This window comes from Gymnogyps californianus, chromosome 7 (genome assembly GCF_018139145.2).
Source record: "Gymnogyps californianus isolate 813 chromosome 7, ASM1813914v2, whole genome shotgun sequence".
NCBI lineage: Eukaryota > Metazoa > Chordata > Aves > Accipitriformes > Cathartidae > Gymnogyps > Gymnogyps californianus.
In genome coordinates, this window is record NC_059477.1 from 29,734,182 (window position 1) to 29,878,360 (window position 144,179).

Sequence of the window (144,179 nt, forward strand, 5' to 3'; positions counted from 1 at the left end):
ATTTGCTACTGTGGTTTTTCTCTAATATCAAATCCTTGCAGGGTTAGCTGCTTCCTCTACTTCCTAGATTACCCAAATGTTTGTGATTTCAAGTTGCCATGAGATAATTTGCAGTACCTATGCATTTGTCTGCTTGGTTTCAAGAATTATGGGAAATATTAAGTATGAAAAAAAGTGGGAAGACAGATCAAGAAACTGGTAGCTGGAATCTAGCCGGATACCTTTCCTTTTCCCGTTCTTAAAATGGCATTTCTTACTTAGAGCCCATAGGCAGAAGGATCGCTGCACGTTAACGGGGACATGCTTGCACCTCTACCTATTTTTTGCATAGATTTTTTTTTCTATCTTTCCCTACTAAGAAAAGTAAGAGGCAGAGCTGCTCCCCTTCCCCACAGCTTGCCACAGATCATCCCCTTTTGTGTGGCAGGATGTCTAGTTTGAAAGCTTGGTTATAATGACAAAAATGCTCCGATGTAACTGTGATTGCTGAGCTAAGTAAACTGAGATACAACTGGGCTGTGAACAGGCTGATGAGTATCCAAAGCCAAATCTGAGTTATCTGGGTACAATTTGGAAATATGACTTACGCTTTCTGCTGTACAACATTTCAAAATTACTTCTTGAGTCAATACTCATCTTTACTGCTTCAGCTCAGCTGAACTCCCTAAAAGAAAAACAAAAATCCAAGGTTGCTAAGAGCTCAAGACTTTCCCTGAGGAGGGTATCGGATAATAACAGCATCAGCCAAAATAATCTAGGACCTTTTACCATCAAAAAAATTATTTCATTGATCAACCATATAATATATCACATTTTCTGAAGCATGTAAAATTAAATGAAAGCTAGTTATCTTTAATGTTCTGGCAACTTAAAAATAAACCTTTCATGAGTGCTCTATATATACACCATATATATATTCATGTTTTGTTTCTCTGGAAGCAAGACAATTTTATTAACTGTTTACACAAAGGAAGGAGTTTTCTTATTGGTGCATAGGTATCCTGGGAACCTTCTTCCTAGAAGTCAATAATGTCGCTGTATTGGGGAAAGAACAGACATTTGTTGGTATCGTGGTTTAACCCCAGCCAGCAACCAAGCACCACACAGCTGCTCACCCCTCCCCCCTCCCAGTGGGGTGGGGAGGAGGATCAGGAAAAAAAAGTAAAACTCGTGGGTTGAGATAAGAACAGTTTAATAGCTAAAGTAAAATAAAATATAATACTAACTAATAATAATAAAACTATAATAATAATAATTGTAATGAAAAGGAATATAACAAAAAAAAAGAAAGAAATAAAACCCAAGAAAAGACAAGTGATGCACAATGCAATTTCTCACCACCCACTGACCGATGCCTGAGCAGCGATCCACACCTCCTGGCCAATTCCCCCCAGTTTATACACTGAGCATGATGTTCTATGGTATGGAATATCCTTTTGGCTAGTTCAGGTCAGCTGCCCTGGCCATGCTCCCTCCCAGCTTCTTGCATGCCTGCTTGCTGGCAGATTATGGGAAACTGAAAAATCCTTGACTTAAGATAAGCGCTACTTAGCAACACCTAAAACATCAGTGTGTTGTCAACATTATTCTCACACTAAATCCAAACACAGCACTGTACCAGATACTAAGAAGAAAATTAACTCTATCCCAGCTGAAACCAGGACAGCTGGGTAAGAAAATCTCTAGTCTCCAGAAAATCCTCCAAGAAGGATTTTATGAAACACGGAAGTCTTGAAAGGGATATAAATCCACATGCCTCCGGCTTTAACGCAGCCTCTAACTACCAGAGGTTAAAGCAACTTTTGTGGGCAACCTCCTCCATAATTAACTACTGTGGGGTTTCCTGCACTGTGTTTGCAGGTTGTATCAGCCATTGCTAGAGACAAAATTTATGAATAATCTGGCATTACAGTCTGCTCTGACAATACTAATTTTAGAGTAGAAATTGGCACCCTTTATAAAAGAAGAGGTATGTTTTAACTGGGATGTCAAAATTAATTCTAACATGCTTAAAATAATCGTGACGGTTTGATAACTCTCTTAATGCTGTGTGCTAAGTTTGTTTGCTAAGGTGCAATACCTGAGGTAATCCAGCTGACTTCTGTAACAGGACAGAAGGTACACCCAGATCTGTCTCAGTATTAGCATTGAAAATACACCAGTTGTCATATAAATGAGCGTGGGGAGGTGACCACAGCAGGGTGCACACAGGGTAGGAGGTCATGTGTATTTTTTTCACTGCATTACATCCCTGGTCTGACATCGCTGGATATGCCCTTTTCCATCACCATGACATGCTGTGTTAAAGTAATGCATTCTAAGTGAAGCAAGTATGTTACCATAAGGAAATCTTTCATGAAATCATGTCAATGGGAAGTAACACATTCCATTCACACCAATCTCCCTGATGGAAAAGGGTGCTTGGAATTAGCAGAGATTGTCTAGCTCCATGGATAATTTATCAGTGCCACCAGCTGATCTCTAGAAAAGGCTTAAAAATAACAAAAGACAAGTAATCCATTTTCAGAAAAAAAAAAAAGAAGATTGAAAATGTGTTTCAAAAGCTCGTTGGTGTTTCTCGTATTAAAAAGCTTACACTGGTGCATTCCATCTATGGCTTTAGACTATTCTTCACATCGTTTGCATGAAGAAGCTTACAGCTCTCCCCAGACAGAGAGCGGATTACAAATGTTCGTAAGTCAATAGCCTTCACATTTTAAAGTATTTGCTTATTAAAGGCTACTTTAGAAAGTTCAGAATCAAAACCTTGCTATTCCTGTTTGACAAGAAAACCTTGGCAGTTTCCTAATGCTCAGTATAAAAATGATGCTTTACATTTCTTCAACAGTTTCCCTCCTAGGATCTCCAGGTGCTTTGGATAATTAACATAACTTTAATATGTATCCCTGGAAACATCTCTCTGCAATACAGAACTCTTTACACCACGTTCTTGCAAGAAGAGGTCACAAAGCTGGCATCCAAAGGCAATCAATTCAGTGGTTAAATTCCTACTCATGTGAAGAGGTTTTTGACAGATTACTGATAGATTTCATAGATTATTTGATATCGTTAGGGCTGAAGGACCTTCCATGGGCACATTGGCCGACCTTCACAACAGTGAAGGATTGTGCCCAGTGAATCTCTAAGCTCATAATCCCATGGATATGGCCCCAAGACTCAGCCTTTCTGCATCCATTTGCATGCAGATGTTGTTCTGCCTTTGTTCAGATCTCAAAGGAGGAAGTGTGTCCTTCCCCCCCACAACTCTGAATCTATGAAGAATTTTAAGCAATTTTGACATAGCTAAAGAGACCTCACAGATGGTCCAATGAATTTTATGAAAAAAAAATTTATGGGTCTCAGCACTCAAAATATTACTGTGGTAGCGCTCTAGGGATATAAGACACAAATCCACAACAGACTCTCTTCATTAGGCAGGATGCTCATGGACCAGGTTATTATACTGGGACAGATAAAGCAATCCAAATTCCAACACAGACAGGGAGAAATGTGTAGGACTAACAGTAAAATAACATTGAAGTGATTGTACATTTCTCTTAATTCTCACTAGAGGCTGTAGCACAATGATTATTCTATATTAAAAAAAAAAAACAAAAGTGTTTAACAAATATAGTAAAAATCCTAGGTGCAAATAGTCTGTTGCAGAGCCAGAGGCAACACTTAGTTTTACTGACTTGCAAGCTATAGCTGTAACCAGAAGTTCATCCTCTTGTTTAATAGGGACTGACAGGCTGGTTTGGAAAAAAAAAAGCCAAGATTTAACAAAACTCTTGGGCTTGATCCAAACAGAAAATGTTAGATAAAAAGAATTAGACAATCTGGTGGGACAGGGGGGAAGTTGCATCTGTTTTATAGGTGATGACTTTTCCTTTATTGACTCTGGCCTAACTCAAACACGCTGGTTTTGTGGGATTACTAAACTGAGTAATAACAGTGTATTGGGTTTGCATGGCAAGGTTTTAGTAGCGGGGGGGCTATAGGGGTTGCTTCTGTGAGAAGCTACTAGAAGCTTCCCCTATGTCCGATAAAGTCAATGCCAGCTGGCTCCAAGTCATACCTGCCACTGGCCAAGGCCAAGCCAGTCAGCAACAGTGGTAGCACCTCTGTGATAACATATTTAAGAAAGGGAAAAGAAGTTACAGGGGAGTAGCAGTTGCAGCCAGAGAGAGGAGTGAGAATATGTGAGAGAAACAACTCTGCAGACACCAAGGTCAGTGAAGAAGGAGGGAGAGGAGGTGCTCCAGGCGCCGGAGCAGAGATTCCCCTGCAGCCCGTGGGGAAGACCATGGTGAGGCAGGCTGTCCCCCTGCAGCCCATGGAGGTCCACGGTGGAGCAGATATCCACCTGCAGCCCATGGAGGACCCCACGCTGGAGCAGGTGGATGCCCAAAGGAGGCTGTGACCCCGTGGGAAGCCCACGCTGGAGCAGGCTCCTGGCAGGACCTGTGGACCCGTGGAGAGAGGAGCCCACTCTGGAGCAGGTTTGCTGGCAGGGCTTGTGACCCTGCGGGGGACCCACGCTGGAGCAGTCTGTTCCTGAAGGACTGCACCCCGTGGAAGGGACCCACGCTGGAGCAGTTCGTGAAGAACTACAGCCCATGGGAAGGACTCACGTTGGAGAAGTTCGTAAAAGACTGTCTCCCGTGGGAGGGACCCCATGCTGGAGCAGGGGAAGAGTGTGAGGAGTCCTCCCTCTGAGGAGGAAGGAGTGGCAGAGACAACATGTGATGAACTGACCCAAACCCCCATTCCCCGTCCCCCTGTGCCGCTGGCAGGGAGGAGGTAGAAAATTCGGGAGTAAAGAAAAGCCCGGGAAGAAGGGAGGGGTGGGGAGAAGGTGTTTTTTTAAGATTTGGGTTTATTTCTCATTATCCTACTCTGAATTGACTGGTAATAAATTAAATTAATTTTTCCCCAAGTTGAGTCTGTTTTGCCCATGACGGTAACTGCTGACTGACCTCCCTGTCCTTATCTCCACCCACAAGCCTTTCGTTATATTTTCTCTCCCCTGTCCAGTTGAGCAGGGGGAGTGATGGAGCGGTTTTGGTGGGCACCTGGCATCCAGCCAGGGTCAACCCACCACAGACAGGAAGAGAAAATAATGAGATTCTGGTAAGCAGCCTCTGTGAGTGAGATTTCCAGTTGTCTTTGGATCATATAGATGGGTTAAAAGAATGTACAACATTAGTTTTAACAATCCTTATTGTTTCCCAAATGAACTCACTGGTGGGTTGATTTTTGTCCAGATTCCTTCCTAAATATTAAGATCTAGGAGAAAAATAAATGGAAGTGCCAAATTATCACTTTCTCGCATCTATGGAAGACCTAAATGTAGTTTCAAGCTCTCCTACAGACCACTCTTTGGTCTACCCAGAATATTTTTACCAGTTCATTGTTTCACTTGCAGGGGACGTGATTTTCTACTGCAAGAGTTAAATCAATACCATTTTATAAATTGTATCAGTGTAAAAGTTCTTTGTAGCTGGGTAGTATATTGCCCTTTCTGGACAGACATAAAATCTATTACTACAGGTACCCTAATACAGATATACATGACTCTACTCTTATGGTGCTGTGCCACTTTTATTATACTAGAATTTTGAAAGCAACTTCATTTTTGTGCTATAAAAAGCTCGTCTAATGTTATTTAATACTTGTGCTTCAGATCTTTCCCTCTTTTCTCCCACTTAGAGTGAAGATGACTCTAATTTTGTTCCACCCACTGCATGTCTTACTTGTCTAAATATATAATTTCTTTAGGTCGGAGTCTTTCATTTAAAGCGAGCATCTGTGCTGAGCATCCTGGGTACAGTAACAACTGCTCAGGAAAAGCTGGTGATGGGATGTACTGGCCTTTGCCCCATTTAACACCTTTAAAGCAATTTGGAAGTAAACCGAAAAGACGCACCCTGGATTAATCAGTGGTCATGGGCTCGATGTAAAATTTACTGAATGAAACACAAATGCCTGAGAAATACCCAAACAAACTGTAGATAACTGTAATGGAAACTAGTGTATGATTTGGATCTTATTTAATTAGGGCCGCTTAGCACTATTACAATAATAGAAGAATTAATACTAGGAAAAACCTTAACCATAGTCTAGCTATATCTAGACAGACACAGGAGAAAAGAGATATGGATATAGATATAGATATAGATACGGATATGGATATGGACAGAGATTAGATATAGATATAATGATATAGATATAGATATAGATAGAAGAGGGGGAAATTTTCTAAACATTGAAAGCCCAAATGCTGGGATAGAAATCTGAGTCTCAGAGTCCCCATCTGTGGCACAGAGAGCCACCACACTGAAGCCCAGTAGGGCAGCCTCCAGACGTTGATTGAGTCAATTCAAACTGCTTCAAGAAATGTCAGCTAAAACCCATCAGCTGCTGTTCTACCTTAGCTTTCTAACACTGGCATAAGTGACTTTATAGCACTTGCATAGCTGAGGATACGAAAGGGGGAATGAGACTCTTGACTGGCTCAGTGACTGAGTTTGTCTGCTTTGGAGGATTGTTAATTATTATCCTCTTAACTGAGTCACCCTCATGTGCAGCTTATCAGCCCAGGTAAGTAGACAGGCTGTTGAGAGAAGAAACTGTCTTTACTTCTCACTTTGACCTTTATTTGGCAATTTCTCCTTTAAAAACTTAGACCTAGTGTTTACGGTATTTATCCTATTTAATAGTTGATTGCACACCACCTAATCTCTTGGTGTTGGTCTAATCCATCCATGCCATGGATTTTTTTTACTGTTGCCAATACTGGACTGTCTTTATTTATCACAGCCTTCCTCACTACATCTTCTGAGAAAGCCACATCAATCAAGTAACCATCCTGATTTGCTGCACCCCAGGATAACAAGAAATGCCTTGTTCTGACTGTATATTTTTTACCTATTTTGAGCCCTCCCACAAATTAAAGTCAGAGGAGCACTAACAATAAAGGTTAGCTGTCTCACAGGGGAGCAGCATGAGCTGTTCACTGCATTAGGATGGGCTTTCAGTGGTGACAGGCAACTTCCACCTACCCTGAACGTTTCTCTCAGAACTTTTCTCACCCACCCAGGCTCTGTTGCCCACAGGGGTAGGGAGCAAGCTGGCCACACACACATGGTGCAGGACTCACCCCGCTGCCTGCTGCTCCGATGTGCTTGAAGGAACCATGCTCCCAGAGGCAATAATGCACAAGGGCTGTGTGGCCACCAGAGAAGGGGTCTGTGTTGTCCTCAGTGGTCTTCAGCCGGTTCCCAACTGGTCCTCAGCTCACTTCAGTATTTCCAAGTTTCTCCTGAATTTTTCCCTGAAACTCAGAAAGGTGCCGAGGAACATCCCAGTGAATCGCTAGAGTCCCTATGCCAATTTGCCCACCCTGGTCCTGCCATCCAAACCCCAGGTCAGCGTTGAGGGGTTGGGAAGGGAAAGTGGGGTGGGAGGACAGCAGAGGGGGGCGATCCTGAGGTGGAGTTTTCTTATCTTGGGTAGGAATTCTCCTGTCCCTGCCAGGGACATCAAGTCTGACATTTAGGCCTGATCCAGGAGCTCTTCTACAAAGTCTCACTTTATGAATAAAGCAAATAAATGTATAAACTCTACAAGAAAAATTACACCCATCAAAACATTCATAAAGCCGCGTATATTCGCACACAAATCTGAAGACGTATAAAATTACAGCCTAAACCATTTTCCAAAGAAGTTCTCTTTAATTGGCACAAGGTGTTGAATTATGCAGAACAGATCTCAACAGAGATTTTTTTTTAATATAAAGTTAATTACTTTATCTTGGTTTGCATGAAGAAGCACAATACTTTTTGCACTGACTCTTTGTATCAGAGACAGCTACTATCCATGTTACTCTGTTCATGTAATAAAAATGAAATTGCATCAATTCCTTAACAAAGCACAGCAGAGGCTTCCCTTAATAGAATCCTTATTAGAGAATCAGATACAGCTATCTCCAAAGAAAGGATTTTTAAAAGGTACTGGGATTTCTCTGTAGTTTATTAGATTAAGCAACACTGGAATTAGCTGCTGGGAGATGTCAGCTTGGAATAAGAACTGTTGGGTGGAAGCAGAGGCAATTAGGATACCCTCTGCTGTTGACATCATTGAATGGAAATTTTTTATTTTATGAGCCAAGCTGGAGAGGTGAGATGGGCAGAAGCACCGCCAGTCGACCTTTTGACTCTTCAGTTGCTATCTGCACAGAGTTCCTCCCTCACACCCCAGTTTCACTCCCACGCAAGGCCAGGTTTGCAAACCAAAACCCATTCCACTCCACAGCCATCCCTGAAGCCGCAGCACAGGAAACACAGGGAAACCAGGGACTCAGGGGATTCTGCTGTGATGGGATTCAGCTTAACCTCCTTGCTGCACCCCAAACCTGCAAACATCTTAACAGGCCCAATCTGGGCTTGAGAATTTGTAAGGAAGCAAGTGAATTTTGCATGCCTTTGTTTTTGTCAAGAACAGTTTGCAAAGGCTTATTCCTAGCCTGAAATGGTATTCAGTTTGTGCCCTGAAGCATGAGGATTGATAGCCCTTGTCATTTGCTCCCAGCTAGTATAACTGCCGTTATCTTAGCAAAGCACACCCCATTGCCATCACACTCCTCTGGAGAACAATTAGCGGAGCTTGGCAGCTGAAATAACGACAGCAGGGCAGTGGCAGCATGGCTGCAGCCGGGCTGCATGAGAAACGGACCCTGCGTACATCTCAGAGCGGCTCTCCGCAGCTCCCCAAGCCATGGCTGGTGACTCCGGTGGTGGCAGGAGGTTGGCAGGGTGTTTAGAGGCGGTTGTCAGGACTGGCCAACCAACAGCCACTGCAAACCCTTCCTGGTGACTTGAGCACTTCAGGGATTCAGGTTTTGGAAATCCCAGTTTGTGATACTTTAAATTACTGGTGCCAGACCCCTCAGCCACCACTGCTTATGGTATTCTTGGCCACTGCCTTTAATTTATCAGTCCATAGTGGCCATGCAAAGTTCACTGTATACTCCAAGCTCGTGTCCAAATGGATGCTGACTGTAAAATGCCAGGCAGCACCATGCCACCCAGGGTTATCCTCCCCGCCTTGCAGCATCCTCTCGCTCCAGCCCTCCAGAGCTGCTGAACTGGGGAAAGTAAAATCACTTCTAAAACGTATCCTGCCTCCTTGGAGTTATATTTCTCTCCTGGCATGCTGCTATGTAAAAGGCTTTTACAGACCAGGATTTCAAAAGGAAACCAGATTTTCCCCTTCCTTTCTGGCTGCAGTGCTTTAGAAGCGCATGGGCAGCACCTGAAATACAGAGGAAGTTAAAGATCCAAAAAGGCAGCTGTGCGAGGGCTCCAAGATTTGGAGAGGGAAGGGATGGCCAAAGGGAAGCAGTAGGAGCAAAGGCATTGCTTGCCAAAGCTGGGGGTGTTTTGAAAGGGGCATTGCCCCAACCTGCTGTGGAGCTGGATCGGAGTGCACCAAGAAGAAATGGCAGAAAGATATACATTCCAGTCTCCCCCTTCTTCCTTGTCTTCATTCCCCAGACAGGCAAAAGGACTGTTCCTCTTCTTGGGGGTCTACCAAAACCAAGGCAGGAGCAGCCACTGGTACCTGGCTGTAACAGCATCAGAGAGACGTGCCAAGGTTGACGCTGAACTCACAACTGCATGAACTGCCAGACTCCAAAAAAAGCAGGCAGGATGCAGTTCAGCAGCACTTTCTGGATTCGTTCCCTCTGACATGAAGTGTCTAACTGAGCTGTCGCCCTCACGCCCTGCTACCATCAGCAGGCACAGATGGGACCTTCCACAGAGTGGTGGTGTCTTGTGTGGGCTGAGTCACACTCTGAAGGATCCTAATTTCTGAAACTGTTCTGGATGCAACTGTCTCTGAGTGTAGCAGAAACCTCCCATGACTCTGCTGCTATCTTAGACTCTGAACAAAAAATCTGTAGCAGTGGGTGCAAAGATACAGGTCTAACCACTCATCTTAACCATAAATCATCTGCTTAAAATTAAACATGTGCCCTGATGATCTGCACATGCTGCTTTTTAAGTAAAAAGCTACTTGTAATAATTTTAACAAGCATTAGCTGTTAAATATGAGTATGTTATAAAGCACGCTCTAAAATGGCCCACAAGACAGCAGCAACATGACTTTTGGATGGCTCCAGTACCAACCCCTTCACAGTTTGCATTGCTGGGACAGGGCCTTTGGTCCTGGACTCTGAATTTTTTTTTCTCACCTACCTCAGGCAAGTGCCAGAAAACAGTGCAAAGTGCTCGCCTCCAGCTTGCAGAGGCATTTGAAGACAGGAGGCAAGTTTAAGTGGAGTTTGGCTTCCCATGGGGTGAACTTTTCCTGACAGCCAAAGCAATGATATTGAGCACTATCATTCTCTGCTGTGCACATCTTTGCCTGACCTTATCCTGGATGCATCCCCTTTGACTTACTTCTTTAAAGAGCCTAATAGATTTTCTTTAGCTTGAGGCAGAGCAAACCTCTGCTGGATTGAACTAATGTAAAAGTATTAGAAAAGATTGGTGCTGGGAATTTTTTTCCCTCTTCTCCTTGCTGCGCGATAGGAAGAAAATGTATGACCTAAATCTGCCAAGCACCTTCAAAGGGAAGGAAGAAACACATGTGGAAAAGCATTAGAAAGCCACCCAGCTCCCTTTAATTATGATGAGAATGCCAACATTGCTAAATGAATAGAAAATAAACGGAATAAGTATTAAATGATTATGGTTTCCCTCACATATTTCTTTTCATCTATTCACCAGCAGATAGTTTTACAACATAAATAAATCTTTTCAGATGTAAACAAGTCTCCAGCACACACTGCTGGAGTTGGCGATGGAGCTGTTGGCTGCTGGGTGGGGAGGGAAACTGCGATCTCCAGCACCCCCTGCAGCATCCTCGCCAAAAGACAGGCTCGGAGTCTGCATCGCAAGGCGAGGGGCACAAATCCAGCTCTGGTGATGAATATTTCTGGGATTTAAAACAGTAAAATGCACTTACATGCAGGGTTTAATGCTACCAGTTTCTTTTTGTTTCTTGGTTTCATCCCTGCACAGAAGGAAAACTTGTTTTGAAATCACAAAGCTTTGTAGAGTGGGAAATGCTATTTCTGTCGGAGCCCGTGTTCCCCAGTGGGGCCATTCTGCTCCTGGCAGCCACGGCATGAGTGGCCTGTGGAAGGGGCCAGAACACTGCGGGGACAGGGAAGTTTTGCAAATCCCTAATATTTGGGAAGGAAAAAACATCTAGAGTTTTTGAGAAACCTGAAACTCTTCCCAAGGTTGGGTGCAGAGAGACCACCGCATTGCTTTCCACTGGTCTGCCCCCTCCCTGCACCAGAGACGCTGTTACAGCCTCCAGCCCTGGCTGGCGCTTTAGGGTGGATCAAAAAAATACAGTTGCACTCTTAAGTTCTTGAATTTTCCAATTTAATCCTTGGCTTGTTGACCGAGTGGCTTTCCATTTCATCTCCACTGATCCAGCATCCACCTGCTGAGCTATTGAAATGTGGTAAGAACATAAGACAAGAACCATATCCCTTTAAAGTTCACTGAAGTAAGTTAATAGCAGAGCTCCCACAGTCAGCCACACAGCACCAGGTACCCTGTGCAGGCAAACGGCAGTGTGGGGACTGTCCTTGGTGCAAAAATCTGTAACCTCACTAAGGGTGCAGAACTGCACTGCTTCGTACCAGCCAGGCCCTGTCTCACCCTAATGTCAAGCAAAGAGATGCTCCCCAGTTTGGTTTGTCCCCCTTTAGGAGCAGGACTACCTGGCTGCAGAGCTGCCAGCTGCCAGTGACCCCTTTTATTCTGCTGAAGTGCAAACATGAACTTTGATGTATTTGCCTCAGAATCAGGATGGTCTGAGGTTGCTTTTTCCAAGCGCAAGAGAAAAGAAAATCCACAAAATTGTTCTTTTCTTTGCCAGACTGCTTCCCAGGCAGGTTTTGAGCAGAGCTAATTTGGCTCATCCCTGCAGGCCTCCCAGGTGACAATTATGCAACCAGACCCCTCCCGCATGGGGCATGTCCCTCACTCTGCTCAGACATGCATATGGGAAGAGGGCTGTTTATATTGTATTTTTATCCTTCTTCTTTGCATCCCTGTGCTTCTGAGAGCCTCGTGCTCCCCTCCTGCTGCCCCGCAGTGTCCAGCCCTTCCCTCCCGCCCCTTCTGTTAAGTGCCTAATGTGACTTTTCTCCTCTGCCCTGTCCTCTTGTCAAGTCACCCTCCTGCGGAGCAGCTGCTGTTAGAGCAGATGTAAAATGGTTCAGTAACACTCGCTAATATTAGCTTTGACACGAGCACAGAGAGGAAATAAATTCTTTTCTGGGGGAGAAGCACAAATTACTTAATGCAGCAGATCAGAGCAGCATCCGTGACAATGCTGGAAGAGAGCTGGTTTAATATCTCCTTGAATATAACACACACACAAAGCAGAATAACTCTTCCCCACCAGCAGCCAGAGGACAGCCTGCCCCAACTCGCCCTGCACAACCTGCGGTGATTTCTCCCCAGCCTTGCAGGACTCTGGGCATTAATCTGGAAGCTGCTTACTAGTTCATAAAAAGCTCCCTCCAAGGGCCTTGGCTGGGAGGAGAGGTGCTTCACAAGCTGGGCTTTTCCGTGGCAATTACAGCAGGCACTAGCACCAGTGGAGAGGTGGCCAAGGCATGTTGAGATGGGCTGGCTGCTTGCTGGTGTTTAAGCAGGCACAGATCACGGGACAAGAAGTGGGGTGGCAAGCAGCACCCAAGCATGACCAATCCCCTCCATTTATGCTTTTGGCATAAGGCATGCAACAGTCTGGCTGGTCACAGGGAGGAGGAGAGAGGTTTGCAGTGGATAGTGAAGCTGGATGGAGTATCGGGAGCTGACTTGAAAAGGTCTCAGCCTCCTCCTGGGTCAAAGAAGAAAAGCTGCTCAGGGTTACGTGCCTTGCTTGGCAGCCAAATCCCCCCTGTGCTCTGTACCACGAGGCCTTCAGCTCCAAAACCTGCTTTGCCAACAGCTCTGGCTCCAGCCTGGACAAAAGAGGGATGCAGGGCCAGAGCTGTTGTGCGGAGTTCAGGGAGTCTGAAACCCTTCTGCCTGCAAGAGTGTCCCGTCCTCTGCTGCTCTGGCACACCTTCTCCCCGGAGAAATGGATTTACCCTGCTCTGAATGACTTCTCTGAGGCAGTAGTTTAGTCGATGATTTATGGTGGCCTGAGCTACAGGGGAATCGCATTTCATTCATGTGCTGCATGCGGTGAGTCAGGTTTTCTGTGTGTACCAGTCCCAGTAGGAGATTTTTACCTCCCTCTGAAATCTCAGGTACGAGAGGGATTTGACACAGATGGGATGACCTAGTATGCAAATGATTATGTTCCTGACCTGGAAACTCCTCATTTCTCCTTTGTTCTGCTTTTGGGATGAAAGCACTGAAAGCATTTCAGCAAAGTCAGTACCAGCTGCCCTGGTGGGAAATACCTTCAAAGGGTCCCTTTTGCTAGCACTGCAAGGCTGAACGCAGCTTGGGAAATAAAGAAATTTGGCCAAATTCAGGAGCTGCACCCATTGGCACCACCACTAATTGGGCCCGTTGCCCCTCTGACTAGCTCTGATGGAAATCTTTGCCAGTTGTGGGAGGGTTGATCTGTTAATCACCGGAGCACACACCGGCCTCGATTGTTAGCTGACTCTGCGGACAATTTCTGCTCAGGTTAGGGATCAACGCTGCATGTGCAACATAGAGTATTATATTCAGGCAGAAAGAAAATAATGAATTCAGCACAAAGAAGCAAGAAACTAAACTGTTTAGATAACCTTAGGCTTTTTCTGCTAAGAAAATCAATACAGTTAGAAGCTCAGAAACTACCCACATTGCCAGCAGAGTCAGGCTACAGAGGCACAGAGAGCCCAATATAAATGACCAAAACAGTTTACTTTCCATTTTTTTGCTTTTATTACCTTTTTTTTTTTAATAATTCTAAGTGTTTCTGTGTAGCTTGCACCTATCTCTTAAGGTACCTTTGCCTGTAAATTTTAATATTTTTTTTATCCAAAATCTTGGTTCACAGTCCCCTGTATCTGGAACGCTACAGCCCTGTGAGTTCCCATCTCTTTTGATGATATCTGTTATTAGTCCACAGAAAACCTGGCATGGAAAAGACTGTGTCAACTTGCAGTTTCCCAGTATGGGTAGTTTATTCTCTGTATTCCATTCACATGTTTGGTGTCCTTACCCCAACAGCCAACATGGGTGCTAATTAGCAGCTACACTCCTCCTGGCAGGTTGTGTGGGCACCCATCAAGTAGCACCTGACATGAATTTAATTTGCATTATGGATTAACTGCTTTGTTATCTGCATTGCAATAACATCATCAGGTCCCAGCTAGTGCTGGGACCCCAGCACACAGAAGAGGGAGAAGCAGTCGCAGCAGTGTGGAAAATGTAATTAGATGTGAGGGCATTAATAGGCCTCAATGACCCTGACCAGCCTCACCTGGGACCCACATCCACACCCTTCCCCTGGGCCCAAGGGCTCTATTTAAGCTCAGACTAGGGACATCAGCTCTTCCCCAAGGTGTGCTGTGGAGGTATTTGTTCTCAGCCCTACTGCAGAGCTTGTTTTCTGGATAGACTTGGCCCTGTGCTGTAGATAGCTTGTCTCCAGCCCTGTCTCATGGATGGAACTTGGACCCATGCTGCAGCCTTGTCTGTGTCTCCTTTTGCTCCTGTGTGGGTTCCTTGGATGGCCCCTGGACCTCATGTATCACCTTGCTTTATCTGGGACTGTTGATAGACCCTATTACCACCAATGCTGTGGTCTTCCTCAGCTCCCAGCTTGCTTTCTGTTGTGGAGCAGCCCTGCTCTTACTACTCCCTGATATCAAGACAGAGAGAAGTGGGGAGGAAGGACTGACTACAGCAGCACAGGGGACACTGGAGGACCTGCCACTAAGGAGTGAGGGAGCAGGGAAGAAAGCCTCCTTGTGTGCCTGCAGTGAGGAAGAGACGTATTCAGCAGTTTTCTTCCCACAGGATGGACAGGAGGAAATTATGGGACTACCTGTGGCTTCTTCATCCCTCAGGTAAGCATCTAAGGAGAAGAAAGGGTGTGCACACCCACCTCTTATTCCAGCAGTCAGTTGGGATGCAGTCAGGGCAGGTAGCCAGGGACAGCAGTGGCTTGCGCTTGCTGTGGATCCATCTTTGATTCTTGTGTAATGATACAGGGGCTACAACTCCTTTCACAGGGGAGTCCCAAGCAAGAGCTGTAAAACACCTGACCCAGGGGTCCATCTCTGGGTGCATCCAGAGCCGCCCTTGGAGTTGTTAGAGTGCTAACAGCAGCTTAGCTGAGTTCATCTCTCATTCTGCCTGGCCTGAGAGGCAAGGCACATGCTTCTGGTTTCTGTACAGTCATTCCTACCTGGTATAAGGGTGCACCATGTTCTCTTTAGCAGTGCAGGTATGCCCTTAAGTGTGTGATGACATTCAGAAATAATTCTGATTAAAAGATGAGGAAAAACACCAGAGCAAAGAGCTCTTTCTAAGTAAATAACAAAGGACTCTAATCTTTGGAGGCAGTTCATTCCCTGTGTGTTTTAAAGCTTATGCTGCAAAGAGATGATGCCACTTGCTGCAAACTTTGTTCCTTTTGGTTTTTTTATCTTGGGAAGGGACTAAAGAAAGAAGTACTCGGTAAAAGAAGTATCTACAGACACTGAAGAGTCAGGAAACAGTGAGATCACCTCCCTTTGCATACCTCATGTCATATGGCTACCAGTCCTTGTCAGCCTTGCAGAGTATCAGAGACTGTAGCAGACTGTGTGCTTCAGACATAAGGAAGGCCAGCTGGGCTGTCCCATAAGGCAGTGCCTTTCTTCAGTGATGCTGAGCCACCTATATCCCCCAGCATGAATAGCAGGTTTGCGGAAGCCAAACTAGAGCCCTCCTAACAAAGCTCGGAGGAGGGAGTTTGATTTCCTTGTGGGGGTTCCTCAGGCTTGTCTTGCTCTGCTGCCAGCCTGGAGCCTGCACAGAGCTGCATCAGCCCAGGGGGAAATACTGTGTGAAACAGCTCTGCATGCTGCAGGGAGTTAAACTTTAGGAGATTTTTTTACTGAGCAGGAAACTTTAGATTTCCTCATAGGGACCAGGGATGTGCATACCAAGATGTTGGATGACAATATAATCTATAAAACTCTCATGCAAAGAGGTGTTTCTCTGTAAAGAATTAGGTGATGCTAAACAGTGGGAGATTAATCACTCCTCCTCCCCTTTCCTCCCACTTACCTTGTGGATCATTAGGTCTCAGGAAGGTTTTAGTTCTGCCTCTGCCATGTGTACATGAAAAAAAAACTGACAAGAGTTTCACCTGGCTGGTGACTAGCTCATGTTAAGATCTGTATCACAATCAACACTCATTAGTCCAAAACAACAGAGAACCAATGTGTCGCCTTGGGAGAGGGTGATATTTATCAAGTTAGGAGGCTTTTATGGGGGATTATTTTGTCAGCTGTACATACAGCTCTTGCTTCCTTGCACGAGAGCTATGTGTATAAGCAAGAGATGGGGAAAACTGGTGTCCCTGAGCATTCCTCTCACTTGAGTGATCACAGCTTTGTCCTGGACTGCTTCCTTCAAGGAGAATTTCCATCACAGGAGCTTTGGGGTGAGAATTTCAAAATGAATTAATCAAAACTGAGGTGATTAGTGCTGAAATAATGTCTCACTCCAATGCAAAGCCCCTGAGAGTGGCCTGGATTGGATTTACTCCAATCTGAGCCCACTTTGTGCCTGGAGTTATTTACTGTGGAACTGTTAGGGACTAGGCATTCACATCCAGAGTAACAGGCTGTGATTCACCCTCAGTCATTCATTGATCAGATTTTGATCTTTTTTTATGGCAAATGCTCCTGAGAACCTATTTTTGTTGAGAAGAGATTGCGTGGTGTCTGTTCTGTATGGGTTAACAGTGGAATTCTTTTATTCATCTGCTGGTGCTTCAAGTGATGTTAATCTGTGCAGAGAACAGGGACAATAATATGGGATTTAGGGGATCAGATCAACTGAACTAAAAATCAAGAAGGGGGAGGAAACAGATTTGACATAAATGTTTGAGATAAAACTTAAAGGCTGGAAACTTGCAAGTAGGAAAGAAGGTAAAAAATTCAATAAAAACCTTTCTCTATTTCTTACCCAGTGTGTTTTAAAAATACAAATAGAATTTTTTTCTTAGTTTACAGCTTCTGGTTTTTGTATTATTGATAACTAAAGTTAGAACTAGCTCAGAACTTAAAAATCTTTAAAAGTAGTTTATAATGACTGTGATAGTCTTTTGCAAAAAAAGAAAAAGGAATCAATCTGATTCTTTCCTCCCAGCTTACCAAACCAGGCACCAAAACTCAGCCTTTCCTTTGCAGATTAAACTAACTAGAAGCAATATTTCACCCTGCCTGTTATGAAGGCAATTCCACTGGTAACTGCTTCCATGGGGGGTGTAGTGAATTTTAAACACTCCATCATCTTTCTGTGAAAAATACTGTTGAAGTGTATTACAAGCTATTATCAAGTTTACAAAAAAGATTCATTCTGGAGTTATGGTATTTTATGCCAACTTTCAGCTTAGACTAAACTTTTATAGCCAGGATATAAACTCCTGAATATAGGGTCTTTGTAATAGAAAACTTGGCTGACTATAGGGTCAGGAGGAGCAATGGTATAATACAATTTATAGCCTACTCAGCTTGGATTTACACTTCATCACAGTACAATATCAGGAGCAGATGTTACAATGACAGTACTCCCTTTTTTGTTGCTGTGTAAAAACAACACATAATACAGTCCTAAAACAGAACTGCTGTTTTCTTAATGGGAGAGCAGGGATAGCTCATGTTTCCCAAAAGTATTTTTACAAGCATAGCCTTTGCAACAGCAACACCTCAGATACCCCCAAGCTCCTTCAAAAACAGTGGCATTGAAAATAAATCCTCTGGTTTTAACCTGTGAAATTAGAGACCAGAAGCACAGGAAAATCAAAGTCTGAGCTCTCTTTAGACAGAGGCCAAGCTATAGGGGCTCCAGAAGATGCTGGGAAGGGAAAGCCTATTTTAGAGACTAGAGACAGGCCATTTACCATGGATAGGATGGTGTTACTGAGGTTGGAAAGGGACCCTGGAGGACTCTGGTCTAATGCCCTGCTCAAAGCAGGGCCAGTAGAAAGGATAAAGTCACTTTCTATTATTTGACCATGCAAATAAATGATAGTTCTGCTGAACTGCAAGAATATAGCAGTGCAGTGCTTGCTCAGTGCCCAATCAACCAGTTCAATGACAGCTATGTCACCCTAATGCCACCTGAATAGAAACTTTTTCCCTGGATCACAGTATAATGTGCATGTAACAGATAAAGATGTTTAAGCCTCCTCCTGTCCCCTTGTGACACTCCACCCCCTTTATATTTACTTTGCTAGCAGAACAGAAATTAACAGTTGCTTTAAGGCATTTAATAATTATAAAAACACTTTGTTTTGAAATGCTGGCTGTTGTATTTGGGTTCTTTGGGGAAAAACTGATTTACATTAAAGTTTGGATCCAGTCTGACAGAGCTCGTCCAGTGAAAGATCACTGGGACCAGAAAGAGTTTTGTTCTGTGCTTGTGCAGAGTCTGCTCTGGGGAGGGAGGGTTCAAACAACTCCCAGGCATTACTGGAAATCAAATAATGATATCGGGAAAGTCTCCCAGTAATTTTCCAAAAGCTAATTATTTGTGATTACTGACTACAGAAAATCATGTATGCAATTATTTCTGCCTTTATTTTTTGTTGCTGTCTGTCTTAAAGTCTGCAAGGTTGAGGGAAGACCAGTCTCCATGCACCACCTCTTTGTGAATGTATAGATCCCTTCCAGGCTTCAGAACCATGTCTCCTGCCATCTACCATCTTATAACTCTGAGGAGGGGACAATATTGGTAACATTAGCAAAGAAATCCATTCCAGGGTGAGACTGAAGCTTTCTAGTGATTCAGTTTGTGCCCATTATTGCAGGATCATTAACTACTTAGTTGCTGGTGCTCTGTGCCACCAGCAAAGTTAGCAGGAAAACAAAGAGATTTAAAATGTTTTTAATACATTCCACTCTCTTTAATTAGCTCCTGGCTGCAAGGAATGCTGTGAACTACCAATGGACGCTGGCTGAGAGTTAATGCTTGTAATTTCATGCTTTTGGGCAGGTTCACTGGTGTTTCCTAACAGTGCTCCTGGCCTTGAAGGTGCCAGATAATCCATCCACTGAAAAAGGCACTGATGTTGGTGTCTGCTAGAGGAGGTCAGTGAGTAGAAGCACTGAAGGAAGAAGTTCAGGCTGTGGCAAGAGAAGGAGACTGAAACTATACCATTGTTTAATGTGCTGTTATGTGCCAGTGTGTACCAGAAGGCATGTACTGGGCATGATTTGGCTGTGTGCAAGAGTCAACACAGCTGTTCAGAAGGCGATTCAGTTGGCCATGTCCTGGCTATATCATCAGTGAGATTTGACTGTGAAGCTTGCAAGCTCTGTGCAACTAAACTCCAAAATATTGAAGCCTTCTGATTTGCAAAAGGAAGCCCAGACTGAGGCCTTTTGTTATTTGGTAAGTCCCTGAATTATATCTTTCTGGCCTTGCAAAGTATTTCACAGGAACAACCTATCTGATGTCATTTTGGCATGTCTGAGTAGCACAGATCACGCATAGACATGATTTTCAAGATATTTCTTAGAATTTTCTAAGTTTCCTAAGCATAAGTGCAGGGGAAGCAAGGACCATAAGAGGGTATAATAAGAGTGTCTCCTGACTCTGTGATCAATTGTTGGTCATAAACCAAAACACCAGAATGGATCTGTATGACATCTGTGACAGTCTAGTAAGCTGGATGCTAAAGGACAGACCAGAAACCCTGGATTTCCTTATTAGTTTCCCTCACTTTGCTGCTTTTCTTTCCCATGACTACTCTGCTTCCACCCTGACTTCTTACCGAGTTCTCTGTGTATGCACAGTTTGTCACTCCATGATAATCTTGATGGAGGCATCAAGGAGCTATCAGCATGAAAATAAGAGGTAGGATGAGTGATTAAAAACTTCTGGATGACAGGATGAATCTCATAGGCAGGAATTTTTTTCCCTCCCATAATCCTGGGGAACCCAGGACTTTCAATTAGGGCAGATGTGCTCTGTGTTTTCACACATCAATCTTTCATTGGCCTTGCATCAATCATTCACTGGCTTGTGCAAATAACTTCTCCCAAACAATATTCTTCTGTCAGAAACAGGCACTGTCATCTGCAGACCTGTTTGAATATTTCATTGTTGCCAGATGATGGCATTTGTGCATATCCTGGATGACATGGCAAGATAGTCCCTGTGCTCCTTGCCCTAATGAGGCTGGAAAGCCAAGGTAAAGCTGGACAGCAACTGGGCCTGTGTCCTAGAAAACCTTTTCTCTGTAGTCTGTGCAGGGAGGAACAAAGGGAACTGCAAACAGGGAGCACTTGTTCACCACTTGTTCGACTCTAGTCCACTCAGGTTCAATCTAGCTGATGTCAGGAGTGGCTAGAGCAATGTCAAGGTCATCCTCAATAGACAGCCATTCAGCAGATGGTGATGGGAGCCCTTAGAGATGTGGTATATCACAGTCTTGTTTTCATCTGAAAACCTTTCAAATCCTCCTGCCTGCTCTCTGAGAACTTTGGGGGATTCACTAATTAATATATTTCACAGGTAGGTACTGATAATTCTTCTTGGTCTTCACTTAAAAAAATATACCCTGATCCTGTTAACTACAAGGCCTCAGCACAAGGTCTACTGATGTCGTGTGGAGTGGAGAGGGGCTCCTGAGGTTTTGGTAGTGGAGTTCTTGGCTGGCATTATCAGATTTGACTTATAAAACCAATTAGCCATTTAGCACAACTTTTACACATACAAAGCTTACTTTGGCTACCTATTCTTTCAGGAAAGTTTTAATCCATAGGTTATACTTCAAGCAGCTGCCAGATGACTTGTTTTCTGAAGGTGCTATTGAAAGCTCTTTGTGCATGGTCTCTGGGAGGCCATGTTTGCCTAAGTCTAGGTCAGTACAGATGAAAAGGGCTTATCTGGGAAGCTGCAAAGTGTAGGACTGAGGGGAGGCATGGTGAAAACTATGACCTACCCAACAACTTCTGAAAAGAGGTCTGCCCAGCTGTGGAAAACTGCAGTAAGTTGGCTGATCTGAGTACTTGAAAACTAGACCTATCCATAAAGTACATCACTGGTGCAATAAACAGCAAATGCCTGTGAACTGGCCTTACCCATGCCTGGTTTGGACACTATAGTGTTTACTCACTTCTCAGTGAAAAGAACATGGTACTTGTAATGCAAGTCCATCTCAGATAAGGCCACCAATGAGTTTTTATTCCTAATAATGCAGCAACGATCATTACTTTCTGTGATGGCAAATAGCTTCTGCAGGAACAGTGTGCTAACTTGACCCAGGTCTTTTAAAAAGTGGATCAATAGATTAAGACTACAAATTAACACTATGTCCCTATGCTCCTGTGGTCTCAGATTTCCCTCTCAATTTACAATAGCTCCTGCAAGTGTATATTGAACTTTTTGTCTTTGTGCTCTCTCTCATCATGTTTCTTCCCAGTGCTATGCTCTTATAGTAGAAAAGGCTTTGAAATCAATTGCTGAAATGTAGTTCAGTTTATGGTTCATAAAGGGCTTTGGGAAACCATTTTGTATAGAAAGTGTGATATAAATATAGGCAGCGTATTTATTCCCTTTTCTTAGCTTTGAAATTATACTATTAAACTGGCAAACCTGTCAAATATGTAACTTAGCTTACTGAAGCCCTACCTACCAAAAGGCACTTAAGTGGACGCTTAAAATTAAGCAAGTGATTTAATCCTGCCTTACACAGTTCTTAAACACAGGCATAAGTCTCACTGAAGTCAAGGCAAGCACATTAAAGTTAAGGGTATGCTAAGCACTTTGTTAAATCAAGGCCTAACTCTACTTATTTTCATATCCATTCCTAATTCTGAAAAACAAGTATGTTACAAGAGGCAGTGACACCTCAGCTTCTGCCTCAATTAAATAAGTTAAAAAATCATGAATCCTAAAGCAATTGCATTGCCATCATACTTCTTTCCTTTTATGAATAATCCAGAGTTTGATATGTCTTTCTATAGGATTAATATCTTAACAGCAAGGTAATAGGTAGTATGACATTTAATCTCTTTGATTAAATTCCATACTAAAAATGTCCCATAAATAAAAGAAACAATTGAGGCAATCATAAATTATCTTCATTGTTGCAAAGTGATGGATTTAGTAGTTACAGAGGGTAAAATCTCATGAGCTCATTAAAAGCTATAAGGTTTTTTCCTTCCACAGATCTAAAAGATGTTGTGGCCTATGGCAGGTTTTCTCACATTGCTTTCATTTAATCAGCTGAAACCTTAAGAGGACACAGAAGATTCTGTATATATGTGCCCATTTCATTTTCCACTAGGCATGACCAGATCCAAATAGGGATCTCTTCCTTTGGGTTTTATCTTAGTTGCCTCCTGTGGGCTCAGCTCATGTGCCTAATGAAGGAGAATGTATTTTTTGGTTAATAGCCAGGATCAAATTGTTTCAGGATCTGAGTCTGTTTCTCGTCTCTGCCACTGACCTCCACTGTGACCTTGGACAAGTCACAGAAGGCTAAATTTTCAAGAGCTCAGCATCAACCATCAGAGCCAGCTCAAAATGTATCAGCCACAACCATAGTGCTGAATTAATAAGGTTTGGATGCAGTCCAGTGGGCTGTGCTTTTCTGCGTATTTACCTAAAAGCATCACAAGGGAGATGCTTATCTGAGTCCCTCTGAAAACCTGCATGCAGGAGTAGGTCCCAAACTTTTTAAGGCTCCACTGTGCTACTGAGATGCACCTGGAGGATTCATTTCTCCCTTTGCAAAATGAGCAAAAGGTACCCAAACAGAATGGCTTCACTTAGCATAATAAGGCACCATTTTTCCTATTCAATTAGAAAACTTTTTACTACAGATACTAAGAAAACTTTTTCCTTTCTATTCAACTATAGCAGGTAAAGAAGTTAAGTGACAGAAGGGAAATAAAGTGGACAAGACTTTCATCCAAGTTGCTGGGGGTTTCAAGGGCTCTCATTAGCACTTTCCTGCCTCCTGAAATCTGTGCTGACCATTTGACTCCTTATAACAAACTGTCATGGCTATGAAACCCATCCTCCAACAAGGACAACACAGATGCACAGGCTGCACTTTAGAGTCCTCCTGCACTGTGCCTGTGCTGAGCTGCATGGTGCCCAAGGTTAGGGATGGACAAGAGGCTGCTATACTGTCTGACAGTGCTAAAAAAAAAAACCTCAGCCCATTCATGTGATTAAGGATTCAAATGAAAGGCTTTCTGTAAAGATGTGTTTTTAATATAAAAGGCTGCCAGCAGAGAAGTCCCCCACGGTGCAGTTTGTAGGATCTTGTAAGAGTTTAGCGAGATTAAGTTCAAGTAAATTCCTTGAGAAGCATCTGCACAACCCGCAATGAGGTTTTGCTGCACGTTTCACCAGATGAAATGCTGCATTTCAGTGTTAAACCTTTTTCAAGTACCCACAAAAATGACAGGGCTGGCAGTGCCAGGAGCACCAGGTTTCCTACTGGGGAAATATGGTGGGAAGCCTTATTGCAGGTGGCATGGGTGCTCTGCAAGGATGGGCCATGAGTGATTTTGCTGCAGGTCTTTGCCATCAGCAGAGACCAGGGAACTCCTACTTCAGCCTCCTAAAAAAAAAAAAAAAAGAGGAAAAAAATGCACATACTGACCAAGAAATTTCTCTCATTACTAATCTCAGGAGCTGCCTACAGCCTCTGTCCTTTAAATCATGTGAGGCCTGTCTTAGCAAAGATTCATGGAAGGCAGAAGCTCACTGACAGACCCTGATAAATCAATCAGATCTTGGATTGCTTTTTAAAAACTTCAGCCTGTTTTCCTGAAATCTGTTATTAAACATGCCCTGTTCTGACCAGTTCCTTTCACAATGACCTCCAACATGTTTTTGCTGGAGAAGCTCTAAAGGGAGAATGGGCACAGGGCCAGAGACCCTCAAAAAAAAAAAAAAAGTCTTGCAAGTAAACAGGCTGTAGAGCATGGCAGGGCCTCCAGAAAGTGCAAAAGACATCACAGTGGCCCATGTCTGTGTCGGACACCTGCTGGTGGAGATCTAATAATGCTTTGGATGGATGAACAGTGAATGCAACCCAAAGGGACCAAAAAGGGAGGAAAATCACAGCTTGGCTTCCCTGTGCTTTGTTTCTTTGTCTTTTCTCTGTGTACCACCATATTGTAATTGGTTTATCACAGACCAGGCCAGTGCAATCCCAAATTACTATAGAAACCTCACAGCAAACCTCTGGAAATGTTGATTCTTCATACAACCTTGCCAAACACTTCCCTTCCATCACCCATGTAGGTCTGAGAGTCACAGGCTGGAGCTGGAGATGTGATTTGCATTTGGTAATGTTAATCTATTTTACCCATTCTTACAAACTGAAGCAATGTATGTAATATAGGTGAAGCAATCTATGTAATATAGGATGTCTATTTTATTAGCATCTTCACTCTGGTTGCTTGCAGCTTGAGCTCAAAAAGTCAAAAGGGCTATCTGAAATGCTCCAGGGTATCTGAGACATCCATGCGGGCCTGGCAGATATGACCCAGTGCTACCCAAGCCCTTCAGAAGTGGCATGTGGAGACCAGGGGGGTAAACTAGGGCACCTCCAGTGACACTTTAGACACATTTTGGCACTTGAATCCCATTCCCATTGACTGTAGTGAGAGCTCAGACACTTGCATGTAGACACCAAATGTAGGTGCCTCAATCTGGGAGGCTGAATCACCCCTCCCCACACCAGCTCCTCCTCAGCAGTACAGCCCATCCGTCCCACCTGTGCTTCTGCAGGTACCTTGCAGAGCTCCTTGCGGACACTGGGCTCCTTGAGACCATTAATATTCCTGGGTACCCTATGGAACTGCTCAAGCTGGAAAAAAAATCTCTCATTGAAACCTGGGAAGAAAAATCTTGATTTTGAAATTTTTAATTACTACAAAAGCTACCTCAAAATACAAATTCAGAAGTCTTCCTTATGGGAAATTTCTTAGGTTTTCACACAAAAAATAAACACTTTTCACTAAGACTGAATTTGATTCAAAACTCAATTTTCCATAGGAAGGGGAAATTCAGATTTTTTCACACCTCCTTTGTTATTCAGGCTGACTGTGCTCCAGGCAAGAACTAGTAGGATTAGGGAAAACTGATAGCTACCAGGACAATTTCAGAAGTCTGTGACATGACCTGAAGAAATGATTGATTTGCACTTGCCCTTGACAAAGAAGATATGTCATGTACAAGGAGAGAAGCAGCCTGGCATCTGAGGTCAATTGACCAATGTTCCCACAGTGCAGAGATGGGGTAGGCTTAGATGTGCAGAGCAAATGAAGCAGTTTCTTTAATAATAGGCAATCAGCCCCATCTTCTTTGAAGCCAAGGGAATTCTCCTATCGATTTCAATGTGTTCTGACTTATATCATGAGGAAAGTATCCACCTCAGGTAGCTGAGTGCAGTTGCTTGATTCAAACCAAAGTAAAACATGTCTGACTGCTTTAATATTTGTTTGGAAGGTAAAAGTTTAGAATGGAGTGAGCTGGAACAAGAAAAATTTTGATGCAATTAAGCCTTGATTTTTTTGTTGTTGTTTGTTTTGCATTTGTTCTAGTTCCTTTTCTCCAAATAGATCACTTCATCATTTGTTGGTAATAATGATTTGCAGCTATAAATGTAGTCCACACAGCAAACGCAGTGTGTCTTTTCCATTACTCACTTTCACTCTCCCCATGTACCTTTTATATCCTCATGCCATGTGTCCAGTTTTATGCCCACATGCACTTTTAACAAGTGAATTTCCAAGGTTTGTGTGGATGAGTATTTACAGGAGCTTCCTTGTTTATCCTCACTCTGTACATCTATTGAGCCTGGTGCCAAGAGACGCTGAGAGCATCAATGTTCACTAACATCACTGGCAAATAAAAATGCTCAGCATCACATAGGCCTCGGTCACCTTTTTTCTAAAGTTTTGCTCCTGCTGCTTATTTCATCCAAGAAAACTGCCATAGCCACAAGGACTATCACTAGGGTCATCTTGAAGGGGAGGGTTAGCACTGTAGCCTGTAGACTCTGAATTTGTATTGGTATTTAGGGTTCATTTAGAGGTTATTCTCTGTGGGGTTTTAGGGCTTTTTTTTTTTCCTCCCCCTTAAGCACTGCATAAGTGTATCTCAGGTTGGCTTGAAGAGCTGTTCAAAGGATCAGGCTGCATATTTATTTGCTTTTTCTTCTAGAAATCCTTTAATTTAGTTGTAGCAGATTTAGAAAATGAGGTGTAAAACAGAAATCAGAACAGGGAGTTCTGGCAGTGTCCTGCTTGAGCCGGAGGCTTGAAGAAGGGGGTGAAAGCTCCAGATATGCTGCAACGTACATCAGGCAGCAACTGAGCAGAACTGGGAATTCAAAAGAGGGATTGAGCTAGAGATAAAAGGGATTTACTGGATGTATTTCAGCAGACCAGGATATAGGATTTGATGGCATCCTAGGACTGACCCATCAGTGTAGACAGCCTTGAGGACAAACACGGTATTTCTGTTATGTATTTGCGAATACCCTGGAGCAGTAGGCTCCAGTCACAGCCAGAGGGTTTTTTAGGGTTGACAATAAATACTGATAATACTTGCCATTTATCTGTCAAGTTGAGAATTACTGGTGCTGGAATCTTTATTTAGTTAATGAGAGAGCAGAAGTAACAGAATCTGACTTCCCCAGCCATTCACACCTTCACAGTGAAGCCTGAGCTTCCAATGCTCCTGGTCCCACTGTTGTGTAGGCTTTCTTTAAGCTATCAAGTTTGTATGACAAATAGGTTTGAGGAAATCACTTCTGTGGATCCCATGAGCAAGAAAAGTAGGGCTAAATATATGAAATAAATTATTCATTCTGAATTATTTACTCAGCTCCACTTATTTGTTCTCATTTACTTCCTTTTTACTTAAACTAGATCATTCATCTTCTCTTCCTTCCTTAAAAGATATTTCAAATGTTTTTTTAATCACTTTGCACATATCAAATGCTGTTAGATACTACCATCATGCTGCTGTTTGGGAAGCCTACAAATAGTATTGTATACATTGAAGTAAATAAACCTCATTAGCTTTAACTCTATTAATCACAGTCAATAACATTAATGAAGCCTACTTTAGCATCACTGTCAGAGATTTAGGACTAATTCATCTCATTATTAACTTTTGTGGAATTACAGTCCTCTTCAAATTTATCCCCCAGTACTATCAATTTTTATGTGAGGTCAACATTTTCCCACGAATTTTTGAAATGTAAATTCAACAAAAAAAAAAAAGGTTTTTGGAAGCTTTTTGAAAGGTTTTGAGTTTGATTGCAAAAGGGCCCAAGAATCAGAAAGTGAGGAGGACTGGAAATTGAAAGGGAAGCTACACAGAATTAACCATCTACTTTTTTTGCTTCATTTGCTACACTCCAGCTTCCATGTGATGGAGGTGTCACCTGTGTAGTGGTGGCCCAAATCCCAAAGAGGACTTAGTCACCGGAGAGTCAAATCTGACATAAAGATGTTGACTTAGAGGTTTAAAGACCCTTCCAACGTGCACATTTAGTGGTCTCTAACGCACATGGACTTTACCTTACTGTCTCCTTACAGGTCGTCTTGGATACATTTATGGACTAAGATTTCCACATTTAGGGGGTTGTAGGAGGGTGTTATCAGACTAATGTATTAGTCTATTTGTAGACTGCACTGAGACAGTTATATTTAGTAGATACTTTATTGTGCAAGCCTGACATGATAGAGTTAACTCTAAATGGAGCTACAGAAAGATTAAGAGTTTATTTTTATTAAAATTTTGTTCCTTTTTGTCCATATGTTGACAAAACCAGTTTTTTCTTAACTGTATAACATTTCCTGAGCATTTTAAAATTTAAAGCAACATCTTTAATGTTACACTAATACCGTTTTCTGCTTTTGATGCTATTTTTTTATTTTCCATATATCTGCCATTCTATTTTCCAGCATGGATTAGAATTGCCAGTATCTAAAATACCTTGAAAAAGATATGTCTTCCAATAAATCTTTGCAGCTAAAAGCAGGAATAACCAGTGATATAAAAGAGCCAGTTTTGCAGCTAGACTCGATAAGTATCTGTTCACATTAATACATACCAGCTTTCTGTATGAGGTACCCAAATCTTCCCCAAGCATGATGGGCTCTCCTTAGAGTTTTTCGCATTCCCACAGTGTAAAAACAGATCAGTTGCTCATTTCAAAACAGCTGATCCTAGATAAACATAGTTCCTGTATTTCAGTACCCGATTATAAAATGTTAAGTGTTAAATGTCTGTGTTGGGCTTGAGGTTAATTAGTTTGAATTTTCTTTTAAGAGCAAAAACCTGAAGCATCTCCGATGTGGCATTTCCTCAGGCAGCCTTAAAGCCTTTCCCCACTCCTCATGCTTTGCAAGATAAGACATTTTTGTTCTTACATAATTAGCTGGCAGTAAGATTCAGGAAAAGAGGGGGGAAAAAGACACTTTAGAGCTCTGAGTAGTGACTTGTCTGAGCCTTTACATCAGTTCCCTTTAAACTGCTCTGTGGCTAACTTCCCAGGTTTCTTCCAGTGACTACTGCTGGGTATTAGTTTAATGGGTCATAGTCACTGATTGGATCATAAATACAGAAATCCCACCACTGAAGCTTAAAAAAACCCCAGAGCTATTCAAGAGGAAGCTAAAACTCAGTGCAGCAATACAACACAGTATGTAGCTCTTTGCCTTCCCTTACAGAGACAGCCTTTTCTGATCTTGCTGCATTTCCCCTATTCTGAAAGGAAGGGTTGTTTTTTCCCCTCAGGAAATCCAGATGTTATAATCTCTTAAGTCAAATTCTTTTTCCCATTTTTGGAAGGAAGGGGGAGCAGGGCTGAGAGGCTATCAATGCAGGTCACTGTGGGATGACCTGGAATTGTTTTAGAATCATGAAGAGCTCATCAGTTTTGCCGGGTGTCAGTGACATTTCTGTTCTATAGCAGTCTGGTACATTGGCCTGAATTTCTAAGGGAAGAGGCTACAAATGAGAGCAACTTCATTATTGCAGTGCTTTATTGAAGTCTTTGAGGGGTAACTAAGCTATTTACATTGACCTTTACAGCACTGGCCTGAGGCTCAAAACAACACGGTAATATTCATTGCCAGTAAAGCTCTGCAGAGATACTTCACGCTGTAGCAGGTGGGAAGGAGGCAGATTGTTACAGCAATGGCCTGAAAGATTTCCAGGTACAATGCCTCAGAGATTCGATGTGCACCAGAGACTGGGGGCTATTTTCAGCCCTATTTGTATACCTTGCTCCTGCTCTGCTTAGGTGCCGAATTGCCATGTGCTGCAATGGTGACAGCTGCTTATTTAAACTTTAATGACTGATATTGCAGGCCTTTGCCACATCTCGCTTACAGTCTCCAGGATGAGGGTGGACAATTTGATGGCAGGGAAAGGAAGCATAAAGATAGAGACTGACGGCATCTGAGCCCAGCTTGCGGGTAGAAAGCAGAGATCCAACTTTCAAAGTGAGCAGGGGGAGGAGATCAGACCTAGACACAGGTCAGAATAAAGCGTGACCTACTGCAGGCAAATACATGTCACGAATTGGGTCCTGAAACTCGTGAGATTTTAAAATAAGATTGGGTATTTTTATTTGCTGTCTGTCTTAACAGTTCTTGTGACAGGCCTCCTGTTGAGCTAACATAGAAAATAAGCCTGCTATGTCAAAAAAAAAAAAGGGTGGTCCATTCTAACCCATCAACAAGGTGATCTTGTATGGGAAATGCACCCCTTTTTCCTGAAGAGATCACCAAATTATTCTCCCTTCTTGGGTTCTCTGACAGGTGTTTTTTTTATTCCTCCTTTGCTATTTCTATGCCACCAAAGCTTTCTAGAAGTGATGGTCAGTGTAGTCTGAGGAGACAGGAAAGAATTTCCCCGGTCTGTGGGATTTTCTTTGGTAGTCAGAGCAGAGCAGTCCCAGTATCCATATTAATTTTTATTTTATCCCAGGGAGTCTGTTCTGGGAGAGGCACAGAAAAAGGAAAGAAGAAACTTCTGCCTGTGTGGATGGGAAGGAAATGCACTGAGCTGGACCTGTGTGGTCCTTGGAGTCCTGTTGCTGGAGATGTAAAAGTGAAAAACTCATTTGCCTTTTCACTTGGTGGGGCCAAAGTAAATCCCTGGGTGGGATTTGGAGATGTGGAAATCAGGTTAGATTGGGCCCTCACTTGCCAAGACATCAGCTTTCCATCAGAGCTCTTCCCTTCCAAACAGAGCCCTCCTGTGCCTGTCCCTGAGGGATCTCCACTCCAAGACTATTTGAAGAGCATGTGTTCATAGTGCCTTGGCCAGCATTTCCATATTTGAAGCTGCTTTGCCAATTCCAGCCATACAAAAATCACACAAGTAGATTCTGAAAGCAAATCCTTTCTGGCTTCCTTCTATTTGCATTTTGCTTTGTCTTGTTAACTTTTAGGCTGTATTTGGCCACATTCTTACAGCTTCTCTTTGAAGTTCATTTTTCACAGCTGTAAAAACAAGTGAAAGGTGAAGCTTGTTTGGCTTAAGAGTGGGGGCTTTAAAATAACAAAATATTTCAAGACTCAAAATCCAGAATTCGAGTAGTACCAGCTGAGCTGGATCTCTAATGCTCTTTTTCTCTCCCTATGGACTTGCTTAGGAACATTCATTGTATCACTACTTGCATTTGAGTTTTAGCTTCAAGAAAGTGTGAATCTCTTCATGAAATGTAATTTCCAGGGACAGGTCCCAAATGTGGCATGTGTCAGAAAGGACAAATCAGAATGTGTATCTTTTTACCAGGTCCATTGAAATACTGTTCTCAGGGCTCTGGGGAGGGAAAAAAAAAAAAGAATCTTTCACAGAAGCTCTGATTATTTATTTGCAAGATCATCATAATCCTAAAAGTTGTATCTGACAGCCCACACAAGACTTTCTGCAACAGGGAAGTGGAACACCGGGAGTGTCCATCTGTCATGGAGCAATGGGCCTCCCGATGCACAGCTGGACTCTGCCTTTCCTACCAACAGTGGTTTCCACTCTGCGTATAGACAGATATTAGAGGGATGCACTGTAAAAGAAGCATGCTATCCATTTACTCTAACTTTATTTAAAGCTTTCTTATTAACCCAAAATTTTAGGATGTTGTCCTATTTCAGAATCTGAGCCAGCCACATTAGCTTTCAGACAGGTCCAGCTTTGCAGAATTGAAGTACTTCAGATGAGTTTTCATCCTTTTTAATAGAATTAAAACCCAAGTATGATGTGAGGGGCTCAAGAACTTAAAATGAATTCATTGTACTTTGGATGGAGCAAATTTCAGATTCAGGATGAAGGTCCAATTACAATACAGCTTGACAGAGATTTGCTATCTGCACAGAAATGTAAGAGTAAAAGGAAGTTCCTCGATGACAAAGTTTAGTCCCCTGCTAATACCTGCATTATATAATCCCTGTTACTTTTTTTTTTTAAAAAAAGGATTTACTTTAAAGGAACTTTTTTCAAATGAAAAATTGGGGCTTAGTAAAAAGGAAAAGACAGGATTGAAAGCTTTTCAGTCCTGGCACAGATAGGCAGACAAGCCTTGAAACAGGAAACATAACAGCCTTAGTGATCTTCTGTGTGAAATCAAGGTCACCAAAGAATTTGAGGAGAGCAAGGTGAGACGATCAGTCGCATGCCCAGCAGAAGCAGATAGGAGCTTCTACTCTCTTTTATACTAACTGGAGAGGAATACAGGAGGTAGTGTAGGAAAATACTGTCTGCAGTGATAAAGCATCCTGTAAACCTTGTAATTCCGTGCCTCCTGTGAAGTATGCCAGAACTGCAGCAGAAGCAGCACATGCCAGATTTGATTGACACTTTGTCAAGGAAAGGCACAAGCACAGGAATAAAAGGGTTGCCATCCTCTCCTGGCAGCTCAAATGTGTCACAGAGATAAAGGTTACCATGACTAACAAGTCTCATTTCCCAGGAGAGAGTGTGCAGCACCACAGCTCTTCACATATGGAAAGTGGTAGTGGAGCAGTGAGTTGGGTACACGCACAGGCTTCAAGATTAACAGCAACGACAGAGTCGACTTCCCTGCTGTCAGTGCCAGTTGCAGAAATTGCATGCTGTTCCTATCTGATCTCTCGGTAAATCTGCAGGGACGTGGAAGGAAGACTATGCTCTTTGAAAAATGATGTACCCTACAAACAGGAGCCCTTGCCTTGCGGCTGTGGGAGTGTGACGCTGGGCTTCATGGTGCTTTGATCATGCATCAGGATCAAAAATAGTATTGGCTTCTCTTGGGGGCTAGGAGAGCTGAAGTCACAAGGTGTGGTCATCAGAGCTCCAGTTTTCTTCAGAATTTGCCTCAACCTCTTGTACCTGCTAAATTAGATTGAAATGATCAAGAAACCGTTGATTTTGACTCTCCCAGTTCCACTTCCTGCTGGAAGCTGAGTCCTTCACAAAAATTAAAGTATGAAAGAGCAGAAGAGACACTTCATTAAACATTTAGAAGCTCCAGGAATGGATTGTTACAGAAGGCAGAACGAACAATCCTGAATTTTACTTAGTATTAAATATTTCACCTTGATCATCTTTTAACAATTGTTAGCTTGCTAACAATTAGCCAGCAAGGCCATCTTTGATGGGCAGATCTTGTCTGTAAGAAGTCAGGAAAATTGAATGTGATTTGGTCATCTTAGGGTTAGTGGGGAGGCAGGTGAAATCATTCTTCTTATGTTGTTGCCTTATGCCCAGAAGTAAATCTGGTTGGTGACAGACGCCCTCTGCCTTTGCTCTCTGCAAGGTAAAAAAAAAAAATCCATGAGTAAAAACAAGAGCATTTCAAGACTTTCTGGTTGAATGTTCTACATCTCTTGCTAGTTATTTTCCAATCACTAGCTTGAAGACCCACTGGCTTTTAGCTTTCCATAATACCCACCCTTCCTTCCCTTCTTCCCTCTGCCTTTTCGTCTGTCTGCCTGTCAATAGACTGACAGGATTAGTATAATGCTTGATTGAGTGCTGGTTGTCAATCAAACCTTCCTGCCTTAACCACCAAGCAACTGTCATTTGGGTAGCAAATTCTCTCCCAGGTAGGAGGTCTGATGGAGGGAGGGATCAATTCAGGCTCCCAAGATTTGTCCTTATGAAACAGGGGACAAAATTGCTACTTCTGATTTCACTCCTACTTTTAAGTCCAGAACATCCCTGTTGGTCACTTGTGATGTGCACTGTGTAGCAGCCGACGCTCCCCCACCTCTCTGACAGGCTTAGTGGTATTCTTCCTTTCCCAGTCAGGAAGATTGAATTTCTTTCTGTTTTTCATTAGCTTTATCCCCTTAGTAGCCTAATAAACTCTGCAGCTGAAGCAGGGGAAGGAAGCAGGCGGTTTTCCCTGCCTTTGCAGCTCTGCAGGCGGCTGCAGCCCCACTCGTGTGTGCGTTGTGCCATCATGCGGTGCTGCTGCCGCACTGCCACCCCCTCCGCATCCCTGGCACCTGCGCTGAGCCCAGCCCTGCCAAATGGCTAACAACCCGTAAATACAGCCTTCAAGCCTGCCTTCATCCCTGTGAGCTGCTGCAGCCTGCAAAGCTTCCTATAGACCAGCGCATTAAAAGCTCTTACAGAGGAATTAGCAAGTGGCCAAGGAAGAAGGTGATGGGATCTGCCCAAAGGAGGGCTCGTGCCTGTCCTGACTCTGAGGCAGCAAAAACCCTAAATGGAGGGATTCATTTTTGTTCGACAGAGCTGCTGTTTCCATTTGGATCTGGGCAAGACACAAGGAAACCGTATTGGGTTTTAAGCATTCATTACCACTACCAGTGAGCTGCCTTTGTCTGGTCCATTGACAGTTTCAGGGATGTAGGGCAATATTCTGCACAGTTGTCTCCTGTGCTCTGGCTCCTGGCTCGTGCTAAGTTCTGGAAAACTTTATCTAGCGTTCCTTACTCTGTAAGTGATGGTAACATTAGTGAGGTTAAAGATTGTAGGAAATATGTGTCTAATGGCATTCTAACATTTTCTAAATTGCATTATGTTTTCCAGGAGGCTCCACCAGGGAATAATCTGTCTCTTGGACTTGAACCTGCACAGTTTATCCTGCTTTTCTGTAGAAGTAAAGTTTGCAGGAATGTAAGCATTTCTCCCATTCTTTCCTTCTGTCTGAATTTGACACAGTAGAAGTTTCAAAGACCTGAAATTCCCATACATTTTGCAAAAATAAGAAAAGATCAGAGAGACTCTATTAGTGCTTTTACCCAGAATAAAGAGTGGACCATAAACTGATGCTTGATTAGACATCAAAGTATGCACTTGGGAGGGCAGCTGGAAGACTTAAGTCCACAGAATCACCATCTCCTTTTGATGTGCTACTTGCAAAATGACGTTATTCTTCCCTATGCATGCAAAGACAAAGCAACAGAAAGTGAACATCACAGGTGGTTCTCACACTGGTGCAATTTCCTAACTTGAGTCATTTTTATAAGGTCATGGCAATATCCTGAAATTGTTAGAGTGGCATCTGGGCTGCCTTTTTGATCCAGAGGATTCTGTTATCTTCTCTGTTTTACAGTTTATTGTAGCAAGAAAGTACAGATCCTGAAAATCTATGATCCAATATTTGTTCCTCAGGAATATTTATATTCTTATAAACATACACAGAAAGAACTCTTCCAGGCAATTAATTTGTTCTGTAAAATTATTTCATGTAAGGCCAAATACAGATATCCATGGTCCTAAAGAATAGTCTTCTGAGTGAGTCATCACAGTCACGCCAGTGAAATAATTTTAGAACAAAATTACCTATTGCCTATAGGTAGTAGGGAAATCTTGAAATCAGTTCGGGGGGAAAAAAAAAAAAGTATCCAGACGAAGACCGTGAACAAAACCACATACCAGAAATAGAGATGATGCTTTACCAGAAGACTGGAAAAGGAGCCAACTGTATCAAATCATTCTGCATAGTTTTGATTAGTCTTTATTAATATTCAAATCTTTTGAACCATATGTTTGTGAGTCATGATATAACAGGAAGAACATGCCCATACTATATGCAAGCCAAAATAAGTTATTCCTATATAGCCATCCCCATTCCTCTTGGTTCATTTCACCTCTTCCTTCCTACACTAATTGTCTTCATGAAGTTTTTCTTAGAGTCTCTGTTCTCTGGCAATTTATTTTTTTCAAGTGATGAAGGGCTAAGGTTTCCATGCCAATTAGCAATACAGTCAAATTCTTCTTTTCACTTTTGGTTTTATTTCATCTTCTCAATTTCATCTGCCTTTGACTCCCTGAAACAATCCAGTTTAGCTTGAAGATTTTTTCTTATTATTAATACAATGACTCATTAGATTAATCTGTGCTTAAAATTCATGTCCTTCTCTCTCACCTCTGAGACAACCACTGAAAAGCGACCTCCTCTGATGTGTGTTTACTAGCTGCTGAAGGTCACTTCCTGAAAGACCCATTTCCTTCCCCAAAAGTCAAAAGATTCAGAATGGATGGATTATCCGGTCCTTCTCGTTTATAGCTTGTTGTTTTAGGTTTGAGGGCGTTTGGTTTTTTTTTTAATCGAAGGAGATTTAGAAATGCTTGCTGGAGTTCAGTGTTTGTTATTCAAACTGTGTGTGCCAATGTGTCTTGACAAAGCAGCTGTGCTCTGAAAATGATGACATTTCTACCCCCCTGGGCTGGAAAAGGAAACTTCTGTCCAGGCTCCAAAGGTCTCTAGTGACATTAAAAGAGATTTCATGAAGTGGAAGGCAAACACCATTAAAAGCTGTAATTTTTGCTCTTAAGAAATTATGCATATTTAACAGGATGTCTTTGAACTCGTGCCACCTAAGTAGAAAAACAAACAGCTTTTTTGAGAATTTGAGGATTATTTTACATGAGAATTTAATTTGTTTAAATGGAAATGAATATGGATGAGGATATTTGAATACGTTCAGTGTGTTCGTCAGTCACAATTGCCAAGCAGGGACTAATCTTGGTGATTAGTAAGGGTAGTGATAAAAATATGCTTGTACTCAATATGCCTCCTGATTGGCAGTTTATCGCTCTTAGAGGACCAGATGTCAGAAGCCATATGCTAATATTCGGCACAGAACAGTCCTCTGGTTTACGCTGTAAAATGCACCATCGTCATATGCTAATATTCAGCACAGAACAATCCTCTGGTTTATGCTGTAAAATGCACCATCGTTGGCACTGCTGAGCAGTGAGCGAACAGCAGCCCTGAAAGACAAGAGCCCTTTCGGGCAAAAGGAGCATTTGCTGCAGCAGTTGGCAGAGGGGGAGCGGGGGCTTCTGGGGCTGCTCCAGGCTCTGCTGCCAACTCCCGGCATCTTACAACAACAATCAGAAAAGGGGAGATGCAATATTTTACCTAAACTGCACTTCATGCTTATTTAGACCAGGAATTATTTTCTCTTTATACGGCACGTGGCACAGTGTTGTTCTGCCTCGTTACTGGAGGTGCAGCAATGGAGTTACTAAATCAGAATTAAAAAGTGCATTACGTGAGAAGTGCATTAAAAAAAGAAAAGGAAAAAAAAAAAAGACCTGCAGATATCAAGGACTTAAAATGTCCTGTGTTTATATAGGATTTCAGTCCGTGATTTTCCTGAGCTGGGAAAGTTTACATTTTACTGGAATGATGAGTTTTGAATACAGAATTAACAGTGAAAAAAATTCTCTATTAACTGGTGCCTTTAAAGGTGGTATTATAAGCAAAAAAAAAAAAAAGTGGGGAGGGAAAAATATACCCTTGAACTATTTCACTTACACAGAGGCAAAGCCAACTTTTGACTTCAGTTAAACCTTCCAGCCCCCAAAATCAGTGACGTTAGGTTTGACTGAAGGCAGTATTAGGGTCAGTTTATTCTGGTAACATTTGCCATGTGCCAAATACATTAATCATAACAATTACTGGTAATGCTAGCCATAATGCCAAGGAAATAAGTGCCAAAGCCATCAGCACTTGCTTTCCACCTGATCAGACTAAAGGGGCAGCAATGGGCAGGTTTCTCTCCCTGCAAGCCAGGCTGTAGCGATCCGGAGAACTAACAAGATTTCCAGTCTCCAGCCACTGCCAGCAATAAACAAACCCACCAAGCTGTTATTAAAGGCAATGGTGTTCTGCAACACGCCACTGCAATTTCCTTAGGATTATTCTGAAGTTTCAAGTCCTTCTGATTTGACAGTTTCTGAAAAAACTTTTCTCTTTCAAAGATCAGTTGGGCTGAACTGCATTCACAGTGGCTATTCTTAAAGGTTGTTATCCTAATTTTACATCTCATTCTCTTGTACAGAGACTAAGATGAGCACAATTTTGTGCCTGCATAATTTCATCTCCAATTGCATCTATAGCCATAGCATAAACGGGAAGTGTCTCTGATTCATCTCCATTCCAGGCTCTCTTTTGATGCAAGATGAGAATAAAAGCCTTACACAAAAGATCACACGAATTATTTTCTTTAAGGAGAATACTTGGTTTCTATGTGTTGGGAGAAGCTTGAATTTCAAACTTTTGGGGAGTTGGTCTGGAGTACATTTAAATTGCAAGAGAAGATACGCAGTGATATTTCTGCTCTTGTACAGGTGTCGTACATCGGGCATGAGCTTCCCCTTCACACTAGGGCTTTGCAGTACTCTGTCTCATTCTAAAGGAAGAACTGATAACATGCTCTGGGGGAAGGAGATATTAATCCGGTTCTTATGCTATTCCACCCTCCCTCTTTCTTTTTTCAAAGCAGCAATATAGTGAGGTTTTATGTTTCTCCGTAATATTCCTCTCATTTGCACCATTTTATTAAATTTTTTTCATGAGTTGTGTAATCCCACACTAATTAAAGAGGGCTTAATAGACCATCACATCTCCATTAGCTTCACCTTGTGGTACTCTTGGAGGGTGCGTCATGCACAGGGAGGACTTAACAGGAAGGAGCTCGATGGGGGAAAACAAGCTCCAGGAGGCAAATGGTCCTGTGTATTTGTAGAAGACAGAAGTGTTTGAGGACTTGGATGTGTGTTATGTGATCATAATCCTTAGTATGTGGATTTTGCCTGTCTTATTATTATTGTTTTTCCCTTTTTGTTTTTAGTTTTGGGAGATGATGTTAGCAGGACATGTTGGCCATGGGCTGCAGAGGATGCTGTTGGATCAAGAGGTATTGATTGCTGTGGTGGTGCTTTTGGGGTTGTGATGGTTGAGAAAAAAAGGAGGCTTGTAATGGGATCTGCAGGGAGTATGCATACTCCTGCACAAAGATGGGTGCCCCTTTTTATAGTGAGATAAAGAAAAGTTGCAGACTGTGCTATCAGGGAATGATGTACAGAGCAACACATGGAGGTATTTTACAGGACTTTGAACCAGGGCTGATTTGGAGCCTGCCAGCTGGGAATTGCAGGCAGACTTGGTATGCAAACCTTGCGCCAGACTATTGACGTGCCCTGTAACACCTTGGCTTTAATGTACTTCTTGAAAGCTTGTTTAGTATTTCACTAAAAGCTTTGATAAGGTGAAACTTCAGTAAGAATGGAAAGACTTGCCTACTGTCTCAGGCTGGTGAGCAGAACATGCTCTGAGCTGGTCTGGTGAGCTTGTAAGAACTGGTCTTGTGCTGCTTGAATTTTCTCAGTGTTGTTCAGTCTGGTAGTTTTAACAACTGCTTTTCTAATGCTATATTACAAATCCATTAATTGATTTGGCTCTGGCTGTAATATTGACTTTGAGTGGTGTTCCACAGTCCTGGTTTTTAAGGATAGTAAAGAGTTAATTGAAAAAAATAACAAAACTACAGTGGTTTGTTTATGGACAACCAAACTTTTAAAAGGATGTAGATTAAAAAGGTTTTTTTCATGAAGCAGAACCACCTGCGGTTTGTTCTTTTGTTTTACAAGGGGAAAAAAAAATCAGCCAGGTTGAAACTCCATAATGCTTTCTCTGTGGTATAAACAAGAAATGCTGAAGCCTTCTCCTACGTATTACAACTAGTCCCTTAACAAAATTATTTATGCTTAGGACAAGCTCTATATGGACACAGAAATTTCTCATGTACTTTGGTAAGGTGATCAAAATTAATGACTTAAAAGGTGCAGAGCATTGCATCTCAGAAGAGCCTTGTCCCTGAAAGTGATTTGCAAAGTTGCTTAAAATCTTGCTGTGAATCATAACTGATTAGCCCCTTCAAACACCAAAATATTTATAAGAATCAAGCTGAAAATCATGAACTGCCAAGATCTAAATGGTTGAGGGACTTCTGAATTATCATACTATTAGGTTGGATCAAACTTTTTAAAGAGGTAGGAATATAGGGAACCATAACTGCACACAGAGATAATTATCTCTAGAGATGTAAATTAATTTCTGCCTGCTAAAAATCACTTGACTTTGGACTTAACAAAGATGAAACTTCCCTTTCATTTCCTACAATGCCATATATTCTGCAGCATTAGCTCTAATATAATAGATACGTCTTATTTTTTCAGCATATGCTCTAGGAGGTCATCTAATTTTAAAGCTTCTGATGACTCCAAATGTAATGATTCTGGGGAAAAAATCTCTCAAGTTTGGGTCACTGAATCTTACCAAGCAATACAGATGCTACAAGTCACAGCCCTGTAAGCCCTTAGTTTGCAATTCTTTTGAAGCACACTTTTAATGTCTGAGTCACCTTGCTAGCAAGTGCACTTGGTCGAGGGAGGATGGTGCTCTCAGGGGGGGTTATTCAGGGTCCGTTTGTTAAGCTGACAGAATGACCCTGGTACAGCTGAGACTTTCTATATTTATTTGAAACCCCATTCATTCTCCTGGCTTGACTCCCAGCTAAACCCAGAACCTACTTCATGATCATAACAGGGCTGACTTGTGTCACTTTGGGGAGCCCATAGGAGATTATTTTTTCAATGGGAGCTGGGGAATCCCTGTTAGCTGGAAGAGGCTCTGGCTAGGACACCATCTCCAGATGCTCCAGAGATGCACTGGGCTGTGCTGAGCTGCCCGGGCTCCTGACTGTGTGAAACAGCAGCAAGTGAAGACAAATGACTCTGGGCAGGGGGATGCTGAGCTTTGTGCACTTTCATAACATGGCTTTTGCGACTGAAAACAGCATTCTGGTGTCCTGAGGGATGCCTACCCAGGGTAAAACTGAGAGCGTGCCTGGATATTGCTAGGCTTGCCTTCTGAATGGGTTGTTCTGAAAAATCAACACAGGCTGGACATGACATGGTTTCACCATTTTCCTGACACCTTGACGGTTTTTTACCGTAAGGCCTTATTTCCCAATCTCGGCATTACTCCTCATGGGGTCTTTTGAGAAGCAGCTGTCATCTTGGCCTACTTTGTGTTCTCTCCCAGTCACAGGGGAGAAGCAGATGGAAGCTTTAGACTGCTTTGCTTTTTAGATACAGTATGTTAAGAAAATAATGGCTTCTGTAGCTAAGGGTGGCTTCTAGCCAGGCCAGAGGCCAAAACATTTGTTTACACCATATGTGACCCAAGTGCTAAGCTTTAAGAAATGCCCAGCAGCTCAAAGTATGGGTACAGAAAGAGTTTGTTGTCTGTAGTCTGTGAGAAAGGTGTGGTGAGATGCTCAGCTGCAGGTCGGAGCTGTACGTAAGAGGAGGTGGTGGAGAGCTGGCTGCTGTGGGTGTCTCTTAGGTGTTTACTTCTCCCAAGGTACTCTATAGGGAGCCTTGGCAAACCTGGGCAGCACTTCAGTCCCTCTATTCTTCTATGTATTTAGATCCAAATGTGTCAGAATCCCAAATCCTTTCTAATCTTCTTGTCTTGCTGAAGTTATCAGTTATCCTCGCAGTCCGTGTATCCTAATTGTAATAGCAATTTTATAAAAATGGAAGGAGGAGGCAACAGTTTATCTGTTGGCTCGTTCATTTTGATTTCCCCAAAGTATTACTGGAGGCAATATTTTCCCAAGCATAGCTCTTCAGCGGCTAAAGAAAAGTTAGAAACATAGAAATATCACTAGAGCTCAACTGAATTACTTGTGCTAAATAGTCCTTTCCTAAGCGGACTCTGGAAATTAGCCCTGTGCTCCTGCAGGGTGTTGCGAATCATTACACTTGCAGCTCTAATTTAGAAGTGTAAGTACTTTTTTCATCTCTAGCCCTGCAGAGCTGTTTCTAAGGCAATTCCTGCAGCTTTTGGAGAGTCAGAATTGATCCCAGACTCAGAGCAGTCTTGAAATCCTTTACAGGTTCCCTTGCCAGCTGCTGCTCCCAAAATGGCTGGAGTGGCCATCTGTCATTTTTTTAAGCCTTCAAATATCCAGGATGAAAACAATCAGAAGGCCGCTCATTCTTCTCAGCCGTATCTGTCGGTTGAATGAAAAATTACCTTTCCCTGTGTGTCTGAGCTGTGGACAGTTGCCATCGGTGTGCTTGGACTCCCTGCTCTCCTGGCTCTTCTGCCTCTCGACTGTCCCAGCTGTGCTCACAGCAGAGCTGCCTGCTCCTCTTCCTAAATTCTCCCCTAGTAAGGGAAGAGTAAGGAGCCAAGTAGACAAGGGATTAAATTTTAATGCTTACTGATGCCATAGGCTTTCTCTAGCTCCAGCTAGGCTGTTTCCACCCTGCCTGCACTGGGAAGTGCTTGAAGTTGAAGCACTCACACATTAGGTGGTGCTAAACTCTAATAAATGCAGGCAAAGCGATTACTGGAGCTGTTACCTATACTACTTGCTGCACTTGGCAAGGCTCAGCACTCATCTTCATGCTGTGAATGCTGCCCTGCAGCGCTGATAGCCAGTTCAGAGGCTTGCCAGTTTGCAGCTAAATTTGCCATCAAATAATTCTAGATAAAAAGTTTCCTGACTAATTATTTTTTCTAAAAGCACAGCCAATATTACCAAACTTAGGAACCTGAATTTAATATTTTGGGACTTTCCTACTCTTAGGGCTGCTCCCAGTGTGGGAACAGTTGGGGTAGGGGATGTCATCTCCAACCTGCCAGAGCCTAACAACTCTCTCCCCCCTTCCTGGAGAAGATGGTCCTTCTTGGCTGCTTCACTTACTAAACTGTCACCCGTTGCAACTAGAATTGACCTTGAACTCGAGCCCTAGTCAGACAATGTTGTCCTAAACCCAGGTACAGGGTTGATGGGTCAGTCTTACAGGTGGCTGCTACAATTTACAAAGTAATGTGCAGTTAGGACCTTCATGCACCTATGTAGTCACTACAAGGCCGAAAATGTAGATTCAGCTCCTAATTGAAAGTTTGGAATGGATGGGGGGTGAAACCTTATTTAATAAATAGGAATATGAAGATATTTGAGTTGTTGTCGTAGGGGATTCTAGTTAAAGAAGCTGCCACTGAGCAAAATTTACAACTGTCATTCACAAAACTACTCTGACAGTTTTAATAACTCTACTTAGCTATCAGAGGTCTAGGATTACAGTGGGAACAGGTACCTCTCAGGAGCTGCCTTGCACTTCCAAGTCACTTTATTACTGCCCTCATAAGCATTGAATGGGATCTGAAGGTAACAGTCAGGTCCCTCTTTGGACCAAAACGCTGTCTCTTCTTGCTTTAAACTCTTCCCAGACACTTGTTGAATAAATCACCATTCTATGTGCAACAGATGGGTAGAAAACTTGACTGAGGGCTACCTTACTAAGGGCTACCTGCTTGAACTCTCCTAGCTACATCTGTTGCATTTAAGAGGCAAGAAAACGGTGAACCTGCAGTTGGGTATCCGGTAGAGCTGGAGACCATTCTGCAGAGCACGAGGAGAGGAAGATGTCCATGGCCTTCCCTGTATACTGCTGAGCACAAATTTTTCATGCTCTGCACATACCTCCAGGCTGTGTGAAAGGTAGTGGGATACAGCAAGGGCTGGCATGGAGCACGCTGTACTTGCACCCACCTATCAGAGTTTGCTGTTGAAACATTTAAGAATCACAGAAAGGTTCCTTTGAGTTCCATTGCATGGGCAAAGCTTTGAGTTAGGAGATCAGGACCTTACAGGATAATCGTGGACAGCATTAGAAATGAAGGCATATAAAATAGCTGAAGAGATGCTTTGAAACAAGCTGCCAAATAATGAATAATCACAGAGAACTTAAATGAGACTCATAGTACAGCCTTTTGTTTCTTAAGGCAAGCTACCTCTCTTGGACTTTTTTCTTCTCTGAGAACAAAAGGCAGAATCAATAAGCCAGTCAATGAGACTACTGGAAACCGCTTTGAAGTTTGTGATGAAAGAGAATTTTCCTTCCTGTTTGAATTGCAGATTCCTTAGCACAAAACATGGCTGGTTCACTTCCACCTCAGCAAATCCAATTGAGGCATCTAAGCTCCCATCCCACCCTGCTGCCCAACCCTCCTGAGCACAACTCCACGGAGTGGGTTCAATCAGCTGTAGTCTGTACTGCAGACATTGCTTTTCAAAGTAGGAGCTGAATCTATTGTTTCACCATCCCAGCTCTCAGGAAGTTTTGCTGTGGCCATTTTAAAGGCTTTATATGTTATCCAGGACAGGGGGGGGAATGTTTTTCAAGCAGTCCCAAGCTCTTTAGCCTTTTGGTTTTTGCTTTTAGTTTGCGTCCATGGGTCAAGAGAGCTGCAGTAGCACTATAATCATTAGTGGTAAAATAAGTGTTAAGTTGCATGTAAATTAGCACTTTGTAGTCCCAAACAGCTAATGAACTATTGGTTCATTGGTTAGAAACTGGTCGGGGGGGAAAAATGCCTAATTCCTAAATATGAACAAGTCCGAGTGCTACAAACCATATCAGTCTCACTTTTAGCTTTTAAATATATAAGAGGATGAAGTTGGATCTCTTTTGACTTTCTAGCTCCTACCTGAAGGACAGCACCACTTTGATTCTGACAGCCAGGGGATGGTTGCTTACTACTTGGCTCCCACTTTACAGACGCACAGTTTCTCTTCAGCAATTTCTGAACTCTTCAGTGGCACAGCACCAATGGAAGTAACCACTGTACAGTTATCCAGGGGCTATTACATTTTAATCTTGCACTGGGCAGTGCTTCTCATCCTTTGCTGTCATTATGAGTTAGAGACCTTGCCAGAGACATGGGTGGTCTTTATTAGTGTGCAGTCAGGTAATACAAGATTGTCCTTGACCAGGGCATCAGGGTATTGTTTCAGCTTCCTGATATTAGATATGGATGTCAGATTTTTTTTCTTCAGAGTAACTAAGTAAATTACTCCACATTGTTCTACAAAATCACTTTGCTCCACTTACCAGTGAACAATATGGCATCTTTTCCCCAAACTGATGCAAGTCCCAAGGTCCTTTCAACAGTCCCACCACCAGAAGGTGCCGAAAAATCTTTTCCCTGATAACAGCTTAGTGATCCTCACCACTCATAAATGAGATCTAAAAGTCAATGCTATGTCTTAGAATGTCACAATGAATAAACTGAACTATTAAGCTGGCCAGACCACTGAGCTAGCATGAAGAAATGAGGCTTGGAGCATGGAAGAACAAGGGTCACAATGCTTACCCTGCCTGGCAAGGGGATCAAGTTTTGTCATTTATTCTGTACAGAACTTGAGCAGGATCTTAGTGTCCTCGTCTGGAGGTCAGCGGTGCTACTGCTGTGGGTGAACACTTGTGTGACCACTTTGCTATTTGGTCTGGCCCCGGGCAGCTCCGATGACCACTAAAATCGAGGTATTGTTTCTTGGCCTCCTGCTGAATAGGGGAGCTGCCTTCCACCGAGAGCCACCTGCAAGCTGCCTCGGGCAGGAGGGTGTTATTATATGACTCTCCACTTGGTGTCCTCACTTGCTTGCTTTTTGGATCAGCTAGAAAAGGGCAGGGCTCTTGTTTCAGGTAGGGCAGAGGCTAAAAAGCAAGGAGACCTGAGTATCTGCATTTTTTTATGTAAGGAATTAATCTGCAAAATTAAGCCCCCTCTAGGCTCCGACCGAGCACCTTGGGGTTGGCAGCATCTCTCCTGATGCCTGTTGGGTTTGAATGGCTTCAGGATGCGACCCACACTTTGTAGACGTTGTAATCCACATCCAGGGGCTTGGCTTAGCTTCTCTGAAGCCTGTGGAGCATGGCAAATTCTAACGTGCAGGGCCTGATACAGAGCTGAAAATCCCTGGGATTCCCTCCTGATCGAAAGAGCACGACTGTCCCATCGTGGATAAGCAAGTGCAAACGCTTTCACACCATATCTGCTAATAAGTTACTGGACAGACTATATTAGTCTAATTTTGGGCCCTGATTCTGTAAAACATCAGTGTGTGCTTCGTGCTGAAGGCAATTCCTCCCTTGCATGTTTACTGATAACTAAACGGTCAGTTGGGAAACCTCACGTAGATCTCTGTTTATTGCAGACTGAAGGAGAGCTACCTGTCCATTTTTTTTTCAACTGTCACTGTTAAGCTAGTAATAGTGCATCTACCTTTAAACTTCACATAGCTCATTAATAAAATCTTACTCTCTAGATGTCTAAAGCTGCAAAGAATAAGGTCTATGCCCACTAGCTCATGTATTACGATCACCTGCACATCACAGGCCATTTAATACCATGTGGAATTGCAGGGGAATCTCTTCACGCTTCCTCTCTGCCCAATTCCTCAAATCTGAAATGGCTCTCTAATGGAAATTATTTTAATAAATGTAATGAATGAATTTATTACTAATTTGATAACTTCAGTATGACAACTATTGCTCACCTTAAAGAAATGTCTTTGCAGCATTTATATTATCCGAACAAGGAGCGCACAGGACAATGTACCTGCTCCAAAAGTTTTCGCCAGCTTGGACAGAGAAGGGATTGAACCATGTTGCGGATCAGCCCCAGGCTTTGGCATACTAATTGTTTGGGGAATCTTTCTTTTCTGTCCTTGGGACTGTGGAGTCCTGAAAGCTTTACTTCTGTAGCTGGTAGAAGACAAAAACCTATTTCAAAACTGAAGTCTTTCATGAAGGAACAACATTGTATTTCAGATGATCCTAATTTTACCAAGTTCCCCTATTTTAAGGTCAAAAACTGTGGGTTTTTTCAGATCTTATACAACGGCGTCTTGTCTCCACACACAAGCACAAATGGGAGAAAATCCAGGGATTTGTTCCAATGATAAACACTGACTTTGGTTTACACTACTTTGCCTTATTTCTATTGTGAAACTTTTCTAGCTTAAGTTTGCAGCAAGTCGTTCAAGTACTGCCATTCCCTGCTAGGGTAAACTCCAGGGGGATAAAATTTCCTGTTAATGGGGAATATTTGAATGCATCAGTTCAGGAGTCAGACTTTCACCCAGTAATTCCACCAACAATTTAGTAGCGTAATAAGAGGATTACCTCCTTCAGTTCCCATTCCTGTTCCCCAAACTCAATACTCATCAGTCCAAAGTCTTCTAATTATTTTCTAGAGCTTCCAACCTTTGTCTAATTGAGCATTAACTTGTACAATTGTATCTGACAACATTTTAAGTCTATTTAAATCCAGCTTAATTTGATCTGTCTCCTTTGCTATATAATTCTTGTTTCCTTTTCTTTGTCCAGCCAAATCTCAGGACACGAGCCTCTAACCTGATCCTTTTTCTTATGAATTAGGATCCAGCTTGTGGCTATTGGGAGCTGGTTGGTAGAGCTGCTTTTATGCACAAGATCAGGACCAGAGCTGAAAAAACAGAAGCATTTATTTCTCCAGGGTGTAGTCTGAGAGCAGCTGGAAGGCTTGGGCTGTCACTATTGTATTAGGTGTGAAATACTTGCTATCTTTAACTAGGTGAATCTCTGACAGCAGAGCCTGTTATTCATGGTACCAGCAATAGGGCTGCATCAATGGGCCAATTTTCTGTGTAGCTGTAAATCACACTGCATTTCTTTGTAGAAGAGAAAACCCGCGGAGAGAACTGATTCTATTTGGGTGAGTTGTACTGAAGAAATATTGCTATTTTAGAAATAACCATTATTGGTTTTGATTTGATGTGGAATATAATAAAGCCTAAGCCGAATTATGCAGGGTTACTATAATTATTTTGAAAACTCAGCATGGAAGAATTTGTAACAGCTCATGTGCTCACATCAGGGATCATTTCAATTTTACCCTCATGAACAGTTGCTCATTCATTGCTGATTGCAACAATCTTTTAATCAAGAAAACAGCGTGGATATTTTACTCCAGCTGGTAACAGGGATTGGGGGAAATGGTGAGATTAATTTTACAAGCTGAATTTGAGAACCGAATTTCTTCAAAGTAACGATACTTGCTAAATAGAAAGAAGTGGCTTTAAAGCTTCTTTAAAAGGAAAGATGGTGTCAAATTCAGCCTTTAAGCAGTGTGTTGCAAATGTGCTCCAATCCTAGAAGCAGCAATGAGAAGGTCTGTGTCACAGGCAGCCTACAGAGGCAGCTTTTCGCCATTGCTCTTCATGTGGCAGCAACGGGCAGCAGCTCTGGTTTGCTTCACCAGCAACAAATTATAAATCACTAAGTGAATGAGCCAGCACACAACAAAACAGCTGGAAGCAAGGATCTCCCCTTCCGTTCTCCTCCCTGCTCAAATTAGCTCATGCAGTGCTTGCTTACTCTTTGGTGTCCAAACCCAGCATCTCACTGAGTACCTTAAAGACTGGTGTTATTTGACAACAAAAAGGTGGACAGATGCTGCAGCTGGCTTCCCAGACACGTAGATGTAGGGAGGGGATAAGATAACAAGTCTTTTCTGTGTTCTCAGAGTCCCATATCCCTTGCAGATTACTCACAGTCACAGCTGTCTGGAAAGCACCTTTCATTATTTTCTCACTCTTAATGTAAAAGAGGGGAGAGAGACAGCCAGGAAGATCTCTTTAGATGTTGTTGGCTTCTGTGGTTTTCTTCACCCTGGAAAATGTTGGGGTTAAAAGTGTTATAAGTACCTAGTGAAAGCATGAGAATTCTTGATGAAACCTGTTTTGAGGGTTCCCCCTCAAAACACAGACACACACTTTTTCAACAGAAGATGGTACTTCTGGAGGAAAGAAACCCAGCTTTTCTGACCACTGTTTGATCAGCTCCAGGACTATGACAAATCCTTCAGGTTCTGATTATAGTCTGATGGTGTCTCCCATCATCATTGTTAAGTAGGGTCCATCCAGATATGAATGGCACAAGCACTTGCATTGCAGAGTTGCCTTGAAGAAAGACCCATTTGGGCATCACCAGTGCCAAGCGAGTGTTCAGCTTCGGGTTGTTGCATGGCTCAGTTGCCTGCTCTTACTGTGCTGGCTTGTGTCTGCTCTGGCTCTGCTGTTGACCAGTTTAGATCCATGCTTCCTGATGGGGACACTGCTCTGAGAGCAGGATGCTAGTTAGGCTTCTCAGATGGCCCATCTGAGGAGACAAGAGCAAAGGAGGGTTTACCCCATAGACCTTGCAACTGGTTCCAGTGACCAAGTCTGGGAACATGTGAACAAGACACCCAAGATTTGAGAATCTAGTCTCAATTCAGACTCATGCAAATAGGCAGGTTTGCAGCAGGACCAAAGCCCTGCCAAGCCATGCAAATATGTTTTGCAATCAGAAGATATGAATAAGTAGTCTATATTGAAATGGGACACCCTGCTTTTATAAGTGTTTTTGTAATCTAGGAAGCAGAGGAAAAACTGCGTCAAAGATGTATTTTTTTAACAGTGAAGTGACACTGCTAAGTTATGTACAGCTTCGGAGCTTTTCTGTCAGTATAAAAGGATATGGCCAAGATGCTTTAGCTTTTCCAGGCGCAGGTGGAGTGACTCCAGATATGAAAGGTGCAACTGAGAGTCTTCCCTCCTCCCTGCCCCAGTAAACTCTTGGTGGCTTCACTGGGAATCTTGCATAGCTGCATAATTCAGGTTGGGGCCAGTTATCATTAATACAATAAAAAGCATATGAGAAATCACTGGTTAGGTATGTCATTACTACCTGTTTTCCCAGCTTACTCTCCAGACAGGTTGGGTTTAGGGGGTTGGTTTTTCTGTTGCCTCTTCTGGAATGTTAATAAGGACTGGGAGACTTGAACCTATTCAAATTGATCTCTTGATATTTCTCATGCATTTGTATATTGAGATTATTCCATAATGAGAAAATGTTTGGATTTGTCATACAGAATCAAGCAGCTTTGATATGCCATACCTCACCCTACCCAGTATCTTCTACATGAAGGGACCTCTGTTGTGGTGATATTTTCCTTACCTTTTTAGTGGCATGAAAACTGGCAAGTAAATCTTCTATAGAAGCTCCCAGCACAAAAATGAAATGGAAATATTTAATCCCCATGGAAACAGCTTATCATGGATGGAGGATTTCCCCCAAAATCAGATTGTGAGCTTCCAAGAACACATCCTGGAAACGGTGATTTCACATCAAAGCTGAAAAAGGGAGTGGGAAGAGGAGAGAGGAGCTTTTGGGGAGGAGGGGGAACCCGTCTGCTGGTGTTCACCCAGCCTGTGCAGTCTCAGCCTCCAAGATCTAACTCCTGTGGATTTAGTGTACATGTGAGCGCTTCCACAGATTTTAAGCACTCCAGGCAGAAGTGCCATTGTTAGGTATTTAATCTGAAAGCAAAGAGGATCGCCTTTCTTCCTTTCAAATCTAAATCCCTTGTTAGCTTAATTTCTTGAGAGGAACACAATCAGATGTTTTTTCCCCCAATACAATTGAGAGTCAGGCTTTTTTTTTTTTCCCTTCACTCCCAAGAAAAGTACAAGTTACAAAGGAATGCTTACTTTTATTTGTAGCTTTTTTCTGATCACTGAAGTGCATGTGATGTGTCAGCTCCTTAAATCCCTTTATTCTGTGTCTGAGTCTGTACTTTCCCAAGTATTTTATTTTCAGTCTGCTGTGTCACTTTCTGCTTTCCTCAGAGGCTTTTCTTTTAATTGCAACGTTTTAAAACTCAACACCCGCATACCATCACACATCAAGACCATCTTCTCTTAAGTCTTAGATTTCCCACTCCTGTTAGTGGATCTCTACTTCTGGGCAACAATGCAATGCACTCAATTGCTCATGCCATCCTCTGGTGGCAGAAGAAAGGAAAATCTCTCATGAATGGCCCAGACCACTTTCATAACCCATGGGTAAACTAGGTCCCCCTGCCCCTGTGACCCAGAATTTATTTTCTTTCTGCAAGTGACTGTGAATTTTCCTCATACTCTGTTATGATGTTTCCTCAAATGTCTCCAGTCATGACACTTGGGCTTCTCTCTTCTATGGTTTCTCTGCTTGAGAAATGCTGCTCAGGCTCTCAAATCATGTAACTGCTCATGATCTTCGCACATCTGAGCAGGAATGGACAGGTCCCAGCCAGTAGTCCACTTCAGAGCCTTTTATTTCTAGTCTTGCTGGTCTGGATCTTGGCTGGGGTCTGAGTAAAAACTGACGTTACTTGACAGCTGGTTTTTAAATGAGCTGTCAGTTTCTATTTTCTAAAGGGGCATGGCTGATACGGAATACTGGAAATTTTGGTGACACAATCTCAACAGAAAAGAGGCCAGGGATTGAATTACCATGCAATCTGAATTACTGGAGCATGCTGAAGTATCTCTTCAGATCAAATTAACTTCTTGTCAGTGCAAACAACCCCCACGTGCTCAAACTCTTTGGATTATTCCTTGGAACCCAGACTGTTGCAGAATTCAAAAGATTACGTCCTCAGATATCAAGATTTGTGCAAGCAACATCCTTTGTCCAAATGGATTTCAGAGTGGCAATATGCTGAGGGTGAGGTGGAGCCTCGACACTGCAAGCAGCTTTGCATGCATCCATGCAACTATCTTCAAGCAGAGGTTCTTAGAGCATTAGAAGCCTTAATGAGGAGACTTCCACTGAAGGCCTGTGACCCTCAGCTTTGCTTCTTGCCAAGAGGTGTTTGTAAAAATGTATGGCCTTCCATAAACACCACCCAGTCCTGGTGAGCGAGGGGATGGGGGGAGAAGGGCTGAGTCCTTCATCACAGAGGCAACATATCATTGATCTGCTTCTGAAAAGAAATAGTTCACTTTTTTAGAACTTGGCAGCAAGCACAAGAAGTATGAAGAGTAGCACAATCCAAGCAGCATCCCCATAAGTTCTCCACATGGTGCGTGGATGCTGGGTGAGTAGTGACTCTTCAGGCTGAAATCATTAGTCTGTCTTTGAAACTGTTCCAAACTCAACCCCCCTTCAGGAAGCACCGAAAAAGGAGCAAACTTGTACCAACCATGATGGTAATTTTAGTGATTTTCCATTTCAATACAGTCCTTTTTTGAGTAAGGAGTATAAGTTTTTTCGTGACTTGATGTAATGCCTGGCAGATTCACTGAGCTGTGAGTAGGTTGTCTCCTGAAATTTGCTGTGCTTTAAGGTTTTCTATCAACTACCTGTAAATCAGTGGGGCAAAGAGCCTTTGTTTTCCTATTTCCCATATGTGAAATGAGCTAACAGTTCCTCTGAGGCTTGATTTACTGATGTTTGTAAAGCTCATGGTAGTTTCTGCTTGGGGATTTCAAAGGGCTGCACTTCTGTCTAGCCTAAGTACCCTGACTTCAGCAAAGCTATGAACTAGATGAATATCTCCTTCTTGTGCTAGTAATTCCTAACTAATCTTATTAAATCCTTTCCAGACCCAGATCAATATCTGAAATGCACTCTGTCCTGTAATTAATCTGATGAGCCATGCTATCCATGTTTACAAGTCCCTTCAAATTTTTCTTTAGAGTTTTTTATTTTAAAATTAAACCGGTTTAGCAGAAACAGGGTCATGATCTCTGTTTCTCAGTAGCTTTTTCATGCCCTTATTAAATATCCTGTACTGAGTGCACGCAGTAATTCAATGATCCTGCCCTGGTGAATAGAGTTGGATACCAGGGTCTTAAAGACCCTGCACAGGGGCAGGTCTGGCAGTTTGATGGCTCGTGTGTGAAAGGCATCAGACCAGCCTGACAGATGTGTGGATTTGTCCCTCAGAGACATAAATGCGTGATGAAGCGTGTGGACCTACATGAGTTAGAGCGGTGTCATGTCAGCCCTCCTGGCTCCTACCTCATGCAGTCATGTGTCCTCACCAATGCTTGGTCTGCTTCAGCTCTTGAGGGTAGGGTCTACCGCTTGGCAAGGACGATTTTCTGACACCTGGCTCTTTTGGAGCGAAGGGCTCTTCAACAATCAGTGATGAACTATGATACTACTAATTGGTGAGGACATGAAAACGCTGGTCTTGAGCTCTATATGCCCTCCAGAAAAATGGGCATGTGATCTTAGTTCATTAATATTATAGATGTCTTCATTAATAATACAGATGACAGCAAGACTAGGAACAGAAGGAATTAATGGAATAATATCGTGATTCAATTTTGTTGCCATTGACCAACAGTCACATAGCTCACATATGCGAGAGTGCAGCAGGCAGTAATTAACACACTGCAGTTTTGTCTGGGCTCAAAACCACGGCTGGCTGGTCTAGTGTTGGCAATAACTTCCAGTTTGGGCAGGAAGCTGTACTACAGACCTCCACAGGTCCCTTCCAACATACCTTTCCAGGAGTCTGCGATCCTGCCCAGGAGTCCTGTCGTGTTGCACAATGCACATGTTCACACCCTAGTGTCACAGAAAGGGGTCTAAGGATGGGGAGAAGATATTGGATATATGTACAGAGAATCATGAGAGAACTGGAAACAATATCGCAGTGTTGCTTTCTTTTTCTTCATCAGTCTTTAGCATGCTTCTTTGGAATAGACTCAGCTAATTGAAGGCATCAAGAAGGAGGCACTGGAGAGGTTTATGGCAACAGGGACAATAGGAAGTGCAAGGCTGAGCTGAAACACTGAGATACTGGGTGGAGAGCAAAGCAGTCTGTACCAACCGGAGAGATTATCTAGTCTCTAGAGTATTCCATGGAAATCTGAAGTTTTTCCCATGTAAAGAGTGGAAATCACAAACATTTTTGGCCTTAGATTTAAGGTTTCTCCATGAGACACAAAGAATATGGCATAGCTGAAAATGCAGTACTTGGAATCAGTGAGAAAGTTTTGATCACCTCTCAGCCAGTGCAGGAGCTGCTAAAGGTGTTCAAAGGTCCTGTGAGGAGATTCATCCCAACCCCTTTTATTATTTGAAGCTTACATGGTCATGGAGAGGTGAGGAGAGAAATGGGCCCTTGTGTCCCTTCTGTAGAGACTGAAAGTGCTTATCAGCACTTCATCTAATGACTTGGGTTTGGCACAGGCCTAGACTGCTCTTGTGCCCAGCTCAGTCTTGCAGCTGGTACATGTGCTAGTTTGCATGCAGAGATTGTTTAAGAACATCTTCCTTATCTCTGAGAGTGTTTGTATGCCTTACTGTTCCACCTGCATAAAGAGGAAGGCCTGACAGTCCAGCTTGTGAAAATCACCCCACAGCTACGGCATTTTCGTATTACAATTTTAGCCTGGGTCTGGTGACCCAGTCTTGACCTGGCGAGCTAACTTGACCAGGCAGAACAGCACTGGCCTGCCAGGAAAATGGCAAGCTCTGCTCTGCAAAGAGCTGCTCAGCTGGGCTGCTGCTGCGTGGGATGTGAGGATGAGAAACCCTTCTCGGTTGGGATCTGGGGCTCAGCTTGGCCACACGTGTGGACTTCACTACCAGGGTCAGGCAAGCACCCCTGTTCCTGCAGCTAAATTTTAGGAGAGTGCTCTGCACAGTTTGAATAGCCCAGTGTGGGGTGAGGGAAAGGGAGCGGCTCTGGGTCTCCTCTCGCCCTTCCTCCTCATGGGAATTAAACATGAGAGCTAAGTGCTTGCTTTTCTGAAGCTATTATTGGCAGCCAATGCAAAATGTCCCTTTTCATGACAAGTAAATGACCTGCTAAGTACAAGCTATAAAAATTCAGGTCATGTTTTCTGTTTCATTAATATGCTGCCTGACAAAGCCTTTGCCTGCTGGGGCTCTCTGCTGGGGGATGGGAGTTAGAAAACCCTTAAGGATTTCTCACTGTCATTATGAGATAGAAAGGCAAACAGGCTTCTAAAGGAAAGAGGCTCCCAAAAGACAGGCTGCCTTTGTGTCCTGATCTCATGAGCAACCACAGGAGGAGGGAAGTAATGCCATTTACACACACAGTCCCAGTAGTGTGGGATTCAAATGCTTTTATGTTTCACTAATAGCTGGGTCTGACTGTCCCAGAAGTCAATAGAAAGGTTTTCCTTGATTGCAACAGGCAGTGGACCAAAAATGTTATTCAGCCACAGAAATGTTGGTTAAAGTTGGTAAGGAGGGGGAGAAGGGCAATATGAATCGGAAAGAGAATCCAAGGGAGAGTCTCTCTGAAATGCTTTTCTACAAAAATCATAGAATCAGAGAATCATTTAGGTTGGAAAAGACCTTTAAGATCATCGAGTCCAACCGTTAACCTAACACTGCCAAGTCTACCACTAAACCATGTCCCTAAGCGCCACATCTTACATGTCTTTTAAATACTTCCAGGGATGGTGACTCAACCACTTCCCAGGGCAGCCTGTTCCAATGCTTAATAACCCTTTTGGTGAAGAAATTTTTCCTAATAGCCAATCTAAACCTCCCCTGGCGTGACTTGAGGCCATTTCCACTTGTCCTATTGCTTGTTACTTGGGAGAAGAGACCGAAACCCACCTCACTACAACCTACTTTCAGGTAGTTGTAGAGAGCGATAAGGTCTCCCCTCAGCCTCCTTTTCTCCAGACTAAACAACCCCAGTTCCCTGAGCCTTTTCCCTGTGTAGGGAGTTTGGGCTTGAAGGAATTTGAAGAGCATTAGCTTTTGCTCCTGGCAATGTTGAGTAGAATGCATCCTGCCTTCTTGACTTCGTTCTCTGGGCTTGCAGGGTGGTAACCGATGTGCTGGCAGTGAGGTCATGCTGCCCTGCCTAGGGCTGAGGTTTGGCTTTCCAGCTCCAGGTCAGCTCCCATTCCTCTCGCCTGTCCTGCTTCCTCGGCTACAAGCTGATAAAGTGAGTTTCACAGGGAGAGCGTGGAGGCTGAGATGCAGCATAGAGATCTAAAATGTAACCTGACAGGTCAGTGCCATTCAGAAGATTATAAGTATTTCCTCAAGCCAACAGGTATTTCCAGGTTTGGCATCCAGGTGTCCTGCTGAATCACTTCTTGCCAGAGGTGGGTTTTAGGGCCCAGGCTACTTCATGCCCTCATCTGTGTTGTTCACTACCATGTGTACCTTGTTCTCTACAGTGCTCTTGCCCAGAATGCCCATGTTTTGGAGCAGCACCATCAGCCTTGTTCCAGGGATACTCAGCCTGCAATGAGTGCATTGATTCATAGCTTATTTTTAAAGCCAGAAGGAATTGCTATGCTGATCTGCTCTGACCTCGAGCATGCAGTGGGCACAGGAGTATTTATAGCTCTGTTTACAGCATTCTACTCTGTATACAAGCCAATAAGGCCAAGTAAAGAGCAGAGTCCCTGCCCCAGTGTAGGTTTGACAGCCACTACAAGCTCAACTGCTTTATTAAAGTATTGCCCTCAGTAAATGGCAGGGCAGACTAGCCCTGCTGATTTCAGAGCGTGTGGGCAGAGAGTTGCCCGTGCGCAGGACTTGCTGCGCATACATCTGTGGCCTGTCTGCAGCAGAAGCAGAAATAAGCTCCAGGTGCAAGGACAGATCTGGGAAATCCTGGGTCTGTGCTTTAGTGTTTCTTAGTCTCCCTGCTGAGCCTGTCTTGCATCTTCTCTTGGGGGATCATCTCTCCTATGTTCTAACCATATTGAAGCAGCCCAAAAGATGCCTAAGGTCACTGGACAAGATGGTTGAAATGAGCCTAGAGAATAATAAATAACTTGTAGGGAGGTGCTGGAGAAGAGCAGGACAGAGCCACCACTAACTGCAGATGCTACAGCTCTCCTGGTATAATATTTCTCAGTGTGTGTTCCCTGCTTTGTATCTGGAGTTGCAGGCTAAGTTAAGACACAGTGTCCAGAGCGCCACAGTGCTGCATCTCAGATGTGGTGATGAACTGACCTGCCCAAAGCTCAAGCACTCCAAGAAGATAAGCTCTCTCTTATGTGTGGAACTGAGATCATTAGAATTGAAATAATGCTAAAAGTTATCTTGCTTGTCCACTTGCCATGTCATGTCTTCACATCTCACAGCACGCAGCCCGTGTCCAGGCCACTTGTCTTTCTCTTGTGCTTAATTCTGTTGCCTTAGCTCTTGACGTGTAGCGAGTGTCCAACCAGAAACCTGAGCATTAACTAAATACATTAACTAGATAGATTAGCTAGTTTTTCTTCCTGTTCGATGTCAGATTTCTGCAGGTTAGTGCCCTGCAACTGCTTTTGGACTGCCAGCATGATGTAAGAAGCCCTTGTCATTCTCTTTCCAGTAAAATGGCAATTACAATATTTCTTAGAATAAGATTTTCATAGCTCAATTTTGTTAGTGTTCTGATTGACATGTGTCCTGTCATGTTCAAATTCCCCAGAGAGCCTGCCTTTTTCACCAGACTGTATTTGTGAGTGAACATGTAACTGACTGTAACATTGTACTTCCCTCAGATGAAATCCCTAAGAGGGAAAGTAATTGCCTTTTTACATGCAGAAATGGTAAAATCAGCTGGAGCTATTGCTTTGATAGTTAAGAGAGTCAGTTATTAATATTTCTGCATGGAGGCAGCACAGCCACTGAGGCCTTTGCAACTGTGAATCTCACAATCTTGCTCTTGGGCAAAGTATATGCAGTCATCTCTAATCTGTTCCATCTCTACACAAGCAGCTCACCCAGCAGTGTGAACAAATTGCCTGGAAATGTCGTCATCGGGCTTCATCTGGCACTATCTGCCCTTCTGTCTGGGTCATTGATTTCCTCATCTCCTCTGCCTTAAAACTCACATCATACATTAATTTGCGGCTCTCCAGTACTGAAGCAGCTGCACTGTGCCTTCCCTGCTCAACACCAGCAGCTTTCAGCCTCTGAAGTGTCCTTTACTGCCGCTCATACGAAGACCTCCTGAATGTGTCTCGAGTGGCCTCCCTGCCTGCTACATAACAGCATGTGCTCTGCCAGCTTTTGTTTCATCACAAGAGAGCTTAGAGCTGTTCTGCTTTCGGAAATTGGGTAAGATTTGGTCTTCTTCCTACAATGACTCAGTGTGCTGGAGAAATGACTCCTGCCTTGTACCAGCAGCTACCACGCAGCTCTCAGAGATGTGCCAGTCTCTGCTAGCCACCAGCTGCCCTCCAGGGAGCCCCTTTGCCAGCAAGGGGCTGCTCCACGCTCTGGTCTTATGATTGCTAAATATAGAGTCCATTGATAAATAACATAAATGCATGAAGGGTGCAAGAACCAACAGTTGTTGCAGAGTCATCTTAGCTAATACAGCCTTTTCCTCTGTTCTTTTGCCCCTCTCCCTGTGGCCTTTCAACACCATCCTTTGCATTTTGAGTAGATATCTCTGCGCACCAAATTCATACTCAGTTCTCATTGCAAGAGTGTCCAGGATCGGGCCTTCAACATGTAATTCAGTCCAGAGAAATGATTCTGTAAGAGATAAAGTCTTGTCTGGCTACTCACTAATGCTGTGGTCGCTCTCTGCTTGCACCGGTCGAAGTTCATTCCCAGTCCTGGTCCACTGCCATCGTTTAATAGCCAGGTACCACTCAGATCCTGTATCAGACCTGTTTGCTGTGCTGAAGCCAGTTTGCGCAGCTCAGCCGCAAACCTTTGCCTACTGTAGGTTTGCACAGCTATTCCCAAGGATCTAATCTGGCCAGCAGAAACTTACTTTTCTTGCGTTTTATTACGAGTAATAAAGTCCCACCTTTCCTCAACACTTGTAAAGGGAGTATATCTGACATGGAAATAAGTGCAAGATGGTGAGGCCTCAAATGTGAAGCCCTTACTCCTAAATTAATGGTGATCTTAATGGGAATAATTCCATTCAAAGGAAGCGTCAGATAAAATGAGTCTATTTCCTTAGGGAAGTGTGTTCTTTTATAAAGCTCTGCTGATCCTTGTCTTTCTAGAAACCAAATTGGCAGTCTCTTTGTTTCGCAGCCAAATTCCTCGTCCTAGGCCTGGAATATGTCCGGAAAAATATTTCTAGAGAATCCCCTGTTATAAATAACTTGGAGGGGGGAAGTATTCTATGTATCCTTCCTAAAACAAAGAGCGGCAGGCTGCAAAAGGGTATGGAGAAAGGGCTGATCTCTTGTACTAGGGGAGGAAAAAAAATTTTGATCTTGAGGCTGATGTTCTCAGTGTGTGCTCAGGGTGAGTCACATGAAAGGCAAATTGAGATAAGAGCAAAGACTCCTGAAAGAAGACTACTGATTTTAATCTCTGTATCCCTGCTTACAGGGTCTTTGCAGTAGAAATAAAAGCGCTACACTTCCTTGCAACGTCTCCTTGTTAAAAGGCGCAGCACCACCAGCTCTGCTGAGCTTTCTGTCTATGCCCTTGCTGTATGTTTTCTATGTATAAAGCCTCTCAGGAAGTTTTTTTTTGTGAGCTGTTTACAGAGGGCGCTGCGTGGCCAGCCTGTCCCAGCCCTCTGGCAGCTGGTACCGCCACACCATATCCCGGCTTTAGCCACGCTGGCTCTTAAGCAGTCACACGTGAACTTTTATCGGGTTTATGTAGTTGCATGTGAATATCACTAGATGTCCTCTACTGCTAAGCAGCTTTATCGTAGTCTGTGCCAAGCACCACACAGAAATTCAGTGAAATGAATCTCAGCTGTTTAAGCTGTCTTTTTTATAGCTTCATTGTTCCTAGTCCATCGATGCACAGCAATATTCCTCATCCATAGCCTGCGGGAGTGATCTGCTACCTCTGACCGACTGGACTTACAGTGACAGCAAAGCTACTGTATTAGTTTCATGCAGATTTAGAGCCATCTGGCATGTTGTAGGAGCACCTCAACTTTTTCCTTTGCAGCCTATTTGAGACTGAGCCGTCAGGCAGGGCTCAGGTTCTGGCCTCCTTGTGCTCTTCTCCAAATTCAAAGGTCAAGCCTGTGGGGCTCTGCTCTAGCGAGATCTGATCCAGTGCAGGATGGTGCATGCATTTCTGCAGGGTGCAGTCAGGTACAGCTCCCTGTTCCAGCACAATCCAGCTGCCCTCCAAGCAGTGATGCCGGCAGTGCCCTGGATTAGCTCATGGGAGGGCCACCGCGTGCCCTCAGACCCCATCTCCACCCTCTGCCTTCTCTGCAGCAACCTCTTATCCCTGGCTATGTGGCACCAGCAGGAACTTCTACAGATGAAAACCTTACCAGTTGCACTGTTCCTGCAGAGAAAACATTGCTTTTTTTGTGCAAACAGTCCCTGCCTTGCTGTGCAAGCCCCGTGCTTGCAGTCGCCCGCTGCAGACCTCAGCTCGCGTGCAGCGTGCCAGGGGCGGGCAAAGGAAGCATCCCCAGCCAGCCTGAAAGGCAGCTGCCAGCAAAACAAGCCAAGAGGCTCGTGCTGCGTTAACCTGCTCAGCTTTAATATGGGATAATAAACAGCCACATTCATCTAGTCCTAATAGTAAAACATTATGCTATATAGATAATGCGTCCTCTTATTTAGAGACAGTTTGCCTGAAGTATAGTCTGACCTGAGCAGTTCAGAGACTGTACAGTCACTTTAATCTACTAAGTGAAGCTGAAACAGACTGGAAATGTCGTGTGCTTAAAGCTGTATGGGGGGAATGTATGTTTCAGCTGTATGTTGGCTGAAATTTTAAGGCACTTTTTTCTTTTAGCTTTGTATTAAGTTCCACAGTTTGAAGCGTTGCCCATCCTGCACTCGCATCCCCCCCGGGAAGGCTGGTAAAAGGGGGGGCTCTTCATGCCACTGCCTCTGCTGTCAAACTGAACATGAAGTTTTGTTTGAGGGCTCCTTGGGGTGACTCAGCAGGATACAAAAATGCACTTAAATTGGAGTTGTATTGTGTAAGCGCTCAACCACAGCAGCAATTTCCCTTTAGCAATGTTGTTAACTAATATGCACTACAAGAAATCTAATGCTGCGCCAGATACTGGCTGGAATTGAAAGAGGAGGTTTTGGCTTTCCTCCTTACATAAATCTAGTTTTTCTTACGGGCAGGAACGCTACTGAGAACTGAGGAATACCCTGGTGACCCAATGTGCAGGAGCCAGGCCACGGGCTTTTCCTCTCAAATGTTACTGCCTTTGGTATGAAATGCATCAGAGATTTTCAGGTTTGGGTATCTGAATATTGGGCTTGGTTTGGAAATACAGCTATCTCCACAGAAGCAGAAATGTGCCTGCTCTGAAGGATGATCTGTTTAAGATGCCCAAGTACAAACCTGGATGCTCAGATTTAAAGATCTAAACCTGAAACGTTTGGCCTACCAGTTCCAGGACTGCTGTGTCCCCAGCATTTAGTGACAACATTTCCACACCTTTGAGGGTGTATGAACGACCTGCTGTGTTTTGAGACTCACTAATGGGTACTGCTTACCGGCAGCTTTGCCAGTGCTGCCCTTGCTCGTGGCAAGATGTGCTGATAGCAAAAAACCAGATTCCTCTGAGCCAGCCACCTCCATCGCTGCGCTGCACAAAGCTGCTGACAAAGTCTGCCCTCAGGAAACTGAGGAGACCGTTTTGTCCAGAAGGAAAATTTGCAGCCAACAGAGGAGCCGAGTTTTGCACCAAATCCACGTGCAAATCTGTGACTCCTGTTGACAAACGTGTCTTACAGACCCAGCTGTTGATTCATGTGAACAAAACGCCTCTGTCCCTCCTGTGGGGGTTCCCCTGGACATGCCTCCTGTGTCTCAAGATGGGGTGAGATTAGTGAAGAATTTGCAGGGTGAGCCGGCACGGGCGCCGTGGCCAGGCGTGCTGTGGCTGCTTGCTGTGGGTCTGCTCACTCTCACCTCCTCCATGCTGCTGGACCAATGCAGATTTTGAGGCAGAGACTCATGTATCTTGTTTGTAAAATGGCAGTGTGCTCCTCTCTACCTCTTTCTTATGTGGGAAAGACAGCACGGAGGCTCTATCTTGTTTCGTGCAGGCTACAGCGCAGTGTCAGACTGCCTTGGGTAGATGTTTTCAGGGAGTACTGGGGTGTACATAATGCTAATTTGGCACAGGAGGGGAGCTGGGGCTGTTCACTTGTCTGTAAGAACCAATTCGAGTTGTATTCATCTGCTTTGCCAACCAGCATGGAGGTGGGCCCTGACCCAGCAAGGTAAATTAGCAGGTGCCTAAATGCAGCGCCCTGAGAGGCTCAGGGTGCTTGGCACGTGCCTGAGCACCCTGCAGGATTGTGCCCAAGATGCTCCCGTGGTAGGACACGGGGCACAGTCAGACCAACTGGTCCTTACTGATACAGATTATTCTCACGTAGCTATTGCCTGCATCCTCTGTAAGGGCAGCGTGTGTAAATAAATGAGTGCTCACGCAGAAGCAGGACTTTTGCTCCTGTCAGCTGCAAGGTGAAGGTGTGAGGTGGCAAAGGAGTCTGCAGGTGAGATGTGAAGTGCTGCTTTGGTTCTGTCTCCCAGTACCAAGGGCAGAAAGGAGAGGTAGGAAAAGCAACCACTGCCCGTGTGCTCCCTGAAGTCCCATCTACGATGAGCCGTGGTGTATTAAACACAAATTCTGTTATTGCAATAGAAGTGGATAAGGCTTCCTCGTCTTTAGTATGAATATATATGTGTGCATACAGTAGCTGGTTCTTAATGGCATAGTGTGTGCTGTGTTCACGTGGCACGAACTGCGTTTGTGTAATCCCGTGCCCTCCGGTTGCTGCCCCGTCCATCCAGCAGCGCCCGCAGAGAAGCTAGTTGTTTACTCTCCTCCTCCTCCTCGTTTGCCGGCGGCTGCACAGACCCCGCGGCCCGGCGGGTCGGTCCGCTCCCTTTCAGCCACAAACCCGCCCGGGGTGCCGGGCGGGCAGAGGCGCGGCACCGGCCGCCCGCCCGCCGGGGCGGCTTAAGGTGCCGCCGCCCGCTCCCGCCGCCGCGGTCCACCTTAACGCGGCGGCGGCTGCGGCGGCGGACGGGCCCATTGCCGCGCCGGGGGTCGGCGGGCCCCGGGCCCCCCGGGAGCCGCGCCGCCGCCCCGCGCCCGCCGGAGAGCGGCATAAAAATGAGTCAAAAGTGAGAAATAAGTCGCCGTCACCGAGCCGCAGGTGACGGCGGGTCCCCGCCGCCGCCGAGAAACCCCCGCCGGCGGCGCCCGGCCCGGCCCCCGGCGGCGGGGCCGGGCTATTTATAGCAGCCGCGGCGGCGATATAAGGGATGGCCGGTGCGGGCTCCCCTGCCGCGGCCGCCGGGGCGGGAGCGGGCGGGCGGGGGCCGGGGCCGGGGCCGGCGGCGCTGCCCGGCCGCGGGCGCCTCTCGGCGGGCATGGGCGGGCGCTGAGGGCGCGGCCCCGGCAGCCCGGGTGAGCGGGGCTTCGGGGAGAGGGGTTGGAGGGCTCGGGGTTGGGTGGTGCTTTTAGCAGGGGAAAGACACCAAAAACCAATAAATCGCAGTTTGTTTTGCTTCTCCCCCCCACGAAGCGAGGGGTTGCGGGATAGCGCCGCGAGGAGTTACGGCGCTCCACGCGTGAAAAGCCCGCGGGAGGGGTGGGATCACCGTGACACCCGGCGGTAACTGCGGCGGGGCTTTCCCTTCTCTCCTTTCCTCTTCCCCCAGTAATTCCTGCTGAAACGCGGTGCCCCGCTCTGGCATGAGCCCCCTCCCGCCAGGAGGAGCGCTCCCGGGGCACCGCCGCTTTCCCTGGCCGGAGGTCGGTGTCGGGAAGAAAGGGCTGTCGCCGACTGTCGCCGCGGAGCCGCCGCTCTCAGCAACGCCAGGCGCCGGGCTTGGGACGGTACGGTCGCTTTGTGCCGCGGGTCTCGCTGCGCGGCGGCGGTGGGCTTTCGGTGTCCTGGGGGTTTCTTTCCTTCTCTGCTGAACGCTTGAAAAATGGAATATATAAAGCAATGGTTGGACCGCTGTGGGTTTCAAGTCGTCTTCTGGGCGTGTGGTGGGGAGAGGGGGTGACTCTGAGTTACACTGTGTCATGAAAGATCTTTATAAGTTGAGGGTTTGTTGGATTTTTGTTGTGTCTGGGGTTTTTTTCTCCCCCTAGCAGATTCAGAGCCACGCTAATCTTTTACTTTCCTACCCCTTGCGTGTTCTGATCTGTGTATTGCAAGATTTCTTATCTTGCATTAAAACTGCTCTTAGACCACTAAATACTTTGTGAAAGCTTCCAGATTCATGTGTTTGAGTTATTTGCTAGACTTTTGGAAGAAAGATAGAGATGCTGTCTTTAATTACAAAGAAACAAGGAGAAGAGGAGGTGCTTTTTTTTCCCCCTCGTTTTGCTTTTTCTCTAAGAAAATGAACTGAACCACAGCTGAAGGACAAGGACTTTTCAGCTCTTGTGCTTGGGATTGCTGGGGATTAGAAAGAAAACTTGTAACTTCGTTTTTCTTTTTTTAAATGGCTCAAGAGCCCTAGAAACAGTGTTTAGAAAACCCTGCTTCCCAGCCAGAGAAACTAAGATAAAGCCACGCTGGCTGCAAGTCGAGGAGCAAGTTAAGAGTTAGCCCTTGGGTGGACCAGTCTCAGCATCCTGTGCTTGGCTGCTCTAGTAACTCTCCCTGTCGAGCTGATCACTTTATGCAACAAATGGGGACTTTACACCGTGGCAGTTTGGAGTAGAGGCTGGGGTTTTGTTAGAATACCAAAGCACACAGTGGAGTCATGACCCCTGTGTGAGGCTCTCCCCAAGCACAGGTAACCCCCTTCTGCACCCATCAGCTGGAACGTTTCTACATTAGTTGCCTAATGTTATGAAAGTGTGAAAAGCTAAGCTACCAACTCCTTAGGTATCTGAAGTCATCCAAGTTCAGATTTTGGTGGCAGGCTTAAAGGGATGCTATTCACTGGAAACGTTCTATTTATGTCTTATGTGGAAACTGTTGTTCATACAATAGTTGGTACTAAGAACAAGTGTACCAACTTTATAGTCATACCCGGATATAGATGTGCTTTCTGAATTTTCGCTATGAAATGATCCGGTTAGCTCAGGCCCTTTCTGCACAAGAGAGATGCATTTCAAAGGCCTAAAACTGCATGTGTCGGCTGTCATTATGTTTCTTTATGAAAGGTGCTTGTCTGTTGCTCTGAATCTGTTAGGGGCATTACAAAAACGAGGTCTATTAATTTAAGAACTAGGAGAAGATAAGAGAGAGAACAAGGGTGTGGCAAGGAAATTATGAAGTAATAGCTTCAAAAAAACCATCTCTTGGTAGCATAGCTTTGGACTGCCTAATCGAGATAGGATTTCTTTCTATGTACTTGAATCTGAAAATACAAAGCTGACAGTATCTCTTTAAAAATAATATTGCATATGGAAAAATAGGTGTTCTTCATATTATAGTTCTGTATCAATTTGTTTGACTTCTTTTGATTTTGCTCCTCCATTCCAGGAGATATCCCATATGATAGAGTGTGTAGCCCAGATTGCAGAGGGCCAAACACCCCACCAGCATGACTCCCAAACCAGAGCAGCTGCACCAGGGTCGGAGCTGGCCCAGCATCTGTTTTCAGAAATGATGCGAAAGGCAGTTTCTATTTACTGAAGTTTTTGGTGGGTGTTTTCACAAGCTCAAAATTTTTTGCAGAGGAACTAAGAATTACAGAAACAAAGCTTGCCTTCTTTGTGGGGGGAGTTTTTGGTATGTGTTGCATTGGGTGGTTTTTTTCTTAAACTGGGACTGAGGCTAACAAAAGGGAGGAATAAAACTGTATCATCTGGTGGTTAGAGAGGACTTCTTTCCTTCTCCCCACACATTTTTTGGCACTGGGGGAGACATGGTATTTGGAGACTGGAAGGAGGAGGGTGAGTCCTGTACATGAGCTGGTGTTGTCACTGGCAAGGTAGTACACGAGGGCAACGTAAGGACAAGTGAATATAGGAAAAATGAATGTGATGAATCATTATCATTGACATCGTGCTGTGGTTCCTTAGAGCCGCTCTTTAACTGCGGACAGAAACAGTGTCTTGTACCCGAAGACCTGCATGGCCCTTTAGCTCGCACCAGGTGCTGCTGGTGGTGTTTTGCTCTTGAGACCATCAGGGCAGAAACTCTGCTCCCTTCTGCTCTTAATTCTGGAGGGCTCCTTGAGGAAAGCTGTTTGGCTTCGTTCATTTCTGCCCTTTCCTTTTTATCTTCCCTCTTTGGCTATGAAATATTTTTTGTGGCTGGATTCAAGCCAAGAGCCTCTACCTACCTCCCGCAGTTGCCAAGCCAGGCATCCCTGCTGACCTGCTGGGCACAGGTGAGTCAATTCATTAGGATGAATCAGTCTGCCCTATGAAACTTTTAGGCTCCAGACTTCAACTGGACCAGTCTTAATTTGGTTTTGTCTGGTTTGTTTGCTTTGCACTGCTCCAGCCATGCTGTCACTCCTGGTGGCTCCTCGCTCCAGCCTTGCTCAGCCTTTGCAGCCTGCGCGGGGCCTCTGGTGCGATGTGGTGCCCCTGCGCGTGGGAGCTGCCCTTGCCTCAGCGTTGTTACTTCTCCATGACTGTGCATCCCTTTACCTCTCTTACCTGTAGAGGTGGAGGCAGGAGGGATTGCACCTCAGCATGGGAACGTGCAGCCCTCGACGGAGAGGGTACTCCAGACTCTGGAGATGGAGAATATTAACATGAATCTACAGGAACAAAGAGGGGAGTGTTTTTGCATGGTGGCAGTGTTTGCATAGGCTTTTACTGTCATAAATAAGTAGATCAGGATTGAGGGGACAGATTCAATGTGGAAAATACAGAATTCATTTTCAGGCTTCCAAGACAGTACTATAGACAGGGCTGAGGAGGAGAAGTGGTGTTAAAAGATATGGAAATGTGCCTTGAAAGTGACCTTTCAAAGATCAACGATATTATTCTTGGTGTCTGAGGCACCCAAGTTTAATGAAGTATAAAGCAGAAGGGGTTGGGAGGATTTGGTCCAAGTGAAAACAGAATGAGCGTGGGACTGGCAGATGGGAGGAACATTAGCCCACTCCTTGGTGAAGTTACTGCTTCTTTCTCCTGTTGTTGCCTACAGAGGGACTTGACAGAAGATATTTCGTGGGGAGGGGAGTACAGCCTTCCTGTTCTACTTGAATGTCACTGGCTGTTTTTTTTCTCCATGGGGAAATGAAGGTCCAACGCTCTAGTGGGTCACATCCTGAGTGTTTGTATCCAATGTAAATCTAGAGCAAGTCCATCAACTTCAATAACATCTGCAATAAGCCATGACTGGCTTTTTCTGAACAGAGAAGAGAAATGAACAGCTGTAACTTCAGATGCTGAATTTTATGGCATAGTCATTTTTTTGAGATTTGACTCTTTTATTCTCTGTTTGAGAATGTAGTGGAGCAATTGCTGATCTATGCGTGCATGTATATGTGAGAAAATGTCAGCGGAGGAGTAATACGTATGGAAGTCTTGCATAGAGATAGGGCAAACTGGCCACCTGTTCTTAGATGATTAAATAATTATACAAAAATACATCTCCTGAAATAATGATTGAGGGAGGAAGTGGGAGCAGGTTTGGGGGAGGTTACCAATATTTTTAAGTAGTTTGCTGTACTTATAGTACTTATGGTACTTATTACTGACTCTCCTGCTAATTTTACTGCTCCAGACACTAGTTCTTCAGTAAGTGGTGGTTAGTGCTGCACAGACGTATAGGTTTCATCAGAGAGACCAGTCCAGTGGCTGGAGCTAACTGAAGAGATGGGAAACCTGCCCCCAGGTACCTTCTCTGTCACAGACTGCCCAAAGGCGGGTAAGCTAAGGTCAGCAACTCTTAGAGATACCCATAACTGTGAATCTGCCTCTCATTAAGCCCACTTTTCTTTTTTCTAAAATGGGGTAGTTGAAGTTTCTTCTTTGTGGGGTGTGTTGGGAGCATAAATACAGCAAATGCTGAGATACTTCAGAAGGCATCTAAGTATCCGAGATATTCTGGGATTGGATTCCCCTTCCTGCTGCTTCTCTTCTGGCCAGAATTAACCTGCAGAATTGCTCAGTGCTTCTACAGCTGAGGTTTTTTTATTAATTTTTGGCTAAATCTTGTTTGCTTCAGAATTTGTTTGCCATTGATGGGCTTGAGATTAAAATCTTGAACTACTTTCTTGTACTTTTTTTCTACTACTACTCTAGAGCAGCTTAAAAAGTGTGCTGACACCCCTTCACCTTCTCCCAGATAACATAATGCCTGCCTTGCCTTCTCTTTCAGAAGGTCTGCTTCCGGAAAGAATGTTGTACTAAATATATAACTTTATGCAGTGTGGTAAAAATGGTTTATTCTTTCCTTATCCCTCTCAGCCCTCCACTATCTAAGCCTTCTTTGTTGCTGCAAATTCCACGTAGTTTCATACAAAGCCTCGCTTTTGAATGTACAACAGTTCTCATTCCTGTATTAACTTGCTAAACCTACCTGAAGTGGGCGCTTCATTTGATGGAAGGGAAAATATGTTTATTTTCCCAAAGGTGGGGGAAATGCCCCCAAATGGTTTGCTGATCTCTGCTCTCTCTGTTTGGTTATTGCCAACTCCTGACTGCATCTGCTTAGTTCTTGGTCTAGAGATGAGTGTCACTGAGGACTTCCTGGGGACTATTTCACATCGGAATGGTGACTTGTAATGATCAAACATGGTGGGCCAGACCACTGGTTTACGTAGTGACTGGTGTTAGTCCACTGAAGACCAAACAGCTGCTCCAAGTTTCCATCATCTCCAGTGAAAATGAGTACAACTGCATCAGCTCGCAGCCAGTTCACAATAAACCTGCTCCCTGGGCTGTGGGTTAACCTTGCTAAGTGTCTCCTGGGGTCAGGTCTGTTACTTTTGTATGTGAAAATAAGTCTTGATGTGCTTTCTGATTTACTGGAGTGTAAATAAAGCAAGAAGGTCTTTCACTTACAGGCTCACTCATCAGCATATATTAGTAACGCTCATCAGCTTTTGACTGGAACTTTGATGGCATAATTACTCTAAAAGGGTAACATATTCAAAACTACCTGTGTGACTTTGGGAGTTAGATTCCTAAGAGTCTTAGTCATTATTTTAAACAGGAATCAGCTTTTTAAGCCACACATACTCCTGAAAGTTTTAAGAAAAGGCTTCTGTTATCATGTCTTTAAAATGACAGTTTCTGGGACGAGCGTGGCAGCTCTGCCACTCCACTTATTTCAGATATTAAATAAGGAGGCTGAAGAAACAATTAGAAAAATACTGTGGAAAATAGATTCTCATGGGTAATCTTACTGGAGAGGTCTAAGATGTAAAAATGTCTACTCTTCAGTCACCTGACAGCAGGACAGATGTGAGCATGTATTTTCAGCTATGTCTTTAGGACAGCTGGGAGGATGACTGATGTCTTGGCCGTCACTGTAGGCAGAGCAAAACATACATTTCCCCAGACACGATTTGGTGCACTGAATTCAAACAACTTGTGACTGGAACAGTTCGACTCACCAGGGCAAACATGGTTATCAGAAGAAACAGATAAACTAAGAAAACAGTCTTGCGTACTCTAGTATTTATGTTTGTGTAGGTAAGACTTTAATTTGCTATCAATGATAGGTTTCTTTTTGAGCACTGATGGATTAGTCTTGGTACTTGTGCAATTTTTAAAGCATTCCTGTAACACTTGTAATGCAAAATATATTTATTTTGCAACATACCTGTGAGGTAGGGACCTACTATTTATCTTACTTGTACAGCTGGGGATTCAGTAAAGCTAAACACAGCACCCAGGATCACACAGGAAAGTCTCCAGCAGGACAGGCAGGAGGGTGCTGAAACTGGGTCTCAATTCCCATGAAAACCACCAACCTCTGGTCCATGCTTTTCCCATCAGGTTCCTCCTTGGTGCTTCTGAGGCAGCTTGGGGCATTTCCTTGGCTGGACAAGGTGGGGTTTGGCTTTTCTAAGGAGGAAAGCTCAAGCCTGGTGATAGAGGGAGGAAGATGATGTATGTCTAGGGGAAGATGGGGAATGGGGAGCATCCCCTAGCTGGAGATGCCACCACCACTTCTTCAGCAAGCCCGGCTTCCCCGATGCTGGCACAGGCTGCTTCACAGCTATTGAAACTCCATTCCTCTGGGCAAATCCCTGCTCTTCCTGTGCCCAGAGCCAGCTCTGCTCTTTTTAATAAAGTTAATGAGTGGCTGGGTTGCTGATGAAGCCTTCTGCCCAGCTGCTGGCTCCAGATCTGCTGCCACCGTGCTGTGTCCCTGGGCTGCCTGATGGAGGAGAGCCGCCTTCGCTCCGTCCCAGTCTTGTGAGGGGCACCAGTGTTTTGGTTTTGGGGGAGGAAGCTGTCACAAAGCTGGCAGAAGGCATTTTTTTGTTTTGGTTGCATGGTGAACAGTAACAATATGAGTTTTATTGCTCAGAACGTATCCACATTTATAGGATGCTATATTTAAAAAGGAGAAAAAAATGAGTCATGGGGAGCTATGCTAATGCTAAGTATTTATGTCTACCTCTTGTGAGGCTGAAGGCAGCGGGAGTTGAGCAACACTCTTGCGAAGTGTCTAGAGGATTTACGGATCAAACTAAAGCCTGCTGAAGTCAGCTGTAAGTCATGCTGTGCCTCGCTCGGGGCCCGTATCGTGTACCTTGTGCTGGTTACAGTGAAATATTCTTCTTGAAAAATGTGGGAGCACTCAGTGCTGTCGACTTCCCTGGGCTCGGGCAGGAGCTCTCTGAGGCATGGGCTGCAGCAGAGATCTTACCCTCCCAGCAGTTACTGCTCCTCTGCTGGAAAGTCACACCTCGGTCGCAGCCAGGGGAGGGATGTCCCTGTGTCTCTCGGGCCATGCCTACAGCACCACGTGAGCAGGTACCTGCACCCTGAGTGGGAGCAGGCAGAGCCTGGGCACATCTTGGCTTCTGCCCGCTCCTCTACAAGAGCTGTAGTCCCAAAGAGAAGTAAGGTTGGGGTCTGCTGCGGTACAAGCTGCCGGAGCTCTCCTTTCAGAGCCTGCTAGGGACACAGGGATGCCAGGGTTTGGATACTTTTGCCTATGGCATGTCTTGACACTAATGCAGTTGGCTTGCACTTAATTATGAAGTACAATTGTTGGGTTTTGTTTGTTTGTTTTATTTAGAAGTTCCTTAATGAAATAGTGTTCTATTTGAGAGTGCCAGTGAATTCAGCTTTCCAAGTGTCTGCTTGCCAGCGTGGCTCAGCTCCAGCCACAGGTAGAGGAAGGACTGGGACTGGGATTTCACTGCTGGGTGGGCCAAGAATAGAGGGTGGAGATGGACTTGCTGTGAACAAACCCAGACAGCTCAGTGTGCCTGGAAAATGCAGATTTGGTAACAGCAAGGTGCTCTGCAGCTGCTCTGTTTTGCCCACTTATTTGAGAGGAGGAGTCTTTGAAGTGAGCAGAAAATAATTATTAAAGTGAAATCTTCAGGTTTATTGGGCTTTTTGTTTTGTTGTGTTTTTTTTTTTTTTTAAGAATTGGTCATATCAGTATGAAAATGAGCATGTTTAAGCTTCCTTCAATACATTTTTGAGGGGTACACTGGAAAACAGAAAAGGCTGTAGTAGTGTAAGGCTGGTTCTGGTTTGTAGAAACAAATACTTGCTCATCTTGCAAATGTGAGAGGGGTTGAAAAGCTTTTGAATAGGGATCTGTTATTTGCACTGCTGGAAGCACAAAGCCTAATGGTGAGTCTGATATAAAATAGCTGGAACAAAGACCCACCCAATCCAAGTTAAAAGGATGTTAATGGACATTGGTGTAGTGGGAATCCCATTCATTTTTTTTCTTGAACTGGCTTTCCCACTTAAAGGGCTATTAAAACATTCACTGTAGCATGTCTCCAGGCACCTGGTCACTCCAAAAAAGCATTTAGAGGATTTTCTTCTGTAAGTTTGTGAGCCTGTGATACAAGCTCTTTACCAGTTGGCTGTTGTGACACAGAAAGACTCCAAAAAGGTACAAAATGACAAAAAGTAACAGGATGCAGATGGAATTTAATCTTTGAGGCACGTCCAGACACTGTTATCGGGTCTGTCATCTGTACTTAACATACCCAGATAGCTCTTGAGTGGTCTGCATAGACAGCTGGCAATTTAGTAGAGATTGTGATCTTCAGAAAATACGTAGCTGATGTTTTGTGTAATACTTGGTATGGAAGTATTAGTGCCACCAGTCTAAGTACAAGACTTGCCAGGTGGGGAACATCTATCTATAAAGTAGGACTCCTTGGGAAGAAGTTATTCAGTACCCAGCACTCAATCCCAGAACGAGTCAGGGAGGGCATTCACAGAGCTTGTGCTGTGGGGTGATGAACTGGGAAGGGGGAGATCACTGAAGGAATCCCTTCGGCTCAGTAGTGCTCACTGCTGAGCTGCAGTTGCAGACTGGAGGTTGGTTTGATGGCTGCTAGCGTTTGGTGGGGACAGGAGTCCCCAGCCAACCGAGGAGGAGTGCTCTGGGAAAACCCTAAGCTGTTGCGAGTTGTTTTTGTGAAACAACAGTGCAACGTCAAGTATTGCTATCATAGCTCTCAGAAGCATGTGATCTTGCTGTTAAGGTACCTGCTGAGCCACAAGTTACATCGGACACAACCATCCTTGGAGAACAAGGCAGGTATCGCCTGAGCCCATCCTGTGCATGCCCTGCTTCGATTCCACCTGAAGAGGCCTTGGTGGTAGCTGGTGAAGGATCGTAACTCTGGATTAAAAGTCCAAAGGTTACAATGAACTGTAACGATGAGGTGGACTTGAATGAGTACTTGCAGCTCTTCCCTCAGAAAATGTTTTGTGCTCAACGGCACAGCGCTGGGAGAGAGACTTCTCTGTTTCCTCTGCATGCTGTGGATGCTTTCAAATTTAATCTGCAAACAGGCAAAATAGCAGGCATGAGGAGCTGAGCAGACCATTTGCTTTTCTTGAGGTTTGGTCTGGTCTGAAGAGATACTGAATGCTCTGTTAAAATGCTCTGTTGAGCATTCTGCAAAATGGCTCCATGCAGCACAGAGATGCTGATAAGATGCTGCATCACCCCTGTCCTGTGAGCAGCAAGTGTTTTGTTACATGAGATTTACCTGTGGAGTATTAAGTCCATCTTCAAAAGTTTGACTTGGACTGAATGCCTGTGGAGCGTGAAAAGTCTTTCATGTAATCAGCAAAGTTAGCTAAGGGGATATATGATTTCTTATTCTTTTTGCAATGTAGCAAGTCTGTTTAATTAAGCATCTGGGATTTGAATTATTAAATAACAGAACAGTTTCAATCTACTTTTCCGTTGGTAAAGATGTCCAACAACCCATTTTTATTCCTTGGATTTTTAAATTATGAGCTTCAGAAACTCTTTGAACCTCAGGAGAACGACTTACTGGATCCGGGAGGGCAGAGAAATACAGCTCTTATTCTAAGGTCTCCTGAGCACAGCAAGTCAGTCCCTGTTGTTTACATACCAGCCTCACAAGAATATGGGAATAAATGTTAGGTGGTTTTCAGGCGTATCCTGCATTGAAGCATGTGTTTGGTTTTGTGCAGTGTAAGAATAAATCCTTTTGCTGCACAAAACACTGGGAGCAGTTCTCTGGAGGTCAGATTGCTTCATCTGTTTTGGGGTAAAAAAAAAATACAGAAAAATAACAGTAGTTGCAGTTTGCACGGGCTTGGGAAGGCTCGCAAAGAGGTGGATGGGTCTAGCCGAGAGGTGGGAAGGGACAAAGAGGAGTCGTCTAAACCAAAGTGGTGAAAGGCTGCTGAACTCGGGTGGTGGGTGGAGGTCTGCCACCTTCAAGGCAGTGAACGAGGAGCTGGAGAAGGAGGTGAGGAAGTTCCTGCTAGTGTCCATGGTGGGGGCAGAGGCACAGGCAGCCCTGGGCAGGGTGTCCTCGTGGGCGGCAGGAGGTGAGGGACTGGCTGACAAAGCTGTTTGGCCCCAACAAGCTCCTGAAATACCTCCCAACCTCAGGAGTGCTCTGGCTCCCCAAGCCCTCCTGACCCCAGGCTAATGTGCTCTTGCTCCTGTTTGAGACCGGTACACTTCAAAAGCCTTGTCGAGTGGAGGGGTGGGTGGACACGGTGGGTGGAGCTGATGACCCAAAATATCATTTCCCCTTCCTAAGGCTGGGCGTATACCAAACTTGTGTCTCTGTGTGGGAAAAGAATATGAACCAAAAGTGCTGAGAGATGCAGTGGTTAAATTGAAACATGCTGTGGCAGGATGAAAGTAATCTTGTCCTTTACCAGCCCTTAATGCTTTGGGGCTTTATTTATTTTTCTTTTTTTTTCAAGTGGCTGCAATCCATGCCATCTCTATCTGTGCTTTTAATAGAGATATTTTTATATGCAGAAACCTGTCAAGACACCATCAGGGTAAACCATCTCATGTTGTGTTATAGCTCACAAGGTCAAGATAAAACATAAGGATATCTACAGTTGTCTTTCAGTTCAAATTTTGTTTTTGCAGTGTCCTTGAATGTACTGAAGCATATGAAAAAGACCCCTACGTGGAGTGAATGTCCCTTAGGGAGAACCCAGCAGTTCAAAGAAGGGCCAAATCAGAATTTCTTGCTCTTTCTCTGAGTCTGGTATGTAAAATATGATGCAAATGAGAGATTTACCTGAGTTGCCAAGACTAAGACTAATATCTCTTTGCTTGATGTTTAAAAATAATGGCACTATACAGGCATAGGAATGGCATACGAGATCTACCATAAGGTCAGAGCAACACAACACTGCATCCCACTATTTTTGAGAAAAGACCTTGATGTCTTGACTCTGTTGTGACTTTGCAGCAGGATAGCTGTGCTTCACAGCTGTGTGGTGGATGGAAGTTAAAAATGGATCTTCCTGGGCTCTGACGGCAGAGCCTAAACATCTCTATGAAACTTCTCAGCCAAGGTCTCTAGAGGATTGAAACTCAGGAGAATCTGAGCAAGGAAACCTGTTCAAACAGGAGAGCACAGTAATTGAACCAAAACGATGCTCCAGAAGAGCTAATCAAGGACCAGGGATTCTTCTTTGAAAGTAGCTCTTGATTTGACCTCAATAGTCTAGGCTCAGAAACTTTGTCCAGTTACTTTGCTTTGTTCAGTTCATGCGTCGTTTTACCTGTGAAACGACCCTTCCCATTGCCCAGGTAAAGTCCTGTACACTTGTGGGAGCCAGCGCTCTGTACCACTGCAGGTACAACTGTACCCAGTACCACTCACATTTAAGGAAAAGTGAGCATGTCCAGCCCCAGTAAATGATGAGCAACGTGGTGATATTGGTGTTTAACTGATGTTTTATCCTCTTGTCCCATCAAAGGTCCTTATCCTCCCCTTCACCAGTACCGAGGGGTGTGTTTGCTGTCCGTGTTGCTGTGGGGAGGGAGGTCCTCGGTGGGTGGGCTGTAGCCCAGCACATCTCCTCATCCCTCCGGGACAGCATCCCCTCGGGGAATCTGACTGCATAGTTTCTGGAAATCTGTTAGTGCTAGCTCGATGATTAGACAGAAGGCATCATTTTTAGCGTGGGGCACTGGGAGGCTGAGTACCTTGAAGGCTGACTTCTGAAATGAGTATAACAGTGTGTGGTGTGTTTCTCCCATGTGAATGCTAGAACCAGTTTGTAGGGCAAAAGCAGAACATGTTATTGTTTGGTGTGTGTGAAAGATGCTGTGTGGCAAAGGCAGCGGAGGGTGTGCCTCTCCTTTTTCCTTTAACTGGGGAGAGACTCTGCTGTTGCTTTTTCTTTTCTTTTTTCTTTTTTTTCCCCCAAATGGCAATTGATTTTTGAGGGGGTTTATCTTTTCCTGAAGTTGTGAGTGAATTTCTGATGTGATTGCGCAGACGTAGTGGTCGTTGGAGCCCTGCTGTTGCCTCGTTCATCGGAGGTGCTTCATGAGAGTGCGAAACACTTTTGAGGTATGATTTCCCATAGCATGCTAATCCAGTGAAATGCTGTAGACTCACTTGCTGGCACTGTTTAAAGCCATAATGCAGCACCACCTGCCAAACCACAGGGCATAATGGAAGTGTTAATGAATGTACATATATACCCTCACACGCGGCTGCAAGTTGAATGACTTAAAAGTTGAGGCAGAAGGTTTAGACTGAGCATAAAAGGAACCAGGCTTAGGGTATCCTGATGCAGCTCTGTGCTGAAACTGGGGGGTGAAGGGTGGCCACAGTGGTCTACAGTTGGGTCAACTGACCCATAGAGTGCTTTCAAAGATGTGTTGATTTTCAGCTGCTGCTCTCTGATATATGGAATCATCCACTCATGACACGTGAGAAGAAACTTGAGCATTCAACAGCAAAGCACAGGTACTGAGCAGCACCGTCTGGGACCCCGGTACCTCTTTTCCAAAGGGCTATCCTTGCAGGATGCTTCTCTCCGGTGCTGGCAGGGTGAATGCACTCGACAGGAGGGAGGACTTGAGTCACGCATGGGTAAACTCTGTTCCTCAAGGGTGGTTTGGCCAGTTGCCCGCTGGTCTGAGTGTCAAGGTGTGCATTTGCCACCAGGAGGACTTGCCCAGGCTAGCAAAGAGCAGGAGGACGACAGCAGGGAGGGAACTGACAGTCAAGGAGGTTGCCAAAGAGAAGGGCTGAGAAGAGGTGCCGGGGCTGGCCTGGCACGTGGCTGGGATGCTGGTTGTGTATGTGCACCATGTCCTCAGGCAGGTTCGTGGGGACGCTGTGGCTTCACGGAGCCGTGTGTCACCACATGGAGTGCAGAGGAGAGGGCCACGCAGACCCCCCCCATCCCACTCCTCATCCCGTTACCTGGCCCTGAGCTCTGCCCACACTCCTCTTTCCGACAAGCCCATTGGATTTGCCAAGTACGGAGTCGCCTCCCCAGCATGTTGTACGTAAGAGGCTCATGCTCTTGGCAGACACTGTAACGAGCCTGGAACAAATGACTGTTATGGGTCCTGGGCCAGTGATGAGATCTTGGAGTCTTCCAAGTGACAAAGTAATGACATGGGCCCGGGAAACGCCTGGAAAATAGCCTTCCACGTGGTTCTGGGATTGCAAGTCATGAAATTCTACCTAACATCTGCCAAGTGACTATTTGGGTAAACCTGGGAGATGGTGTTTATGTGTACCTGGGAAATGGCTGTTCCTTCATCTTCTGAAGTCCATGCTGCTGAAACTCTACTAAAGCTCCAGCATCACAGACTAGCAGGCTTTGTGCTCTTCTGTACCTGTAAATGAGTATTAAATGGGTTGTGGGGAACCAGGAGGACTGTCCTTGACCCAGAAGCCTGGGAAAATTGACAGAGAGCCCTACAAGCCTGCCCTGTGCCCTGGGGTGTAGAAGTGTTGCAGAAACATTTGTGCTGCCCCATAGCTGACAGGTAATTCCAGGGAATGCTGCGATGCAGAGAGGGAACGGGCGATCTGTCTGTTTTTCCATAGGATGTGGACAAGAATAGTCTTTTTGCCTAGAAAGGACATAGTCATGAGTCAAGTTTTGGAGAAGATTTGCAGTAGAACACAGGTTGTGGAAATAGCCTGGAGATCCCCACTCTTCTCACCTTCCTCCATCTGCCCCAAGAGAGGGAGCATCAGCCTGCGACTTGATAGGATTCACCCATTCCCTTGTGGAAATGCTATTACCAGGGACCTTCGCTGCCTTCAGCTCTTTACAGCTGTCTGAAGAGATGCAAAGTGTGTTTGCCAGCAGGGAAGGGAGTCTTTAAAAAGCCATTTACATCCCGAAAGACATCCGGTAGCAACACTGGAGATGTAAAAAGCATTAAATACTGAATTGAGCCTGACTGGAAGACAAACTTGGAGGCAAATGCATTGATTGATTTGCAGGAGGGTGACTGGAATGAGATGGCCCTGTACCCTTTCTATCCGTAAACCGTCTCCAAAGCATCCATAGGTGCCATGAAGTCTGCACGTTGGCTCGGCCACGCCTGCCCTGTGCATGGCATGATGTCCGTAAGACCGCAGCGTAACGAGCCATCAAGGAGCTGGGTGGAGGGGTGGGTGCACAGCGTGGTCAGGATACTATCGAGCACCCCTTTTTTTGATAGGGGGATGGGGGGCCGTGGTGGGGACGGCAGGGTGGAGCCTTGAGGATAGTCCATGCTGGGCAGTTCTTGGCGCTGCTCAGGATCCCCCCACAGCTCCGTGCTGCGGTGCACAAATTCATCCCGTGGACCACTTCCACCTGCCCAAGGCAATGCTGGCCGAGGCCAGGAGGGCTGTGCTGCACACATCTGGCTGTGCCATGCACATCTGGCTGCGTCACCAGCAGCAGGGCCACGTGCAGGCAGCAGAGCGTCTGGCTGCAAACCGAGCACTGCCGCAGCACTGGGCTATTGCTTCGGAAACCTTGCTGAGCAGTATAAAAGCAGCAAAACCACCCAGGGCAGTGGATTTGGGGTCTTTTTATTGGCGTGTCAGCAGGCTGGGATGTGTAGGAGGGAAGCTGCCCATTTCCAGGGATTGTGCGAGCAGGAAGGGCAGCTATTGGAATTCGAAGCCGCTTCCTCCACTGTAAATTTGTTCTTGTTGTGTTATCTCTAGCTGGGCAGGGCAGGGGAACATCTTGGCTATCTGATTTTTTGCTACAGTATGTTTAGGTCAGCTTCATCGGTTCCATGATAACATAGGAGAGGCATTCCTGGCTTCACTAGCAAAGAATTTTCAGGAGTAATACAGGAATCTGTCATCCCCTGATGTCTCCCGGGAGCTTTGGAAATAAATGAGTAAGGAAAAGGATGGTGGATTTAAACACACAAGAAGTGATGGAAGTAAAAGTAGCTGAGCCATCCGCTTCCTCAGGCCCCAGTTACTGTGCAGGGATGCTCTCATTTCACACCTTGGCAAAAGGCTTGGATCAACCTCCAGGGGACACCCCCAAAACTGACAACCATACAGTTTTAGTCGAGGTTTGAGAGATACAGGAATGGATCTCGCATAGCTGCTTTCTGGTCACATATCTGGATTCCCCTACAAAACTGGTAGTGGCAGTGCTGTAACTCTACGGATGACCCAAATCTGACTTAAATGTTGTTTTTAATTAAAAAAATAATAATAATCTGGCTTCTGCATCTGACTGTTGGCTTGTCAGAGTGACAGAAATCTTACGTATTTTGAAAAGGGCACTACATCACTGAGAGAAACAGGCTGAAGATTAATGGAGTTGTGGGAGGTGGAGGAGGAGTTGGGGAAGAGAAGCGGAGTTCGTTTCAGATGACATTTGTCAATATGATTGACGCATGCTGTGCTGCATTTACATACAGATCAGGACACCGACAAGCACGTACTTCCAAGTAAATACGAGTGAGCCCAGCCTGGCCACAGGAAAGCTGCTGCTCAGTCCTACAGCAAGGGCTTCTTCTTATCGCTTAAGGATTTGCAGTGGGGGGAGATGGGGGGCCACCTACCACCTAAGCAATTTCCAGTGACGTGGCTTTTTATTATTATTATTTGTTCAGACTATAATTCCATGTTTCCTGAAATAACTACCAAGTATTCATCAGGCAGCTACTGCCTTTAGCTGCCTTTTGTGTGAATCTCAAGTGCTTCGTTACTCCCCCGGTACGTTTTCTTTCTCTTACAGTAAATCCGAGCAGCATCTGTGTGGTGGGGGAGGTGATGCGATCTTGGGTTGAAAAGGAGAAAAGGTCTGGCTGGCACAGGAAGCCAGTGAGGAGTTCAGGGAGCGCAGCCCTCAGGGTACAGCGTCTTTCTGTGCTGGAGGAGAATTCATGAGGCCACTTCCAGGACACACAGCTACATCCCCCAAATTCAAAACCCAACCAGTTGCAGCTCTTTATTGCTGGATTGAGGATTTTATTTTTAAACAACAGTTGGTTTATGACTTTTTTTTCCCTCCTCTTTAGTAGCAATCTGATAGTGCTTTGATCGCTGCTCCAAAAGGAAATGCCTGTAATTTCCTGTGCGGGTCTTGCCAGGTGCTGGGCTCCATCAGATCTCCTGGAAGCTGATGGGAGTTGAGAGCGCTCTCACCTGGCAGGATCCTCTTTATTAGAAAACCTCAGAGAGTTGAAATTTCACTTGGTTTTGAACAACTTAATGCCAGAACTACAAAGGGCATCAGGCTCTGGCTTTCCACATGACGGATCTCTTCCATGCTGACTTCCCACTGAAGACTTGCACATGGTCCAGCTTTTGTTCAGTGTGTCCTTTTTGAGGCATTGACTGGGGAGGAAATCTGACAGACTGGAGGAAACCTGGCTAAGAGTTAATCATCTTTATTTAATAATAATTGGCAGTGGTTGTTCATACACCTACGGGTCCTTTGGCTCTCAAAGGTTTGGGACACGGTCATGCCTACTTGAGGGAGAAATTCCTGAAGTTCATTTGGTCCTGATCAGCATGACTCAAGGGAGGCAGCTGCCTCCTAAAAGGGCATGTCCCGTGTTTCAAGGGTTCTCAGTAGCTCCCAGTCCAAGGGATTGCCTGCAACACGTAAGGCTGAGCTATTTTGGTACCTGGCGAGCGTCTCTGGGTGTGTCGTGGTGGTTGTGTGGCTGCAGCCAGCAGTCTGCAAGAGGAACAGAGAGGGAAGTGTTCAGATCTTGCAGAGTTTCAGCCCTGGAGGCATTGCATGGAGCTGCTAATGCTTGCAAAGTGGCCGGGTAAAAGGGCGTAATCAAGTGAGCTGTGGCTAGAGGAAGAGTTATTAATTGCAGCTGTAGGAGTAGTTGGCAGCTTCAGCAGCTGATAGTCTTCCTCGGCCTCAGGTGAGGTTGGTATCTTCAGGTACGCAGAGCTCTGGCAGGGCATATGTGAAGAGCTATCCATGGACCAAAGCAAGCCGATGATGGAAAAATTCCCTCGGCCATGGGCTGATAGAATTGGTCAGCGTACATACATATACCTAAGTATATGCTAAATCTCAGCCTATTGCTAGTGGCTGCAGGCTTCCTAAAGTTGTCAGTTTTGGAGAGCTGCAGCAGAAGAGGAGGGAGCTGGTGGTTCCCACGCAGACCCTGCTGCAGCTTTTTCTTGAGGTTTCATAACAGAATTAAGCAATTTGTGTCACGTGTTGCCATGGAGACCATAACTCACTGTCATGCTGGGCTTCTCTGTCAGGGAGCCAGTGTCTTTAATTGCACTAACCTCCCCTGCTAAGCCAGGGCTTGGTTCTGAGCTCGTTTACCTGCTGTAATGGCTTTGCCCTGGGAGCTCTGCCTCCAGGAGAGCCAAGCTGGAACCGGGGATAAGGGTACTCGCATATCAAATAGCAAATATCTGGGGTCAATTTTATTATTGTCGTATGTGGCCACACCTCTGCTCAGATGAACAGAAATTATAATGATTTACACAAGCTGAGATCTGTCCCACTTGCATTTAGGGCAAGTTTTGCAACGAGGATAGGAATTAGATACACTACCTACATGTTGTGGTGACCTGTTGGGGCTTGGTGGTCCAGTCGCACAAACTAAGCTGAATTTCTCCGTCTTTGGTGTTTTTATATTACTTGGCTGCTCCAAGGGGATAGCTCAGCCCTTCCACTCCATCCCCATGTCCAGACAGGTAAATGGAGTTTTATGCAGTTTATTCTGCCTCCATAAAAAAATCCTTTTGGCAGAGGAGGCTCAGCCTCAGTGACACTCTTGGGTCAGCATTTCTCTTTTTTCCTTGCCACCTACCCCAGAAGTAGCCACATTTCTGACTGCCTCAGCATTACTGGCTTGTGCTGTCAGGACACAGATCTTGCCAGTGCATATGAAGATGATGGTAATAATCAGCCTCCTTCCAGTGACTTAACCAGAGCCCTGACGGCATTCATCAGCATAGGGTATGGATCCTTCTCTTGGCTCCTTCAAAATAAACAACTATATAAATTGTAAGATGATTATCATCAGAGTTTATTAACGTATTACCACATGCTGCTTTGTATTCAGACAATAGATAAAAACGTCTGTGCTTCATTTTTCTCAGTCAGATCTACAGAAAACACGCTTATTCTTGCTCCCATCTGAGGGGGACCGTGTCGGTACTCTTGCCAAAAACACGTGAAAATCAGCCCAAGTCTTGTGTACTTGTCCGTAGCGATGTAAGCAGGCGGCATGGAAGCTCTGCACACCTTTGGGAGTGTTTGGTGTTTTCCAGGAGGTGACATATGTTGTTTTTAAGGTTTAATTTATTGCCTGGTCTAGATGATAATCTTGTTAAGGCATGCGCTGTTGTCTTGCTTTGGTTATCAGCGCAGGTGGAGGTATAGAGGGATTGAAGTACTTGGCTTTTGGAGGGTTTGCATTACGTACCTGCATGTTGGGAGCACGGGACCTGCCATCTCAGTAGAAGGAGGAGTGTTGCCATGAGCAGCAGAAACAGCCCTGCAGAAACATCTAAACTTGCTGCCTTTTGACACTCAATAGAGGTTTTTGTCTGTTCATGCTAGCATCACCTAAAATATGGGGGTTTGTGCTCAACAAACCAGCCTCTATAGCTCTTGAATTTTTTTTTTTTTAAATTATTTTTTTTCAGTCCAGTTCTTGCTGTTCTCTCCAGGCTACATAATACTCAGTCTGGTAGCTTAGACGTACAGTATGACCAAACTTCTGGAGATGACGGGAAGCAAATGCCCCAATTCAACCCATAAGCGTGTTGGGCAGAGTCACAGCTTGTACAATGGGCTAAATATTATCCTAGTTCTTTGGGGAGCATTTCACGCAAGATAAGCTCGAGGCTTCTTAGGAGCGATTTAAAGGGGCTGGTACAAAATGTCAGTGAAAATGTAACGCTTGTCTGCCAAGCAGTAGCTTGTGGTTTTGTGATGAGGTCAAAAATCATGCACAAACAGAGTATGGTTTTCACATCCGCGGCCTGTCCCCCGCCATGTCAGTAACAATCGGTCTTTCACACCACCCGGCCGGAGCCACTCCGCCGTGTAAAGAAGGATGGGGTGAAATCTTGGCCACGGACAAAGCAAAAAATTGTCGTCAAATGTGTTGGGAGGGGCAGGGTTTTAGCCAGGGTCTCTGTCCTGAAGAGCCTGTGAGGATTATCTGACCCGAGCAGGATTACGCTGAAAGAAAACTTGGTCTTCCAAGCAAAAATGAGAAATTTAGTTGAAATTTGTAGGTTTCTATGCAGCCAAACATGCTGCTTGTTGATGTGTGATCTTGTAAATATGAGAAAATTGCTTACTCCCCCAAAAATGGGGGTAAGAAACTTTTCCTTTCGATTATGGTGAGGAACTGCAATGAGACTGGTTGAGAGCTCAGCTGGTGCTTGGTCTCCTTCTCCCCGTCCAGCAGCTGTTGCTTGCAGTGGAAATTCTTGCTGTTCTCAAGAATTTCTCCAAAGATAGTTTAGAAACAAGCAGACTTGATCATGTTTCTTCTTGCTCTGAAAATTTTGGCTTGTCTCAACTTGGACAAGAGGCTTTTGCAGTTCTTAGAAGCCTCAGCGATCTCACCTCTCTGATCACCCTCTCTCTCCCTCTTACGGGGTTTTCTTTTTAGAGGAGAAACTAAGACAGTGCCTATAGATTTGGTTCAAGGAGAAATATCCAGTACATGACCTTAATTAGAGGGCAAGGCATTTAACCTGCACACCATGTAGATTATGCATATGGCAGGTTATTCCTGTATTTGCAGAAGTTTCTCAAGCGCAAGCTGTACCTTATCATACATAACGTGGTGCTGGGGAGGATGGAGGAGAGGACATTCCCTCATTTAAAAAATGGAGGGTTTTTCTCTTTTGGTATTGAGCTGTGACTTGTAGATGGGAATGTAACTTGCAGAGTTGTGTCCTGCTGGCACTAGTTGGATTATGGTATGGTGATCAGAGGCAAGAAATAGCAAGGAAACCTTGTTCTCATGCCTACCTTCCAGACAGAAAAAGCATACAGTGAATCATTCAAGTTTCATTGTCTTGATATTGTCTTTGGGCATTACTGTGGTTTAAATGGTGCTCTCACAGCATGCCTCAGGTCATCTGCTAACACTGAATGTTTTGGGGGGTTGTATTTTAGATTATGGCTCAAATTCCACAGGCTGCTTTCGCCTGAGGATCTTTTTTCCATAAGTAAAACTTAAACTCAAATGTGAATGTTCACAACTGGTTTTATTTTGTCTCCTTTCATGCACTTGCCCACATGCATGGGAAGGTGGGTGTGTAGTAGGGGGGAAAGCTGGTTAGTAGAGCTGTGAAATGACTGTGAAAAGCCCTTTCTCAAGGGATGAGGTCTCCAGTATACAGAAGGGAACGTGGGACCCCCAAGCAAGTGCCTTTATGGTTCAATAATTTGGATTAAACTGAAATAGTGATTTAGGAGAAAGGAACTAGAGAAACTAGAAAATAAACTTGGTAGTCTGATATCTTCTTCAATATGAAATCAAACCGTTAGGGGGTTATGCTCTTGTCTGTTTGAAAAATGGTCCAAGTTGGCTTTTGGGCCTCTTTGGAAATGAAGAGTCAAAGTGTTTTGTTTGGAAAATATCAAGATGAAAGAATTTCTGAGGAAAAAAAAAAATTCTATACTATGGGCTGAAATAAAACAGTATTAGTTGGTGGCTCAGCTTGCACTGTGCACGCAGCAGCCCTGCAGTTGCAGCTCCTAAGCACCACCTGGGCCAGCTGCGGCACTGAGCGTGTCGGCCTTGCTCGGTGGTTGCTGAGAACGAAAAAGTTGAAGTCCTCTTCTTAATGAAGAAAAATCCCTGCGGTTATTGGGAAAGCCTCCAAAAGCTTGCGTGAGGTAGTGGAGTTACGGATCAGGGTTCCAATGGTTTATGGAGGCTTCCCCAGAGCAGGTAGTCCAGAGCAGTCCTCGTCCCCCCTCAGCGCTGACCCCAGCCAGCGCCTGCAGCCCCAAGGACACGAGCAAAACCAAAATGGATGGGAGCAGGTTCCTGCAGAAAGCTGCTCCTGCGCTGTATGGCTTGTGTCAAGAAAACCAATACCAAGGAAATCAACTGCCACCTTTTGAGCCTTATCATTAGGATGGGTTTTTTATTTTATTTTTTACTGTCTGAAAAACCTCCCCAAAAATGCAATGGTCATTCAGATTTGGGAGATAGCCATCCATTGCCCATGTGATTTGAGTGAGCATCGCTATTCCCCATGTGTGACAGGCAGTTTGGGGGGCACTGCCTTCTGCAGCATACGTACAAAACCTCTCGCCTGGCTGCTTCTTAAATAAGCAGTCGCTGCTGTTGAGTGTTGAAATGGGCCATTCAGCAATGGCTGCCTCTTCTCCTTTCTCTGCACACGTGTGCCGTTGCCCAGTTGCAGCCGGTGAATTTTTTTCTTCTTTCTTTTAAGAGTCAGTTCCTCCGCGGCTCACCCGAGATGAGGGGAGCGGTGTGACCGCGCTGCAGGGGAAGCTGCTCTCCAGGCTGTGTCACAGCCACAGAAACCAGCCTTCCTGCCACGGCAGGGTTGGGTTTTGTTTTTTTTTTTTTTAAAAAGGCAAAACAAAGAACACCTGTTGTTCCTGGCCTGCTGCCTTCTTGTTTTTATTTCTCAAACTTGAAAATGAGGGAGAAGAAAGCAGCTAAGTGCATTTTTGTCTGCCAGCAGAGCCGGGATTGGACCTTTAACTCCGGTTTCATCCATCACCGCCAGTTCTGCCTGCAGATCTGGCCCCAGGATGTAATGCACCATTTAATATTTGCTGTACCTCGGGTTAAGCAGTGAAGAATAGCACGGCTCTGGCTTATCAATGGGATTTGGTCACTGGCAACTGGAAATAATCTGGAGCTTGACAGCTGCGCTGAGCCAGGGTGATTTTTGGCATGGCCATATGGGCCCAGCCCCTATGGGAAAGGTATTCAGATGATGAAAGTTTTGTACACGCATTTGGTGGCAATTAGTGATCTTTGTAGACGAGGCAGGAGTAAACAAGCCACAGCGGTGGGGTTGTCTGCACTTCTAAGTGATGGGTCTGAGTTGCGGTAGAGCTGTTGGGGAGGGTAGGTGCTGCCATTCCTGTCCAAAAGGACTTTGGATGTCAGTACTGCCTTCATCCTCACTTCTTAGGCAGCAGGTAAAAGCTGCCTTGTGCATGTTGCCCTCTTTTCGTTGCTAACCAGTGATCGGAGATGATCTCTTTCTCCAGCAGGTTTAGCACACTGAAAGCATGGCTACAAGTGCTGTTCCCAGCGAAAACCTCCCCACGTACAAGCTGGTGGTGGTTGGAGATGGTGGCGTGGGGAAGAGCGCGCTCACCATTCAGTTTTTCCAGAAGATTTTTGTGCCGGACTATGACCCAACTATTGAAGACTCCTACCTGAAGCACACGGAAATAGACGGGCAATGGGCAATTCTTGATGGTAAGAAAGCTACTCTTGTGGTCCCCTTTCCCTTCTAGCTGAGCATAAGTGCAAATAGACCTCAGTGCCTCCCACAGCGTGTTGTGCCCTTGTGTCCCTCCTACTCTGCTGTGGGCTGCCAGGAATTTGAGTGCAAACTGGCCTGTGAGCTGCGGCGCGTGGTCTGCAGCTGATCTCCAGCAAAGCTTCTGCTTCCAGTTGCGTTGGTTCCAGTTCTGCACAGAAATGTTTCTTGCAGGAGTGTAAAAACCTATAGACCATCATAGACATTTGGGGTTCTACGAAGGGTGAATTATAGCACTGTGAGCTGGCTATTGCTAATGATACTTTATTGCGGTTAGGCTCATCCCCTGGGAAATAACAGTGAGTGGGTAACTGAATGAGGGTTGTAACCAGAAAGAACATTTAATCAAAACTGTCATCCACTGACAGTGAAGAATTGTAACACCTCTTAATTCCCATAATTCAGGCGTGATGTTTTCATATCTAGTTACCTGTTTCATTTAAATATGGGTAGGGTACCAGCCCGGAGAGCTGCTGTAACCAAGATCTTTCAGTTCTTTGAAGAAAAACTGCTTTTTAAAAAAAAAAAAAAAAAAAAAAAAAACAAACAGAAAACCAAACCACAGAACAAACAAACAATCCCAAACCAGTCAACCCAAAAAAAACAAACCCAAAAAATCTTGATTCCGCAGGTGAGGAAAAAGCCCTATATTACCTAAAGCTGCAAGCAGTTTGTGCTGCAAGAGCCAGACTGACCACAGCCATAAGGGGAATCTTGCTGTTAAATGTTATAAGTTTTGTTTGGCTTTATACAATAATTAGGTAGTACATAAAAGCAAGCAAATATTTTGTGCCTTAATTACCCAAGTGCGTGTATGTGGACACTAACACAACTGAACTAAATTTAACCTCACTTAAATCGAGTTCCTACCTCCACCCTCTTGTCTTGAAGGCGCTCAACATCTTTGGTGTCTTTGTGTATGTATCATTGGTGTGTGCGGACAGAAAACTGGGGGATTGGCATGAGTGGTGGAACGTGGAGGCTGGTGGGATTTGCTGTGAAGACCATAAGCTTGGTCTGGAAACTTGAGATCTTAGTTGCACTCTTAAGGATTTATCAGATACAATTTAGTGAGTACAGATGGCCCCAAGGTCCTTAAAGAACAGCCTTTACTCAGTATTGTAAAAAAAACCAAACAACTTAATCTTGCCGACATTTGTTCATTTAAATATGTTAGTAGTTGATAGCTGATATGAGGGAATATTTGTGAAATTGGTGCCCAAATGTGTCTCTTGTTGTCATCTGCATCAGAAGTACCTGCTCTCAATTAACCATCACATAATGTACCTGTACACCTTTATTTTTAAAATGCTAGTGTTGTATAAAAGAAAAATCCAGTCCTGCTGTAAATGAAATCCATTCTTTCTTTTTAGTCCAGAATCCAGCCCTCTAAAACGAGCAACCTTTATCTTCGCTGGTAATGCCCTGTGTTCTGATATAACAGTACCAGCTGCTGTACACATTGATGTTGGCTGAAACAGCCTGGGTTTTGTGAATTATTTGAAAGTAGAGAAGGCAACTTTCACTGAATATTTGGAATTTTTGTTTAGTCAAAAAAACCCAAAAAACAACCCTGACCTGGGTGGGAGTGGGGAAAGAAGTTGTTTTCTGTTAAGCAGAAACTTAACCCTTTGTTTTAATGAAAAAGCCTTTCTTTTGCTCACTCAGACGGGGTTTAGTGGCTGTACTTGGGCTGAACTGAATTCAGCTGTGGCCTTGAATGGCATGTTGGGAATCCCTGACTTTCAGAGTTCATGTGCCCGCAGATGCCTTGCAGCCGCAGAAGTGAAACTGCAGCTTCTCCTTCTCTTTCCTACCGCTTGAGATTTTGAACAATCAGAAGTTTGGAAGAAAGGCAATATTCTTGCTTGGAAAAGCATGTGAGCCTTTACCACCTGCCCAGTAGAAACAGGGCATGAAGACTGACTATCACATGTGTCTTCTGCCACATCTTTCTGTCATAGGCTTTGGATCTAGGCCATTCTCGGAGGTCACCATATACTTGGACAGCTGCTCTTGTTGTGGTTACACGTGGTTGCATGAATCACTTATGGTATAAAATTAGGGACGAAGATGATAGGAAGGGTAAAGATGCATCATGATAAATTCTAGACTTTCCGGTTGTCCTTTATGACCAAATCCTTTACAAGCTGATGTTTCGGGCAGTGCTTGGTGGGAAGAAGAAGCTGACCACCCCCAAAATAGGAACTAGTTTTAGAAGATGAGACTACCAAGTGAGGATATAGCATGAGGGGCTCCATAAGTTTCTAAGTTTGCAGAAATAGTTAATAAAAAAAAAGCCAAAGATGTTGGCATGCAACAACTTAATAAAAAAAAAAAAAAAAACACAGCCCACCCTCTTCCAGACTGTCGCCTGAGCAGTTCTGTACAAAGTGTCTCTAGCATTTGGTATCTGCACCAGCATTATGTTGTAAAAAATCCCTTGTGCTAGCCAGCTTGCATAAAGCATTTGGCTTCCCTCCATGAAGACCTCCACCCACTTTTATTCAATAGCACTAACTGGCAGCATGATGAAATGTTTGACTTGCATTTTTTTCCTTTGCTGAAATCCCTCACTGAAAGTAGACTTAAATGGAATAGACTTTTATTTCAGATTCTAGACCTTGGAGCCAAACCTACATTCAAACTCTTCTTTTACATATTTGCTGTCTGGCTTGGGCATGTCTCTGTGTCTGTTTTCTCACCAAAGAAGAGTCTGTGATAGTTCCCTGCCTCCCAGAAGATTGTGGGACCTGTGCTTGGTGTGTTCAAGTCCAACACTACACAAAAATACTTTATTGTTGGCCTTACGTCAGCTTTATAAGACCATCAATGCAGTGTTTGGAGGACAAGTGTTTTAGAGTGGAGCAGGGCACTTAACCTGAATAAGGGATGCACAGGCAATTTGTGGCTAGCCCTTTTTTTCAGTTGCTGCCACCCCATCGAGGCTTTAAGATCAGCCTCCAATTTTCTCTGCATACGTTATCTTCATTTATTCCCTGCTATTCATGCTGAAATCAGCACGGTGATGTGCTTGGTTAAATGCATTCACACGCAGGTGCCGTATAGACACATCAGGTCAGAATTAAGTGGGGGCCAGAGTTAATCTGCTTTGATTAGCTGTTGCTCCAATTGAGTTGCTATCATTAATTTTGTACACTCCTTTCTGTGTGCAGGCTAACTTAGCAATTAGCAGAGGATTTCTTTTGGTGTAGCTGCAAAATGCCAGTCTGGAATTATTAATCTGGGCGTGAAGCCAAAAGTGGTATACCTTAATATGGCAAAAAATCCCCAATGGTTCAGAATTCCTTATAACCACACAGAGATAAAAAGGTGACGAGGAAGAGGAGAGGAGGAGATGGCCACAAGCACATGGCTTGGGCACACTGATGAATTGGGCTCCTAGCTGTCAGTAGGGCTGTGCCAGTTGGTACCAGCAAAGCAAGAAATTGTGCCTGTGTGTTGGGTGAAAGGAGGCTGTGGTCTCCCTCCTCTTCCCTTTCCTTCCCCTGGTATGATTTAAATGAAACTCTCACTGCCTAGAAGTTGTCTTCCCACTCCTGAGCTTCAGTTTTCCATTTTATTTCTCTTCTTCCCAAGTCCCCCTCTCAATCACTAGGTGCCCTTGCATTGGGCTAGACCTGCACAGCCCTGGTGTGCATCCCCGTGGAGTAACACCAAGCACCGTTCCTTCCCCCAGGCTCCCTCTCTGACCTTTCCACCCGTGTCTCCCATGCGTCCCTTTTTGCCGAGGGGTTTTGCTGCTAGTCGTCCAAGGACAGGCTGTCTGCTTTTCTGCTTTTCTCCTCTTCTCAGGAAGCTTGGGAACAATTCAGCCAGGAGGCCAGAGGGAGATCAAAGGTCACTTCAGACTTGCAGGCAGAAGGGTTGGTTTGCGGCTCGCTTTCTTTTTTTTATTTAAACTTTGGGTAGCATCATTGAAAGAATTAAAATTCAAATTAAGTTTGTACTTTCTTTCTTTTATTTGTGTGTGCAGTATTTTCCCTCCCTTAATTGCTGGGATTTTGCAACCTTGAAAGAGGGGTTTTTGTCTTGGGTTGTGGCGATTTTTTTCCTGCCAGGAAAATTTTGATGTTGCAACATGGAAAACACAAGGCTTTGAATACTTGCCCTTTGTTAGAGAAAGAGCTCCTTTAAGGGCTTGCATCTTTATTCTGTTTATTGATGTGGAAGCCTTTCTTCTGAAGGCCCCTCTTTTCTTTTTCCTTAAAGAAAGGGCAAGAATTCAAGTACTCGGGTTTTCCATGTTATAACATCTGTGTATTTAGTTAAGGCACAGAAGAAGGGCTCATAAAAGCCCCAGTGTTTCCCCGTCACGTGTTTTTCCCTGAGGAAAGTTCTCATGCCGGGGGCAGTGTGGCTGTATCTGAGAAGGAGCAGAAGCATCAGAGTGACCGAGTGAAGCATCTACCTCGCCTTGCGCACAGCATGGGCACCTCATACCTCTTCAGGGTGACTTGGGGTGTGGGAATACAGAATATAAGCCGTGGCTCCTGCACTCCATCTGCTCAGCACCCAGAATACTAATTCCTCAGCTGAAGTCAATGGCTGATGGGGTGTGCCCTCTCCCATGGTGCTGCTGATGGAAGGAAGACGAAGACTGTGGGGATGGCTTTCTTCAGCCTGAGACACTTTAGTTTGACTTGTCAATTCAAGTTAAGTTTTCCCTTGAGCTTAGCTACCAAGCTGCAGGGCAGCTGGGGATGGAGTTTCCCTCTGGCCCCACCTTCTGAAGCAGAGCTGCCATGCCAAGAGGAAAGCAAGAATTGGAGAGAGAAGTGCCGTGAGGAGTCCAGCTCTGTCACCTGTGGTCCCCTGACAGTGCCACATTCCCAGTTCTGCTCTTTGCTCCAGGGCCTTTTCCTGTATTTCATATTAAGAAGTCGAAGAAGCAGAAAACGCCTGGAGTCAGACTCCTTTGCGCTGCTCCTCTCCCCGGTGCTGTGGTTCCTGTCTGCCTGCTGACCCATCCAGCCCCTTAAAGGCTTGCACATGTGCTGGACTTATGTAGCCAAAGGGATTTCACTGGAGACTGCTTGCAAAAATCAAGTCGTACACATTGTGCTTGCCTTTCCGAGCATGAGACTGCGGTAGGCACAAACAACTGCGTCCTGTTGTAGGACGTAGGAGGGAATTTTGCCTAGGTATGAAAAGAGAAGAGGAACTCACCTGCACAACCAGATCTGAGCTCCCTGAAGGCTGGGAAGGCTGCGTTTGAATCTGAACTGAATCCCACCTAGGCTCTAGAAAAAGCAAAGCTGTGACTTAGATTTCATAGTATGTCTCTGCCCTTGGCTTAGATTTACATGCCTGTGTCTCTGGATGGGCACTCAGAGCACTGTCGGTTGCAGAGACATTGCCACATAAAATACCTGGAAGCACCAAGTGCTTCTGTTTTGGGCCACAAATTCCTCTGTATTCCTGGGCTCCTGTGTCTTCTCAGAAGTGCCCTCTAAGCAGCCACACTCTTGCCTAACCCATCAGGATTCACAGGAAAATGGTGTGTAGAGCTCTAAGGGGGCAGGATTCAATTAGCAAGGAGTTCATCACAACGGTTGGGGTCACATCCACTGGAAAGCAGAAAAGGCCAGCTCTGCACTCAGCAACCTCTTGCCTGCAAAGCAGGAGACCTTCCTGCTGGGCTCTCACAGCCTGATTGCTCTTAGTTTAGTCTCCAGCTGATTGCGTGATGGCTCTGTAAAATGGCTTTGCCTTCTTTGGATGTCTGTTCCTACGTCAGACATAGTCCTTGGCTTCTCTCTCCTCGATCTTTACCCAAACGCTTTTGTTAGTGCTCTTCCTTGCTGCTTCTTTGGTCAAGTTTGTGGGAACTTCACCAAGTTTGCTGTTGGGAGTCCCTGATCATGCGCTGCACAGCCTATGAATCTGATTTCAGTTCTTGGAAGAATGAGGTAGGGGAAACCTGCTGTGCTTTGGTCCAGCCTTGTTTCCACATTGGCTTTTATGCACTGCCAGCGGGGCAACTGCCAGTAAGAGGCAACTGCTGTTTTAAAGTGTACCAGGGGAAGACAGCTCACAGTTCTTCTCTGCTCATGATTATTTCTATGTCTTCTGGCATCCCATCTGCAGAAACGGGAATTTTAAAAGAAGGTGAATGCTGGCTAACGTCCTAAATCTCCTCACCCCTTTGGGAAGCCAGTCAAATCACCTTCCCAGTTTCACCTTCCAAAGGTTTCTCCTTGCTACTTTCCCATTTCTGTAGGTAAGTCTTCTTAAAGCTTCTATGCCACAAGATTACACCAGAACCAAAGCTGCTTGCATCTGGCCCTTTTTCGGTGCTGATGCTTTCCAGGATGTGGTCCCATCCTGCCAACAAAGGATCTAGCTCGCACTCTCCTCTCTGACTGTTTACAATTCATGTAGCACAGAAGTGTTAGGATGGGGGGATTGTCTTTACGAAGAGCACATTTAAAGTTAAAACAAGGACTTTCTCTGGCCATCCACATGATGCTTAACTTTGCATGAATAACCCATCTGAGATTAACCTTAACCTTCACTGCTGCATGTCTTTTACTTGCATTTTCAAAGTGCCATTTTCAATTCTGCCTGGACTTGCTCGCCTTTCTACGAATGCTGCAAGTGAATTCCCTTTAAATAGCAGCTGCTGACACAGCAGCTCTGCCTGTGTTTCGTGTGATGCCATGGCCAAGATCCAGGCGAGGTAGGAGTGGCAGGAGCACAGCCCCTTGCTGTCCCTTGGGTATGCTCACAGCCCCCCCGCCCCGGGCTCATCCCCTGCCCTCTCGCAGGGGATGCAAAGCTTTGGGGGGGCAGCAGCTGGGGATGGGTTGATGGGTACAAGAGCAGAGCTGGATGCTCCTCATGTGTTTCATGCAAGATTTGCAAATATGCCAAAGCAAGGGGAAGTCCCTAAGCAAATTACCATGCAGGATATGGCACATCCATCTCCACCTTCCTGCCCACGGCTTGTGCTCGGGCACCGGCCCTGTCTCGGGGGGAGGGAGGGCAGGAGAGCCCGGCCCTCTGCGAGAAGCTGTCCCACTCCACCACAAGTCGGGTATGTGTGTTGGAGAGGGGAAGGGAGTGTGTGTTTGTGTGTGTGTTGGTTGTTAGCTCTCAGCCCTGCCCTGACATCGCGTCCAGCTGGTGCAGGAGTCAGATGAGGGCAGCCCAGCCTCTCCTTACAGGTTGGGTGGGTAGGAAGAATTAATTTCCTCTTCGTCCTAGCCACGCGGTCCTGGCCTTATTCCATGGTAGCAATTTTGCCCAGGGCATAGAAATTTACCAGCACATGCAGTGTCTTTGGGTTGTTTTTCTATTTTTTTTTCTTTTTTTTCTTTTTTTGTACGATCCTTAAGAATAGCCTGGATGCCTTTGAGCTGAGCCCCTTGTTTCCTAGATTTAGAGGGGAGAAGCAGGATAAAAGGCTATGAAGAGACACCCGTGACTTTCCAGCAAGCTCCAGCTACTTGGCAAACAAGCCTAAATCTCAAGGTCTCTGCAAGAGCCTAGAAGCTCTTTTCACCTTAAGGGCTCATGGAAACAGACATTCAAGACCAGTTAAGGCAGGCAAACAAATGAGGCTGAAGGCTTTAAAGGGCCTGCCATCACCAAGTAAGGTCTCCAGGTCCTCCAGCGTAGCTGCCTTTCCTCCAGACATATAGTGAAGGCGTGTGGGCTGGCTTGTGGGGTGCGCTGTGACATGCAGTATGTCCGCCTGTGGCCACCCGTGCTGATTCAGCAAGTAACACCAGCAGCAAAGCGGGCTTTATCCTGGCCCCATCTGGAAATTGGGGCAGCCGAGTACGTAGCCCTACAGGGAACATCTTGCTAGGACTGTGGGCCTGCTCAGACTAGAAAAACCCGTATCAAGCCCTGCTGCTCTGTCAGCAGTATGCTCCTGCCACAGTCTCCATCCACCGGTGCCCTGGGCTTTCCCCATCACTTGTGGGCAGCAGATGCTTATGCTGTGGCTGTACAGCGGAGGCGGAAACAGTTTTCCCACCCAGCCCAGTTGACTGGGATGTGAAAACATACCCAGTTGTCATGAAGGTCCCGCGTTTGCCTCTAGGATACAACGATGCATTAGGACTATTACTTCTGAGCAGCTGATGCACTTTGAGCTCGCACCGCGTTTGTACTGGCATAGCCTAAACTGATGAACTCCTCTTGTACCCTGGTCCTGCCAGTCAAGCTCCTGGCAGTGCACAAAGCTGGCGCCCAAGAATTGGCATTGATGTGTGCATCAGTATGTGATGTTTACCCAGAAGGCTGGTGTAGCTTGCTCCGCATGTGGTCCATGATATAGCTGATGGGAGCCCCTGCGAGGCAGAGTGATGGAGAACCAGTGAGTTACGGTCACATGAGAGAGGAGGTTAATCTAGTGGGGAACAGCATCTGGGTTGCTGCCACAACTGGGGCGTTTTAGGGGATTTGAGCATAGATTTAGGCATTGTCAATGCACAGAAACATGATAGCTATATAGGATATGCAAGTCACTTAAAGCTTTTCCACCTGTTCTAATTAGCTTCTCAATATCAGCATGCCACTTGGGACTAAATATTTAAGGGGAGTTCCTCAAGGCTGTACCGTCTTGCTCTGAAAGCACATAATTGTGTAGAAATAATATCCAGGTGTTGAGAAAAGGAAAATGCTTGTAGCTGTTACTCTGGGTTGTCTCCCAGCTCTGTTTCACCATGCAGTTTGTAGATTGTCCCTGACATTTAAAATGGCATTTACTTACTTGCAGTCTTGGGTTTTTCCATGCGGGGAACAGAGAGAGCTGGGAGAGGGAAAGATGGAGGACTGTGAAATACTTTGAGCTGTATCTTGCCAGAGGAGGAACTCCCCAAGTTCAGCGATCAGTATTTGGTACTGGAAAAGGAAAGTAAAATCCACGTAGTCTACTTCCCCTCCATCTGCTCCCAGCATAGGCACATGGTGACGAGTGGGGCCTGGGAGCGTTTTTTGGTTTGTAACAAGAAACCACCTTGTCCATCCAACTTGCTTTCGTCAAATCTTGCAGCCTTTGAGAGGACCAAGCTCAGCGGAGGCAAAAAGGCAGTGTAGGGCACATAGCGGTGACAGCAGCCGCAGGTCCTCACAGTAACTAAAACCCTTCGTCTCTTCTGTCCTAGTTCTGGATACTGCAGGCCAAGAGGAATTCAGCGCAATGCGGGAGCAGTACATGAGGACCGGAGATGGTTTTCTTATAGTCTACTCAGTGACGGACAAGGCTAGCTTCGAGCACGTGGACCGGTTCCACCAGCTGATCCTCAGAGTCAAGGACAGGTGGGTGCCGTGGAGCCAGGCGCTTTCTGATCCTGCTCCCGCCGCTCTGGAGACTGTGCCGTGGGGGCAGTTGCACGTCTCGCCCTGCCTTTCACCTCCTGGGTATCCCGGGGCAAATCCTTGTGTGTGGGTTTGTGGACCTACATGTGAGGAATAAGAAGCGTTTTACGTCTTCTGATAAGCATGTAGTGCTTTCAACGTGGAAAAGTTCAGTAGTGTTATGATGGAGTGAAAATGGGTCTGGAAGGGAGAAACTCCTGCCAGAACAATGTGGCAGAGCAGTGTGAGAAAGGCAGATCAGACACCTTTGAAGGTAACCAGTTTGGCTCTGAAGAGGGAGGAAGGATGCTCTGTGCACAGTGCAGGCACTTTGGGAACACCAGCAGGGAGTCAGCAAGCATTCAGCCCTAATCGTTTTGTGTGTCCTGGCAGCATCTTCCTTTCCCTGGCTTCAATTTGTGCCAAACAAACCATAGAAGGTCCTGCATGATTTGGGTCTGTGAACAAGTGTCTTGAAGGGGAAAACGCCTCACGTTGGAAGGAACTGTATCTCTTACAAGGGGTGTAATGCAGTTAATGCATCGTGCTCTGCAGCAACGATTTGCAATGAATAAAACATCTCTGCGTGACTGGGGAGAAAGCAAGAGAGGTTGCCCGCTCCCCTCCTTGTGCATGCATGGGAGAAGGTAGCACTGAGAGTTTAATCACGGTAAGCAAATGTGTCCTGACAGAGCGAAGGGAATCTGCCAATTTATCTCTGAGATAACTCCCTCTTCCCAGCCCGGTTCAAGAGGCGATGAATCCATCCTCACTGGGTGGGGTGTGAATTAAGCCCTTATATGTCTGCAGCTTTGAAACACTTAGTGTTTCCATTCATAATGGCTTTTAATTATGGAAGTCATCAAGAAAAGCCACCAGAGGGTTCAGGCCTCGTTGCTGGCTTCCTTTCGCAGCTCTGAATAACTTCCCCACAGGAAGGGCGGACTCGTATCATGTGAGGTTCACAGCTGACAGCTCTTCCAGTAAAGCATCCAAAGTGGAGCACACAAGGGTGAAAAGTAAAGGAAAAACCACCGTTTGATTTCATCTAAATGAAGAAAAAAGTCAGTCACTCAGTCTGCCTCCCAGATCATGACAGTCTTTTCTTCTCTGCCAGCTCAGCTTGGGGCAAATTAGATCTGTTTCTGAAAGCTGAAGAAGATGGGACAGCGTTTCCTGTAACCTGCCCCAAACCGATGTCAGTTTTATCTAATTTAACTTTGTGAAAATAAGATGCAGTATTCATTGTTTTGCTCTGGACTGAAACTTTTACCCCTCCGTACGCCGTGCAAACACCGCGGCCGGCGTGTGAGAAGCAGGAAGTGAAACAGGCTGGTGAGGTTGTTTTTGTTTCCCTGCTCAACGCCACCGAAGCGCAGAGCGTGAGGAGCTTAACGCTTCATCCAAAACCTGAGCTCGGTCAGAAAATCACAGCAGTAGTAGCAGCGTGAGTAAAGAAACCATCCTGCCAGACCCACAGGTAGCTGGGAGCAGAGCATCGCCCTGGTTTTCAAGCTAGCAGTCAATTTTGGCAACTTAAAATCCAAAGGAATTGCAGGCTGCCACGTTAGCAGAGCTGTTCAAAGCCTTTCTCCCGTTTCTTTCCATAACCTTCATTACAGTAAAACTTCCAAATATAGTAGCTTTGTCCAACTAGCAATCGTACGGCTTACAACAGGGAACAAAGTCCCCACAGAGTTTTATGCCTGATGTAAACAAGGTAAATGAGATACCGTCCAGATGTAATCCCTTTCTTATCAATGTGCTGCAAGCCAAAAAGGAACCAAATAATCCAGACAAGCAAGTGTTTTGTTCCAGAATGATCAGAGTCAAGATATATCAATGCTCAGGTATTAAAATTAAATCAAAGCCACATTATCAGAATGAATAACTGTAAGACTCATTTAAAATGCAGAGTGCAGTACGGTATTTTTCCAGCCAGAGCAATGGGGCAACGTGCCAGAGAGAAGATGGAGCCCTTATCGTCTCGATGAAAAATGACACAGAAACGCTATTTGAAAATCCAGAGTTATTCAGGGAAGTGTTTTATGCAGAAATGAGTACAGCCAGCTGCTCCTTACCCCAATAAAAACAGCTCTGTTACAGCAGAGAACACTGGAATCATTTTAGGAGGGTTTAAAGTTAAATATAAGAAAATAATACTGCAATAACTGTCAATTATCAGAAGGGACCTCCTCCCTCCTAGCAGTGGGTAAAGCAGCATGACTTTGCTCTCTGTGTCACGCGGCTGGAGGAGAGGGTCCCGTATGGGAGGTGGGGTGGGGTGGGCAGCAGCTGCACTACCAGGACCTCCCGTGGCACGAGCTGCCTTGCTTCTGTTTAATCACCGGAGCTACGGGGATTTCTACCGGGGGAGAGCCTGACCCACACACCTCATCAGGAGAGCCCTCCACTGGACATGCTGTGGAGAGATGGGTCTCTTCTCAGGTGGTGGCTGAAGACAGTCACTTACGTGCCTGGTAAAGTTAGAGAAATACTGAGTATTATTACAGAGGTGGATGATTTTGGTACAAAAGGATGGTTGTTCATCAGGTTTTTGCTCTGGGATTAGAAGCAGGAGATGGTAGGTAATAGCATCTGGAAGCTTAGCAAGACTCTTTGGTTCCCTCCAGCCTCCTTCCAGCTACCACTGCCAGTCTTTCAGTTTGTCTTGGGGTAACAGCTGATGGGGATCTTTGCTCCCCGTCATTTTCTCCCTTATTTGATGCCCCTCTAAGCACCAGCTCCCAGAGTCCGTCTTTTCTTCCCCCACGGTTGCTCTCAGTGCATGACCAGGACATGAACTGACACCAGTTCCTCCACCATACCTTGTTACCTTGCAATGATGAGCAGCTGCCAAGATGTGCAGTTCCTGAGATGCCTTAACTGTTACAAGAGTCCCAATCTCCTGTTCAAGACCTGTCTCTGTGTCTCAGTTAATTTCCTGACTAATTCTGTAGTTCTTTCTTCACCTAGTTGGATCTTCAGGCTTAGCTATTATCAGGCATTGCAAAAACAATGACACTAAGTCCCTGAAATGCCTGCAAATAAGAATGAATGTGTGCATGCATGCAACTTGTGAAGTAAATTTTTACAATATGAACGTATGTGTAGCGCAGTCTGGGGGCTGATGTGTGTTCGTTTGGTCTTTCTTTATATTTCTTTACACATATGTGATATGTCTGTAGCTGAAAATGTTAGATGATGTCAGCATCAGAAAGTGAAACTTATGCTCAGCAATTTTTATTGTAGTCTGCTAATAATTGGGTGGTGGTTTTGATTTTTTCCAGAGAGTCCTTTCCAATGATTTTGGTGGCGAACAAAGTTGATCTAATGCATTTACGGAAAATTACAAGAGAACAGGGAAGAGAAATGGCAACAAAACATAATGTAAGTCTGCGGGATTGTTTAATTGCTTGTTATAAGGCCCATTACAGGCATTCAGAATTGAATTCTCTGCTCATTTGGAGCTGAATTAAAGCATTTCTCTTACAATCGAACATTTGCAATTACATTTTTGACTACTACAAAGTAGTAGCTATGCAGTTTCCTTTCAGTAAGGCCAGTTCATCATTGAAACTAGAACAGCTGCTGTGCATCAGGCTGTAGCAAAGCTGTGGCCATCACGAAGCCGTGTGTACAAGGTGTTTGCAAGTGGTAAGAAATGTGAAATGTTCAAAATGAGGGAAGAAAGTGCACTCTCCTGGAGTGAAAAGGCAGAGTCAGGCATTAGGAAGTATACCCAGGTGTCCGTAGGAAGTGAGCTTGTTAAAGATAATGAAATTACAGGGTTGTTAAGCCTATATAAATCTGGTCCACCATCTTAGCTCCGTGTTATTCATGCCGTAGTTTGGCCTGAGAAGTTGGTCTTGGATAGGTGTACTCCACTAATCACCACTAAACGCCAGCAGTCCTGAATACCCAGAGGGAGACAACTCCCGTAGGAGGAGCTGAACGGAACGATAAAGGCAAACAAGCCTGAGACCTCTTGGCAGCTTGCTGTGGCTAAACGGCAAGCTGTGCAGTGTTTCTAAACAAGCCACGATGGGAGTTTGGCAGGGCAGGATCGCTCCCTCCCCTCCCCAAGGAAGTTCGTTTCTGTAGGAGCCAGGACACCTAAACTGCAAGACAACATGTTGCACCCATCTGTACGCGCACACTTTGGAAAAGGCCGTGTATGAAAATACCTTATCGGAGGCAGTTTTATAGATCTGCCAGCGTGCTGGACAAGCACTCTAGGAGGCCCCATCTGGCTGTCAGACTTTGAAGGAGAAGATCATTTTACACTGAAGGGGAATTGTAGTCATGAAATATTCATGCAGTAGTCCTAATAAAATGTGGCAAGCAAGAATTTTTGGCAAGTGCTCGTCTTTCAACAACCTTCGGCTATTTTCATGTCTGCAAGCACAGCTTAGGGGGAGAGAACATCTGACGACATGAAGTCTATGATTATTCTTCCCCAAACCTGGAGCTCTGATAGCAGCTGGTTTGCCTGGTGCTTATTCCGGACCTTTTGTAAGTGCTCACTGACCTTGCTGTGAGCATGAAGGCGTTGATAGCAGTGTCATGACAACACTTTGTTTACCTGTATTTCCGTGATCTCTTAGGCGCCCGATTTCTCCAGCCTTTAGGGTTTTTCATTTTGAAACTGGTTTGCTACCAACATGTAGGCTGTTACTAACCTCTTCCGTGATAACGCTTCTCTCCTCCAGATTCCCTATATAGAAACTAGCGCCAAGGACCCACCTCTAAACGTTGACAAGGCCTTCCATGATCTCGTGAGGGTAATAAGGTAAGCTGCAAACTCTTCCCTTGCTTACTGCCCGTGGACAGGACCTGCAGGAGCCCTGGCCTGGAGAGCCAGGAGCCAACTTTTGGGGAGCAGGGGCCAGGTGGTTTGGTTGGGGGTGGGAGATTTCTGGGGTTTATTAAACTTTCTTGTCCTGTGTCTGCATAGGGATGTTACTAGCACTTAGTTACCCTTGCAGGACATCAGTGCTAGGCGGGTTGAGAACTAGCTGTGGCCATGATGAAAATATATTATTCAGTGAACAGTGCAAAGCCTACTATAATAATCAGCTTTAAAAGGCCTGCGTTAAAAGCTCTGGACGAGTAATTTGGGTTTTCATAGCTCTGTCCTCTCAGGGTCTCACGTTGCCGGAGGTTAAAAAGGACTGGCAAAAAATTCTACAAAATTCTAATGTTGTAGGTGACTTCTAACATTTTCTGCTCACTAAATGGAAAAAATTAAGCCGCTTTGTATGAGAAACAGCATGACCTAATGGCTAAGCCACAGGTTTCCTCCTCAGACGGGAGAGGTTTGTTCCCAGTTTTGGCATGAGCTGCCTTTGCTCGCTTTGGCCTGTTCTCCGGGCGAACCCCTGCTCCGGCTGCCGGCGGGGAGGGACTGCCTTCCAAAATCCCGGCTGCCCTGCAGGAAAAGAGCTGCACACAGATCTCGGCGTCTCAGCTGATGATAACCTCAAATCTCCCTGAGAAGATTTGTTTTTCTGGCACCAAAATCTGCCAGATTTTTCTGGGCCCTCGTTTTTCATGTTTTGGGAGGATGCTGAGCTGAAATCATGCTCCTCCCCACCATGCAGTCAAAGTGCCTCGCTCGGCAATAAAACCATGAGGCATTTATTCACAGCATATCTGTACTTGTGAATATCTTAGCGCAGCCTCGAGTCAGCCTCCATCAAAAGCAGATGGTACTGCCCACTCTTCCCACATGTCTCAAAAGAGAGGGGCAGAAAGTCTTTGGAGAACTACAGAGCTGAGCTGGAAGTGTCCCAAGCTATTTCCCAATTGTTCTGCAACTCAGCGTTAGCTGGCTAGATACTACTTTTGTGTTACAGCGAGTTCTTACCACCATCTATTCTACTCGGGGGGGGAAAAAAACATAGCCAAAATAAGGTGGTGAGGCTCTGTTTACTTTACATAACGCGACTCCAGACAGGCTGGAAGGAGCGTTGTAATGAGACATCGCTAAATTCAAGCCCTGAAAATGCACTCCGTAACCTCAAAAATAGGTGATGCACCTCAGTTCCCTGAGTAGTCACCGTGAAAGTCATTGCCAGCCAGGTGAAACCCTCCGTGGCATCAAGGGCACCAGAGATGTTCATAAGAGCTGGAACTCGGGTTAAGTCAGAGAGCAGAGAGATGCTGTGTGATCTAGCTGGTCATTTGCCACAAAGCAGCTTCGCTTCGTCTTTGGATGTTGCGAACTGTCCTCAGCCGTAGGATGGCATCACCCACCAAGTATTGTTTTTCTTTTTTGAAGTGAGCTTTTCCAAATAAAATGTAAATTTACAGCTCCCTAATAACTGTGTCATTCTTGGAGTGCTTTACAAATGTAGAGGCTTCTCAGAGCCCATGTGAGCTTGCAGAGTGAGGATGCTCGTTCAGGGTTGGCACGGTTTGTGCTCCTTGCACTTGGCTGATTCCCAGTTTATTTAGCTTCATGCAAGAAACTATTGTCTGGAAGTAATCCAGAAAGGAGTGGGGTGATTGAGTCCACCCCATAGATCTTTTAAATTTTCTGATACCCCTTTTATTCTGCAGCAGTGCATGCACAAGGACTGTCACAGCAGAAATCTTGAGTGGGCACAGGACATGGTTTTCGGGATCTCTAAAACAGTTCCAGAACACTGTGAACGGCTTGCGGCCACTTAGCGTTTATCCAAATTAACTTTAAAGTATTTTTTTATTTCAGCTTTCTAGTTTTGAGCTTTAAAGTTTTATGTTTTTCATGCCTCCAGCCTTCATACTCACTGAAAAAAAATCTTACTAGTCAAAGCTGAGTTTTTCAGGTGGTTGCAAGCATTTGGGAGCTGAGGCTGTAAGAACACCACCAACTAAAGCCATAATGGTTTGTCCTGCAGCTATGTCTCATCCTGGTCTGGATAACTTGGTCTAAACACTCAGTTTAGTGTCTGGCATATTACATAGCAAAGAGGCTGGTTTTGAACTATTCAAACTCTCAGGCTGGTGATTTAGACACTGTTTGAATCTACGGAAGCTGCCAGTGTTTGTATGGTTTATCTTGCAATAAAATCTAAGTCTACGGGCTGCCTATTGGGTGTTTGAACTACAAAGCCGCCTTCTGTTGAATTTGCACTGCTGGGCTAGCTGAGTGGCTGCTGCAAACAGGTACGGTTGCAAACAGGCATTTGGGCAATGCCTCATCTTCATGAAAAGAGAGAAGCCCTCAACATAACATTTTAGAGGTTGCTCACAACCCACCTGACTGATGGGGGCTGCCGTGGCACAGTGCAGGAGTGCTCTCAGCTGCGTGTTTTTAGTGGCTGTGACTTCAGACAGCCAGGGACATCTTTCTGGGGTCAGCTCACTCTCCGTGCTCTGGTGCTCTTCACACATTCCGGGGGAGGCCAGAGCCCCATCGGCAGCAGACTGTTATTTCATTATTATTTTTTAGACCCCCTCCATAACCAAGTCCACAGCAGTGCAGCTGGCTAAGGGCAAGGCCAGCTGAAAGCAAATCTTTCCAGGAGAGTTTATTTCTCTGTGCACTCTGTATCTCTTTCATCCTCTTCCCTAATGAGCGTTAGCAGCAGTGTGATGGATGACATTGCATTGCTTAGAGCATCCCTGTTTCCTAGAGCAGCCCCCTGGCAGGGGAGGAGGCAGCAGTTCACCCAGGACAACCGGAGGCATGGTGCCCTGGCAGGGCATACATCCATGCCGTTAGCCTTAATGTTTTCTTATGGCTTCTTTCCTCCTTCCTTAAAAATGCAGGCGGCTGTCTTGTTAGCTGGGTGGCATGAAAAGCCCGTGGTGGTGGAAGGGTATATGGAGATACATATGTAAATATACATATGCACATCAAGATGCCGTTCTGCTGGCTGCCCAGGGCTCTGGATGCTGATGTCCGCCCCAGCCTTGTGTCTCACCCACTTATTTTCCTCTGTGTCTCCCAAAACAGGCAACAGATCCCAGAGAAAAGCCAGAAGAAGAAGAAAAAGACCAAATGGCGAGGGGACAGAGCCACGGGCTCCCACAAACTCCAGTGCGTGATTTTGTGACGGGACCGCCTGGGAGTGCCTTGGACGCCTCCCTCCTCCCCCCTTGACTCACCGCCAACCCAGGCGAGGAGCAGCAGCACGGCCCCGCCGCCCCCTCGGGCTCCCCATGGCGGCTTGGGCTCGGAGGAGGCGGCTCGACGGGGTCCGGACCCCCCCGGAGCGGGGCTGCGCGTCGGGGCCGGCGTGGGAGCCGCGCGAATGGGAGGCGGAAGGGATCAGCAGGACCTCGACTCTCAAACATCCCCAGCGCCTTCCAGGGGCCTCCATGATGTTTATTTAAAAAAAAAAAAAAACAAAAAACCAAAAAAAGGGAAGAAGAAAAAAAAAGAAAAAAAAGTGTTGGTTTTATCTGCGAACATTTCTCCTTGTGACCCATTTCTGAACAGCCATGAATAGCCCCCCTGTTTGGTACAGTGGTCTGTGTATGTGTGGGGGAAGGGAAAGGGCTTTGCTTTTCTTTCTCTAATTTTTTTTTTTTTTTTTTTTTTTTTTTTTGTCCTCTTCTCCTTTTTCATTGTTTGCTCAGCGAGTGTTGGGTTGCAAAGAAACACGGCCGGGGTTAGATTTTTTGCACTGAACTCTCTCTTGGGCGGCAGTGCCAAAACACGACTTCATATGAAAGTGCATAGATTTGGAGGAAGAAAATGAATTCCAGCTGCTCTGGGTGCTCCAGACATTGTGTCAGACTCTGGAGGGCAGCCAGCTCGCAGACCATAAACTCCAGCTTAGGAAAGGAGGTTTGGGCTTGGATTATATTTTTTTTTCTTACCCTTTGTCAAGAGGTTTTGTTTCTGTTTTGTAATTTGGGGCATGTCAAAGTTAAGACGTTTTGTTAACCTGGAAGTATTTAAATTAAAGTAATTCACAAATGGAAGGGTATGTCATCTTTAGGGGGGGGAAGGGAGAGAGGAAGTAAAACCTGAACTGAATTTGTTATCTGGGTGTTGAATTTCTCTCTCGTAAATGTGTGTAAAGTGGTGGGATCTAAATCTCTCTTTATTATTCCTTAACCTTTCCCTGCAAAGCCACTCTTGGGTAGATGAATTGTTTTGCTTTTCCCAGGCTCATCTCGTGCATACAAAAAAAATCTGTTTATGGGCTTTGGCTCAATGTTTCTTCATTTCTTCTTCTCCCTCCTTCACCGAGAGTTGGTGACTTGAAAAGAAGAGGTGTTTTGAAAATGATTCAAGTGGGATGTGTCTCTTCATAAGCTTATTATATCTAAAATGTCTCCCTGAAAGCAGCGAAGACTAAATATCTTTATGCCTTATGAAAAGGCAAGGCAAAAAACCTGCAGCCATTCAAGCCACCATCTGTGGCACCAGAAATACGGTTGTGCACATCCTGGAGGGTCCACATTTTCTTTCACACCTTTCCTGGCCCTAAGAATTGCAGTGGCAGATTTTTCTTTAATTTAATGGATTGTCATCTGCTGGACTGAAGCCATCGGCTCCATTCACAGGGTCACCAAACCCCTTTAAAAGTAACAGCTTGCTTTTCATCAGCTTGAATCCTATTCAAATATGCTTTATGGGCATGACTTAAAATATTGGCAGAGTATGAATGCCTGAGATTTATGTGTCTGAGCACAGAAAATCCTGGTATTGGATATTGAAGATCTGTTCAAGATGGTGGATCATCACAGACTTAGTTGTTTATGTTTGTCTTTGCAATCCATTTGCTGCCAGATTTCATTTCTTGACTCCTTGCCAGGCCACCTTTTAAAATGGGAGTTGGCTGCTGATTATTTTTCAGGTGAGTGAGGCTAATGAAAACATTTTCCAAATTTGTCCAGTCTTCATCACAGCCAGAAGATGGCAAATGTCTGCGGCTGGCTCAGCAAGCCGCTTACTGTAATGCTGGCTCCACTGCCTCCGTCCCCTTTTGTGTGATGACATGCTGGGGATGGATTAAGGAGGGGGATATTGGAAAGAAATATCTTTCATGGACTCTTACGTTGGATGTGGGCCATACGCTTCAGTAAAGTTGCAACACCCTATGTCAACTGACATCTGGCTCCAGACCATTGCAGCATTTCTCCCACTATTATCATTTCCTTGTTGGCTGAACTGTGGTGACCAAAACCAACTGGGTCAAATCCTGGCTCTTGAGACTTGCCACTGTCTTCTGGGGATGAGAGCTCCCTGTAGGCATCTCATTTGTTCTGCCTTGAAAACCTCTAGTAAATCAGAAGGTGTCTGATATTTGCAACTAATCCAATTTGCTGTAACCCCCGTTACCACTTTCCTGCCAGAATCCCTGTCTAGCCTGACTACTGGCTTAATTTTTTTTAATTATACACAACTAATGCTATGGGATCCCCCACACAGGAAGATGATGGTATTTTCAGGGAGCCCTGTTAATACCCCCTGGAGCCCTTCCACTTAAAAATAACCTGATTTCTGCTGAAACCCCTCATCCTTATTATTTTTATCTAAACCCTTGGGAATACTTGCCTGAAAACAGCATGTGTGTATCTTGAGTCACATCTGCTGGGTACTCAGCACTGCGTGTGAGAAATTATCTGCTTTTTCTGAAGCATCTTAATAGTTTCTTCAGCTTCTTTAGCAACTAACAGCTCTTGCAGAATAACAGGGGGAGGAGGGGAAAGGAGCAGATTAACAACTGAATATGGATAGTGGCAAATGGGGAAAGCATGCCCATTTTATTCTGTGTTCATCAACTTGTTTATAGCAAGGAGTGTTTTCCAACAGGGATCGCATCTCTATCGAGTCTAGAGTGCTTAAAATAGTGGGGTATACAAAGCCTATTGCCATCTAACTCACTCTTTCATACTCAGGGCTGTTAAGAAACCGAGAGTACCTTCCCTGGTATAGGCAGCACCTAGAAACCTGGGTTGTGAGACACTGGTTGGTGGTACTTGCGCTACAGAAAGCACCAGCCGTGCTGGTGGGTGGCTTATTTTTTTCTGTGGAGCATCCAGTGGATAGGGACTTTTTTGCTGTGGTCAGAGACGGTCTGGAGAAGGATCCTGTAAGGGTGCCCTTGGGGCTCATTTTCCAAAGAGCTGATGCTCCAAGTGACTTAACGTTATGTTCAGCCCCTGGGTAAATCTGCATTCGCTTCTCTCAGAGTAATCTGGTTCCTCTTCTACTAAACAGGAATTTAGAAGGTAGAGCTGGCCCTAGCCTTACCTTGCTTTCAATATATACTTTCAAACAAAATGAAACGAGAAGAGGGGTAAAACTTCGCAGATTTACTTGTATTTGATAACCAAATGGCCTCCTTTTTTCATTTTAGACACGGAATAATATTTGTAAAACAACAAAAAAAATTCTTAAGCTACATAAATTTTGGCTTTGTAAAGGTGTAATCACCTCCCCAACCTGGGATCTCATCCCAGCTGTACCACTGCCTTCAGGTAAATCATGTTGCTGTTTCCTCCCTCAGGTCCTTCTGCCCGTAAAGCAGACACTGGCTTGTTTTCTTACCAGCTTTTGAGATGTATGGCATTTATTGTACAGGCAAAGTCATCTGTCTGTCTGTCTACCTTTGTCTCTCATTTAAGGAAAAGGGGGGGTGGGAAGGAAGAGAAGGAAAAGTACCTGGCTGAAATAAATACATTTTCCTCTGACATGAGCAGAGGCTTTAATTGTCCCTCTCTGCCTGCCAACTCTAAATGGAACAAAAGCATGATAACAACAAAAACAAACAAAAAACCCCCACCCGTGCAGGCCTGCAGGTGGTGGGCTACCTACAAACCCACTTTCTTGGCTGTCTCAGCCAAGGCCAGCGCTATCGCTGGCAAAGCTGCTCAATGACAGTCTGGGTACATCTGAGTAAGCCATGTTCAGATGATGGTGCTCAGCAGAAAAACGCTAGAGATGGTGAACAAGACAAGCAAGAGCTTAACGAGGGGCTGAAATTGCTTGGTTTGGATCAGATGCTTCAGTTTAACAAGAGGCCATTGCAGTATGTCGCTCTGTTCCTTAATCTGTCATAATTAATTTTGGCTGGTTCTTTAAACCTACAGCTGTACTAGAATTTCTAAATTGGGATAGGCTGAGGGTTTTAGACATAGATGATGTGTCTTGTCTCGAGAGGAAATGAGCATTATTAGGCACAGAGAGGACAGCATTGTAATACTGGCTCAGACTTTTCCTTTGGTTTTTTGCTTGTTACCATGCTAAGGCCAAAACGGACTGCCCAGAGCCTCGTTCAGCTCCAGTGATTTCAAGGGATGGTCGCTAAATGCTGCTGAAGTGCTTGGGAAAGAGACGATCCCCCCAAAGCTCTGCTAAGAGTAGAATATAATGAGGAATACAGAACATAAGAGTGTTTTAAGAGACACAACTTGTGGACTACTCCAGATGTCGGGGTTCAGATACATATTTACTAATGAGAGAGAGAGAGGGCTTGAGAGAAGTTTGGCATTAGAGAAGTAACCAAACCTCTGTGACAACTGCCACATCAACCTGTATACCTGGGATGGGACAGAAAAGCTCTGTGTCTGGAAATCCAAGTTCTGTGAGTTGGGGTTCAGTGGCCAATCTACGCTATCTGCTGTAGACCTTTAGTGCACATATGAAGTACTGTGTTACAGCTACACAGCAAACATAGCAGGAAGAAGGAGATGAAGGATGCTGCGGCACAGGGAGTGTTGCAGTTCTTGGTCACTGCTCCCTGTGCTGGGAGTTCTGCTGGGGCCAGCACTCACATAGGCTCAATTCTATGTCTTGCATATATGTATTTAATGCCATCTGAGGTGCCTCGGGGTATGCAGGGCATTTGCCTGGCAGTTTCAGATGTAACACAAGACCTATGGGAGATATATGTGCTTCTGGAGCAACAGCTAACAGCCAGGTAAGATTCACCTGAGCATCTGAAATGGCTCCAGATGTGTATCTTCAGGCAGCTAGTTGAGCAGCTAGGTGGTGGTTTGAGAGCCCTTTCCTATTTCACAGCAGCACTCTGAGAAAAGTCTGTGGATATTCTAGCTCTTCTCCTGCAAAGTGATCTCACCTGTTTTTTAGGGACTCACCGATGTATCAAAACAAAGTGTGAAGTAGAAGTCACCAATTTTGCAAAACGTATTAATTGCATCTTGCAGCCTAAGCGATCTCATGAGTATCACTTGCACAACTAGGCTGTAAATAATTCAGTATTTGGCTATCAGGGATTCCATCGATATTATGCAGGCTTTTTGCTTCTTTTTCTCTTGCATGTGAGGGGAATAAATATTTCATAGATGATCTCACAGACACAGTTTCTGGGATGACATGGGACTTGCTTGCAGCAGAACAGAGCAGGGAGATGACTCTGCGTGTGCTGGATCCCATGATGGGGAGAGACGAGGAGGAGCAGCAGCATGGAGGTATGCTCTGGTTCAGGGGCTTTTTCCCACCACTGTGGCAAATCCCTCCAGCTCCAAGAAGTCATGCGTAAGTGGCCAGCAGGTCAGGCAGGCCAAGGCTTCCCGAGGCAAGAGAAACGTGCAGGCGCTGCGTCGCTGCTGTGTGTGGTGCCGAAGGGAGGGGGCCAGGGGAGCAAGGCTCATGCTTAGCATGTGAGACCCGCCAGGTCGGTGAGCGCAGGGGTTAGTGTTCATGACAGTGATGGGGATGTCCAGCAGTGCTGAGTGTGGAGTAGAGACAGACAAAATCATCTAATCCTTCGGGCAGTTTTGGGACAGCTTTTTTATTTCTTTTGAATTGAGGGCTCCCTTTGCCAAATCCTGGGGCACCAGCAATATCGTGCCAAGACCAACACAGCAGTCTGACTTGCCACAAGCGTTACTACTTCTCTGGTTTCCATCCGTCCTCCCAGGTCTCTCTCCTGCAGACCAGGGAATGTACAACATAGTCTGAGAGCTCAGACTGGGCATGTGGTCAGGTCCAGGAGCCAAGGAGGAGGGACTCAGACAAAATCCTGGATTTGCTCAATAAAAGAGCAGGAGCAAGAGGAGGAGGAAGGAGCTTTGTGAATTGGGAGCCTGTTCTATAAAGCCAAATCCTCTGCAAATCTGGGTAAGAGACATTATACGGTCTGTGATTAAGACAATCTCTGCTGAGAAGTCAGCCCAGCTGAACAAGTCACGAGCTGGTCCTTGGACTGCTGCACACAGAGGTGGTTATCGTGTGACTTCTGTGACAGCAGCCCCTCTCAACTACAGCAGTCAAGCCTAACCAGCCCGAGACCCAGTCGGGTATTTGGCATGCCTCTTAGCATCTCAATAGCCCACGTCCCCTTAAAGCAGGAGCCCTGGTGCTGGGAACCCGCTGAAAGGCCTGGGCACATGCTTATGGGGCAGGGGTTTCTTTTCTGCAAGCTCCATAATAAGAGACGTGTTTCAAACAACAGTCCCTGGGATGTGAGCCGACCAAAAGCAGGAAATTCGAAGTGAAGGCTGATGCGCCAGGCTCTGCTTGCACAATCGTGGAGGTCGAACAAAGCACAATGGTGTGAGCTGGGGACAGGGTGCTGCTCGCCCTCCCCCCGCGAGCTTCCTGCCTTGCCTTGCCCTCATCCCTGTCTCCAAACCTTCACAAGAGCTTAAGCTGGTTTCTGGCATTGAGTTTCCCACAGAGCTGGTCACAGAGTTTCATTCCCATGGTTTTTTGCTCAGCTTGGTGAATTCTCTTTGTCTCCTCCAGCAGCCTTTGGCCAGAAGGGTTAGCTTGCTGATGGCGGGGTGTTTGGGTAGCCTTTGGCAGAAGGTGCTTCATGGGGAAGAGGAGGTGCAGCAGGAGATGGTGCAAGCAAAGCGGTCACACCACCAGCATAAAATAGTTAAAGTCTGAGGTGGCACTCTTGGTGGTTTTACCCTAGCACGTAACAATTACTCTGGGAGAATTCACACGATACCTGCTGCCGTAAGAACAGAGAAGTAGCACTAATGATTTTTCATTTCAGGATCTTAAAAGCATTCATGAATCAATCCAACGACTTTGCAGTCAGGACACTCAGAGGTGGCAGATCTTGTTCTGTAGCCTGCAGAAACGAGAGTGCAGAGATCTGAAGCATGGAGAAGGAAAGAGCTGAAGTTGGTGAGATGCCTGAACACCTAGTACTGCTGGGACTTGTGCTCAATTTGCTTCAAGCTGTGAAACTACAATTAGCGTAGACTTAACTGAAGATAAATATTAAATGCTGAAAGAAGAGGTCTCTAAGGCCAGCTATCTTGAGAGGTTCAGTCCCTGATAAAAACTGTAAATACCTACTAGATATAGGCTGCCTCCAGAAGTGGCGTATTTCTCAGTATTTTCAACTGATTTTTTTTCCTAAACAATCTGTCTCCTTCCTAATTTGGGATTCAGCTTATTACTTCATAGAGATAAAATAAAAATGGTAAAGGTCACAAGTTCTTCTTCATTTACGAAAAAAAAGTTTACTCTTTGTAAAATGCCTTTGGACTTACTTACATGACTGCTTTTGTTTTTCTTACAGAACAAAAGCTTGAATCCTGCTTGTCCCATGGAGTCCCCAGTACCGGTGACTGTATCAGTGACGGGCTGCCCTAGGAGAACAAACCTGTGAGCACCAAGTGTAAGCCGTGTGAGCCCACAGCTAGGTTGCTGTTTCAAGTTTCCAAGGGGGAGAGGCTAATGCTTATTTTTAAAATGACAGGTCCTTTGGCAGTGTTGTCCTAAGGCAACAACAAAGAAATGATGCTATCTAATGCCAGTGTGGCTGTTCCTCTTAGCATCCGGAGGACCTTCAGAACTGGCCATATAAATAATGTTACTGATGCCTGTGCTGAATAAACTACTTCTGCTTCTTGGGCCAGAGTTAGCATCAGCCTGACCAATGCTACAGGGAGGAAGGCTGCCTATATGTTTCTTATGTTTTATTGCCAACTAATGCCAAACTGCAGACTTATTCAGCCCTAGCAATCATCTCAGTTGGGTTTCCTCTTACTGTGACCAGTATGGGACTTGTAGCATTGAAAAATCACTGGAGAGCCAGTTTGGCTACAGCACAGCATCTTTTACTGCCCAGCTGCCTCTTCTCCGCAACAGCCTTTTACCACAGGCTCTATAAAGGTGGGACGGAGCTGGTGCTCCTCCCTGGAGAGAGGCTGGTGCCTTGAATTTGACGGTGTGGGCTTGGGTTTGTGTCTACTGCACAGGGCAGATTCAAGGACAGGGTCAAATTCATTGCCAACCGGTATCACTAAGGGGGTCTTAGCATCTCTTTGGGGCAATTTGGCTGTTTCCCAGAAATGAATCCCCTGCGTCGACCAGCTGAGGACAGGAACAATCTGTCTGTGTTTTCACGTGGTATCAGGATTAGCTGTTTTATATAGAGATTAGACCCCAGGAGAGCATCTGTGATGAGAGGTGGCCCTACCTGCCGTGTGGACTGGCCTTGTCCCAGCGGTCTCCGTCGGTCCCACCTGCTCCTTCCAACAATGTCCAGCAGCAAACACAGACAGGGTGGGTGGCACGGTGGCACGCCGTACGGCATCTGGCGTGACCGGGGAGGTCAATACGCCCTCAGGACCCCTTCGTGTGTGTGCAGGGTAGGAACTGCCAGCAGGACTGCCAGGTGCTGGGCACCACTGGGAACCTGCTGGGGTTTTCAGTGAGGACATACTATGCTTTGCCAGACCCCTCCTGTCCCCTTCTCTTGCCTACTGGTGCAGAAAATAACCCAAAGAACAACTAAACAGCAGAAAAAGCTTCTCTAACACCTTAGTCCTTTGTGTCCCTTCTCAGTGAAGGTTGGGAATAAAACTGACCCAAAAACAATGGTGAAAAAATTGCTGAAGGGGGGGAGTGTAAAAGGGAAACTAAGCAATCTGCACTTGCGTTAGTGGCGGATGTTTTTTATCATTACTGTTATTGGCTGTTCAAACACCCAAAAAAAGAAAAGGACAAGTGGAGGCAGCAGCCTAAAATCAAACAGAAGACTTCAAACAGTTCACAAACTTTTTCTAAATATATTAATCTTCCAAAGACTCTTTAGCCTGTTAGCCTTAAATAATCATGACCTAGTACTTACTGAGTAACTAAAATCTTCTGAGAGTTCACATTTATACTCCAGGAGATCATTGTAAAACAAAGGGCTGAAAAAATCCCATTTGGATGTGGATATTTAATACGGTTGTTTGGAAAGCTGCTGCGCTGACATTAATTTGGGCAGATAATCAAATAAGTATTAAAACACACAATTATGGAGAGCTAGAATTAGAACAGGAAAAAGCTCTAAGTTAAGCCAAAAGAAAATGGTTTATAAAGACCATTTGACCATGGCCTTTCAAACACAACTGGAACAAAATGCCAGAGTTGTTACTTCATATTCAGGATTATAGATCAGCGGCAGTACCAGTAGTACCTGCTATGTAAATACAGGATGGATGTTGGGTTTGTTCCTCAGAGACCCACTTCAGAGCCTGTGAATGTTAACCGGAGCCTTTCTGTTAAGTCGAATAGGCTTTGGATCAGGCTCCATCACCTTCTGATGAGGGAGTCCCACAATTCCTTTAATCGGCAGCTTGCAGGAGAAGCAGAAGTGAAACATATTGCAAAAGCCAAGCTCCAACAGGAGTTCTGTTCAATTATGTCTTAACATTAAACTGTAGCTAATGTGCTTTTACCAGATGTCCTGATGAAATACTATTAAGAGCTGGTGCATTGCATTAATTAAAGTGAAATTTCATAATGAATTCTTTTTGCAAGGCAGCAGGGATGAATCGGTGACCTACATAACCTCCCTTCCCTCTGAAATAGCTTTCCGAACTAATGAAATGAATCCCCCTGGTTGTGGCAGGAGAGCAGAGGGAGCCGTGCTTTGCGTCCCAGCTACACGCTGCGACACGAAAAAATCCGGGCACTCTCTGCAGAGATTATGGCTTGCCTTTCATTGTGTCTAGCAACAAGAGGGAACTTTCAGAGGCAGGAGGACTCTCCATTAAGGGCACCTTGCGTAACGGGAGGCTTTTGAAAGCTCCATTAAAATTCTTGGACAGTGCCCTCGCAGAGAAGCCGGGGGATAAGCTGGCTGACCCTCTACCTTATAAACCGGCGCGAACACACAGACAGTTAAATGCACGTTCGTTTGAGCGTAAGAGGCTTTAATGTCATTAAAATATAATCCACAATGCACAGCAAACATACACGCAGCTGGCAGGCTCAAACCCATTTTTGCAAGCGCGTTAGGAGAGAAGCAGGAGAATAAGCGTTACATAGCTCGTGTACACGGGGAGAGGATGGGAGGAGGGGAGGCTTCTATTCCCAGGCATATGTTTTTAAAAGAGAAAATATGCCTGTGAATTCTGATTATGCCTGTGTTAGTACATTTTTATCCATGGTGGTTTGAGATTAAAAGCGATTTGTGATGTTCCTAAGTCTCAGCAGCCTACGTTTCACTAAGCCATTGCAGTGCAATCAAAACAGTGCCTGTACCAATTGTGCCAGCGAGTCCTAATTGCCTGAAAGATAATGGTGTCATTAAAGTCTCTTGCCCCTGTGAGCCTTGTGCTCCTCGACAGAAAAGATGCTTTTATTGTTGATTTCAAAGGAGCCCTCAGTCACTGCTAAAGCACATCGTCCATTCAGAGGTACTGGGAGGCTGTGTTCTGTAGCTGCTTTATTTCTCTGCTTTTCCCTTCTTAGGCAGTGGACAGGGGAGGGCAATGGAGAGAAATGCAGAAAAAAATGTTGACTTTTCATCAAGCAAGCCAAAATATAAATCAGATATTATTCAGTTAGACACCATGAGGGGAAGAAGTAGCTGAGACCTTGCACTGGTTAGGCTTCTAGCAACAGAAATGGAGAGTGCTTCTGTGAAAGGAGACACACTCCACAAAAAATGCCAGCTTCACCAATAATTTTCAATTCAGTAATGATTTTGACAGAAAAGCTGTGACTAGCTTCTTTGTTCATACAAAAGGCATGCGGCTCTGCAATTACGCCTTAATTCATAGCCATCCTTCTTACTGGACAATTTCAATTAAGCAATGACCTCTCCCTAAAACATTCAATTCTGCTACATAATTTATTCCTGTCTTCATCTGGTAACATCTTTCTAAAAGGCAGATGGATGCTTATGCGGGTAAATCAATCACTTGTCTGTTTATGGGTGTGAGTTTTTTTAAACAGAAGTTTATTTTTATTTACCTGCACTCTGAACCTTGCTAGTTCTTGTGCTTCAAGAATCACCTTTCTGTTCGCTTTGCACAGTGCACTGCTCAGTCAGGGAGCTCATCTTCACTGGGGTTAGCAATACAAGACCACATAAAAATGACAGTGACATGCAGAGGTAGCCTATTAACAAGTATTTTCTGCTGAGTACAGTAAGAGGCTTGGTTTGCAGAGGAGCTGTAGTCCATCTGACCTGCTACCCTCATAAAACCATTGCAGTTAAATGTACACTCAGTTATGCTTAAGAGACTTATGGCAGGCCATTACAACATAATCCAGAGTGCTCACTAAATGCATGCATTACAGAGAAAATGCTCTGCGTTGCTGGTGCAGGGTACTTTCAAGCAGAGCATTTGTACTTTGCAGCTTGCAAGAGTAAACCGGCTCTCCACAAATCAGCACTCAGATCATTTTTCCTTTCATGTTTTCTTTCTCCTTAACTGCCTTTCATTCTCTTAGCTGTTGCCTTTACTCCTCCATCACTACCTTTCCATCTTCCCTCCATATTATCCACCATAGCTGGTAGAAGAGCCTTTCTTCATTGCATCACTTTCTGGAGCATTCTCTGTTGTAGTTTTTGCCACTGACTCTCCATCTGCTTAAGACTTACTGGCATTTAATGTTTTTTCTTTGCTGAAGCCTTTTTGAATGTAGGATCTAAAATGTAGTGCTGCTGCTCAGAGCTGTGCCTGTAAGGTGCCACCGGAGCAGGGGCTTCATCTGAACAAAGAGGAGTCTTGGTCAGTTGGATGAGTAGAGGGACCTTATAGGTGGAGGGGAGGGAGTAATTAGACAAAGAAGAGCTTAACACCGCATGCCTGAAATGTGAGTGGCAGGGAGAGATATTTTAAACCCCGAAAACAAATTTGGAGACCCGCCTGTGCATATCATGCAGCAGCCTGCAAGGCCGGGGGGTCCTAGCAAGCCAAAGAGCCTCACTGGCGACCACAGTGGAAGGCCAAGGGCAGCGGCGCGGGCAGCTCTCCCCAGCCTCCCGGACCCCCTCGTGCACACCGGGCCCTGCCAGGGACTTGCTCTGATGCCCGAACCCTGCAAAATGTGAGGTCAGATCTTAATCCAGTGTATTCAAAATAGACACTGGTTTACTTGTTTTTATAAAGGACCAGAGCACAAATGGCAGTAAATCCATGAGCCTTTTGGCTTAATCCCATTTCAGACACAAAAAAGAAAACCCTGCCTGACAGCCACAAGCTCTCTGGGAAGAGTCGGCTCTTCCTATGTTTCCCTAACTATAATTTTACTCAGTCATGTGCTGTCATCCTCCAATCCTCCTCGAGTGTCACTTGAAAAAAAAAATCTGTTGTCAATTATAATGACAATACATTGAAGATGGCTTACAGCAGAGAATGGCGCTTTATAGCAGCCGGCTGTGACAAATCTGGGTTGGGAGAGAACATTGTGTGTGTCCTAGAGATTATAGCTTTTAAAATAAAAACCTCATTCTCATTCCCTGGGGCTTTTTAATGAATTGCCACATGCAACAATGCCTTAAAGGAAGCATTGGTGATTACCCATGTGACAGCAGCTCACTCAGTATTTACAAAATAAAAGAACAGCCAGCACCCTGAAAACCCTAAACCTACTTGAAGAGCTCTACTGATGCTAAGGATAGCCCCCACTTTAAAGGGAATGAAGTAGTAGTCACCAAAGGAGCAAAAACTTTCAGATAAGTGGGACATCTTACTGTGGTTAATGTTACTCAGAGGGATGATACACCCACCTCTGAGCCATGTACCAGTTGCACCACACACAGACTGATGGCAGTAGGTGCCAGTCAGATCCCAGTATGATTCGGACACCTGGATAAAGGGAGATCATGTTTTACACTGCTGGCAAGAGCTAGAACAAGGCCAGGAGCAGCGGTCCTGCTGATATGACCCAGAGGGAAGCGGTTCTTGTTGGACCATGAGGATACAGTCCGGTGAGGGTTACGGGTCTTCTGCCTAGGGCCAGGGATGTCCTGTCCCATCCAGACATCTGCTTAAACGCATAAGCACTATGGCTTTTCCCTCTCAGACAGACATGCTGGTCACAGCATTTAACTGCATTTGGCTTAGGTGTGCAAGTGGAGAGTCCAAACTAGCATCGCTCCCTCTGCAGTTGCTGGATGAGATGGGCTCCTCGCCCATGTAATACAGGCTCTGCTGCAGATCACGCTGCGGGAAAGCCTGCCTCTCTCCAATGAATATACAAGGGCCTCTGGAGACCACAGTCCTAAATTAGACACCTCATTTAAATGCCTCGGGTTGGGTTGTGCAAATACTCGCCACGGTACCAAGTATTAGTGGAGACCTCCAGCTCCCCTGTCCGTCTTAACCACCCTTCCATGCCCGTGCACTCACCCTAGACCCTCTGGGGCTCTCCCAGTCCTGTTACAGCCTGTACACACAACCCTGACAACTCTTTTGGATCCAAAAGTATGTTTTAAAGCATCCCAAACTGGATTGCTCAGAATAGCCTCCGCACATGTGGAAGAAGGCTAATGCATCCCAGTGCATCGGACTTGCTGCGCATGGGACACAGTGTCCCTCTGCATTTGCCCAGGATTTCGGGATGCCCAGCAGCCTGGCTGGCAGATATCCAGATATCCACTAGCTCATTGCCCGCGTCGCTGTAGAGCTGGCAGGTCCGCACGCTTCCTTGACGCCCACCCCACTTTCATCTTCTGTTGCTCCTGGGCTTGGCGGCTTCCAGGCTAAATCTGGGTCAACATCTTTCCATAGGATTTCTGTTCCCTTCCTGCCGTGGCAGGCAGAAGGGGATGTGCCAGGACAGTACTGAAGGGCCATTGATTGATGAGGAAGGATAGGCAAGGAATGAGGGGGTTTGGTTTAACTATGTCGAAGCTGTGCACGAATGCACAGACCCACAGACGGGCATTGCTAACAAATGTCAGTAAAAATCAGAGGCTCATGTAAGAAAATCTCGTTTTCTCCAAAAATTGCACAGATCCATTTGAATCAGTGGGAGATTCAATGTTTGCTTTTTTAATGTGGCTAATAGCTACTCAGGTTTTCATAATTTTAAGCCATTATTCCTAATATAAGTAACAAAGTAAGTTTAAAAACATACTTAGACCAATGCAACTCTGACTGTTGGGAAGCCCACAGAAAAAAATGTCTCAGCCCTATTTCAGTAAATGTGCAGGAGGATCTGCATGAGTAAAAGCTCTTGTTAGTTCTCTCACGCTTTGCTCTTAGTAATTGGTTGATATTTTGGGGATGGAATAATCTGTGGAAGTTGCTTTCTGTAGCATGTGCTGCTAACCCTCATTTTTTTTTCTTTCTGAAGATCCTTTTGAAATTAGACACAGCTTCTGGAATCAACCCAGACACTGCTTTTCAAGCCAGAAGCATTTGTATAAGCATCATCAATCATGCCACTGGCTCTTATTGCTACTGTATATTCACTTTCTACCTGGTTTGAATTCCTAATTGGCCCTGCTGCGCAACCCTGAAGAAAGGGGTAGAAGGGAGGTGGGGGAGAGTATGACTTCCCCAGCTGGGATCGGGAGGGTTTCTTGCAAATTACACTGATAAAGTCCGTTTCCTGGAGAAAATAGACAAGAAGCAGTTGGTAGCAGGGTGAGTAAGAGTCGGATGTGATGGGGTATGATGCACGAAAGTATGTACAACTGGCTCGATTATCATCAGAGCAGTTGGCCTGGCAGCTGCTTACATAATGTGTTTCAGGCTCATGTGCTGTAACGCAAGCACATGAGAAGTCATTTGGACAGGAATGGAGCAGATAATTCAAGAGACAAGGCTGTCTTTCTGATTTAAGTACAGGAGAAGCTCTGAAAAATGCAGGTGATTTTCTGTGCCGTCTACAGCAGGATTTCTCTTTCCCTGCCTAGGAAACCACTGATGCTCTCCCCATCCTCTAGCTCTCATTTATAGCCAACTCTTTGTTACAATAAGGTTCTCTCAAGCTGCCTAAAGCGATGTTAAGTGGGTGGGAGGACCCCCATGGGCTGGTGACCCAGGGCACAGTGATGGGTCTGGGCTGTGCCAGGGAAAGGGCTGCCCCCTCCGTGCGGCAATGACGGGTCAGATCCCTGCACAGCCTCAGGTACAGCTAACACAAAGGCAGCTTGGAGCTACCTCTCCATCTCAGGTGCAGAGTAAGCATGAACGGGAGCTCTGTTTGCATATAGTACGTTTATTTCATTGCTTTGCATCCCCTACTGTCCCCCACCCTACTCCCATTAAGCACTCACACATGCTGCTGAAAGCCAGGGCAGCTGTACTCATCTATCAAAGCCTGTCAGCTTGAGAGCATAGGCTCTTCCCATTAATTAAGCAAATGTAATGTGATTAGCTAAGGCTGTAAATATTTCTAGGCCCACTTAGAAAGCTGCAAAACACTGAGCATCACAGCCTCTTATTTTTATGCACTTGTGCTGAGATGCTCCTCTGGGGTTGAGATTTTTGTTCTTAAATTTCTCTGTGTGAGAGAAAACAGGGAGATGTAATAGAAAGCACTAGGAATGGGTCATATCTTGTAGTCCTTAAATTGCTGTTTGAATTATAGGAGTCTGAAGAAGAAATTAATTTCTACACTTTTAAAAAACTCTTCTGCATACACCTGGTTTTAAATGAATGTAACAAGAACTGCTGAAAGCTGAAACTTTAGTAAGAATCTATACCTCACTCATGATTTCTGCTTGCTTTGATGAAAAATATATATTACTTAGCAGTTAAGGATCTAAACTGGGGGGCTTTAGGCTGTCAAGCTGAAAGCAAATGGAACAGTCCTTGGGAAGTTGCAACAGAGTAAGAAAATTCTTGAAGTCAATTTGAGTGGTATGAACAAGATCTACTTAAGGACTTAAACCTAAAGTGGGATGGAAATGCCTAAATCTAATACTGTGATGCTGAAAAACCCCTATTCAGCTTTTGACAGACTTTCAGCATGTGTAAACTCCAAAGGCACCTCCCTGTTTAAAGCTCCCCAGATGTTTACAGTCGTTGCGATCTCTGGGTCTCAGAAGTGCTCACATCCCATCCAGGCTGAGCTGCTCAGCACATCACATGCATCTACAGCTCTTTGGGATCCAGAAATTTAGCATTCCTTTCCCTAAATCCCTGCAGCAGCTCAGCCTGGTAGGCATGCACTAAGAATACCTCAGACAAAACGGCTGTGCCTACACAGGCAGCTTAGGCCATTCTCGAGCTCCTAAAAGGACTTCCTAGCAGCTTGCATCCACACATGGTTCGCAGCAAGTTAAGCCCAGTGCCTGATGTCTCGCCCTCTGTGGGTTCTGTGCCAGCACTTGAGATCAAAGTCTTGGCACATCACATACCTTTATGTGGATGTAAAAAATAGCCAGGACTCAAATCATGAGAGTCATTTCCTGAAGCCAAATTAATTTAAATGAACTATTCCACCAAGCCCTGACATCCTCTGTGCAATCTTTTAGATGACCCAAATTCCCAACTTTGTTTCCAGAAATCTGCTGGGGCTTTTTCTCCTTGAGAGAGGAAGAAGCTATCATCATGGCAGGCAAGGCAAGAGCAGGGATGTATGCCTGGTAAGTTCCTCTCCAGTAAGGCAAAAAGCTTTAGGGAGCCTGGGATAGGAAAGTGCTCCCTGCAATCCCTATCTTACTGCTTTCACAAGTGTCCTGGGGAACACAGGGAGGAAAATGCTACTTGAAAGCACTTTAAGTCCCTCCCTGAAATGGGACAGCACTGCAGATAGCTGCTGCTCTTGGCAGGCAGAAGGAAAGAGCCAACAGACAGCACATGGGAGCAGGTTCAGCAGTAGCATCTCACAGCCTGATGCTTTCTGAGGGCTTGGTAATCTGACTGCCCCAACCTCTTCCCAGGGAGCACTTCTTACTGCCAAGGTAGAAATGGAAGGGGGAAGACGGCTGATGCTACAATTATCCTCTTATCTAGATGAGCATGTGATTAGATGTGAGGTTTGCCCTTATGGTAGGTCTGTGGTGCTTGAGACCAAGACTGGGCTCAAGCCCAATCACTGTTGAGACCTGTTTGTACAGGTGGAGCCACAAACACGCCTGGGCCCTTCTCTTATAACATGCAGTCGCAGCTGCTGGAAGGGCAGCGGCAATGCCACCTTTTGTATAGTTTCCTAGTGCTGGGATCAGCAAGAAGCAGGAAGCCAAGGGTTAATCCACCCCTTGGCTGAAGGAGTTTCGAAGACCTCTCTCATCAAGACAGTGGCTCACCGCAGGCTTGTATGAGTTTTTGAGTGGAGCAATTCCCCGTCTCTCCTGGACCAAAAGCAGAGAAAAGGACTATCATCAGACCTATATGGCCAAGGAGCACTTGCAGAATAGGGTGCAACGCTGGAGCTTCATGTTTCGGGCCTTCACCTGGCTGTTAGTATATTTGAGAGTAAACGGATCTATTGAAACGCTGCAGCATCTCCTAGCAATTGCTGCAGATGTTTCAAACCCACCTAAGGGGCACAGGTTATCTTTTTTTATGCAGTTAGACCCAAGCCGTCAAAGGTGATTCCAATGACTGTAAGATACCAAAACATTTCCAGGAGCCTATGAGTTACTAGCTTTCAAGGAAGAACAGGTTATCAGCCTGATTTCTGAGGGCACGTCAGCACTGGAAGAGATGTGGGCAAACCTAAGTGTCATTCTGACAAGCTCTTAGGTACCCAAGTCTAGTGAAAACCACGGGAGCCTAATGCATGGGGTATTGTAAAACTCTACTAGGTGTCCCTCTGTTTCTCCAGGCAGGATCCTCTGTAGTGTTTCAATGCCTTTTTAAATCAGTGGTGGTTAGATAGCTGAATGCTTTTAGAAATCTGGCCTCCGTCTTTCTCAGAAATGGGAATTTTTCCCTAGAGTTTATGCTATTGAGGTGTAGCCTCTACCAATAATAGTGGAAACCTAAATATTTTACTCAGAAGACCCAAAGAGCCTTTTTCGTACCTCAGTTTGATGCTGGCATTCAGTTAACGTTGATGTAATGTCTCCTTTAAAAAGACTGTAATTATATTTACCAACACAGTCACTGAAGAGCCATTTACAAATTGTATATATAGTTGCAATTCAGCATATGCTGTGAGTATTTCATTGGGTTAGTCCTAACATCACAAGCTAATAATACTGAAAACAGGGATATGGGTAAATCACAGAGGACACTGCACTCAGTATATAGCTAACAGTGATTAAGTAGTCTCTGCTTTCAGAAGAAAGATAAGGGCCAAAAAGAATAGGTCCCTCGATAACATCAGGTAATTCCTATATATGGTCCTTCATGACACAGGCATAAATCACAATAAAACCCATCTGCAGATCTAAGGGGTGAAATCATAAATCCTGCTTTATAAATGAGACTTGCACATCTGATAGTGTACATTGTTCCAGATTTACGGCAGCTGTAAATGATGTACTAAGGTTCACAAACCCATTTGCACTCTCTGGCTGGGAAGAAGGGAGGCAAGATTTTTCCAGGGAGGAGAATATATTTCAAGATGTACTCAGAAATGAAAGAGACCGTGTGTGCGAGTGAGAAACTGATGCTTTACGCAGACTTGTCATATCTTGACTTTACACTTGAGACTCTCTCCTCTGCCCCAGTTTCCATAAATCCATGGCACTGCATTATGCCTTCCCTTATGCCCAGGTCTGAAGGGGTAAATGCAGCTGCTGGGGCCGAATGCCCAGCTTTGGCTGGTTGCTGGAGCACACTGGGCTGAAATAAAACCTTTCATGCTGTCCAGGAGTCCGTGCCCTTTCCCAGGCTGCGGCTTTGCATGCCAGCTTCTCCTGTCAGCGGCAGGCGAAAGCCAAGCGGTCATTTAAGCAAGTGCAGGGCTGGATGCTCCAGCATCTTGCCTGGGTTATGGCCCATCTTCTGGACCAAGACTGGCCAACTTGGCCGTCTTCTCCTTCTCGTCTGGGCATTGAAGGGTGCATCTCCCCTGGGACAGGCTCACCTTACTCCGACCGCAGAACTGCCTCGCGTTTGTAACCCCTGCGCCCCGCTGAAGGCCACTCACCATCGCATTCACAACATGAAGCATCTCCCAGGGGCTGCTCTCACAACGGCAGGTTTGGGGTTTTGCCTTACCTGGCTCCTTGCGTTGCTGTAGCTCTCCCATGACTGCATTTGGCAGTGCACGTATTTGTCTTTTCTGTTGCCAGCCTGAGACAGATTATTTCCCTGGTGCTCTTCTGTGGTTTGACAATGTGGTTACACAGGGTAAAGGCTGACTCTGCACATTTTCACGTATGTGGCATATTCTTATTTGGACCTGCTGTCCTTCACACCGACTCCTCTGCAGGGGCTAACGAGGAGTAACATATCCATGCTCGCGCTTCCCTCGCGCACACTGCTTAAGCCTTAGCCTGTTAAACTGAGGCATTATCTAAAATGCATGACAGATTATTTAATTTTGTGTTTATTGTTGGGACTGGGACCTTGGAAACATCCTGCGTTTCTTAAAACATTTACATTTCACGTTCATTAGGATGTTATCCCAACAGCACTCTTGGACTTTGGCTTCGGAAAGCCAGAGGAAGGTGGCTCTCCCCACGCAGGCTTTCACTGCAAAAAGTCTTCTCTATTCTTCATTTTTAGCAACTTTACTGTGAACTTCCAGTACACTTTGCAGCTGAGGTTAGCGCAATCCAGCAGCGCTAACTTCTCTCCCTGTTTCAGTATTACTGCTACACCAAATTTACATTTCTATATAATTGAGTCCAGCAGCTTTGCTTCTTTCAAAGCAGTTGGAGCTCCCAGGCATGAGCTCTCTGTGTTTCCAAATGACATCTATGTAAAGTTCAGTACCTCCTAAACAATCAAATATGTTGCTGTGTTTTCCTGTAAAATGCCTCAGGGAATGAATGTAACCGAAATGTCAGTCTGAGGAAGAAGTGTCTCCCAAAGGATGAATGGAGCATGTAGAAATACGGACTTTGTTTCTCTAGTGGCACCTGCCAGACATCTGATGATGCATATAAAGCTATTTGCTATCTGTCAGCTCCCCAGAAATCTTTCTTTTGAAGCTAGTAAAGACTCCTTTCTTTTATTACAGATTTCTTTATTTTTTTCAGGTATACATAAATATAGCATTCCAGCTTTTTAACATAGCTCTTTAAGACGACTGCATCCGTGCAGTCCCTCTGCCTGTTCCTCTGTCTGCCCATGGTAATCTGAATTTCTTGGCCATATAAACACATTAGGCAGATGGATGGAGGCCTCCAAGAGAAAAAGTTTTCATAAGCTCAATGTAGAAATCCGTGGCTGGAGAGAAGAGAAAATTATTAATGCCTCTATTGAGGGAAAAGTAAGGGCCATCTCTTCTGCTTGGTGGCAGCTGGTGGCCAGTTAGCCCCGTGTAACTTCAGATTAGCCACATCCCATGCTGGCTTTTGACCTGCCAAGAGGCAAAAAAGATGATGGAGGGCAGGGAGGCAGCTGGGAAGTTGGCTTAGAGGCCACATCAGGGACTGAAGGGCCCAAACACAGGAGAAAGGAGAGAGAAAAACATGGGTACCTGGGTTCAAAGCCCAAAAGCTAGCAATATCCCAGCTGCTTTTAGGCAAACTGTTTCTGCGGCCCTGTGCTGTGGCTCCTGGGAGGAATTCCTGAGAGCTACTGGTGCTCCTCAGTCTCCTCTTCCCTGCTGTGGGCACCCGGTTGGCACCTGAAAACCCTTGTAAAAATGATGGTGGGGGTTTTTTGCATTCAGAAGTTTTATAATATGTTTGTCTCCTTTTCATACTCCCGTATCTCCCTTCAGTGTTTCCGTAGTGTCCATAGCTTGCCCCTTTGCTTGAGCCAGCTGAAAACTATTAGAATTGTCAAGCAATTCAGAACCAGTTACTGTTAAAAATAAAGCTGCTTTCTGACTGCCATCTTCATTAGCTTTGCTGGCACTTGCAGCTAACAGGGACAGAACAACATAGGGTCTAAAATAGATGTCTTCCATATTTCCAGAGTTTAAAATATAGGAGGGCTATTAACTGCTCCTTTGCTCCGCTTAGATGATTATCTCATTTTATTTTATTAGCAAGTACTCCAAATGGCTCGCTCAGGGCCAGCAGTTGTGGCCAAAGCTTGCCTTACTGCCTGAGCTCTTGCCAGTCGGCCCCCTGCAAGGCGAACTTTTGCCCAACGTAACAACCAGCCTTAGCTTGCTTGCTGCAGCGTCTCTGCAAGGTCCCAATCTCGGTAATAATCTTAGTGCTTTCAAGACAACATTTCATGGACTAGTTTTGCCCATAGTCCCCCAGCTGGAATACACGGTAAGAGCAGCAGGGCTGGTGCAAACGCTATGCTGAAAGAGGCAGCAAGCGCAGTGGGGTGGCTCTTTGACGAGTAAAGTGTTGCTCATATTTCTAGTAGGCACTTGTCATGGTTCCTAGGAAGTAAAGGAGGAAGGAGATATGTCCTGTGGATTAGGAAACACGAGGAGCAAGAAGGGGGACTTTGCAACTAGCTGAAATGGCAGCTGGCAGAGGCGCGGGGCAGGTCCTAGTTGCATGCCCACAAGCAGCACTGCTCTGAGTCACAGCCAGGGACTGTTTGTTTAAGTTGCAGTTTGAAGTTGGCTGAGGGAAGCTGTGGGCAAAACTCTTTTGTTTAGATGCTGGCTTAAGGTCTGCCTGGACCAGAGCTGAGAAAAGAGCTGGCCAGGGCAGCTGGGCAGCCTTTAACCCCTCCGGCGGGCCACCACCTACAGCCGACAGGCATCACCTGTGCTCTTCAGCACTATAAAGCAGGGGGAAGCTGGGCCCTGTTGCCTCAAGGGGGCTGTTACTTCCTATGGGCATTCATCTGACCTGTTCTTGCTAGAATCAAGAGGATAGAACATGTTGTGCTTTAAGGGCCTCTTATCGAAACTTGAAGAACAGTGTTTCCTGCTCATCCCCCTTGCCCCCATGTCCCTCCCCACCACTGCTCTTGTAATGCAGCAGGGATAACTCCTGCTGACACCTCTTGGGACTTTTTCACATGAATGTTAAGCCCGTGGTTTAGGGCTTCCTCACCCACCAACCTCTCCATCCATCCACATATGGTTTGCTGGTGGGAGTCACTGCTCATCCCCCTCAGCTGGGAAAGGACGGTTGCAGGTGGCATATGTTACAGTTTCAGATTATAATGGATCTTCAAAGTGCACATTTAACATTGCTAACCCACTTCAAAGAGAAGTGGTACCTTCCAACCACCCTCTTCTGTAGCATCTGACAGCTTTCTTGCACTGTTATTTTCCCTGAAGATTCATTCCACAGCCTTATAGATGTGTCGAGCATCTTAACCCTCCTGGATTTCCAGGGTCTGCCAATCTTCAGCTATCAGCTGCCTGAAACGTGGCCTGACCTGTTGGCTTGACTCCCGTACCCCGTTTTGATGGATCTGTTCAGCTTGTCCCTGATGACTTGGATACAGTGGTTCTTCCTGATATTGTGAGCTGGCCAGGATGGGAGCACCAGACCTGACAGCTGTGGGCACTGTGGCTGTGATGGAATAAACAAAGACTTTTCTGTTTCGGAGGCTGCCAGGCTGTCAATCTTCAGGCGGGGAAAGGATCGCTCACTGTTTCCTTCCCCTCCTGCTCCTTAAATGAATACAATACTCCATTTTAAATGTGCAAAACTTGCCTTCCTCCCCTACAACTGAGCATCTGGGAACTTAAAACGGACTCCCCTAGTAAATAAAAAGAAGCAGCTTGATTAGTTTTATGGCAGCAAAAGTGGGTTAATTGCTAAAAACTGCTTCTTATGCTGTCATGGTTCAGATAAATGGGTTTAGCACAGCAAGCAGCCAAAGGGCACGCATTAGTGGCTCCTTCTGCAGCAGAGGAGGAGAATGTGCTCAGCGGATCACCCCTCGGAGGCACCAGCCTGCTGCCTGTGAAGTCAGTGGCAGACTTCCCACTGACTTCAGTCAAGTCGAGATTGTGCTGTAAATAAATTTGTCTGCTTCCAAAGGGTACAAGAGACAGATCAAACATGAGTGAGCTTCTCTTGTATCTAGTAAGATCTTTTTCCTCTATTTCCTCCATGGATTTCTACAGCATTAAAGTTGCATTAAAAAGAAAGTGATTTAAAAGTTGCATTTACCTAGAGCCTCTGACCATATGCAGCCATATTGCCACATAAAAAGCATGCGTATTCTCAGCTCCTATTGGAAATAAAGCTCTCTGTGCTTCAGTTGTGGCATGTATAGCACCTGGGTACAGCAATATCCACACTGGCTCCACCTGTGCTAGCCCTAGATCGAAAGCACCAGCAACTGGTGGCCAGCACCAGCTGGCTGTTTGCACCCTAGAGCCACAGATAATTTAGGATAATATTGTTAGTCTGGATGCAGGACTTACTTAGACTGTGTTAAATGATCAGGTGTAGCCTGGATTTGTTCACACAGCAGTTGCAGCAGTAAAAAGGTATGACAGCCCTGGGGAATGTGAGGAAGTCAAGGAGGCAATGAGTATCACCTCCCAGGCAGGAGGGAAAAATGCACAAAGGTTTGGTGTAGTCACTGGAGTCCAGAGTTTGGCTAAAACGTTGGGGGGGCAACTTTGAAATATAGAACATTATGACCTTTTTTGATGCCCAATCTATTGTTGGTATTAGGCAAAGCTGTCATACAGTTCGGTAAGTTGGTAAATAGTTGGTAACTAAATATTTGGAAGTATTGTATTCCATTAGCATATTGCTACAAGCCCTTCAAAAGCAGTTTTATGGGGTATCAAGAAAATGCAAGGTTGTTTTCCATTTCTTGAGTGAATAACTGTGCCCGCTCCTCCAGAACAAATACTTGGATGGATGGATACAGGATTTGATTTCTGACATTTCATATGCAACAGAGGCATTCACTCCTGCAGAGTCACTGTTCACGTGTGTTATAAACACAGCAGAAACTCATAGCAGTTTGGTGCTTATTGGTTTCAGTACTGGCTTCTGTTGTGTTATGTTATTTATCCATCAAACTCCCACCCAAAAACAATTAAGATGCATGAAATTATTAAGTTGTGATTCTCATCTCTTGTCAGTTCACCACTGAGTCAGCCACCAGCAGCCCCTTTCCTACAGCACGCTGCTCTCTTGGGAGGTTTTCCAACCAACCTTGCTTCTGCTTAACCCTGGGGACCTCACCAAACCTGGACAGGTGGCTGTTACACAGCCACACCGTCCTCCCCTTCTTCACAGAAAGCAATAAACGAAATCTCTACTTTCGACTGACTGTAGCAAACAAGCAATTTCACATGTGTGTGAGAGAGAGAAGCCATTTGGTGTGGTTTTTCGCTTCAGCAAAAGCATTCACACCAGCTGCAACCCTCAGTTCTGCTCCTGAGCCCTGCACAGCTCTTCCCTCGTACCCTCCTTTCACAGTACCGGTGCTGAGCCGGGAGATGCTGCGTATATCTGCTGTCAGAGCAGCTCTCCGGACTGGTGGGAATGGACGGATGGTTGGTCTGAAATATTTCCAAAAGAGGGAAAAAACAAGAGCCTCCCAACCCACTGCAAGTCCCTTGTTACAGCTGCACTGGTAAGGCAACGTGCTTGAAGGAACCAGGGGAAGTAAATGAAGCAATGAGAAGGGTTAGGTTAAAATAGACACTGAGGTCTCAAATCAGAGTCCTTGATGCAAATTTTATGGAATCTAAGTTTCCTTTCTCTTCCCCAATTGCTTAGCTGTTGCCCATTTTATGAGGGGAGCACACCCAAGCGAATATGAAGCAGAAAAGCCTTGGGAGTTTTTCTAAGAATCAATGTTTCTCTTTCAGCCATGGCATTCGGATTTCTTATTTCTTCATTTACCATTCAGCTGAAATGAGGCAGCGCATCCTAGCAGTTTGCACAGGAAATGGGGAGGCCTTATCTCTGTGCTTGAATTTCTCGCTGTTTAATTGCATGAACGCCGGTGACACTGTTAGACGCCTCAGGTGTCACAGGGACTGTCGCCCAGGCAGCCCTGGGACAGCACCATGCTGCCAACAGCTTTCAGAAACGCAGGTGGAAGAAGCAAAGCTGCAGGCTCCAGGGCGGAGGGGACCTGTAACAAACCTGGTGCCTCCCCACCCTCCCCAGTCTTGCACACAAAATGGAAGTCAGGGAGTTGAGGCAGGCTGTGGTAACTATGATGTCCCCCTGAAGTGGCATGATCAAACCTTTGCTAAAGGTTGGGCAATAAGTATATTGTCAGGGCCAGTAGGACCAACCCGCTCCCTCTACAGGTAACGTTTGCACTTCCTGATACATGTGTATTCCCTCTAACAAGCTACGTGTACTGGCCAGAAACGGCCTCCACACAGGTTTCCCAGCAAACGCTCAGTGCACCGACCCTCTCCCTCCCACCACCATCATACTGTAGGTTAATCACCCCGTATTCACTGGATGGAGGGAGGGCAGAGCAGAGGAAGAGTGCGAGGCTCTACTGTTCCTACTCAAATCAGCTCTTCCTCCACGTGCTCATCCTCCTTTGCTCCCCAGGTCTCTCTTGCACCATTTGTTCAATACCCTGACATCTGAGCTTGGTTCTTTTCTTGTAATATCCTCCATGCACAACAACACACTACATCATGGATTCCTCTAGGAGTACACCCTTTGCTGGAGCATGTTTTTATAGAGAATACGGGGCAGTCCAGCTGAGGAATCATGTGTGCAACACCCACATCCAGGTCAAGCATCCAGAGAGCAGCTTTTGCTGGAATCAATACTGTCTTTAATTACAGCACCAGATTGCAAGCTCTTCAGAGAAAGAGGTTCTGGCCCTTTTCACTGCCTCCTATTTTTGGGCAAGCAAATGGGTGCCGCTCAGCATATTGCACGACGCTCATTCCGTCCTGGTAATGCAATTACAGCAGTTGCTACTCTGCTCACAGCTGCGCAAACTGTGCACAAAGTGCTACGTGAGGGACAAAGCGTGTGTGCTGGGGTGGAGGGTCAGGTTTGGGGCTTTGAAATCCTCCAGCACAGCTGCAATCCTGCCTGCTGGTGACCTGCATATGATGGTCCCGATCTGGGCTATCAGGGCAGGTCGGGGCCACACAGGAACCTGACGCAGGCCCTCGCGCGCAGGGGCTGCTGAGCACTTGGCAGCTGACCCGGCTGCAGGTAGGTGGGAGTCCGGGGAGCATCTGTCAGAGCTGCTGGACTCTGCTGTAGGAGTAATAGTATTGCTGCTCTTAATTAGGGTTGGCATCGCTGCTTCGTGGTGAGCATCCTTACCGTGTCCACACTGCTGCTGCTTTCATCGTCTCCTCCATGCTCTTGCTTTTCAGTGTATTTATTCCTTTCTCTCCATTTCCAGAGCATAATTATACTGTATATATTCCAAAGCTCACAGTAAATCCCTCCCTGTCCTCAAGGCTCCCCCAGTGCTGGTCTTCCCAGCACTTTCCCTGGCCTCAGGTTAACCCCTGCACTGCCAGGATCTCTAGACGGCTGATGAAGGAGGTGCTTTAAAGACTCCACGTCCCTACTAAGTGCTTTGCCTTCCAGCATCTCTCAACCAATTTGAAGTGGATATGGAGCTTTTATAGCCCAGAAAAAAGGTTGTTAGCAGGGATTTTTTTTTGAAGGAGCAAATATCAAAACATCATGCCTTTCTAGCCCTGGGAGACACAGAGATGTCACAACTCTTTGGGAACAGTATTATTCCACAGACAAAAGCTATTTTAGCTTCTCTTTCTCATTTTTTAATGACATTAAATAGCATTCTCTCTCTCTCCTCAGTGTACATTCTGGCTAATTCATATCTCACTGTAAGTCAAAAGCATTTCCACTAATCTCAGCAAAGAGTGACTCAGTGGAGAGTAAGATTTTGGCCAGGTAATGAGGGCATGAAAAATAGTATGGTCATGAAGCTTCAAAATTTCTCTCCAATATTTTCACAATAATCTCTCTGCAAAGGTGATCAGGCAGCAAGGGAACCTGCTTAATAATTAACAAAAACCAAGATCCCTCCCCTATGTAAAAGCTATGTGGATACCCACATTAAATAACCAACAGTCACTCTTAGATTTGCTACTTTGTTACACTGATATTTGTGCTGATAAAAGCATGGTCTATTTCAACACGTTTTTATCACGCTCCTCATCGGCAGAGGTTTGATGGTGTCTTCTGATAATTAACAATATAAAACACCAGACTGCTCAATTTTTAGCCACATTTCCTTTTGAAAATAGGCTTATGCAACAGCACCGTCTGTCATCCACATCCTTCTCCTCCCAGTCCCATCACTGTCAGCTGCATCACCCAAATTTAAACCAATTGACAGGGGAGGAAAATAGAGACCTGAAATGTATTGAGTGTCCACAGATTTCATGAAATGAGTGGAGAAGATAAATGCTATTAAGGACCTCAGGTTGCCGCACAGGGTGGAGGGAAGGGTGGGATGGAGATGACCCTTCCTAAACCTGGGAGAGCCCACACTGGAGCTCTGCCTGTACACAAACCCATGGGAACAATATGTCCGTAGTTTCATCACTCAAGCTTTGACATCTCTGTGCATGGCTTTCTTCCCATCCTGCTTAAGTTATTAGTTGAGAAGGTGTCCTCCTAATGTAGGCTATAATCTCTATTATTTCCACAGGTCACCGATGGGACCATGGGCAAGACCCTGTTCCTCTGGGTCTCTGCTCCCCCACTTTCCACCCCCTTCAGAGCAGCAGTAACAGCCCCTTCCTCCCTTTCCTACCGCACAGCTGTGAGGAGCGTAAACACAGTGAACATTGTGAGCGACCCCCATCTACCACCTCTCTTGCTTCCAATCCCAAATATATTTTTATGCTTACAGCAGAAATGTCCAAATACTCTTTCACTGTAAGTCCCCTCTTACGAGGTAAAGTATCTAGCGGTGCCTGAACTAGCATGCATGTCCCTGCACAGACCACATCATTGTCCAAGCAGGTACATGCATATGCTATGGGCCTTTTGGGACCTATCCTTTACAGAGCAAGTGCATTTTATATGATGCTTATACATGTCAGCACTTCACACTTCCTCCCCCCGCCCCGCCTCCGCATTAGTTAGCTCGGGTTGGTACTTCACCATTGCTTTGACATCTGGCAGTACAATCAAAGCAGAATCTCACTTACCGAGGCTGCAAGGCAAGCAAATCTGTGTTTCCTTACAGCTTTGTCACCTCATCCTGTTTCACAGTAGAAAGTTCATAGCTGCCCCTGTGACAAGGCTCTTCTGCTACTAAGGGGATGGTTCCACATCAGGATTGCTCCAGCAGCAAAGCCAGTGTAAGAGGTTTATCTGAGTTCAAGCCCCCACCTACGGGTGCTTCACCCCTTTCAGGTGTGCTAACTTAATTTTTTCTGTGGTTATGACCTCAAACGTCTCTGAAGTGGATTTGCTGCTGGGGCAACTGTAATGTAGCATGTCACACAGATTCAACTACTCTTGCCAAACATATAAAAGTACCTCTTACTCTATGATATAAAATACTAATGAACGCAGTGAAGTCTGGCCTTTAAAAATAATTACCCAAAAAAAAGGAAATGTGATGTGTCGTTTTGTATTTTTTGGATGGAAGAGGGGCTGATCCAGCTTCTACTAAATTAGGGTTTATTCCTATGCTTCCTACTCTGTAATAAGTATCTTTATTTCCAGACCAGAATGTGCACACAGGAACTTACTCTGCCAAGCACAGATTATCAAGCTGAGAGGGATAGGAGAGGATCTAACAAGGACTAAGCACTTTCCCAACGTGCCCGTTCGTTCATAGCTGGGTTGTTAAGTGGCACTAAGTCACGAGACGCAGTTGTCCACCAGCACGACCACATCTGACCCTGCCCCAGGAGCTATCCTGGTCAATGCCCCTAGACAGGCAAATCCTTCATAGCAATACGAGAACGTCAGTGGGGGAACGAGGCAACGTATAAAACAGTTCTATATCTGACAGGTGATTTGTCGGGATCTGCCATCACTTTTGTTGAAAATGAAATAGTTATTTGGGCAATAGCTGCTCTATCACACTGTATGAAAAAAGTCTTGACATTATATAAAAAAACCAAAGCTAGATAAATTTTAAATTTCCTCCATTACCAGTCTTTCTTGGGATCTGGCTGATTTTAATTCCTTCCTCTTCCCCACCCATGCCATGTCTTATTTCAGTCCATTTGATATTGAGCAGTGTGGCACTCCCACTAAGGGGTAGGACCAGGCTCTTACATTTGCTGTATAACTGTCAGTGCTGGCTCCGTGTTTTTCTTGCTTTTCATATTATCTGCTGCTCGTGCTTCGGATTTCTTTTCCCCTCTTTGTTCCCAAATGCTGCAAGTACAAACCAGCTATCTGTAATCTTACAGCCACTCCTTCATTTACAGAGCAGGCACCAACACATCTCTGAGATCTGTCTGCAGCATCCAAGGAAAAATCAATTTCAGACAATTTGTATCAATTTCGACACTTTGTAGGAACTGGCAGAGTTTAAATCTCTTAACTCTGTATGTCTTGAATCAACTTTGCCTTTCTCTTGCACAGATACAAAGGCAAAAGAATAATCCTCCTAACTTTGAGGGAGTTTAATTCAAGTGTGCATCTGTCTAAAGAAATTAAATAAATGTGTTGCTCCCAATTCACCTACTTTTTCTGAGAAAGGGGGAAGATGTGACTGCTTGCCTTTGGAGGCCAAATTTTGATACTTCTAATGAGCATCAGCTACCTTTACCCTAGTCCCACATTCTCCAAGGGAATCACAATGGAGCAAGGGCTTAGTCTTGTTCCCATTCACGTCAGTAAAAAAATTCCCATTGGCTTAAATTAGAGCATGAGTGATCCTAAAATATGAGTCAGAACTGCACAACCCAGCTTTCCTTGGGTCAGGCTTGAAGAATCTCTCTTAAACGACAGTCCAATACATACTCACCCAAGTTCCTCGCGTGCAAAAATATTGGTTTACCAAATGAGGCCCCAAAGCCTGACTCATTCCTTCCTTAACCAAGCTTCCACTGCAGTACTGTAAATATTACCTAGGGAGTTAGAGATTTGTTCTTTCATAACGATAGCACCATCACTTTTTTCCCCTTCCCTTCTGTACGTCTTCTACTCTGCAAGCCCCCACGCTTTGCCCTGTGCCTTTATAGAAACAGCAGAAGCAATAAACTTTCATTTCCTTCTACAAACGTTATGAAACTGCTTAATTATTAAAATGTCTGTGTTGTTTCACTGGAGGGAAAAAGTCAAGCCCTGCATGTTCTAATTGTTTGTTTTCTTCTCAGTTTCCTTGGCATAGGGTTCGTTCTTTTTTTTTTTTTTTTAAGCTTAAACAAACATTTCTCCAGACGCAGCATTCAAAAAGTTCCTGGTCAATTAAACTGAGGCTCACCAACCTGAATCTTTCAATGGAGACGTGACAAGGGGAGGTGATCTCATTTTAAGGTAACATGTCTGTAGGACATCTCCTATGAATCTCTGGAACTGGAAGAATGCAGTTTGCCTTTTAAATCCCAAGAGTTACAGTCAAAAACCTTCTTGAATCTGTAGCTGAGCTACAAGCAATGTGTTGCAGAAAGCATTTTCTAATCAAGACTTAGCTAATGCTGTAATAACCTGTGGTTCATGAGATCTTTGCTGTTGCCAGGCCCTAGCATGGGGCTCTCTGCACTGAGACAGCTGTGGAGGGAGGCTGTGCAGGCAGGGCTGCCTCCCCGCACCTCGCCACGAGCGCACCTCGCAGCAGTGATGCAGGACATCAGCTCCTGTCCGGAGAAGCAGCCTCCTGCCAAAGAGCTCAGGCTCTTACCTCCTGCCCCAAACCCCTCCTGCCCATGCTGGGAGCTCCCCACAGGAGCTGCAGGCAGGAGAGAGCTCTCAGTTCCCTCTCTTGATGAAAGCTGCCAGCATTAAGGTTGAGCCTCCTCCTCTTTCTGGATTTTCAAGGCCCCTCAGGCTGTGCCCCAGAAGATGGGCAGCACAAACACAGTGATTCCAGTGTATCTAAAGCCACCATGCAGGGGATCTGAGCATGCTTCATGGCTCCGGTCCAAGTGTCAGCCAGTCTGGGAGGGGTTCCAGACACACACAAGTTCGGACAAATGGCCAAAGTCTTTTTTTCAGCCTGGAGAAAGTTGGCTTTGTGAAATGTGTCCAGTGAAACCTGAACATATGGTGGCTTTAGCTGTAGAGAACTTCATGTGCATAATCTGCCTTCCCGCACTTCTGTCGGTGACAGCTGGGAGGTCACTATAATTATCCTGAATTTGGATGCTGAGCGGCAGTGAGCACTTGTCTGTTTGGAGGAAGAGAGAAAATTTGTTTGCAAATGGCTTGTAGCTTAATGTCTTCAAAGTGTGACTGCCCCTTCTTGCTTATAAGGACCATGCACTGGGAGATGAGGCAGAGCATTAATGAAGTGGATACTCATGTCCTCATCTACTCAAGTTTTTGTTAAAGCTGCGTCAGTAAACCCAATTAGTCGGCGGGATGTCCAGGCAGGATTAATCTGGGATTGGAGATAGGCTGGTAAAGAAATGCTGGGTGTGTTTCTCCTCCTCTGTCAGGGCTGTGAGTTGCGTTTCGTTCATGTGGGACATGGTGTGACCAAGTGGCTAGTCCATGAGGGAGGTTCTCAGCCGTAAGTGGGATGAGATGGGTTACTCTCTAAGCTACAAGGAAAAACAGAAGGGCGGTCACTTTGTTCTCTCTTGGCACTGTTTGCTTGCTATTTTATCAGACTTGCAGACCCCTTCTCTATTAAAGAATTATTTAGCTGTACTCTAACTTGGACTGTTGGTAAGACTGGGGAATTTTAAATTAGAGACAGTCATGCTTGAAGGCATTATACAGTTTCCCAAATTTCTGCATGAGAGCTAAGTCCAGTTCAGTTATTTATCAAGTAACACCCAAAAGATACTAAAGTAAGCCCAGAAGGATCCAGATTTAAGGCCAAGAAGACAGTGGAGTTGTCCTGGTCCTACCTACCAGAAGCAGTGCAGATCATCCTGTGAGCACTACTCAGGTTACAGCAATGCAGATTTTTCAGGACCAGGAAGCTTGGTGGATGGCGGCAATCAGAGTGGGAAGTGCACAGTGTGCACTTCCGAGTACGTCTCTCAAAATTACGCTTTTGTGTCAGTCATTCCCTTGGAGGGCAGTAGGGCTGGAGGAGCTAAGGCGACTGACACTACAAGTCAGTAGGCACCTTGGTGCCTACATCAGCAGCTCCCAGGGTGACAGTTTAAAAGGACTTACTGTACCCAGGACTTGTTCAGTGCACTGCAGAGAAGCTCTTCCCAGTCACACAGCCAAGTTTAAAGCTAAATTCAGATGAAAAGCAATTCATTTGAATAAAGAGAAATTAAAGGTTGCAAAAGATAACACTTCCCAGACAAAGCTGCTGAGGCAAATGATTTCCTCATCATCCTTGGAAGCAGAAGGTCACTTGGGAAAAGGCGAGTGGAAATTAGTCAAGAGTGGCTGTCCCACAGCCCTTCACAGGGAACCGGATCAGATTCAGCTTTGGTGGGTGAAAAATGGCAAGGGACAGAGTTCTGCTAGCTGTCCTTTCTCCCTCCCTGCCCACAGGGGATGCTCTGGTATCAAGCTGAAGCCTTTCTCCGAAGAATAATTATCAGGCAGAAATCCCTATGGACTGCTCCAAATTCCTTAACTACAACTAATCAGGTCCCTCACTGTGTAAGTGCATAAGATGCTGTCACTGGAGGTGACAAAATGAAACCACCCTTGGAGAACTGACGGGGCTAAGCCCATGCTGGTTTTGGCCAGCTCGTGCTCCACCCTGCTCTCTCATCACACACGCTAGTCAACAGCCATGCCACGAGCAGACAAATTTCTCTTAACCATTAACCAGGAAACGCAGGGATACTTTTTCCTGTTGCCTGGACTATAAAGCACCAGGAAATCTGGCAAGGAAACTCTGGTCTGCCAGTGCCTCTTCTAGTGGTGCCATGTGAAAACCTCCAAAAGGTGGAGGGTTAGAACTACCTCTTGCAACTGCTGCCTGTTTTCAGAGGGCTGGTGGCCAAGGCTGGCTGGCAGCTGATGGAAACAGGCATCTGTGGTACAGAGCCCAGCAGCCAGTGCTGCGGGGAAGGGGTCACTTGTGCAGGGGACAGATAAAATGCCAACAGGTTGGTTGGAAGTGCGAGATGGCATGTGTGCATTAAAGGGTGACTGAAGTGGGAGAACTTTTTAAATCATCATAAGGCATTTCCCCCTGAACAGAAGTTCTTCGCTGAGCAGAGGAGATGGAGATGGAATTCAGGATGAATTTTGAAACCATTCTTGTCCATAACAATGCAACAATAACCAGGTAATCATATTTCTTGTCATGCTCCCTCCCACGGTGATCTTACTTGGCCTACCTACTGTTTGGAGCCTTGTGTCTAACATCGGCTGAAAGGTGTTCAGGGCTCTGAACACATCTGGCTGTTGCATAAAGTCCCTAGCTACTTTAAACTAGTATTAATTCAAGACCAGTTTGAGGAAGAACTGAGGTCAGTCTGTTTTTCAAAAGGAAAAAAAGTCTCTTTACCTGGACAAGTCTAAGCAGATCACCCTTCTGCTTAGAGAAGGAGAGTAAAACCCAGTTTAAGTAACTGAAGAGCACATGCAGTCCTCATGACCTCCTGGGAAAGATTTTGAATTGAAACCAGTCTATGTGTTGTTTATCCAGAACTGATTATGTCAACACAAATGCACTTATTTTTCTCTGCTGCTTTTCAAAAGATCTCTTTTAATTACCTTGGTTTGAGATAGCATTTGATAGCATCTACCAGCTGAACAATCCTGATCGTCACCTCTGATTACAAGAGACTAGACAGGGTGGGAAACTTGAAGTTTTGCCTTATTTGCTTTAGAGATTTTATTCTTTTTATACTTGATCCAAAGCTCACTGGAGTCCAAACAAAAGTTTCCATTTCTTTTAGGCTTTAGTTCGATACCTTTGCCAATAGCCGTTTAGTCACAGCCTGACTGCTAGCATATGTAATCAAAACAAGTCTTGCAACTAGATGCTAAACAGTATTTGTGGACAGCAGGGGCTCAGCACAGACTTTCAAGCTGGAGAAAGAGGCTCTCTAGGTCACTCCTGAGGTACTTGGCAGGGTAAAGACAGTGGCATGAGTGCTCAGCTGGTTGGTCTGGCATGAATTGCCCAGACAGATTGATTCTAAAATGACCTGAAAGCAGCAAACTTTCCCCTAACAAACCCAGCCTGATATTCCTTGCCTGGACCTACAATAACTTGGGAATGCAAGCTGTTAGATCTGAGGCATGTAGTCTCTGAAAAACAGAAAGCTTTTTTTTTTTGTCCACTACAGCCAGGTTTTGTTACAGCCATTTAAATGGATGAACTCCCACACAGACAAAGTTGGTTGCTCTACTTATTTTTTTTCCGCTGTTTTCATGTGTATTAGCTTACTCCCTGCAATCCCAGTGGAACAGAAATCAAGCATCTCCTCATTAAAATTCACAGCTATTAATTTTGGCATCTTCTCTGCAATAAGCAGCTTTATTTCAGATTGCATATTGCCTGCATTTTGCACCCTAGACAGCTTTACAGAATAAAGCAAGAAATATAGCAGTCAATAGTAGAGGCAAAGAAAAGATGAAAGGATCAGGTTGAACCTTTCAGGCACTGGGTTTTTTTGGGTAGGAGGTAGGCCAGGACTACATTGTCCTTGTGGTCATTATTAACAGAACAGGATTTTTGGGTTCAGAGTTTTTATTAGATTCTTTCCCCTACACTAACAATAGTAAACAGACAATTGAGGTCTTTCTTGATCTTTGTGTAAAATGACTAACTAGCCACTGATCACATCCTTAGAAATGGTCCTTTATGTTTATCAAATATGCAGGTTAGAAAGGAAACAAGACTCAGGTAGCCTGGATCATGAGAGGAATCACTTAATTAATTTGGGGGAGATTTGAGGGTAACAGAACTTGCTGGTAAATCAAACATCTGTTTTGGAAGAAAGAGAAAACACAGAGAAGAAATTGTGTGTTTAGTTTTTTCCTATTTTGCTGGTCTTTGTGCAAATGAAGCTTTTCTCACCACTCCAGACTTATTACGTTACCGTGAATAGGCTTGGAGCACAAACAGGGGGTTTTTGTTTTGGTTTTTTTTTTCCCCTGGGCTACAGTTTCTGTCTTTATGTGTGTTCCCATGTAAACTGTTCATTCTAGTTGCTCTTTTGCATGAAGCAAAAACAAGTAACTGAAAGGTTTGCAAGTGTTCTTAGTAACAGTCTCCCTGTCCTGTAACTCTTCAGTCGATGAAATATTGACATCTGTGTGCAGCAAATCAGAGTATCAAAGTGATCTGTAAACTAACATCAGCTCTTGCTGGTTATGGTGCTGCTCTGTAAATTCTCCCAAGCTTAAATCATTCTCCTGTTAACTTTGTATGAAGAAATCATGTGACAGAAATATATACATTTATTAAAACTTTATTCTGTTTTCAAGCTGAGGACACCATGACTCATTCTCACCTGGTTCTTAGATGTCGTCACTCATCTGTGAAGTTGCTCTCTGAAAACCACTTGGATATCTGTTGCACTTGATATGGCTGCTCACAACTTTGTTTTTAGCACTAAATTATCAATGGCAAGCTAACCAATAAGTAGTTATCGTAATATATGATAAGTTTTCCTTTGTCTTTATGGATAACATGGACTGCTCCTCCAAACGCAGCTTCCAGCTTTTTGATTGACTCTCCAGTTTGTTGGCTCCCATGCGATTCTCCAGATGTAACATGTGAGATCAGTCACTGTTATCAACTCCAGATTAGTAGGGAGATTACTTCTGATGAATGCAAACCATTCTTGGCATTTAACAATTTCTGTTTCAGAACGTGGATTATCAGTTTCACAGTCTTCTGAAGTGTTATCCCTGTGTCTTCCCTTGTGATTTGTGATATACAAATGCAAACTACTGTGATAACAGGCTTTTGCAGGCGTGGTCTAACAATTGCAAGGTTCCTGCCTTGCATATTCTTTGTCATAGCATTTCACACTTGTTCATCTGCACGTAGTGTGTTATCCTTACCATAGTCCACAGACCTTCTCAGCCCCTTGTTTCTATTTTTTCATTGGAGAATACCTTTAATTGGGGAAAAACAACAGTTTCTATTTTGGATTCGATTAATATCTCGTGAGGAGACTTGAAGAGGATGTAACAGCCTCTTGAGGAGACCGTGATACAAACAATAGCCTCTCTAAAACAAAACTGTTTTCTGTAAACCAACATACATCCCCTTCGTAGGACGCTGGTTGGCTTGAAGTTTGTCTTGGGGATTTCACAGAAGTTTCTCCTCATGTAGAGTTATTTGGTGGATATGAAAGAATCCAGAAGTGTTATTGTTTATACTATGATCATGCTTTGTCATTTCCAATTATACTGAACCTGTGGTATTTCACTTTTCAATATTCAGACCTGGAATATGATTGCAGTTTTAGGCAGCTCTTAGAGGACAACATATAAATTTGTTCTGGAGTGACCATAGGTGGCAACTGGATCTTTGGATGCTGCATCAGCTGTGTAGGTCTTCAGTGCTTATTTTGAAGGGTGCCCACAGCGTCTTTCTTTAGAGCTTACCTTTGCAGATGGAAAGCTTATGCTTCAAGCCAGCTATAGGAAATTGTATATAGTGTAAACTTCGTCAGACATCACCAGCAATATATAATTGGAGTGGTAGTAGATGTATAAATGAAACTGATATTGTGGTATCCAGATTTCATTTTAGCAACTATCCTGAAAAAGCTATTGACCTGGAAAGCTAGTACTTAAATAAAGAGATGCTAGTAAACCATGTAAACAAACCTGTCTGTTCCTGATCAAACTTACTGCTTAAACAGGAATAAGTCTCTTTGGATGGTACTGCTTTCTTTAGACTTCTAGCTGAGAGGGCATCTCTTCAAAACTTAATTCATTTGCAAAGATGCAGCACACACAAGTTGATCCAGTCACATTTAAAGCTGCAAGGTGTCCAGTCTCAGAGTTCTGTGCAGTCTGAAGAACAGCTCAATAATGGTTCTTACGTACTGTAAGATCCTTAAGTGACTGCTGCAATAGAAACACAGACTGTTCAGTGGCTGAACATGTTCTGCTTTTCCCCAAGAAGAGAGTGTGGGATCAGACCCCTCCTCTCCTACACACAGACACAGACCACAGTGTCAAAGCAGACATATTTCACCTGGTTTGGCAGAGCAATTCGTTTATAGAGAACAGCTTTGATTTACAGTGGCTGCTCTCTGCTTCACACGCTCCTTGTTAGACTTGATCAGGTCCCACACAGACGCTGTTATTTTTCTCCAGTTAAACACGCTGTCCAAGAAAAAATGCTGTGGGTTACAGCTATATATGATCCCATCTTCTCATGATGACCTTTTCTTAAGTATTTTAACTATGATTTTCTGACTGAGAAAAAATGAGATGCCACTTTGAGAGCAGAAAAAAAAATGCAGCTAGGTAGATACTATTTTTAAATTCGAAACTCCACAGGCTGGGACTGGGAGTCTCCAGCAAAGCACTGGGCAAACTGGCACTCAGTAGGGAAACATAAAGAAAATGCTGGATTTCCAGTGGTGATAGAAAATGATTTCTGCATTAACAGAATGTATCTTTCACTACTATTATCAGCATGAGTATTCTTTCCCTAGACAGTACAGATGTGGATTTGAGCTTTGGTTATAACACTGAATAGGGCAAGTTTTAAACTGATTTGGTTTCTATTAATTCAATATGTTCCAAATAGATCTCACATTAACATTCAACTTGCATTTCCTCTTCATTTAATCCACTTATTTCTATTGATAACTCTCCCCTAGAACTGGGGTGTCTTTTCAGCTAACTTGAGTCAGGGTGGAATCTGTGTTCTGTGCTTGTGCCAGGAGTATGTACTGTTTTCATAGGCTTCAAATGCATGAAATAATATTTTCAGTGAAAATTCTCTATGGCACCCCTGATTTGACTTCCTTTGCCCAGCCTCCCCTGGCATAATCTGATCCTTAGAGTTTAAATTACTAGCGGCAGGAGACATATCCTTGCACATCCTTACACAGTATGCACCACTAAAGGACCCCAGACTTGTGCATATGCTTTACTGAGGCTATAAAGATATCAATCACGCACTTTAGTTTCTGAATAACTCTGTAGGTCCCAACAAATTCTAAGTTTAATAACCACAGTTTGTTTCTGAATTGTAGTCTTAGCAGGTAACAGTGCCCACCTTCTTGGAGTTTTTGCTGTGATCTGTCAAGATTATTGAGAAATCAGTCTTCAGGCACTCAAAGTTCAGCACATCAAAAAGATGCCCACCTGATTTTTAGATACTGTCTTTGTATTTTGCAGGTTGATAACCTGCAACGCTGACGTGTACTAGGTCTGGTTGAGAACAAGTGAAAGAAATTAATTGCACTGCATCTCCACTGTTCAACCATACCACCATTCTGCTTTTCTTAAGCAAAGCACGTATTTCCAGTTCTTTGGGCACTGCATCCATATCAACACTCTCAGTTAGTGCTTATGACAGAGCACTGTATGTGTTACAGCCAACATTTCTGATTCATAGATACACTTGCTCCGGGGACCTTTATGTTGTCTTGTTCCAGGTATGTCTTGTTCCGTGTATCATTCTAGCTATGCATAAAATGGAATATTTAATAACAATCCTCTTGATGGTATTTCCACCAAAGAGAAATCCTCTGAATGCAATTGTGCTCTGCCTCTCAGTCTTGCCAGCAAGAGCCAGGCCCAAGTCTACCTCTGGACCAGGATTATGAACATTTTAAAGTTTTGTTCCACAACACAAAACAGAATCCAAAGACCTGGTCCACAGAGTCTCTGCTCCCTGACCCTCTCCTGCCAGAATAGCCTATGTTCTGTTCGTACCTTCCACAGCTACTAACGAGATAGGAAAATATATCCTTATCTGCAGTGAGTCTTGGAAGGTCATAGTGTTTGCAAAGGACTCCCACCATGGAGCAGTGCTCGGTGACCACCTAGGCTGACTGAGTCAGTGAAACAGCCCCAATTTCTGCTTGCTGTCAAATATCATTACCTTTGCAGTAAGGATATCAGGAATTGTAAATATTTCCAAGGTTGGATATTATGATTAAATCTGTTAAATATTATAGCATTGCCTCTAAGAACTGGCATCCTCTCCTTCCCAAGACATGCTGCTTCCAGTTCTGAAGGTAAATGGCGCTAATTAGTTGTATTATGAAGACATGTGACATCTTAATTCACTATAGCTACCTTCCTTTCACTACAGCTAGCTAATTCCAGGACCAGAGCTCTTGAAAATAAAGACTGTATTAGTTATAGACAATGCACAATTGTCCTGGTTACAAGTTTGGCTTGTATGCACTGGCAAGAAATCCCAGGCTAGACAATGAACTTATGTTTGTGAGTTTTGTTCTGATTTCACCAAGTGGCATCACAATGATGTCTGTAATACAACTAGACCGTAATGCAATTTAAAATGCATACGGTATAGGGTCTGTCTGCACAACATGGATAGACCCGAAGCAGTTTTAAGTAGTAGTAGACTACTTGCAAGACCACGGAGTTCAGCATGAATTAATTTGCCCAGAATCTGTAAGTGGTTTTGCTTCCCAGCTCTCTGCTGCCAGTATCCAGATTTTCCACCAGCATCCATGTTAAGCTGGACACATGTCTGTTAGCCTCAGCAGAGATTGCAAAGTACATTCAGATCAAGGATTTTTTTATGATTATACTTAAGGAGTCCTGTTTGAGAGGACCTTCTTTTTTACTGAACAGCGTGCTCACTCTTTATCATCAACTTCTGGTACATCCAGCTAGAGCTGAGGGAGCTTGTACAATTAGTCCCAGGATCTGAAAATGCAGTAGCAAAGCAATAAAAACATGATCACCTGCATGTTTTCCCTTTCCCACATCTGCCACCACAAAGAACCCGCCTGAGTTTTAGGCAGAACTGGACCAGCAGAGGAATACTTCAAAATGTAATGCCAAGGGTGGTTTGAGTGGAAACAGAAGTCAGTCCCACAGTCATGTAGCCAGCCAAATGCCCCACAGCCTCTTTGCTGTCTTCTAAAACACTAGCTTTTGATCCCTGACCAATTCCGAGCTGTGGTACATTGGGAAGAAAATATCTTCCCAGCTCCTCTAAAGACTCTTTGTTTTACTTTGATTGCTTTGATCTATATACCTGCCAATCCCAACAACACAATTAGCCATCTTTTCACTCCTTCGTGAATACTGGGGTTTGAAGGTTTGATTTGAGACCAGAAATAGAATTCCCTGTTCTATTCCCACACTTGCATTTCTGAATGCTCATCCTTGACTATACTTGTCTATATATCACCCCTCTTGAGAGGGCAGCACAAATTATGTATTTATCTTTAAGAACATATGTATGCCCCAGGAAAAAGATAAATAGTTGGGAATAGATCATCTTTTTCTACAGAAAAGGTTTAACAAGGAGACAGGAAACTTTTTATCCTACTACTTTTTACACATGGCTTTGATTATCAGCCTAAGACTGTCAGAGCTTTTGGCATTCCAGCCAAACCTTATGCAAGGGAAAATGTGAATTCTAACCTGTGCTATCTGAGCCCACAGCAAAATCCTAGAGTACAGGTAAAAATTGCAGTTGTATCCCACATCAGCTGGATGATGTGCATGTTCCATCTGGGATGGAACTGTAAGAGGAGCAGTGGGAATGGGATATGCAAGGAAATATTATCAATATTGGCCAATATCTTCCCTTTTCAGCAACTGAAATTGCTGAGATCTCAACAGCTGCACCTTTGTGCTTTTGCTCAACGCTGGGTACACTTCAGTCTCACTGTCACTTTGCTATTAGCTGCAATATGGAGATGTGCAACTTGCTCAGAGTGACAGGCTGGAAAGCCATTTTGCCACAAGCTTTTCTTCCCCTTCAGTGCAGTAAGATCACCATTTAAGTATGAACAGGCCTGACCTTTTGACACCTGTCAAGAACCTTAACGGTCACTTAATACATCAGTTTTCAGTGCATTGTCTGCCGCCTTCTGCTGAGTTGAAGTACTTCCAGCACAGGTCATCGTAAGTCACCTTAATACAGGTACTTTCTAGGTATATGTTTTGCTTAAGAGCCTTGCACTGCTCCTCCACTCATTACTGAAGCACTACGCTCAGCAGCATTGAAAAGCGGTCCAGGTAGCTGTACTGAAAAACAGGCTGACATGTCATACCCGTCCTTCACAACAAGATCTTCCCCAGATCTGCCAACACATCTCGCTTCAGGATCTTTTTG

At 44.9% G+C, this 144,179-nt stretch overlaps 1 protein-coding gene across 5 annotated transcripts; it reads left to right on the forward strand.

Moving 5' to 3' along the window:
• The first annotated feature begins 14,650 nt into the window (after positions 1–14,650).
• On the forward strand, positions 14,651–103,311 carry MRAS (muscle RAS oncogene homolog). Of its 5 annotated transcripts, XM_050899998.1 has the most exons (7): positions 14,651–14,985; positions 15,063–15,112; positions 85,204–85,417; positions 94,622–94,775; positions 98,105–98,204; positions 99,527–99,606; positions 102,760–103,311. In XM_050899998.1, the coding sequence occupies exons 3-7, from the start codon at positions 85,225–85,227 to the stop codon at positions 102,857–102,859; spliced, it is 627 nt and encodes a 208-aa protein (XP_050755955.1). In that variant the 5' UTR covers positions 14,651–14,985; positions 15,063–15,112; positions 85,204–85,224; the 3' UTR covers positions 102,860–103,311. The 5 variants fall into 5 exon arrangements, with proteins under 5 accessions (XP_050755955.1, XP_050755953.1, XP_050755954.1 ...); XM_050899996.1 differs by having other exon boundaries at positions 14,651–15,112; XM_050899997.1 differs by having other exon boundaries at positions 14,651–15,112; positions 85,207–85,417.
• Positions 103,312–144,179: the final 40,868 nt, after the last annotated feature.

Coding starts and splice junctions, on each gene's coding strand:
- MRAS (XM_050899996.1), top strand. CDS start 85,225: ATGGCTACAAGTGCTGTTCCCAGCGAAAACCTCCCCACGTACAAGCTG. Junction 85,418..94,621: donor GCAATGGGCAATTCTTGATG/GTAAGAAAGCTA, acceptor CTTCTGTCCTAG/TTCTGGATACTGCAGGCCAA. Junction 98,205..99,526: donor AAATGGCAACAAAACATAAT/GTAAGTCTGCGG, acceptor TCTCTCCTCCAG/ATTCCCTATATAGAAACTAG.